Below are 130,958 nucleotides of genomic sequence, written 5' to 3'. Positions count from 1 at the left end.
ACATCACTCCACTACTGTGTTTAATTATATACATTATATACAGTTTTGCTTCATTAAGAATTATTACCAAGTTACAAAACGCCAGCCCATATAGAGGAATATCGGACTGGAATTCCACAGTTACATTTTACTCTGTAGCAACGCATCTAATGGACTTCCTTATTTGTCGCAAGACAAAGCCATTTATTGGTTGTTTTTGAACCATGGTCCGCCCACAAAATATAAAATTCCTTTAGTGATTGGACTATATGATTAACGATAATGGTAGGGGGCGATTTGATTGGTTGTTCTGAAATTAAGTCCTCCTTGTAAATACAACAATCTTTCTTTGCTCTCTCTCTCTGTGTGTGTGTGTGTGTGTGTGTGTGTGTGTGTGTGTTTGTGTGTGTGTGTGTGTGTGTGTGTGTGTGTGTGTGTGTGTGTGTGTGTGTGTGTGTCAGTCATGTATTGCCTGAAGCCGGTGCAAAGGTGTAGGCAGAGTGAAATTCTGAACCATGACTCCAAATTCACGGTGTAACAGCAAGCGCATAACAGACAACAGCAGTTAACAAAGACTGAAATTTGCCAGTTTGCTATGTAGCATTATTAATTCATCTCTGTTACTGTCCTTTCACACTACAGTTTAACCATAGTATTATTGCTTTTATAATGCATTGGTCCTTTGGCATAAAATATTAGAGAAATGCTAAATGTTAAATGTTAAGTTAAAAATATCCCAGAGTTTGGAGTTTTGAAATCCTTGATTCAAAATACAAAAACCTCACAAAAACAGCCGGAATCTAAAATTGTATTTGTGTGTCTGTGTGTGTGTGTTAATCCCATATCGTACTTTTGTAAGAAAGGTTTGTAAAAAAGGTTTGAAAGAAGCCAAATTATTCTTATTATTATTATGATTGTACTTTTATTTTAGAATTGAAATGCAACCGCAAGGGGACACAAGCCAGTGTCTTCTTGTGCCAGTCCCAAGTCTGGATAAATGAAGAGGGTTGTGTCAGGAAGGGTAAAAGACATGCCAAATTAAAAATGCGAATCATGACTTTCGCACCAAAAATTACCTCAATACCGGATCGGTCGGTATTGAGGTAACCGCCACTGGTGCTGTTGGCCTACAGGTTACCGGTGGAAATTGGGCTACTGTTGGTCAAAAACGAAGAAGGAGAGGAGGAAGGTGTGTTGGTAGGCAGAGAGAGAAGAGGAAAGCTAAGAATGTAGAACTGAGTAGGGTTCAAGTTGTTTTACTACAGGTCAGATAATAAGAGAAAAGGAGTAGAAATATCCTGAAAGAGGAGTTTGTGAGGAACGTTCTAGAGGTGAAATGAGTATCAGACAGGTTTATGAGTCTGAAGCTGGAAATTGAAGGCGTGATGTTTAGTGTTGTTAGTGGTTATGCCCCACAGGTAGGATGTCAGTTAGAAGAGAAGGAGAAATTCTGGAGTGAGTTAGATGAAGTGATGAAGAGCATCCCCAGAAGTGATGCAGGTAAGGTAGGGTATGATAGGGTGTCGAGAGAGGAGCTGTGGTATTGTATGAGGAAGTCTGGAGGGGGACAGACGTATGTTAGAGTGGTGAGGGACATGTATGAGAGCTGTAAGACCGTGGTGAGCTGTGCTGTAGGTGTGACAGAGGAGTTCAAGGTGGAGGTGGGTCTGCATCAAGGATCAGCTCTGAGCCCCTTCTTGTTTGCTCTGGTGATGGACAGGCTGACAGATGAGGTTAGACAGGAATCTCCGTGCATGATATTTGCACTGTAGATGACATTGGGATTTGTAGTGAGAGCAGGGAGCAGGTTAAGGAAAATCTAGAGCGCTGGAGATCTGCAGTGAGGTTACAGGGAGCAGAGGTGAAGAAGGTGCAGGCACTTAGCACTTAAGCACTTAGGGTCAATGATTCAGAGCAAAGTAGAGTGTGGAAAAGAGGCGAGTGAAAGCAGGTTGGAACAGGTGGAGAAAAGCAAGGGTGTGTTGTGTGATAAAAGAGTATCAGTGAGAATGAAAGGAAAGGTGTTCAAGACGGTGGTGAGACCAGCGATGTTGTTCGGCTTAGAGACAAGTGGCCATGAAGAAAAGACAGCGGGCGACTGTGGCGCAGGAGGTAGAGCAGTTGTCCACCAATCTCACAGTTATCAGTTCAATCCCCACCTCCTCCAGTCACATGTCAAAGTGTCCTTGAGCAAGACACTGAACCCCAACTTAGTTGCTCCCGGTGAGTGTTGGCCAGCTGCATAGCAGCTCCTCAATCGGTGTATGAGTGTGTGTGCGAATGGGTGAATAAGAAGCAGTTTAAAGTGCTTTGAGTGCCAATAGGTAGAAAAGCGCTATATAAGTGCAGACCATTTACCATTTACAGCAGGCAGAGCTGGAGGTAGCAGAGCTTAAGATGTTGAGGTTCTCTTTGGGAGTGACAAGGGTGGACAGGATCAGAAGTGAATCAGAGGGACAGCTCATGTTAGATGTTTTGGAGATAAAGTCAGAGACTGACTATCGTCAGCCAGATTGAGGTGGTTTGGACATGTTCAGAGGAGACACTGTGAATATATGGGTAGAAGGATAATAAGTTTGGAGCTGCCAAACAGGAGGTCAAGAGGAAGACCAAAGAACAGATTTATGGATGTAGTGAGAGAGGACATGAAGTTAGTTGGTGTGAGAGATGAGGATGCAGAGGACAGGGTTAGATGGAGGCACATGATTCGCTGTTGCGACCCCTGAAAGGAAAGAGCCAAAAGGAAAAGAAGAATTTTAGAATTGTATGTAGCATAGATGGATTAAGTTCGCTGCATAAATTGGTCATGAAATGTGATCTTCACCAAAGTCACTCAAAGTCACTGTCATGAAACACAATTTTTCTAAGCTGATAAGACACAGTCATGATCTTTCATGTCTTAATTGAACACATTCATTAACTGCACAAAGTGAGGGTGAAAAAAGTACTCTTTTAATAACTGGTAGAACCCCCTTTGACAGCAGTAACCTTAGGCAAGCATTTCCAATAGCTGTGGATTAGACCTCCAAAACATTCAGGAGGAATCTTGGACCATTCTTCCCCACAGAACTGCTTCAACTCAGCCATATTCTTAGGACATCTGGTGTGAATGTGTCTCTTGAGCTCATTCCACAATTGCATTCGGCACAATTGCTTTTCTTACTAGTTTTCATCATGTTAGAGTTAATGTCAGGGCAATAAACAATAATGTACAGCAGCAGCAAATGAGGCAATGACACTACTACAAAAGTGGAAGGCAGCAATTCACAAAAAGGGGCCTAGAAAAGATTTATTATCAAATAAATAAACAGGGTCAAAGCACCATATTGCTATTTTTCAACCCAGGGCAGTTGAAAAGCTAAGAAGACAATTGACCCTTGCTTTATACCCTTGGAGCACCATCTGCTGGCATCTGCTATAGACAGAGAGAGAATTAAAAATTTCAAAAGTGCACTGCTGCTAGAACAATTATATTTCATGTTAATGTCATATGATGTAAAGTACTTTTATACTGTGGTGGGACTGATCTAACAAGGATTGCTCTTCCTTGTGCACAACAGAGACAGAGAGAGATTGGAGGGGTGGTGCAGGGGGTGTACTGTTTTAGGTAGGCTTACCTTGGTAGAATAATAATGTATCCATAATGATGTATTAAAAAAAAATACTGCTATATCAACCATAAAGTGACTCAAGGAGAAAAAGGCAGATGTTTGCACATGGCCTAGTCATAACCCAAACATGAATCCTACTGAAAATCTGTGGACAGACCTGAAGACTGCAGCCGGCCAGCAGTCAGCATCCAGCATCCAGTCTGACTGAAGTGTAATGAAGAGCAAGCAAACATTGCTCAGTCTAGGTGTGCAGTGTTGGTAGAGAAGTATCCAAACAGACTCAATGCTTTAATTAAAGCAAAAGGTGGTTCCACGAAGTATTAACACAGAGGGTGAGTCTTTCCTTTGTTTTGTTTGTTTTTCTTTAATTGTCAGAGGTGTTGCTGTTTTTGCTTTCACTTGTATGTCACCTTAGTGACACTGTGACTAAAGTTTTAACCGTATTAATGTAGTGCTCCATGAAAAAGTATTGATGAGAATAATTTTCTGAAAAATTGGAGAAAAATGTGCCTTATGTACTGACTTCCTATGTGAAGAAAACACAAATATTTCAAATTTCAACTTTGTCACATTAACTGGATGTTTTCTAAATTTGCAGCATTTTTAAACAAAATTCCCTCTATTGATATCCTTCCATTACAACTTGACAGGGTAACACAAATAAGGAAATCAACCCTGGAAAGATGCTTTGATACAAAAAACAACTTTGAATTCAGAAGATGGGCACTAAATTTAACGGAGTGCTTATGTGTCATATCATTCTTTGTTGCACATTCTAATAAACTTTTTTTTATAGAATAAGTAAGTGCTCTCCAAAGCCCAACCAGCTTGTGTGTAGAGTTCAGTTCCAGTTTGTTTATACATTGGGTACAGAAAAGAGGCTTGAAAGGAGAACACAAAATACAATTTTATTGATTTACCCCAGCCTCTTTGGTAACTGAAAGCAAAGAGCAAGATGCGTTTAAAAGATCTCAGGGACAAAGTTGTCAAAAGGCATAAGTCAGAAGATGGGTACAAATGGATTTTAAAGGACTTGTTAATCCCTAGTAGCACAGTCTGTTATTAGGATATGGAATTTGTTTGGTACCACCAAGACTCTGTCTGGGTCAGGCTGTTCCTCCAAACTGGAGGATGGCAGAACAAAGAAGAAACTGTGAGACTGCCAATTGACAATTTGGCAAATTGTACTTCTTGGCAAAGAGTAGTCTTTGTGTACATGTGAGAAAAATCACAAGCGCTTCACAAGTCTGGCTTGTGAAAAAAAAAAAAAACATTCAAACAGCGCATTAAGTCTCATATCTATAAGATTCTGAGGCCTAATAGAAAAAGGTTCTACAGTCAGATAAACCCTATGGCCTTAATATCATATAGTACGACAATACAAGTCCAATGAACACTATACTTACAGTAAAATATGGAGGTGGCATCCTCCTGTTCTGGGGATGTTTCTCTTTAGCAGAGACGTGGACACTTTTCAGGATATAAAGGAAAACGGATGAGGCAAAGTACTGTAAAATTTCTTGAGCGAAACCTGATACTTTCTGCCAGCGAGCTGAAGATGGAAGAAAGTTCACCTTTTAACATGACAAAGACACAAAGCATACAGCTATATCAACCATACAGTGACTCAAAGAGAAAAATGCAGATGATTGCATATGGCATAGTCATAGCCCAAACATGAATCCTACTGAAAATCTGTGGACAGACCTGACCAGACCTGTGTTTTTATTTCAGGCTCCATCATACCTGGACAAAGGACAGTGGGACAAAAGAGACAGACTGAGAGAGAGAGATAGAGAGGAGAGCTACACATCCTGGATGCTCATGTGGTTGGAAACAGATGCTCAGAGAGATGCAGTGGTTTTCAGAAAAAGTACAATAACCTTTTCTTGTGAGCAGGACTACATGAATTATACTGTACAGATGGGCTTTGCTAATTAAGTTATATTGAGACTGAATTCACCACAGCAGCCAGGAGTTGGTAGCAGGTACAAACATTGCAAATAAAGCACTAATTGAAGGTTAGGATATATAAATTTCTTTTAAGTTTAGATTTAAAAAAGACTACCTCATGTCAGCAGGCAGGTTGTTCCAGAGGAAAGGGGCATGATAGGAAAAAGCCCTGAAGGCCAGCTGACTTCTTTTTAATTCTAGGGACAGATAGGAGCCCTATAGTTAAGAGCATGTGGTGAAGTATATGGTTTAAAGAAGCCTCAAGAAATTTATTAGGCAATCATTAGCAGGTTTTCTGCTGAAAAAAAAGCAATACCTGCAAGACAACCCATGCCTTAGTAAAGACTTCCCTTTGTGGTTGAATAGGAAAAGCTGCATGTGCTTCTTGTAGCTTTGGAAAAGAACCAATGCTTTGCAGCTTTATTAATTGATTTGTCTAAAGCCTGTGATACTGTGGATCATGCCCTGCCAATACAAAGGTTACAGGGTTTTCCAACCAAGTATTAGACTGGTTTGGTAATTGTCTGTGAAGTGGACTCAATTTGTTAAAGTCAATGGGCTTGGGTCAAAGCCCATGCCCATTGTTTTAGGCCCAAAACAAGATGATTAGGGTTAGGAAAACAATGTAGTGTGGGTTAAAACACAGACACAACAAAAATATTAAATATTAAACAGGAAACATAATGGTGTCTTCTATCTCAAAGTCTTTTACATCACCAAATGCAACTATTGCACCTGTCATATTCACGATGGCCACTATGTTCCCATATGGCACTTCTCATTTATAACAACTTTGCAAGTGGGCGACTGTAATAAGGAGTAACAAAAACCATTCAGTGGCATTAGAACACATGAATTGGCTCGCACAACCCACTTTTACTCTTTATACATATACCGCAATCAGGCATAAGATTATTATGACCAGTGCAATTCAATGACATCCAATACAGAGGCTCTGCCATGAACCATGTTTACAAGGTTATAATTATAAGAAGAGGTGGTTCTAATGTTTTGGACACTTCATTATTTTTGAATAGATTGGCCAAAACATTAGAACCTATCATGCACTCCAGTATGACTCCACTCCACATCTTGCAGATGTTATGTTGCAGATGTTGCAGATGTAAGCTGCCAGAAACTGTTTTAAGTTTAGATTCAAGTGAAGGCTAGAATTTAGATCTTATTGTAGCTGGAAGAAGCTTTACAAGGTTAGTAGATGTCTGACTGGATTCATGGGGGGAGGCTGAGGTTGCTGATGGATGGTTAGAGGCAGCAGAGACAGTGGTTGGAAGAGACTGTAGGTGCACAATGGAGGTAGTTTGAGTCCTGGCAGGTTATTCATGGGGTGGTCTTTAAGAGATTTGCTGCATTTGCTAATTTGAAGATAATCAGACTTTAATCACATACAAATTTGGACTTATTAAGATGTCTGTATTCTACTCTATTATTTCAAACTGTCTGGGATTTGTTTATTGTGCTTCTGCTGCTTTCTCTATACTTCTTAGCTCAGTTGTTTAGAGGCTAACTGGGGCTTTTTCACTTAATTTCCCTACAATATTTCCAGCAAAGTTTGTTATTCTCTACAATATCATTCCGTTTTTAATACTCAATTTTCCCTGACTGAATGGTCATTTTAAAAACTAAAATATTTCCCACTAAATTTTTTATAACTGTGAATGGAGTAGTTAAAGTTTGTTTTGAGGTAAACCTGAGTCAATTAATAATACTTGAGTATTTCAATGTTCTTCTTTTTATGCTTTAATCCACTGAAAACTGTAGTTACTTTGCAGATTCAGGTTAAAAATTATTATAGTTATAATTTTGATTCCTGAAGCTAAACTCGCAAATTCCTCAGCAGTTTATAATGTCATTCAAATAATCTTCCGTTTAAGTGTCTGTCCACTCTCTGAAATTCTGAAGCCAAGGGTGAACATGGGTGCAGTTTTTTAAATGTCATTATCTTGTTACAGTGAGTACAGTCAGTTTGGATTATTCAAATAGCGCAGCAGCCAACCATCACTGAGCCTATAGTCTACAGAAGCACCAGTAATTCAACTGAAGAAGATACTCCGGGTGAATTAGTGTGAAGTTAGATATTCAACAGACATTTTGTTCAAAGGAGCAGCGGATAATCTCGACCTCAACTGCTACGTGAGGCTCCTTTTTCCTGGCTTAAACAATCAGGAACAACTGTGCACGACTGTGTAGCAATGCACAGCTCAAACCACATAGTCAAGTTTGCTGATGACACGACCGTGGTGGGTCTAATCAGCAAGAACGACGAGTCAGCCTACAGAGAGGAGGTGCAACGATTAACAGCCTGGTGTGGACCAAACAACCTGTCTCTGAACGTTGACAAAACTAAAGAGATGGTTGTGGACTTCAGGAGAGCACAGGGTGACCATTCTCCATTGATCATCGATGGATCCTCAGTGGAGATAGTCAAGAGCACCAAATTCCTTGGTGTTCATCTGGCGGACAACCTCACCTGGTCAGTCAACACCAGCTCCATCACCAAGAAGGCCCAGCAGCATCTCTACTTCCTGAGAAGGCTGAGGAAAGCCCATCTCCCTCCCCCCATCCGGACCATGTTCTACAGAGGGACCATTGAGAGCATCCTGAGCAGCTGCATCACTGCCTGGTTTGGGAACTGCACCGTCGCGGATCGCAAGACCCTACAGAGGATAGTGAGGACAGCTGAGAAGATCATCGGAGTCTCTCTGCCCTCTATCATGCACATTTACACCACACGCTTCATCCGCAAAGCCAACAGCATTGTGGACGACCCCACACACCCATCACACACACTCTTCACACTCCTGCCATCAGGAAAGAGGTTCCGAAGCATTCGGGCCACCACATCCAGACTATGCAACAGTTTTTTCCCACAAGCCATCAGGCTCCTCAACACACAGAACTGAAATAGAACTTAAACACACTGCAAACCGAACTCAGCACATTCTCATCACTCACTACTCATCTCATTCCACCACCACTTATTTATTATTTATTTACTTTTATCATTCTACATTTACTGCACTACACTGTTTACCTGCTGTTTTTTTTTTTTTGCACATTCCAATGCAATTGCACTTTTTTTACATGCTGGACATTTAAATGCACTATACCGTTTACATGCTGCTCTTTTTTTTAACACCCCTAGCACACTTAACTGTACTGTACTGTAAAATAGTATACAGTAGGTTTACTGGTCGGCACTGTCTTGGGTCTTGTGTCTTGTGTCCTGTCCTGTGTTACTTGTGTTGTCTGTCTACACTGTCCGTCTGTACTGTTTTTTCGTCTGCACTGTTTGCACTTGGTTGCACTCGATGCACTTTATTATAGCTTGTGTTGTTTGTAGCACCTTGGTTCTTGGAGGAACGTTATCTCGTTTCTACTGTGTACTGTGTACCACTGTGTATAGTAGAAATGACAATAAAAGCCACTTGACTTGACTTGACAATCAGAATCTAAAAACAGTATCTTGATCTTTTGTAGAAGACCTGAATGTTCGTGTTCACTGCAAAAACAGAAAGGCATGTTTTGCTCGTTTCCAAAAAATCCGAAACTTAAAAAATGATTGGTGCAGGCGATTAGGTGAGACAAACAACACAGTTTTAAGGTGCAAAGAGGTAGCAAGTATCTTTGTAGTCAGCATTTCACTCTGGATCATGATATCAAAGCACGCAGGACTTGGCTCATAAACAGAGTTGTTAAACATCTTTGTCTAAGATGAAATCTGTGTACAGGATAAATATAACCACTAAAATTGGTGGTAGTCTTTACAGTGAGTCAAATTGGGCATAGTGACGTTTATCAAGACATGTTGAAATACAGCAACTTGGCTAAATGTACTGCTTTATGAATGTTTATGCTTATAACTATACAAATACAATAATTTTATTAGTTGACAAAGAAGCTGAAAACTGTAATCCATCATGACCACTGCTTTCCACAGCGTACAGCGGAAAGAGGGTTACCTGTTCGCTAAGTACTTCCGGTTTTTGTGAAAAAGTTCTATTGCGTTCCCCTTAGTCTCATGTTTGTTACTCTGAGGTGGTTGGTTTTAAGGTGAAGGTTGGATCCAGCTAAATGTTACATTAAATCTGCTTTTCCACCAGGAAACAGACTTGGACAAACCGACATCCCAAAAGAGAAGCGAGGCGGAAAGGAGAAACGACAACGGAACGACACGAAATATTGTGTTGTCGCGGGGGGGATTTAATAAATGTAACCCACAACATCCTGCTGTTTCCATGGGAGACCACCATGTCAGGACAGTCACTACGATAACTATTGTGGCATATATATTTATATCTAACAGTTCGCTGATGAAATTATAGCTACATATATCATACGTTCCTACGTTATCTGCTGAACGAAACCAATGAACCGGTTTAACTCCTCCGTTCCCGCTGACGAGTACCTCGGTAGGTTCAGTGCTAATGTGAACTAACGCTAACGTTAGCTGTACTGTTCAGTTGGCACGGTTTAGGTCTGTAGCTATTGTTAGCCGTTAACCAGTGTCGTTGTGTGTTTCATTCCTCTCTCAGCGGACAGCAACGTGCTGGTTTATCTGAGCGATGCAGTGACCCAGCTGCTGGAACATAAGGAGGAATACACCCAGTTTGGGGTGATCCGCTACTTTGCTGAGTAGTATGTCACACATTCAGTCAACTAATTACATGTTCAGTGAGGATTCATTTGTCTGCACAGCCGACCTGATGACTGGTAGAGGGTGTGTCAGTTACAAATACATCAAAGGATTAAGTAACTTTACAGAAAATAGTGAAAGTGTTAACTTACAATAATTGTCTGTGTATTTTCTATACTGCAACCCGAAATCAGCCATTACTGGGTTCATACTATATTTATTCACAGACCATTGTGGTGTTCGGTTTCATTTCCTGATCTATCCTAGTTAGGTCAGTGCTAGAATATATTGTGTACCTGACAATACACATCCGTGCATTAGAACACATTGCTGTGTATAATCTTTTTTCAAACAAAGAAATACATAAAAAGCTGTTAGATTGCCTTTGTAAACGTTAATACCGAAATCCACTGTTGGACGTTTTTACAGTGTAGTGGTATTGTAGTGTAAACTGTGAGGAGCCTCCAAAAAAATTTGGTCACATTACAATTCTGTTTCCAAAAAAGGTAATGATGTCATGTAAATTGTAAATACAAATAGAATGAAATGCTTTAAAACACCATATCACATTCGGTGATAGTACAGTCTGACAAGACATCAACTGTTGAAATTAATATATTGTGTGTATTATGTTTTGAGTTACATAATGTTATTCTGAATTTGGTACCAGCAACAAGTTACAGGAAGGTGAGGACAGGGCGAACAAAAGACTGGAAAAGTTGTGCAATACTAAAAAACAAGCAAAACATCTCACAACTGATGAAGTTAAGTGGGAACAGGTCAGTATCGGGATTAGCTATAAAAAGGGCATCTCAGGGAGGATAGGATGAGGTTTACTCTCCTGCATGGGCAAATAGTTAAGCGATTTAAGAATAACATTTTTATGCATACAATTGCAAATAATTGGGGGATTTGAATATATGCAGTACATTATATAATAAAAACATTTAGAGAATGTGAAAAATTTTACACAAGTGACAAGGCCAAAAAGCAGTTATGATGTGCTGTGACATTTGGGTCCTTTTGCATTAATTACAGACCTGATTCTGCAGTGGAAATTACTGCATGGGCTTAATAAACCCTGTGAAAACCACTGTCAGTAAACACAGTTGTTTTCTCAAATGTAAGTTAAATCCACCATGCAAAGAAACTGCTTAGTATTTTTACTTGAGTAGAAGATTTGATTTTTTTACGCCAATAATTTCGCTTTTATTTTAGTATAGAGTTTCTTACACATATACACACAGTGTATAATATTTTGCTGTGTATGGGGCTGTGTAGCTGCAGAGTGCTCTGAGTAGTGCTAACCCCATGTTGACCCTTGAACTCTATGACATTATTAAGACCACTGGTTTTAATGTTGAGGCTGATCAGTGTATTACAACAGCATGGCTCAATACTTAAAGAATCTAGCTGATCTGCAATCTAGATCTGCTAATCATTTAAATATTTGGGAAATTATGACCCAGAACTGTTGAACAGCTGTTACCAGCTGTCACCTGAACTGTTACCAGGCGAAATCATGTGACAAACTAAAGAGTCTGTCTCCTCAGTTCTCAAATACATAGTGTTGTTTAAAGAAGAGGTCATGCAAAAGAGTGGTAAACGTGCCCCTATACAAACATTTTTAAATCTTGTTTGCATCAAATTCAGAAAACAATTGAATTTCTGTGTTTTAACAGGTTTCATATGACTTCCAAATAGTTGCATTCTCTTCTTATTTACATTTTACAGAGGGTTTCATCTTTTTTGGTTACAGGTTTGTATGTTTCACAAACTAGAGTATTGTGTTAGCTGACATAGTTGGTGGAATTAAACACTATTTAGGGGAATTTTTGTGTTTATTTTTGTAAGTTTCAGCAGCGTGAAGAACAGTAATCATGTTCTCTTCAGAGAATATAACTACATCAGGGCCACTGCTCATAACAGAGCCTCCTTCATCAGAGTCTTTTGGAGGTGCTACAGACAGATTGGCAAGAGTGGAGGTGAGTGAGAGTCAGAAAGGTATTAATGTGTAAAACAATTCTGGTTTGATGTTTTTTATCGCCATTAAATTAAATACTAATTTTCTATACAATTATATGCAAAATTTGGAAACCGTTGGGTAAATTGCACATTTAATTGATTTGTGTAGTGAAAAGACCAACAGTAATTTGTCTGGACATAAAAGGAATATTATTAATGTAACTGGATTTTGTTGGCTGTGTTCAGTATGCACTACTGTTTTATTTTGCATAACTAAAATGAGTGTCGTGTCTTGTTGAATTCCAGACTTGCTGTCCATGCTGGAATACAGGTCTCTGCTGCAGTTATTATGTCCTGACTTTCCAGTAGAGATGGTGCAGAATGCAGCCAGGTTAATAAGCTGACACACTACTGACAACACACTCCACTCACATACATTTTATCACCTCACAAACTACTCTGATCTGGATTTCTTTTTCCTGTTAACATTGTCTTTTTACATTGCCTGTTGTTTCTGTTCTTGTTCTGTAGAATTGTTCTGATGGAGGATGCCATCGATTGTCTGATGTCTTTCTCTGACTTTCTTTATGCCTTCCAGCTGCAGTTCTATTATCAAGGTACATTTTATATGTTATGTACCTTGTGTATATGTAAGTGTACTCACAGGAAATAACATTACATTACAAAATTAATTTCTTCCATGTTTTGCAAATACTGACTTGTGTGTGAGGCTGTAGATACCTGTTTTATTTTTCTTTCAAAGAACTGAGTGACAAATGTGCACTGTATCAGAGGAAGACTTTTTATTTCCCCTAAATTGTCCCGGATATTATCAAATTATTGTTAGGAAAAAAAAAAAATTTAGCATAAAGTGGTTACACCACCTGATGACGCTGAATTTCAAGCATGACCAAAGTCTACTGACCAGTGTTTTAATGTGATTCCATTATCCAGAAGAAATATTTCACAATAAATTTCCAATTTTCAAAGTTTTGTTACATCAAAATAAACTCGTCCCTATTTTTTTCGAACAAAAAAAATAAACATGCTATCAGGTGGATCCTATGTTTTTCTAATAGGCATGTGAACTAGTGTTGTTACAAGAAGTGATACTGTAGTATCCATTACTTTGTTTTTCCGCATGTTGATTTGGCACGGTTTCTACATCAGATGCACACAGTAGCCAATACTAAAAGTCTAAAAATGACCATAATAGCTATCATAGGTGCTAGAGCATGAGATTTCTGTGGTTTAAAGATGAAGAAAAGTTATGCTATAACAACTATTGTTATAACGAGCTGGCCATGTCTGTAAAAATTATTTTTAAAGCATGGCATTCAACAGTCAAGATCCTTTAGGGGCCTCTGTGAGGCTCTGTTTACTGTCACATGGTCAAGTTGCATTAATTAAAAAAAAAGTCTTTACATTTTGGTTTCTTATAGTTAGACCATCCTGAGACTTTCTACACTGCAGTATTTTCCCAGATTATTTGTAACACTCAAAACAATGATTTTTTACTTTGATGTATTGTTAAATTAATCAAATGTAAGATTGCGCAAAATAATGGGATAGGGTGTTCTGTTAAGCATTTCAACGTTCATCTTTTGGCTTTATAATGTTAATATTTAATGACAATTGTAACTCTATAGACTATAACCTCAAACATTGAACATACCCAAGCAATTTGTATATTTATTTTAATTTCTGTCAGCACAATGGTGGAGTGGTTAGTGCTGCGACTTTACAGACAGAAGGTCCTCAACTGGTTGCGGCTTTTCTGTGTGGAGTTCACATGTTCCCCCCGTGCTTGCGTGTGTTTTCTCCGGCTACTCCGGTTTCCTCCCACAGTCCAAAGACATGCATGTAAGGTTAATTGGTGACACTAAATTGGCTGGGTGTGAATGTGAGTAAGAATGGTTGTCTGTCTGTGTATGTCTGTGTTCGTCCTGAAATAGGCTGGACACCTGTCAAGGGTGTGCCCTGCCTCTTGCCCTAAACAGGATAAGCGGTAAAGATATTAGATGGATGGATTTCAATTTTTTTAACATTTTTAAAATGAAATAAACTACATGGATACAAAAATAAAAGTCACATTATTGACCGCTTTATTAATATTGAAGTTTTAAACCAATGATAGAAACCTATGATCTAGAAGTTGTGAGCTAGTCAGCTATATCTTTTTAATAAAGATCAATGTTAGCTGTCTTATTTCATTTAAAAAGCTGACTAAAACAGAATTGAACCCTCTGACTTCCAAATGCCTGTTGTCCTCTGTCTGTAGAATTTTTAGACAGTGTGCTAGTGATCTACCAGGACCTGTTAGCAGGGAAGAGTCCTAACACTGTCATCGTCCCCACCTCCATTGAACAGCTCCCCTTTGCGGCTGCCGAAGACAACGAAAAGGAGGGGCAGCAGCAGGATGGGGTGGACTCGTCCACTCTGGCTGAGTGCATAGATGCCCTGTGTGACAGGTTCAAACACAGGTAAAACATACACTACGCACTGTGACTCGCTGGTGCAACCTGTCACAAATTTAGTAATATAGTGCATATAGCATTTACAGATCATGACGTCCAGAACATGGAAAGGCCACAAAGGTCAAACATGTTTTTTATACATTGATGGTGTGTTATCAACATGCATCTAAATACTGTTCAGTAATCATCACAGTTTGATGCAGGATCAAAGCTGAAACAATATGTTAGGAACAACTTGTCAAGCCATATCTGTTAAGTCCATGTTTTCAAACTATCCCTGTCCTACCTACTGCCGATTATCTGGATCAGGTATTTTCAGTCATATGTGAACATTTAGGTCTCTGTGTTATGTTTCAGTTAGTGGGAATGAAGGAACAAAAGAAGTGTTTGCAACAAATATACCTTAAACACATGTGCAAACTGCAGCCAGGAAGTAACAATATAACAACTATGTAAAAGTTTACAAAAATATACAGTGTATTATTTAAACATTGACTTGCATGGTAGTGTTTTTATCTAATAAAGGCTTAGACCTAAATAGAAGTTGCAGTTTCCTGAGACATTAACATACACTGTTGTGTACACACAATGGAAAGTAAAGATGTCTAAGCTAACTGACAACTCTGACTTGAACCACCACTGTGGCTCGAGAGGTTTAGCTGGCTTTGCACACAGGGTTTGATCCCCTCTTGTGCACATGTTCAGGAGCATGACTAGTGTTTTGGAAAACTACATTTACAGCAAAGTCATCTCAAGGCACTTTTTTATAATAAAGTCAAGACTATAAAGATATATAGAGAACCCACCAAATCCCCCCTGAGCAAGCCCTTGCCGAGTGTAGAGTTGTTGTCTAAAAGACTACAGGAGAAAGAGCTAATGTCATGCAGTGGTGATGTATAAATGTGGAGTGAGAGGAGAGGGGGATGAGAGGATCAAAGAAGCTCAGTACATCAGTGGGGTGGGTCGCCCAGCAGTCTAAGCTTAAAGCAGCATATGTATAACTAACTATAAGCTTTATTAAAGAGGAAGGTTTTAAGCATTGACTTAAAAGTAGATTAGGTGTCTGCCTCCCAAATCTGAACTGTGGGCTGGTTCCACAGGAGAGGAGCTTGATAGCCAAAGGCTCTACCTCCCATTCTACCTTTGGAAATTCTGGGAACCACAAGTAGGCCTGCATTCTGAGATCGAAGTGGTCTACTGGGATGATATGGTGCTATGAGATCTTCTATATATGATGAAGCCTGACCATTCAGAGCTTTATGTGTAAGAAGCAGGGTTTTAAATTCTATTCTAAATTTAATGGGAAGCCAATGGAGAGAAGCTAGTGAAGGTCAAATATGATCTCTCTTGCTAGTTCCAGTCAGCACTCTTGCTGCAGCATTTTGGATTAATTGCAGGCTCTTCAGGGAGTTACTGGGGCATCCTGAAAGTAGGGAATTACAGTAGTCCAACCTAGAGGTAACAAATGCGTGGATTAGTTTTTCAGCATCACTTTGAGACAGGATGCTCCTAGTTTTGGCAATGTTACTTAGGTGGAAGAAGGCTGTTCTAGAGATTTGGTTCCTTGCAGTAATAATCATTGTTGTACGTGTGTGTGTAGTCATCCTTCCAGGTCCTGTATGAAGGAAGTACTAGAACAAACTGAAAAAGTCTGTTACTACAGCTTCCTAATGAGCCTGGCTAAACAGGAGACCATCAACCAAGCTATTGGTATGTGTAATATTGTACATCATGCTTGGTTTTGTTCTATTTTGCATTATCATGCATTATACCATGAGCTTTATCATCTTTATTTGTATATTATTATTCATATATAGGAAGTAATCAAATGTTACAAGTTCTTTGTGTCATGGATCACATTGTTTATAAAAGCAACAAGCTGAAAACACAACTTCTAACACATTGTCCTCTGTTTGTTTCCACCTGATGAAAAGTTTAGTATTTCACCTAATGTAGCTCTGTTGGGCTGTATTCATTAACACAGCTTTAAAAACGTTACTTTTGTTCCTGTTCTTGCAGGAGCCTTACCCAGCAAGGCCGAGTTACTTATTGACCCGGAAATGGACCAGGAACTGGACAAAATGTAAGAACACACACAAAGTCATCTCTAAAATTCAGTGATTTTATGGGGGGGCCATTGTCTGTGAATGTTTCCATCGGGAAAGCGACTACACTAAGAAATAAGGGGTCACCCTGTAAAGTCCTCATTTCCCTTAACTGCTATGGTGCAAGAGTATTTGTTGTTTGTTCGATTGACTGGCTTCTTTCACAAGTTCTGAATAAAGTTAACTTTGAGGTGAATTTGTATGTTGCAAATTAAATAACTGGAGTATTTTTGCAGTTGGAGGTTTTGGGACATAAGTAATTTGATAAAAGCTGTTCCTAGAATCATATTTGTCCATGTGTCATTCACTCCATTGTTTGTTCGGTTTTCATCCAGACAACATGTATTTATCTATGTTGTTTTGAAAGAAACAAGCAAGGGGTGAAAGTGTTATACAGATTCCCTCTGAGATCCGGAAAGAAGCAGGTTGTGGCTAAAAATAATCACAATAGACATATATAAACTTTTACATGTATGTGGAGACAATTATTTGGAGGATGATGCTGTGAATAAAGTCAGAAAGCGGTATCATTACTGACATAACAACAACTGACCAGAGAGAAATATGTGGTGTCTGTTGTTTGTCCTTTAGCTTGTTCGTTCTGGATGCTGCACTACCACAATAATATTTTTCTGGGCAGCATGATGTTAGTGTATGTCAGCTGGGTGCATATAATGGTAACCAAGATAGTTTGGGATGCTGGTTATCCATTTGTGTTTTTATAAATTTACTTATTTGGCTGTGTGATAATGTGTTTATTCAAACAATTAAAATCCTCCTAAAATTCCAAGTCTTAGTTTTGTTTCTGTTTCACTCTGTAACAATAAGTAAAATGCGTCTTGTTCACATTCCTCTGAACAGGAAAAAATGTAAATTGTCTTAGTAACATTATAACTTGCTAACTGATAGATTCAGAATGAATTTAGCCCAGTGCGATGAGTGAAGTTTTATGAGTCTCAGGTGAACTTTAAAGTGCATTTTTAGATGAAATGACCACCGTAAACTGTGGCACTCATTTCTTAAAGTATAGTTGTGTTTTGAGTGGACACATTTGTGGACACTGTAGAAAGCGTTTTAACAAGGAAAATTTGTAAAGACCGTTAAAAAGCTAAAAATTAGTCAATTTCTATTTAGACCAGGTTTAAAGATCTAACAACATGAGTATGAGAGCAGCATGGTGTTATTTTCATTTATAATTTGCTGAAGGTTAACTCTGTAAACTGTTGTACGTTAAGTCACTGTATTTAAATTTTTCAAATTAGAGGCTGCAGCTGCAGATGTAGATCCTGTTCTCTACAGATGGACTGAAAGAGAAGAACAGTTGAATGAGAATTAGTCATAGTAGGCTTTGAATTTTATATCTCAACATCAACAGCTTTACAGGTTGAAGGGTTAAAATGTCTGTTTACATTTTGAATGAACCTCCCACTTGTTTGTGTCTCTCTTTCCACCTGTGCACTGTGCATAACAATACCAAACAAGGGAAATTTCAAGTTCTGGATGCTGCACTACCACAATAATATTTTTCTGGACACTTTGCTTCTTGTCGTGTCTTTGCTTTCTTTCCTTCCTGTCTATCTTCTGTTCTTCTCTTTACATGTCTTTTTTTGTTTCTTGCTCTCCAGAATCGCCCAGATCTCTGTGAGTCCTGGCAGCAATAGCAGTGGCAGTGCAGTGGGGGGGCTGAAGGAGGTGCAGAGGAAGGCCTCGCCAAGAAGAAACATCCATCACAGAAGAAAGGTGGAAAGCGATGGCTCCACGGAAGAGACCGACTCTTCTGAAAACTGACCTCCGACCCCCCTAAACCCACGGTTGCTGTAGGGTACACACAACAAGACTTCTTGCACTCGAGATTCACTATTGATGTTACATTGTTCTTTTCATGCTGCTTGCTATAGTCTGTACATGGTCATGTGACATACCTCACTGTATTTTGTGTTTTACTATAACCTCTCCAAGCAAAACACTTCAGCATTGTTTGGTAATGATATTATTTCTCTGGCTTGTAATAAGTACTCTTACCAAGCAAAACAGCAGCAATAACACTCAATTAACTCTCAAGTATTGTCCCTGAATGGGGGTACTGTAGGGCCATCAGTCATGTCTAAATTGGAATTATTGACTGCAAATATTTGTTTTTATCTTAAAAGCTGAACTCGATGTTAGAACACCAGCCTTATTAGCTTATCGTCACACTCTGCGTGTGTATACTCCTGCTGCTTCAAATCTTTCTTGTAAAAGGGAGATTGACAGCACTAAGCATTAACACTATCAGTGTTCTTGAACAAATTAAAATGTATTGTAATATGTCTAACAGTAATTGAAATGGTAGATAAATGTTCTGTGTTACTGAGATGTGTTGAGCACGTTGAACTGGAAAAATTACTTCAGTAGGAATTATTCCTCCTCTTCCTTCCTGTGCATAACCTAAAGCTCAAGCACGAATTGTTTACATTTTGTTTTGATTCATCAAGAAAAATTATTTGACGCCTTATATGTGAATGTGTTACTACATGTATGGAGATCCTCTCTCACTGTGATTAATAAAGAAAAGTTAAATCTCCTGACATTTCTGACTGAGACATCTCATGGGTGATTTCTCTGGTTCTTGAGTGACTCATGTTGTACCTGCAAAATGCTAGTGTAGTGGGATTTTTGAAACACAAGCTTTCTCCTACAGTGATGAAGCTCCTGCAAAAATTACACTGATCCACTGTCTTTTATCTGTAAAATCAGTGCAGTGTCATTTTTATCATTTTTATTTTGATCTATTTTTTATCGAATAGCCTGAACAAGAAAAAAAGTAATAGAGGATGCATCAAATAAATGATAAGGGACACACTGTAAACATTTAACTAGTTAGGCATACTTCAGCCTAGAGAGACCATTCAAACTTTAAGCAAGTCAAAAGACCTTCAGTTATTCGTCTTTCATTCAGCTTTTTAATATTTTTTTTAGTTTGCGGTAATTTTTGGTTAATTTTCAAGTTGTCCATTAGTGTGTATTGCAGAAAGTTGACACAGCTAGAGTGGGTGACATCACAAGCACTCAACTTCTCAGCTTCACCTTTTATCAACTTCTTCCTTTTTTTCTTTTCTTCAGTCAACTTTCATCTTTCCTCAACAAATTATACTATATATTAAAACATATGTGTATTTGTGTTCTTTCAGAAAATGTAACTCATAGTGACAGGGCTTAAGGTTCTTTCAGTATTTGGCCAGAAACAGAGAGAGTTCCATCTGAAATGCCCATTGTTGGTCTAGTAATTCTCCTCAAATCACAAACGGGTGCTGTTTTAAAATCGCCATGCCTTTATTTTATTGAGTATCTTCAAATGAAGTGTATTACTGTGTTCGGTGAAGCCCTCTGCCGCACACAGTTTTGAAATTTTGTTAATAGGACTAATCATTTTTCACAATTTGCACATTTTGGGAGGTAAAGTCTCTGCAGTTTATAACCTGTCTTCAGTAAATGTGTAATTGCCATGATAATGGGCACAACTGAATCAGGTCATGTGATCAGCCTCAGAACTGTGTCCACACTTTACCTGACAGATTTTCTCTCCCACATGACACACACACACACACACACACACACACACACACACACACATTTTTATCTTTTTGGAAATGCTTTTTCTAGTTTTTCTTTTCATGATAGCTTTTAACATCAACATACATTTATGTACTGTATAGTGAAAAAGGTCAAGAGCAATTGTACTAAATGTCTTCATTTAGAGTTTTTAGATATTTCCAGTTTTTGATTTTTCTGTATTTTCACTTTAGCATTTGCAGTGTTCAGCTTTCCTATATTTGAAAAATATTGAAGAAGAATGAAATCTGATGCAGTACAGTAAAAAATAATTTCTGTTTTTAGGTGAGATTTCTATTTTTATCTCTGAAGAAGGAATATAGCACAAATCCTATGCAACTGAGTGTCTGAAATTAGTCTAGTCTAGATGTTACACACAGTTGGATACAGAAAAGTCCTGCATACAGGCATGATGAAGAAAGCTTTTTAAGAATCTCTCTATTCTATTAAATGTTTTAACAGGCCCTCTCAAAAAAATACAGGTGCAGAGTGCAGCAGGGTTTGTTATCTGTAGTAAAATCAACATTGAATATTTTTTAGTGTGAAAACCTTTGACTTACAAGTTTGAGGGACAATTAGCTTTTCTTGAGTGTTTTTATTGTTTTGTTAGTGTCAAAGCATTATGCAAACAAAATGTGTAATTTTGTGCAGTGAGCTTCTGTTTCTGCCTGTGTTTTAACTATTTTAAAAATATGTGACTTCAGGGTAGACAGTGTCAGAGGAAGTGAGAAAAACTAATGTAAATGATGGATTTTAATGACAATGATGAAATGCAGAAGCCTAAACTTTTTCTCTTTGGCATATATCATTTTTTAACAACACCAAACTTTCCAATCACTGTATGGTTCATGAGATGCACCGCTGAGCTGTTTTACAGAAATGGTTGAACATTGTTAGATCAAAGACTTTGCTCCCTTTGGTTTATTAGTGACAGTCAAGATTAATCTTAGAGCAACTAATCAAATCAGGACAAATATACAAAAAAGTCTTTTAGGAATGTATAGAAATATATGTGACAGATTATATTTAACTATTTTGCATGGAAATTTCTGTAAAAGTTTTTAAAACATCAGGATGAGTAAGATCACCCCGTGTTGGTGAGAATATCTAGAGTTGGATTCACCAGTGGAAAATGTGTAGTATCAGATGTATTCTTCCAATGTAAGATATTCTGAAAAGCTTTGCCCACATCGGCATCTGGAAAGCTCCTGCAAAGAAAGCACCGAAATTTTATCTATGCCCTTAATAAAACGTATTAAACATTTATATTTTAAATCTTAGCCGAGACTGTGTTTTATACTAACCTAATATTGTTTGTCACTGTACACTTTGGAGTTTTGCATCTGAAAATGCCGAATTAATTAATTTTAAACAAATAAAAAAGTGTTTCTGAAAATGCTGTGACAGTAAGTCTGAAAGTAGCAAGCAGTCCTTCTAAAGAACATATATGTTTTCCGGGCACATTTGTAAACATGATTTATTGACAAGAATTACAACCATCACTATAACCACCAGTCTGTGCTTCTTGTCATCATTTTACAACATCAATATCATGCGGCATTACACCCAGACGTTTGGTTATACCGACAGCATACAATAATAACTCCTATACAAACATACATACAGTCCAGACCGTAAGTATTTGGACATTTACACATTTTTCATCTTCAGGCTCGCTCAGGATATTCAGTTAGAAATTTTAAAAAGGATTTTACAGTAAATCAAAGTGCCAAACAGCTCAAATTTGAGCAGGTTTACGTCAGTATTAAAACACCTTTGTGACAGTATGTTTTAAAAGGACTGTGTCTCCCATACTGTTTACCCTCCAGTGATATACAGCTACTCAAATTATAGTGAATGTGCTGATGTGTGTAACTGTCTAAATACTTAGCATTTGGACTGTACATATAGTATCTATACATGATATATCTCTATTGATGAGTTAAGTACAGTAGATTCCCATAGTGTTTGAATCACAGAAGTGGAATACATAGAAAGGACACTTTCCGGTGGATCACAACAACTTACTGTGGTGCACTTAAGGTGGCTGACATGGAAATGAAATGTGGTAGATATTGTATGAGAAAAAATAAACAAACAATTACATAATAACTTAAAAGACCATTCCAATAATGCATGGTAGTTTTTTTTAACAAACTTGAAACTTCTAGTTTGCATCATTTATATTTTGACAAAGTAAGATTTCTGTTGAATTTATTTTATCTATTTTCATACTTTCATGAAATTACTCGAAGGCAAATGCTGTTTGAAAAGCAAGAAATGGGAGGGAAAAATGGTGAATTCTTTGTAAAGGATTCAGGTCCTACTACTGTGTCCTCATTTCATCACATCACCCCCATCCTACAGCAACTCCACTGGCTCCCGGTTAAATACAGAATAGAATTCAAAATCCTCCTGTATATCTTCAAGGCCATCCACAACCTCTCCCTTTCATATCTTTCTGACGTCCTCCATATAGCCACATCCTCCCGCTCTGTTAGATCCTCCTCTTCCACCTAATGCTGCTCACCTTAGCGCCGTGGAACTCTAAACTCTGGAACTCACTTCTACTAGACATTAGAAACAAAGAATCTCTTGCTTTCTTCAAACTCAGACTGAAAACATCCCTGTTCAAGATTGGCTACTCACCATAATCTGCGTTTGCATTGTCCTGTCATTGTCTTCTGTTTTATTTGTTTGTTGATTGTACAATGAACAGAGACTGAACAGTGTCCTTGAGCATTTTCAAAGGTGCTGTTAAATAAAATGTATAATTACTATTGTTATTAATAATTTTATTAATTACTGAACAGGGTGCCTGGTGACTTAATAGGTAGACTACTGGGATGGCCCCGATCAGCCTCCAAGGGGCAACTTTGTCTCGGTCCCGAGCCGGATAAAACAGGAGATATGCAGCAAGATGGGCAAAACTCATGTCAAACCAATGTGCAGAACACGTTCTGCTGTGGTGACCCCTGAAGGGCCAAGCCTAAAGCTGCTGGTATTGTTAATTACTTAGCATTTTGCCCTGATATAGATATAATAGATATAATGGGACAAAATGACTAATAGAATTAATAGTGAATCTAATCCTAATAATAAACAAAAATATCACAAAAATTTTGAATCATCTCAGATGGATGTCTTCTCATTGTAAAGTGCAATAATTTAGTGTCGATCGGTCCCAAACACCACTGGATAGAAATTTTCATGGCAGCCATCTTAGATGCACCAAGTCATATCATCTGAACATCTATTTCGATTCTGTGACTAAAGGATATTTAAAGTCAACAGGTAAAACGGAGGACAACCATGATCACTAAACCAAAGAAAAAAGGCACTATTTTTTTGAACACAAAACATTTCAGGCTTCATTTCCATTGACTTTATCTGCTCAGACATGTATGCATTTTTGTTGCCTGGTCAGAAAGTTCAAATCCTAAACATTAAAGCAGCATTAATGTTTTTTTTTTTTTTGGTTTTTTTTGGACAATTGGGGGCAGCAAGACAAGCTGAATACATAACTGCCACATTATTAAAGTGGTCGTGGCTAACATGTTAATAAAGTTTCTATGTGTTTTGGAGTCGCTTTTTCTCATAGCCTTTTAGCTTAAAAGGCTCTTGCTACTAGAAACAAGAGCGATGACAATGTAGTTTGCACGTTGGCATCAAATTGATTAGTTAAAACTACATAGAGCTGAAGAAAGCTGCAGTACTGGTTAATAAGTTTATGTGGGTTGATCACTACAAGTTACTCTGTGCAACACTGCACAATTGTCCCATTGTTGTAAAAAAATGTTGATTGGTGCAGCTTAGATTAACTGAAGTAATCTTCCTAAAGCCACAAGTAAGACTTAACTGTCTGTAAAAGTAACTCCTTCAAAGCCAACTTCAGTAAGTTCTTTTACAGTAACCATTATTGAGACACATTAATTTGACCCCAATTTAGGCCTAGTTTGATCAGGCACTGCAAAGGAAGCATGAGCTGATAGTGACGTGGATTAAGACACAAACGCATGGTGATCAGACAAATCTGCTCTGTTGCACACACATACATAAATTGCACAGTGTAATCTGGGCCTTGGAATTACACAGAGTTGAAAAAAACTTTGTCACTGCTCAACCACTGAAACCCTGCATAACCACATTCGGAAGAAAAGAAACATCAAGCAGCAAAAAGAGAAAGTGGGCACCTTTTCTAAGTGGATTGTCAAGTCTTGGGCAGGTTTATGAGATCCATAATGATACACACTTTAGAAAATATCAGTATGTCATCATCTGTGCAGGGAAACAAACAGTTCCATTTCTCTAGTAGTGTATGTCAAAGCATTGCCTTTGAAACTGCAGTGGGGAAGTGGTAAAAAGAAGGAGAATTTAAAGTCAGAACATTTATCTTGTTTGCATGAACCTGCAGCTTTGCTTACATGAGTCTGTAGTTTTGAGTGAGGTATCAACTAAGATATCTCAAAAGCTAATTTGATTTCCATGAAATTTGTTCCAGACACAATGTATAATAACTTCAGTGGCTTTTCATCGAGTTCGGTTTATGGCTAAGCACCTTATAATGTTTCCATTTGCACTGCTTCACAGTTAAAGTAGCCTGAAAACAGTGTCACAGAGCTGCTACTATAACATTTATATTCAATAAAGGTCATTTATTACCAGTTGATTACTTATTTCAGCATTGGTTGCAAGTTCACAACTTCATAATAAAAGTTCTCTCATTAAATTAACTCCAACTTTCTGAAAGCTCTGCATGTACATTTCCATCCAATATCTCCACAGATAAGTCCTTTTAGATTTAAAATAAAATATATCACCATCTGATATTTGTGTTTGGATAGCTCTGCTGTATGTTACATTTATTCTCACTGTATGGGACATCTCATGTGACCCTATCCATCCGTAGAGGTATTTATATTGTGACATGACCAAAGGAAGGAAAAGCTTGCTATATCACGGGATGCAGCTAAGAAAAGAAAATCCACCACACAAGTATTCTGATGAGGATATATCAGTGGTCCAGTTTGTGGTGTAAGACCATGCTTACATGCACATAGTGAGTATTCGGTACAGAGTGTGGATGGCGGAGACTTGTTATTCAATAAAGATATCTTCAGTAGGACAGGAGTAGCCTATGTGCTCCTTATAATACTGCTTGAAGGCCCTCCTGTGGGACACCAGAGAAGAGAATCAGAAAAAGAACTGACAAAGCAGATATAAAGAGAACAGATGACAGAAACATACACATGTTTAGTCATATCAGTAGATAACAAACAGAATATGTAGCAAAATGTACAGTTTGATGTTAAATTGTCTGCTACCGCGATATACATTAACCCCATTAACAAAAAAACAAGTTGTTACCCGACAGACTCAGCCAAAGGATGCAATGTTGTATCTGATACCATCACATGACAGGCAAAGCGCTGCTGGTCAGGATGTTTGGTGATGAAAGCAAAATACCTGCATAGCAATAATCAGCATTACTGAAAGGTTTACTGAAGCTGTAGTGGACAAAGCTCACATCGTGTGGAGTACAATGTAATATAGTTTAATAAATGTTTCAGGCAAATATTAGAATTGATTGTATCTGTGGAGCAACTCACTTGCTGTGTTTTGGATGACAGCCACAGAATGAGATGTTCTTCAACTGGAAAAAATGGAAACACTGGTCCCCCTGATGGAGAAAGAGGTGACAAATGTTTGACTGATTCAAATTTGTAGTATGTGGATGCACTCACCACAGCTTGTTTGCCACTGTTAAGCACCGAACACCCACAGTCATCTGATCACAACGGGTCTTAATATTAAGCAAATTCAATCTCAGACAAACAGCAACATAACTTTTCTCGCTATTCAACAAAATAGAAAGAAAAAAACATGTGGGCAATACTAAGTAACCCATTTGATTCAGTAGCTTGTAAATCCATCTTTAGCAGCAAAAAGTTGAAGTAACTTTAGCAATCTCTCACGTTGTTGAGGAGGGATTTTAGCCCATTCTTCCAATTTTCGCCTATTCTTGGACATTCTCTTATGCACAGCTCTCTTAAGGTCCCACCACAGCATTTCAGTTGGGTTTGGAGTTTGACTAGTCCATTCCAACACCTTGATTTGAATTTTTCAGCCATTCTCATGTAGATTTACTGGTCTGCTTTGGATCATTGTTCTGTTCCATGACCCAATTTGGAACAAGCTTTAGCTGTCGGACAGATGTCCTCACATTTGCCTCTAGAATCCTCCGGTATAGAGAGAGATCATGGTCGATTCAACGACTGCTGTGTTTGGTGTCCCCAAACATGGTGCTGGACATTAAAGCCAAACAAGTTCACTTTGGTGTTCAAATGCAGTTTTGTGAACCTCAGTTGTGCTTTCATGTTTTTTTTAGACAGAAGAGACTTTCAAACAAACTGTACTTGTTAAGTCTTCTTCTAATTGTGCTGTAATGGACTTTAACTTTTCGCACGCTCGTGCGTTAGCACACACCTCAATACCCCAGACCGGAAAACTGCTAAAACTTCTGCTTTTATAGACGTCTGCAGACCGGCTGATGGTCCGTTATTTAAGGGCTTGAATCTTACGGAAGCAGTAATTGGTTACTTAGTAGGTCCCACATATTTTTTTGATTGTTTGGCTTTTTTTTTTTTTTTGTTAAATAAATAATGGCACTGTGAAAAAAAGTTACGTGTTGTAAGACCAAACGTTCTAAGACCTGCTATGATAAGATGATTTTATTATGTTTTACACAACAAAAAAAAAATGAGGGGGGTACTAACTTTTGAAGATGTAACTACACCAAAGTCTGTTGTTTCTAACACCATAGTTGCCTGCTGCAGATTTTTGTATTAGTTCGATTTAAAAAAGGTGTGACACTCAAAGAAAGAGAGCAGGTCGGCATTAGAGATTGGCTGAGACATTAGTGCACGTACCCTGTGAGCAGACTGACACTGGTCCTGCACACTGATCTTCACACCCTTCACACTGACCTCCAGCACACACACTGAAGGAGGCTGACCTGCACTCCGCCTGTTACACACTACCTGTTAACACAAAGAATGAGTCAACAAACACACCAGGAGCTGGTGATGAGATTTCTGTCAGGTTATGTAGTTTTAGCTCAAGCTTCATGAAAGAACTGCGTTATAAGTGGTGATATAGACCACCTCCTTTAATACGTGACATTGCTGCCCTTATCAATCCGTTAAAACAACAGTTTTGTACCTTTTTGTGTCTTTATGTTAATGTTCCTCACTGTGATGGAGACATCATGCATGATTGGCCATAAATGCAAGATTATGGCCAATATGAAAAGTCAATATTTCAACATAACAGACAATAATACACAAAAGTTCAATTTGTTTAAGCCTGACAACACCTGTTATTACACAGACTGTAACAAACAAGACAGTGATTTAATATTTGAACCATTTACTTCAGGACACGTAATGCACCAGCATCAACAACATGAGCAGTTGTTTTCCATTGACTCTGTATTTTTAATTAAGATGTTAATAACTGATAATCTGAGCACAGTCCCAGCTCAATAGAATAATTAATGTGCACAACCATCTATTATTGACAGCCATCTTTCTGGACATATACTGTATAAAATCACCGGATCATGAATGGGATAATCAGGTCTTTTTAAGGGTTCACAAACTTTCAAGTACATTACATTGTAACATTACAACATTGTATGTTCAGATTTAGCAGAAACAAAGGACCTTTAGTTTGTTGGAATTGTGTTTATGTTGACCTGATGAATGTAGCCTGATGTCAGTTCACTCTCCCATTAGTTTTTTTTTTTTTATTTTCCAACCAAAGAGAAACAGATTTCTAATTGCTGTGCTTCGTTTCCCTGTTGTGAACCAATAAAGTCAGCTGCTATTTGGTACTTAACAGTGATACTTTTGGATTTTTGCCTGAAAACAAAGGACTGCTATTTCTACAAGTAAAGTCAGTTAAAGGAGGAAAGCAGCCAAACAGCCAAACTGTTTCAGTGCAATACAACCAAAACAATCACCAACAATCACCAAAGTGACTAAGAATGGTTTTAAAGTTGCAGTTTTAGGCGCCATATTAATATTATACTTATGTCATTCTTTATTGAAGTTTGATTTAAGAGATTAAGAAAAAAATATTCAGAATTTGCTATTGTTAGAGCTTACTTTGTTGCTATGTCATTTGATAACCGCCAGTTGACGGTTGTTTTTATTAACCACAAAACCACTGGTCACTATGGTGATAATTATTTGATGGTTCATATAGAGCTATGCTGGACAGTCAAAAACATCTTTCGGCTTGTCCCTTCATTGGTCGCCACAGTTTTTACACACATTTTTATCCAGGCGTGGGACCAGCGCCAAGGTGGCCTGTGATGGCTGGGCAGGGCCACGCCTGATAGAGTGGGATTTGATCCCGGGGGCTTCTGTATCCCATCTCTATCTATTGAGACACCAGGCCCACAGTATTGTGCTGTATAGGGTCTCATATTTATTTACCTTCTGCATTGCAGCACACAGCACGTCATTGCCTTTGTGAATGGGGACCTGAACCGAACCCAAGAATCGCACTAGGAACTGGTCAATCCAACCACCTTTCTGGACTGTAAAAAAAAAAAAAGGACAAAACATCACTTAAACAACACTTAAATTGTGCATGTGGTTGAAAACGATGATACTGTTAGCAAAATTCGACGTGTATTTGTAGTGTACCTTGGTTTATATCTTTGGCCACCTTAACAGCATAGAAGGCAGGGAAAATGCCAGTAGTCCCAGTCCTCATGTTGTAACCCTGACACCACAGGTCCTCAGACTGGTTCAGTATTAACACTGGGTCATCCGTCTCTAGATAAAGCTCATCAGCATGACGAGGGACAAACCTAGAATCGGGCATACAAGAAGACAGATTTCAGTCCAATGTGTTGATGTGCACATGTTATAGTTAGTTTGTGTTTGTTCATATGTGCTAACCTGTAGGCAGCTCTGTGGCTCTGTTGTCTCTCCACTCCATCCAGAACACAGGAGAACACGCCAAATGACCCAGCACCTGAATGATACAGCATAGATTTTACACTAACATTCAGGGCCTTAGAGTTTGTACTTTGTATTACAATTATGCTTTTATGAGAAGAAACTAAATCAACTGATCTAATTCATGTACTGAGAACTTGAATGTAATAATTAATACATAATAATATTCAAAATAAATAATCTTTAGACCTTAAAAAAGTGGTTTAGGAAAATTACATACATTGCATCTAGAAAAGTCTTCCCCCTAAAAACAATCAATGTAGATTTCAAGATACTATTAGAAAAAAGATAAAACCAACTATATTCTGACTGTTAAAGGACGAGTGAATTAAGAACATATGATAAATGGTTATTAAACAGTTTGTGCAAGCCTCACTTTCCTGAAAATTTCATGTGCACTTAACACTTTTCTCAAGATTTTAAGGACATTTTTAATGGAGTAGAGGTACATGCATGTAATAAACAATGTCACCAGTGACGCATCAACATAATTCACAGTCTAAACACATTCACTAGAAATATTTGATTCACCAGGGGTAAAAGTGTCAGAACAGTCAGAATGTAATGTAATACAATTAAAATTACAATAAAATGCAGAAACACATGTAAAATCAGATGTATACTCTGATTTTTTTAACCCTAGTGCGTGCTGGGATGGTTTACTCCTACTTCATTTCCCTTCAATTACATATTAAAGACACAACCAATCAAAAAATTTGGCAAGATAAATACTAGATATTCATATTTCAAACAATTCACCAAATTAGCCCAATTAGAATTAACAGTATTATTGTAGCCTGATATCAGCATGTTACTCTGATGTATTTGAACCATCATTGAAGAACAGTCAGCAGTATGAGAAAAAACAAAACAGGACCATTCTACAGTAGTATCCATAAGAATTTGGACAGTGATCACATTTACAGTAGATCGTTTCTATCACTTATAAATAGAAGTGAACCAGTTTCAGTGGGCATGTAGCAGTCACACATGCCTGCAGCATGGTCTTCCTCAGCCTAATGAGGACGTGTTCACGACTTTTCTGTCTTCATGCTACAGCTAACATTGATAGATTTCAAATGCACACTTGAAATATACCATAGATCTTTTATTCTAGTTAACCTGTAAATGAACTGAAAGAGTAACACCGTCATTATCCATTTACTTTTGAGTGCTTAAAGGCTGCATATGTATAAAAATGACAGTAATTCTTACATAGTTCATTAGGTTTTGTTGATAGAACCCTCAAAATTGGCAGGCTACACTTAAACCACATCTTGATTGATTCTTTTCAAATATATTGTGGCGGCATTTTTTATACATTTTTGGCACCTAACTGCTTCTGCATTCTTTCAGCTAGAAACACCATTCAAACTTCAAAACTTTCAGCTTATAAAGGACATTATTGCCTGTATACAGATTTTTAAATATCATTTATACTTTTTTCAGCAATCTTCTCTCATTTAAATAAAAATTTGAATCTTTCAGCTTTAACTAATGGGGCATACTTCAGCCTAGAAAAACCATTCACATTTCAGCAAATCACAAGATTTTCAGCTATCATCCTCGTATTCTGCTTCCTAATATCTTTTACAGTTTTAGAATAATCACAGTTTTAGTTTTATGCAGTTTTTGAATTTGTATTATTATTTTCAAATTATTTTATATTGTGGAATGTTGGCGCAGCAGGAGTGTATGACAACATGCACTCTCAGCTTCAACTTTTATCAACTTTTTAAGTCTGAAAGCCAGCAGGTTCAAAGCTACCAGTCCTATGGTAACAAACACAGTGATTAGCCTCAGAGCTGCATCCAAACACTTTACCTGACAGATTTTCTCCCACATGATAGACATTGGATGCACACACACACACACACACACACACAGGACACACAGTTTCAAAATAAATGTCTGTTTGATACTTTTTTCAAGTTCAGCTTTTTTTCTGCTTTGCTTGGAAAATCCTTCCAGCACTGATGTATTCACAGTGCATTTTCTTTTTCTAGTAATTTGTATTGTTATGTATTAATGTATTCTAATATTGTAGGGGAGTATACAAACCAGTGGCACTGTAATGGCTGCTGTTGTTGGCAAATAGATTGAGGAATTTCCTGCTTCTTGGAGCCCCGGCCCTTCCTCCATTAGACTCCTCTTCCTCCGAAGTTGTGGTTGATGTCACCTTGGTATGCTTGTAGATTCTCGCTACTACTTCACTCCTCCTCTTTACCTCCTCCTCCCGTCTCCTCTTCATATCCTCTTCCCTCCACTTTTTCATCTCCTCCTCCTTTCTTCTTTTTTCCTCTTCTTTTCTCCTCTCTTGGAGTAGTAAACAAGGAACACTTAAACTGATATTACCAAGAAAAGAAAAACATCAAATGCAAAGCTCGGTGCTTAAACATTATGTGTCGAGTGGTGTTCTACAAGGCTTAGTTCTTGGTCGTCTACAGTTTTCTCTTTAAATTTTCATTTAAGTTAGGATCATTTACACGTAAGTCTTTTGAACATTTGAAATACTTTCCTTTTTACTCTGATCTACTTTCAATGAACGTACCAGTTGTCAGTTGTGCAGCCCTTTTTGATTGAACTTTGTTATGCGCAAATGTTAGTACATGACATGTACTTTAGTGGGAAGTAGAGGTTAGTTTTCTATACTCTGCTCACAAAAAGTTAGGGATATTCAACTTTCGGGTACAATTTATGGAAAATGGAAAATGGTCAAGCTACAGTCATATTATATCAGTGTCTCAATAACTTGCCAATTGTTACTTATCATCCTGGTCTCATGATGTTAAAATGTGAACAGGATGATGGGAGAACTGTTTAAATTCAATTTGTCACTGAACTAGAAAATTTAGTGGTCGGTTCATGGATCAGACATAATCCAATCACCCTGTTAGAGAACAACATGTTGTGCAATTTTGTTATGTTATGCAGTACTGAGACACTGAACAGCTGGACATGTGCATTCAAAAATTTGGAGATCAAATTAAGTTCACCTGTAAAGTTTTAAGTGCATTTTAGTTGCATTGTAATATTTCACCCGAAAGTTAAAAGTCCAACTTTTTGTGAGTAGTGTATTTAGTTTTTCTATGTAAAGATACTCAGAGAAAAAATAATCATTTCAAAATTTTTGTATCTGAAATAGCACATCCAGTCCCAGATGTACAAACATTTTTTTCCAGCAATGGAAAATGTGCTGGTGGTTCCTTAATATTTACTGCAAATTTTTAATTCTTCTTTGTTATAATCAAATTTGATTGGTTACATTTTTATCATTTGTATGACATGAGATAAGCCACTGTACTAAAATGTGAGTCATCCACTGCGAAACTAGCGGAGATAGTGTTTACTGTGATTGTGATTCTATGGGAACAAAGGCTATATTTTACATGCATGTACACTAAGGCCTTGCAAGGGTTCATGCTATTGTTGCTGTGAACCAGTCTATCACATTCATTACTGATACATTCCCTGGTGTTCTTGCACCTTTGAGTACATTATAGGAACTAAACCAGGTGAACCAGGTGATGAATCTTTAGCATTACCTTGCTTTCTTGCTTGCTCTCTCCTCTTCCTCTCCTCCTCATACTCTGGGTCTTCCTCCTCATTGGCTGACTGATAAACTGTTTCCTCATCACTGTCATCATTGTGCTCATTGTATCCGTGCAAGCAGTCCTTAAGGCTCACCAGCTCCAACTCAGCGTGTTCATCGACCACCAAAGTGTATTTCACAGAATCATAATTTAACCCTGCTGTAGTTTCACTCTTTGGAAGAGTCCGAGCAGCCACACTATCTCCCTGAGTGACAGAGTTAGTGGTATCCGCCTCTGTGTTACTGCCACTTTTGCCTCCCCCTGTGTCTGCCTCTGACTTGGTACAGTCCATCTCTGTTTTTTCATGACCTGCAAGGCAGTGGGTTGGACCATTCTGAACGTTTATACAGGGAGTAGGCTCTCCCTCTCCCTCCTCTTCACTGATGTCAGGGTTGGTTCGATGAGATAGAGAGGGATGCAGTGGTCCTGGTGGAGGCCCCTCTGTGTCTGAGCTGAGAGACATTCTGTTTGAACCCCCCTCGCTGCTGGACCGGGAGAGAACAGGGGGGTTGTCCTGAGTCCTGTCATGGTTTTGACCTAAGAACATAATATATATGTATATATATATGTATATATATACATATATATGTATATATATATATATATATATATATATATATATATATATATATATATATATATATATATATATATATATATATACAGACAGACAGAGAGAGAGACCAATAAGAACCAAATTCCAGCAAACATCTGAGACGCTACATGGTCCTTTAATGTTCAGCACTACGCAGTCGGAATTTCAAGGTTTCAATGTCCCTTAAGATTTATGCACCAGATAATTTAAAAGCAATTGAGCATCATTTAATTTCAGTTATTGCTACAACCCTTACAGCAAAAAGTAAAATAGCAAAAACAGTAAAACAATTTTTAAATTAGCATTAATATTTAATGGACAATTACCCCAATTACCTAGTTCAAATGTTATATCATCAGAAATTAGAATTTAATTTTAATGAATTTATCAAGGCAGATGCAAACTTTTGCAATGTTTTACTTATTTTTGTAATTATTTTACCACAACCTCTCTTAAATAATTCAGTACTGTTTTACTGCATTTCAATAAAAGAGGATACAAACTCTTCTACCCAACTGTACTCTCACAAGTACGAGTGCAGCTACGGGTGCATAAGGGCAACAGTCAGTAGTGGTTAAAATCAGCAGCTGTTTTTGTCTCAGAAGAAGTCTCTATGGAAACTTTTGTCCTTAATACTGGATTATTATTTTTTAGTTACAAAAATATTTGGCCATATTTTTCACCTTTAAATGTTTGTCAAACAATCCTTAAATAGAATAAGTCATAGTTTTCACTATGCTACTACTATGGTACTATTTTTACTTTAAGTATATTTTAGAGCACAGTATATGTGTTTTCATATTTGTTTCTTACAACAAAAACACTTTTCTTGTTATGGCATGAGTCACATACTTATCTTATAACAACATGCCAACATGCAATTGTAATTTCAGAGGAAAGAACGAACAATTTGGTTGTAATTACAGGGCGAATGAAGACAGTAATTAACTGGTTCACTTCATTTAGTTCATTCTAATGAACTGATGGTCTTAGTGATCCTTTTTTTTTCTGTGTACACTTCAACAGTTTATAGTGTGTACAACTACAATTACTTTGTGTACATGCATCACTATTAGATTTTACTAGTCAATTACTTATTCTGTAGTAAAAATACAAATCCAAATACAAATGATGAGACATAGGGACTATTGAGATTAAATGGCTCAATCTTTTCGTTTCTTGCAGTTTTTATTTTACTGAAAGGGATTTATGATGTAGGTGGGTTTATACCTTTGTCTTGGGTCTTGTCCGGGTTTTTTGGTGCTACAGGCGTGCGGGGAACCACCATGGCCGTCAGATAAACTTCCTGGTTAGACAGCAAGTTAGGTTGTTTGAATCGCCCCCCTCCGTGACCCCCTTTAGCACCAACTTTTCCTTTTCTGTCAGCTCCCCGGCTTTTCAGTCCATTCACTTCTCTTGGCCTCTGAAGTCCATCCCTCTCTTTCTCCTTCAACCTGAAGTCCTCACACAGTCTCCCTCCTCGTTTATCTTCCTTCCCTGCTGTCACTCCATTTTTAGCTCTGATGTCTCCCAAGCTCCTTTCTCTCATTGCTGTAGCTCCTCTTCCAGCTCCTCGTCCTCCTCCTGCTCCTCCTCCGGCCTTCCGGTGACTTCTAGGTGTGCTAGAGGACTGTGGGTGTGTGGTCCCGGACACCTGTCTTTCCTGCAGTCGAGCTCGTGGATCTGCAGTGGTGGCAGCACCCTGAGTGTTGGCTCTGCTTTTGGCTCCATTAGCTGTAGGTGGTTTTGGGGCAGGGCGACGTGTGTTGTGTTGGACTTTGCCCTCTGCTTTTTGTTGGACATCCGGGGGTGTTAGATCCCCTTAAACACACACAAGCAAACAAAAGTATCAGGGTTAGTATTAGGCAACCAGAAGTCTGCAGTGGGATTACCACAGGGGCCTACAGTAAGCAGTTTATGGTGGATAAAATTACTCTAACAGTGGTAAAATCCACTTCGGGTTAATTTCATATATTTGAGGAATGTGTACTGTATGCTTCATGCACAGAGAGCATTTTATCATAGTGAAATAATCAGAAATAACAATAAATTAGCTGCAGCAACAAACATGGAAGTGGGTTTTGATTAGAAAATGCAAATGTTTTGCTAATAAATCCAGAGTCAGATTAAACCAGCAATTCTAATTGGGACAGAACCATCTGATCACAGTGTTACATCAGGAAAGACTGAGTTTCTTTCCACAAAATCTCTGACCGTTCTTAGCTATTATTATTAGCAAGTTTCAGCAGCATTTTGCTTTACAGGTTGGTATTAGCAGTGTAATGTTGGTCTAATGGCTTGGAAATAAACTAACGTACAGATAAAATCTTGTTAATAACAAGGTGAATGGGGCAATTGGGGCTCATCAGGTAGACGAGTCCTCCACCTATGCCAAGATTATTGGCTCAGTTCCTGGCTCCTCCTGTCACATGTCAAAGTGTTCTTGATGAAGGTCAGCATGGAGAAACTTAATTTCTATAAAAAAATTTCGCTGTTGCAACTGCTTTCATTCTTTGTGGACATCCATGATATAAGTCTCCTGTTACATCCCAAAGGTGAACTACTGGACTAAGATCGGGTGACTGTGGAGGCCATTTGAGCACAATTAACGACAGCAGTTTGAGATGATTGTAGCTTTTCACACATTGTCCTGCTGGAAAGAGCTATCATAAAATGGGTTCGCTGTGGCCATAAACGGCAATACTCAGGTAGACTGTGGAATTTAAATAATGCTCAGTTGGTACTGAGGGGGCCATCAGCATCATCACCACCTGCCTGTTGATATATGGCAAGATGGACTTGTATGTTCAGAGAGGCTCTTCTGCATACCTTGATTGTAACGAGTGGTTATTTAAGTTAATTGCTTTTCTATAAGCTTGAACCAGTCTGGCCATTCTGATCTGACCTCTGGCATAAACAAGGCATTTCACCCACAGAGCCACTGTTCACTGATGTTTTTTGTCTTTATGAAACCGTTCCTTGCACGCCCTGGAGGTGGCGGCCTAAAGGCATAAGGCTGGGATGGAAAAGTCAAATCCCAGGACATGCACTGGGCGTGTCAAGCTACCTGGGTGCCACCTGTGGCTACTTCACTTTAATTAATTTCTGATAAAGAAACATTTTAATTTGCTGAATGCGCATTAAATACTTTCTATTATGTATTATATTAACAAATATTTGTTTTACTGTTTTTACCAATTAAAAAAATGGGGATGCAGACTTTTGCACCCAGCTGTACATGAATGCTTGTTCAGACTCCTTAATCAGTTCATCCATGAGTCAAAGCGGATGTTGATGCGAGATGTAATGAAATTCCCTCCAGGTGTTCCAGAGAAATCCCATCAATGTAAGTGGGACAAATGAGAGGTCAAAGGGACATTGATTTTTGACCTTTCACCAAACTCTCAGGGCATTACTGAGAGGTGACAACAAGAATGGGAGAGACATCTAAACCAAATAACATTGCAAGGCAAGTTAAGAAGCAACATTAGTTCTCAAAAACTCAATCTGATACATCTGGAGCTGAGAGAGCTGAGAAGGTGAGAGAACAAATAATACAAACACATCAGCCCACTGAAACAGCAAAAAAATACAACAAGAGGCAGATGGATAGAACAGCTGTACAACATGTTCACCAGCATCATAAACTGTGGAGGGATCTAACCTGTGATGTGTGGGGAGGAAGAGCGGGAGTCCTTCCAGCTGTCCTTCTTGCCTAAAGAGTTGTTGTTGATGGAGTCCTGGACAGAGTTTATAGGACAGAGTGGCAGTGTAAGTGTACAAACCAACATCAGTGGGTTATCTCTCTCTGTCTCTCTCTCTCTGACACACCCACACACACACACACACACACACACACACAGGAGACCTTTTTTAATATAAAACAGCCTGAGACTGCAATGAACAGCGAATGCAGTCTTGTCGTCTTACCGTGTACTATAGCTCTGAGGATTAAAGACAGCAAAGCTGAGACACACAGAGGGGCAGGAATCTGCAGTTCACATATTCTCATCTAAGACGCACTCAGTTTTTAAACACACAGGCTCCACCAGAAGACCATGGTAGAGTTGAATCTGAAACAAATCTTTTAAGAACTTGAAATACCGAATTTTGAAATGTGTCTTGTGTGCGTGTGTGTTTGTGTGTATGAGAGGGATAATTCATGTATGCGTCTTCACATACCTGACCTTTCCAGTGACAAACACTGGGCCAGAAACCTCATGTTTTTAGTTGGTAATTTTAGTGAAATGTCTTTCTCTGTCTGATGACCAGAAGTCACACCAAATAAAACACTTGGTTCACCAATGTACAATGTACCATGGAAACACAGGAACTTCCCCTGGTGATGCTGTGCAGGGAACTATATATTTAATCAGAAATAGGCAAAATAAAAGGTTTTTCTGTTTGGAATCATTTTTGTTAAATAAATAATAGCACAGTGAAAAAACTTGCATGTTGTTATAATTAAATGATTTTTTTTTCAAAGGTTTTTACACACAAAAAGAAAAGATCAACATCTTCTGGCTTGTCCCTTTAGGGGCATTAGTTTTACGCCCTTCCTGCCGCAAACCTTCCATTTTTTATCCAGGGTCGGGACTGGCACCAGGGTGGCCCTCGGTGGCTGGGTGGGGCCACACCTGATGGGGTGAGATTCAAACCCACAGCCTTCTGCCTCCAAACCCAGTGCTCTGCCACCAGGCCCCCGTTTTACACACAAAAAGAGAAAGAAAAAAAACAGAATTAAGAGAGGGCGTACTAACTTTTGCAAATTACTGTAAGCCTATCATGTAGAGTAGGTGGAACTGAAACAATAAGACAACATCTCCAAACGTAACCTATAGACATTTGCTGATGCAGTGCAAAGAACACAACTCTGTCTTCACAGGGGGGCAGTATGGCTTGTTAAAAAGGGATAAAAAAAGCTATGATCTCCTGGATGAGAGATGCATGTGTATGAAACACAAACAAGCTAATTCATACTCAGGATGTAAACTCTGCACCACGACATCATGTCTGGTATGGCAGGTAAAACGATCCAGTCACAACAGAGTGTGTGAATTACACAGAGCTACAGATTCTGAAGAAAAGCTAAGACTGGGACCAGGACTGATAAGCTGATATAGACATCAAAGTCAGTTTTTGCAGTCTCTCCTGTGTGTGGACACAAGGGAATTAGCTTCAGGACCACGTGTCTTTTGGGAGACTTTGAAGAACGAGGGTTTACATTTAGTTCTGGGCCATAATTCTGCACGTTAAAAATGTCCCTCATCTGGGGACTGTACAATTTCTGAGGTCCACTCTCATTGCTGAATATTTCATTCATTTTATTGAATATCTTCATATAAAAATGTGACCTTGTTTTTTGAAGCCTCCAGACGCTCGACTCTTGACATTTGTTGGACATGACCTATGGTTTTTGTGTTCGTGCCCATTTTGTGAGGCAGGGTTTTTTCCTTTAAACTCCTCTTCTGCCTGTCTGACACAGACACTCACTGCTACACTGTTTCAGTTGCTCGTTTCCTTTCTGTCTTCTTACTAACACACACAGTGTTTCTGTTACTGAGAATCTGCTCAACTGTTCAGTGGAAAACACATCAAATTCTCTATATTATTTTGAAACAAATCTACACCATCTCCTCTATCCTCTGTGTCCCTTTCCTCCATCCGTCTCTCTATCCATCAGTTCTATCATCCAGCCATTTTATAAAATGCCACCTCACAGTGTAACTTTCCTTTTCTCTTCCAGGCTTTTCTCTTCATTGCATCCTTTATGGCCCGGTTCTTTTTGTCCTTCTCTATTCTCTTGCCTCCTGGCCTCCATACTACTTTTCTTTCTTTCAGATTGATGCAGCAGTGCTACTGATGCTTTAGCCACAATTCATTTCTAGTGTAAAGTAAACTCATTGTGAACACAAGGAAGGCGAAGAAACGTAACAAAATCAACCCTTGGAAGAGAACCAATACAGACAAGAGAGCTACAGACTAGAAATGTAACAGAAGAAACATATTAGAAAAAGGGACTTTAACAACGGCAGAGCTGGTGAACTAAAAGGCACACATACAATAACTAGGGGAGTAAAGTGAATCATCACTAAATGACCCAGAGAAGAAAACACATACACACACATACTGACACAAGAAGGACCCAAGAGCAGAGAAGCTGAATAATCATAACACGAACACCAGTAGATAAAATGGGTAATTAATGTGAACTGGATCTAGCAAAACAAGATGACCTAAGTAAGAAAACACATAAACCCAAGAACTAGAGAATAGAATAGAAATCTGGAATTAAACCAAATAGAATGCCAACACTAACCACTAACAAAATCCAAGGTTGAGACAAAATGGGAAAACAGAGAAACTCAAATACATACATACATTATCGAAGTGTGTGTGTACAGCAGCGGAAGATTTATTTATGTATTTCTGTTTGTTCTTTCGGCTTAACCCGGGAGTCCAGGGTTAACACAGGGGATCATTTTGTCCGACGCAATCCTCCACAACTTCTACTGGGTTTTGGACTGGAACTGCGTGGCTGGGGATGGGGATGAGCTGTTAGGGGTTCAGTGTCTTGAACCCCCGGTGTCTTACCCTACCATCTTAACAGTGTAAGTGGGCAGAGGCCAAAAGGTGAAGGTGAGCGGAGTCTGCTGTCAGGTCCATGACACTTCCAGCCACTTTGTAAAATGTAATCTTCAAACCCTTATAACCTTACTCCACTTTGACCACCTAGAGCAAAATTTCAACTGCAAACAGTTCTTTCAGTAATGCTTTTCAAGTCTTAGGCTCCAATTTCAACTGTAACAATTCACCTTTTAGTTTGTTTTAACAATGACTGGAACATCATCTCAGTGCAGGAATTCTTAACAGCTAACAGTTTGATGACAAATCCAAGCTATTCGCTTCCTTGCACACATAAATCTGACACTTGCCCTGACTAGATGCTTTCCATTAAAAATGAATCTACTGACTTTGGCAGAGACATAACAGCTCAATGTGGCTGCCTTGGATGCTGAATCAGCTTCCTCCCCCCTTTGCTCTGTTAACAGTGGTAAACAGTATGGAGGCAGCCGTCCACCCTGAGGTTACAGAGGGCTGCTTCCCTTATTATTAGATTGCTTGTTTTCACTGTGCATGGATCTCTATAAATATGTCAACAAGAACCTTATCAAACTGTACAAGTAAAGTGTGTCACATTCTCTTTTTCATTCTGTCCATATTTGCTTAGTGAGTTTCTACAGCAAAGTAAAGTCAGTGCACACTGTTCTCTCAGATTTCAAATCTCAGATTTCAACACCCGAATGCACCATTACTCAAATAGGTCTGAATATACACAGTTATATATGCATGAGACAATCAAAGCAGGATGTCCTCCAAATGTTCATCAATCAGCAACTTCACAGGAAATCACTGTCCAGGAAAACATAAGGAGGAAATCTTTAATAAAAAATATTGCAACTTTGGAACGTTTGGCTTGATTTGTATAACTCTAACAACCAGAACAAAGATTCGGGACTTGGTCCTTTATCACTTGCACTTAATCTCCATTAGGAAAGAATCATATAATGGACAGTATGAACTAGACGAATGGTTACAACAAGAAAGAGAAGGAAAACCTTCTACATTGTCAAGATGATTTTTACTGTGGACAGACCTCTTGCCTTGATAGATAAAACATGTAGGGGTGTGCTTTCCTAGTACCAATATGGCAATCACATTTATAAATCGCCGCAATGAACAACAACAGCCAAAGTCATCTAGAAGTTTACACCCATGATGCTTCAGTTTTTTTCAATTGTTAACACGCATTAAAACTGGAGTCACATTTTCAAATGTACGATGGCCCTGAGAGCTCAAAGCACTGCGATCTGAGAAAACACAAGTAAATAAAAAAATACAACTGTCATAGCAATGTTTCCAGTAGTTTCAATACAAGTGGCTGTTGTTGGATGTTTTTAATGTTTTGTTAAAGCATTTTGCATTTTGGCCTGTGTGTTCACTGGTTAGAAAATGTGACCTCAGAGTGGAAAGAAGTGCCTATAAGCAAATGAAAAAAGTGTAATAATCCTTCCAAACTGCAGTTTCAGCTGCTGTGTTTGCTCTTATAACCATCATTAGTGAAAGGCGACAACTTCTGAGTGAATTAGCTTTTTGTTTTAACTACATTTTTACAAGTCAACGACTATATCCAAAAAGACAGAAAGAAAGATATTGAAGTAAATAGCGGTATTTCTAATTCATTCTTGGCTAATGTACAGTCAATAAAGTGAAAATGTGTTTTTGTTATTTTGTAATAAAATACTGATGTATGAAAAGTCATGCACTGTGTGTTTTCTGACCCATTCACCAGCTCAACCATCTCCGGACAAACTAAGGCTTCGAAGCTCTGAATAATACATGACAGTCTATGGTTTTCTACATCTGCTAGATGAGGTGATCATACCTATGGATGCCAAGTGCACATGTTTAATGATGTTTTAACCTACTTTATCATTTGGCCACAAAGAGGTGTATGAAGCCATGCTGTCATAAATCTGAAGGGCTCCATAATAAGCAACCGTTTTTCCATAACCTGTCATCATATAGATGAGAAGGAGAGCACATCCAGTAATGTCATAGAAACCATTACAGTACATGAAGTGATTAAAATGGACTAAAAAAGGACTCAGTCAAAACTTTATTTACTGAATTCTCATTTGCTTGGACACACAAAATAAATCTATTAGTATCCCAATATGACATCGTGATTTTACTAGAGAGCACAAACCCTGCTGTGCTCTGACCCTGCACTTTTTCAAACAGCCTGTTGAAATACTGTGAAAAATAGATATTTCTAAGAATTTGTTTTTGATTCATTCCAGTAAGAAGGTCTTTCTGCATCCAACATCTTTGACATGCAGGACCTACAATGAGCAACTATACTGGATCATTTCAGTATGGCACAGGATCTGTACTATATTCATTCTTCAGAGGAAAAAAAATTACATTTTACCTAAATCAGATTTTCCTTTTTAACTTACTGCATCAGTTTTAAAGGTTTTTCCAAACTGTTTAAACACAGAAAAGCCAAGCACTGTAAATATTATGAAGATACAGAAAAACAAAAGTAAACCAAATGAAACCGAGTGGAAATATATAATACCAAAGAAAATAAGGAAAAATAGAAAACAGGAAATACATTTAGTCCATTTGCTAGTATCCATTAGGCCTCAGGTTCAACATCACACTGATTGTTTTCAGTCAACTTTGATACATACGTACAAATAGCAAAACCGAGGAGCATCTTTTATAGATGGATAAAGACTGATCACTGATAGAAGTTTGTCCACATATATACATTAGAGAGCCATAATTTAAATAATAATCAAGTGGGAACATCTATGTGCCTTTAGTTTGTAGTTAGTTTTGTGTGTTTAGCTTGTCCCCATTTTACCCAGCTTTATTTCCTGCCCTTGACTTTTATTTTGTTGTCCCTCCTGTGCCACTTCCTGTTCATAGTCTGGTTTGTTTACCTACCTGACTGATTAGTTTCACCTGCTCCCCTGTTCTTTCAAACCCAGATTTCCCCTCAGTCCTGTGCCAGTTCGTCTTTGTTCTTGCTTCCCTGTTGCTTTGTCACATGTCTTTTATTTTGATCCTCCTCTCGCTGTCTCCTTACTCGAAATCAATTTACACCATCCGTGACGGATGCAGAAGATGGGCTTAGATGGAGGCACATGATTTGCTGTTCTGACCACTGAAGGAACAGCCGAAAGGAAAAGGACAAATTTAAATGGATTTTTATCCACAGCTGATTATTATTGTCTTGACAGTGTGTCCTTTCTCAGACAGCAAGCCACATGTGCCAGAGTCAAGTGTGATTACATGCAACCATTCACTTCTGTTTCTCTCACACACGCACACACACACACGAATCCTGATAGGATAATGTGTGTTGCATGCTTAGCCATACCTTTTCATCCCAATAACATGTCTTATTGGATTTTCTAAAACATTACCTTCTTTTTAGGCTTAAATATATCCCTGTAAATTTCAATAGGCTAATATGGGCAAAGGTGTTAAAACAATTCATATAAATAATGGACATCAAACATGAAGGACAATTACTGAAACTGCTTGTGTCCTCATCCTATTGGATGTATGGCTAATCCAGCAATTGTGCACATTATCACACCAGCACTGATAAAACACACTTTATTAAAAATTTGAAGTTCGGTTACATTGATTATAGGATGTATAGGCCCTCGCTATGCGAAAACTATTTCAAATCTAGCCAATGTAACACACATGACAAAGTAAGAAACTATTAGAAGCAGCGTAACAGTGAACACATACTCCACTGAGACCAGGTCCTAGTTCTTTACTGTGCTGCTACAGTAGTCAGCAGGAATTTCCCACACATCTTATAAAGAACTAAAGTGAGGACACAGTAACCTATGTTTGGCTGACATCATCTCCTTGTAACCTGTGAGGAACATCTGAGCAGATTTTCTCCTCTCCTAAACCTGATGACATTTCCCATCTGGACTGTGACAAACACAGTTTGGCTGGATTATATATCCACCTGGCAACACAGTGTATGACACAGGAACAATGACACATCATGTTTTCTTATCATATTAGGCTCCTGTAACTAAAAGGCTAAAGTGCTTTTCCACAGGTTGTAGCGTCTTGTTACTGGTGACTCTAAATTGTCCATAGGTGTGAATGTGAGTGTGAACAGTTGTCTGTCTGTTTATCTCTCTCTGTGAGTGGCCCTCAGATAGACTTGACACCACCACTTTTACAATAACAACGGGGATAGGCTCCAGGTCCCCATGACCCTGAACAAGATAAATGGTTACAGATAATGGATGGATATTCTAGCCTTACAAAACAGCCTCAACTGTGCATTTGACTCAACACAACCTCTCATAAGGCATGGCTGTGTGAATTAGCAGGACAGGGTGGGCTGAACAAAGCAGATTATTGCTTGCTAAAAGAAGGTACTGTAGGATGAGTGAGTGAAATGATGTTAACATGATGTATTATGAACTGCTATCTGAACTGCAGATTTCTGAATGCTATTAAAATGTCATGTAAATGTATCAAATTCAACTCAGGAGTAACGTGGCCTCCATCCCTCCTGAACGCCAAATTTAAAAAGCTGACAGATGTGACAGATGCATCCCTGTGGAACAATGAGCCCTGGTATTATTGAAGCACAACCAGTGTTTTTAGTACATACATATATTATGTACAGACTCGTGAGTTTGAAGTTGGTCAAAAACTCTATCAGAAATCTTATGGTGGCTTCCAAGTCCATTTTTTCAAACACTGGAAAGTTGCAAAATTTGTGACAGTAAAACAGGGAGAGATGAGCTACATGCACAAATTGAAAAGAATGAAAAAGCATTTTTACCTTGTAGGGTTTAGTTCCAATAACCAGTTTTAAGTTGAGGTTCAGCTATGAAGTTGCTGCCTTTTTAGCTAACAATTTTCACAATTTCACTCTTTTTTTAAAAAGGAAAATAACAGTTTTAAAGTAGATTGCATTCAAACCCTTATGAACACTGTTTGACCAGATGTACTCATTCATTGTAGTATTATTTTGGCTATAGCTGTGTTAAAGGATTTAGATGTTGAAGGTAAACTTGTTAAACATGTTTACAGTTTTTCCACTTGTGTTTGCTTCCTAAAGCTCTAAAAGTGGAAGTGATGTGTGAACCAGTGTTCACAGTTCTTGATTTATGTACAGTATATTGAAAGCTAATATGAACCTTCTGCAGTCCTAGTTTTATATCTTCCAAGACATTTTTAGTATAAAACCTCCCTTTGTGAAATGGCTCAGCTGTGATCTGTACTGACACAGTAAACAGTATCCAATTTATTTCAAGGGGTCCACCAGGATTCTCCCTCCCAGACAACACTTCCTGAGGAGCCAGGGTTACGTTATTATTATTTATACTTGTTTATATATATATATATATATATATATATATATATATACATATATATATATATATATATATATATATATCTTTACTCACTGATATGCACTTCTTACTATTTTCGATCAAGTTGCAGTTAATTGCAGTCAAGTACAACAGCAACAAATTAGCCAATGACGCACTACACCGGTGGGAGGCAGGAATTTACAATAAGGTGCTTAATCTGCGGGGAAAAATAGATAATAGTATTGTGATGTAGTCTAGTATTGTTACAATAGTAATGCAGGTTACACATTTGGGGGGGCTGACCAAAGTGGAAAGTCATGTGTAACAAATGTGTGTGATATAACCATTACTTAATCTTTTTAAGGCAACTACTGTACTTTGCGTGGTTTTAATAAGTAAATCAGATTGTTGGTAAAGTAACTACAACTCACACATTCAAAGTTGTAGGAAATGTCACATTAGTTAGTCCAACTTAAATAAATGTGTTGTTTGAAAGACAGTACATTCAACTTGACATGATTTTGTTGGTGGAAAAAACAATTCGGAGTACTCCATGCTGAGTTACAAGTACACCTAAAGTAATTTTTAAAGTACTGAACACTGTTATTTAAGTTAATTATTAAACATTTGTAGGTAGAAATACAATTCCTATTCCATTCTCTTCTATTATTCAAGAATGTATTCAGTGAAATAGTAAAACAGCTCAGAGGCTCTTGTTTTAACAGAACAATTGGGGTCAATCTTCTTAGCAGCTGGGTGTCCTTGAGCAAGTCAACCCCCAGCTGCCTGGCTCCCATGGGTCAGCTGGGAAAACATCAAGTCAGCAGCATAATATAGATTGAATTATGAACACTGATACCCTAAATATAGGCATGTCCCATGACTGTCACAAATACACAGAACAGAAACCTTTCTGTACTCCAACACGACAGCTGAACCATTTCCAGAACTGACAATACACACACACACACCTAAAAGAATACACAAACACAGATACACGACTAGCCAATGCTGTCTCATTATAAAGACAGGATCCTCCCAGGCAACACAAACACACACACGCGCACACACACACACACACACACACACACAGTAACCCATTTATTCAGCTCGATGGCAGTGCTGCCACATTCTTAACACAGAATGATAAAACACACGCTCGTACACACTGTGACCCATTTCCTCTGCATTGTAAAAGCAGGGGATCCTCCCAGATGCCCTACCTGGGTGCCGGCTTGTGGCAGCTGTGGAAACAGAGCCAGGGTGGTTGGTCTCTTTGGTCGATATTTGTCCATGACAGCACAGGTTGATCCCCCTTTGACAGTTGACACCTTCCTCCCTCCCTCCTCCTCTTCCTCTTCCTCTTTTTCTCCCCTTTTATTAAGCCAGAGTAGGCGCTCCTCAGCTTGGACAAGGCCTCCCCCACCCTCCTCTACCTCCCCTTCTTCCTCCTCAGTCTCCTCAGCATCACACAGCTCCAAGCTTGGCCTTTGGACACTCCCCTTCCACTCCCTCCTTGTACTCTCATTGGTTGGCCACAGTGTAGCATCATCATCATCACCATCATCATTTTCCTGGCAGGAGCAGAGTGGAACAGAAAGGAGAGGTAGAGAGACAGATTGAGGGAGGAAGAGAGAGAGAGAGAGAGAGAAGGGAGGTGGGCAGTGTTGAATAGTGACGGGAATAACAAGGACTGACTGAGAGATGAAGGCAGGGAGGAGACAGAGAGGGATGCAGAGTGGGAGAGAGAGGGGGAAGGAGGAAGTCAGGGCCAACCAATCAGAGCAAGGAATGACATCAGCTCATCTGCTTGTGGTGTTTTCTGGGGGATAACGCTAATAAACACTGAGTGATCCTCTTCTGTGTGTGCTTGTGTAGCTCAGTGAAAAACCTCTACGGTCAACTGTGATCGAATGGCGAGACAAATATGATCGCATCTCACACAGTAAAGCAGTCCTTTAGCGATTTAACCGATTTAAATAAATCATTTAATCAGCCAACCAAGCTGTTTTTGAGCAATGACTCTTTCTGTTAAAAAGCCAGCAAACACATCAGACTACCGGCTGATGATTAATCAACAGTGTGGTCTGATGTACAAAGCAGCTCTTCAGCCTGTTCTGTTTGAACTGAGGGACTCTGACACATCTCTTAGAGGACAATTACTGATTTTAGACATGTGAGGAGTCAGAAGATACACTGTTTGCAGGTCTTAGCATGCTGAGCAAGCGTGTTTGTAAGCTGCTCGAAATACATTTCTAAGGTGTTGAATCTATCGTTGTATCTCGGAGCACTGTAGTATCAGGCTGTAACATAACAAAATTAAAAAATCTGTATTCAGAAATCCCTCGTTATTTTCACTTGCTGAAGGTGCCATAGGTTTTCATTAAAGAATGGCTACATCATAGCTTGTTACACTTGTAATATTTGGGGAAAACACTGTATTATATGAAGTTATGTTAACATGTTATGAGGTAACTGATTATGTATTAAGCAGGATTCACACCATGAATCACAAAGCTTTTAACTATTTTAATGAAAATACATTTTTTTTGGTTATACAATACCAAATATATGTCCATGTAGGCCACAGACAGATAATAGGGCTATTGCTGCTGTTATAAGAATGTGATCTGGGCTTGTGTTGTATTCAGTGTCTCAGTGAATGTGGATTTGTCCATTTACATACCTTCAGGAATTCAAACATCATGGCCAATAAAAGTATGTTAGTTGACCCATCCAACCAACACTGAAGTTTCACAAAGTCACACTGCTTATTGCTTACTTCTTCTGAAGGATTATGGATTACTTTTTACGCACTTAGTATCACCAGTATCTGGAAGCTCCAGCTACTGGTGAATCAGTAATCTGGCCAAAATCTACATCTTCAAGGTAAAATAGCACGCTATTCAACTCAACAAAGTCCCTGCATCCAGTCTACTGGTCGCAAAAAAAAAAAAGCGCAATTTTATTATAAGAACTTCTTTTAGATGATTTCAGTCATCTGAGATTTAATTTGACCTTTTTGGCTCTCTGTCATACTTATTGGACTGGTGAAGAACCTATTGTTGTATGGACAGTCTCAGCCATTGAAGCTAATAACTCAGAGTCATAGGTGTCTTAGTGGCCCCCTTACTACTCGACTTCTTGTACTGTCAGTCAGTTTTGGGGGATGGTCTGAACTAAGCAGATTTATGCATGTGCTATGTTCCTTCCATCTTAATGATGGATTAACTGTACTGTAAGACAAATATTTAGTAAGCAGGAAATGTTCTTGAATCATCCTCAGACTTCTGCTTTCAATAACCTTTTACACAGTTGCTTGGACTATTATTTTGTCCTCACGGTCTAGTTCTTGGCCCAAATTCCTCATTCCTAACTGGACCCTTTACAGTAGATACAGGTGTATTTATTCGACAATCTTATAAACACATTCATTATACTCAGTACATTGTACCCTACTTAATGTGTACCTTCTATGGCAGGGTATTAAACATTCATCATTTTGTGGCACTTACTAAACTGTTAGTATAAAATACAGTATTTTGAAAAATGCCTTATCATTCTATTCCAAAGTTCAATATCTTAGCAGGACCCTAAAGTGCAAGTGTTTCACATATGCAACTGAAAATAAGAGCATGGACAAGTAACTTTTGAGGCATGGAGGTGCAACTCAGATTAGGAATGGTAAATACTTCTAAATATTTTAGCAGCATTTAAAGCATTGAGTAATTCAAAGCTGAAAATGTAGTTTTAATGTTGATGATGGAGTCTTCATGTCAGTGTGGCTGAAGGTGAAGCGGAGCTCCACACATACCAGATGCTGCATATTGAGAGAGTGGTGGTGCAGTGGTGAGCTGCAAGAGGAGAGATGGACCCTCCTCTTCCAGTAAGTAGTTGAGCATATTGTGATTTTCTTTTTGACAAAATAGATGGTACTAAAATTCATAAGGTATCAATATATTAAAAAAACAATGCCCAGACCAACTGACTTATAAAACCAGTTAGATGCACAATAACTTACAGTAGGTGACTTACTTTAAAGGGGGTCAATTTTGGCAAAAGTCTAAATAAACTGAGCATGATTTATGGTGGTAAAAAAGGGTGTTAGCTTCCAAGAAGTGATTACCTATTTGGAGACACTATAGGACTGCTATCAAGAAATAATCTATAGAAATTTTATGACTTACTGCTACAGAGAGAGAGATGAGCTACAAGCACAAATGGAAAAGAATGAAAAAAAAACCATTTTCACCTTGTAGGGTTTAGTTGCAATAACCAGTTTTAAGTTGAGGTTCAGTTGTGAACATCAGTTAAGTTGCTGCCTTTTTTAGCCAACACTGATTTCATTGACAGTAACCTTCACCGTCAATGAAAGTTACTTAATTGACAGTAAATTCTCGTCTTTGATCGTTTCAAAGTTTCACGTGATAGTGTGCCCTGCTAGCACAAACAAGCCATTTAAACAAACACTGGACTCTTAAAAATGATAAGGGACAGACCTCACTACTGTGACACTAATTCTGTTAACTAAATGAAAGGTTAAAGGTATAGTCCACAATTCTACTTGATTAGAATTTGTCAAATCCAGCAACCTTCCCTCATGTTCCTCTGACTGTCCATCCAGAGCTTGTGACCAGAAAACCCTATGAGGTTGTACACATTGCTGACTTTGTAAAATGGGAAAAATAATGTGGATCTGGCCATGTCATTACAGCTTATAGGTACCAAGCATACTCTTGCTCATTCACAGTAGAGGGATTTTTCCCCAAATGTAGTCCGTGGCTTTCCAACCTCCGAAAACCTACAAAGGTTTCAACACACACATTTGACTGGAAGTGAGGTGGAAATGCCCCATGACTTCTCAGTAGGTAAGGAACAGGTACTTTTTTTTTTTTTTTTTACTATGTACATTAAGCTATTATAACTCGTTAGTATGCAAATGCATGCTTTTTGTAATTTTAGCTACAGAAGCTGGAAATGTGTGAGAGAAGTCTGGATTCTGGAGCTGCTTTGCCTGATTAGCTCTGATTAACTTTACTTACTTACTTTTCCTTACTTTGTACTGTGTGCTACATAGGGGCTTTCTACTTGGCCTGGACTGTACCAAGTACCGCGTTTGACACAGGGAGGGGAAAATATGGGGAACATGTTTCTTTAGAGGTTATAGGTTATTAAACTTTATTTGGTTCATTATTTTTTTTTTTGCTTTTGCATATTTAAGTAATGGGATAATGTTACTAAACTGTCTAAAATTTGTTTATAATTTGTCTAGTTAGTTTTCTACCCCTCGTGTGTCATATTGGTTTGGCCAGCCAGTATACAGTATATGTTGCCCCTTGTGTGTCACTCAGGTTAGGTCAGTTTTGCTTCTGTTGTGTTTAGAACTTGTGTTGTAGTTTAGCTATCTTTCGCTGACCTCTTTTAGGGCCCTCATTTTCATAGTAAATTTAAATTTCTTTGTATATGTTACATTTGGGTAAATAAAACCCATTTTCTCTTGCGACTTTATTCCCGTATCCTGTGTCTACCTGACGGGCCTTGACAGTCAATAAGGCCAAAACCAGACAGTTTATTGTTTTACATATTTTATATAGAAACTGATAAATACACGGGGAGAACCACACCAGGTTTTCCTTTACATTAATTTCATACAAGCAGCATTTCCTATTTCCAGAGGAAAATATGGCAAATGCAAAACCTTGAATCCTGAAGACAAATATCCTCTGTGGCACGTCTACTGTACAATTGCTAAAAAGGTAATGTTCCCCAACATTATGTAATCTGATCACCACTGGCAGCAAATACATCAGATATTTTTAAAAAAACATGAACATTGGGCCTGTACATATTAACATGTAGCACTTCAATCGTGTTTTCTAGTGTTTTTTTTTAGTTTATTATGGTACAGTCTGGACCCCATCCTTCACATCATTATTTATCAGGATCTTGTGAACAAAAATACAATTTCCCTGGGGCCAGAAGAGGATCAAGAAGAGTGTTCTCCTTCTTGGTTCCCACATCTGAACAAAAATGAGTGATATGACATTTTACTTTGGCAGGAAACTTTCGGGCTCCTGCACCTTGTGTCTGAGGGCATTTGTAGAAAGTCTGGACAAGCAGAAATGTACTACTGCTAACTGCCATTCCACGTTGGCTAAGTTCAATGTGGATAATGTGTGTAAGATGTGCAGCATGTGATGTGGCTCTATATTAGCTGTGTGTATATGTGTGTCACAGAAAGAAATGTACAGGAGAAGATTATTTAGAACTCATGTTAAATACCTGTTAGGATTACGGCCTCAGTTACAGTCGCTTTGTAATGAGTGGGCTAACTTTAAAGAGGGTATTTGAATGATTGTATAGACAATAATTCCATTTTTTAATGACTGAAAAAATGTTAGTAAAATGCTGTTGTTGTAGCGCATTTGCCTGTGTTGTATGCATGCTAATACATAAATTGATGTTGTCGGCAGAGACACAACATTGTATATGTCCAGTTGTCCAGGATGGATGTTTGAAGCTTGTTCTCTTAACTCCTCCTGAATGAGATACCAGAGCAGAAAAAAACGGATTTAGCTACACAGGGCCATAACTAGTAATCCTGTAAGTGAATCACAGAGAGAGAGCGAGAGTGAGAAACATTCAGTGGTGAAAGAAGTAGTTGGATTATTTACTAAAATAGAGGTAGAAATAAAAGAGTTCAGAAATACTCAAAATGACAAATAAAATTCAGCTATTATAATTGTTACCTAATTACAAAAGTATTAGCTCTACAAAAATATTACTATTATTAGTGGGTACTAATATTAAAAGGGGCTAGTTTTGAGTCAATTAATACATTTTTACATTACAATTAGTAATGCATTTATTATTTCATCACTTTAATGTTGCAGATGGTAATAATGGAGCAGATTTTAATAACCTAATACATGTTTTGATGAGCATACCTATTTATACTCAGAATGACTATGGACTGCTACAATATGTAGTGTGTGGATTTCACACACAATTAAGTCTTATGATTATGCCATATTTACTGTAGTTTTCATAATAGTTTTTTATCATAATATTATAATAGTGGAGTAGAAATGTAACATTTCCCTCTAAAATTTACTGAAGTTGAACTTTGAAGCAGCAGGAAAGGAAATAGTCATGTAGAAAAACTATACTCAAAATTATAATCAAGTACAGTACTTGTACTGTAATGGTATTGATATTTCCACCAGTTGCAATGCAATATTACCTAGAAATGCAATAAGCACTCAGGTTTTAAATAGAGCCAAAACTAGCTAGAAGCTTAATAAACATTAAACTGTTTATTTAATCATAAACCACCCTCGATAGACACAGGACCAATTATATTATTAGATATGTCCAAACACCAAGGCAGTACTATATATAACAATTATAACTATATCTACATACATTATTCTGTATATTATACCTTGTTTCACTGATATCCTGTTGTTTCTCCACAAGTGTCCTCTTCCATTCTCTCATCCTGCTCAGGTTCCTCTTCCATTCTCTCCTCTCCTCCTACTTCTTCCCTCTCCTCCTCATTCATCTTCCCTCCTGTCTCCTTAGTTGATGGAGTGCCACACTGTCGTCCACACTGCTTCTGGCTGCGCCGTACCTTGCGGGCAAGGACTTTCCTCCTCTGACCCAGGCAAGAGGTCTGAGTTGGGGTCATAGCTAGACTGGGGAATGGGAACAAGGTGGAACAGGAAGGAGAAGGGGAGGAGGGTTTGGATGTGGAAAGTGGGCTCTGGGCTAGAGTTGAACCTACGGAAGGAGGAGCACCTGTGGGTGGGAAATGGATGGCAGAAGTAGACGTTATGGCTGTTGAGGGCTGTATGTGTGAGCTTGAGGACGTGTATAGCGTCTGAGGTGCATGACTATTTGTTGAATCCTCCAGGTCAGGACATGGGGCAGAAGAGGAGGATGGAAAAGCTGTGGATGAATCAGGAGCTATGGAGAAGCCAGCTGCCTCACTGTCACCAGGAAATCTGTGAGGAGAGTCTGGGAAACAGGAAAATAACAAGTACAAACTACTTTAATGACTCTAATATTTTACAGCTTGATTATTGATGGGACAAATTAAATCTCCTGTTTTTCCTCATACCTGGGCCACTACTTGTTTGAGAGTCATCTGTCATTGGTGGCTCTGCCTCCTCCTGGATTGTTGGTACTGTCGCTAGAAGACCTGACAAAAAAAAGAGTTTGATTAATTTGGTATTATGGTATGTCCATGTCCATACAACCTAGGTCAAAAGTCCCAACTCCTGTACTGATAAACAGACTTCCATCAGGAAGCTGAATACTACCCATTGGGCAGCCCAACCGATTCAAATATAAATAATAAATAATACAAGAACATTCGCAACTAAACGTAGAAAAGTACGTAAAGTAGAGTGTTCACTAAAAGATGTAAAATTAGGGACGAAATCTAGAAAAAATGTCTTAGAAAACACCTGATCCTCTGAAGAATCTGTGATATAGACGCTATTTTGAAAGCATAGCTTTGCAAACTACTAGTTACTCCCCAATGATAGAAGTTGAACTGCAGCAAATCAAGCTAGAGATAAATCTAGTTTTGTTACCTAAAATAAAGTTAAAAAGTAAAGTTTTAAAAAGTACTTCAAAGCTACTTTTAAAAAAGCGCTTAAATTAACAAACAACAAAAACAACAAAATTATATTGAAAAAGGCCCGTTGCAACAAAAATTGTCACTTCGTTCAAAGTAATGTCTGCTATGGTTTCTTATTTTCTTCATTCAGACAACTCCCTTCTCTGATTAGAGGTTAATAAATACCATTGATCAATATTTATAAGTAATTGACACTTATATTCATCTCAGTTTTATAAATCTTGATTTAAAATGTTTTAAGCTTAAATAAAATATATTTCACAGGTGAGCTGAGATGCAAATCTGTCCTAATCAAAACTATTACTACTTATATCCAAATGCAAACAAGTATGTAGTATCGCTATCACAAAACTGCTTCAAAATATAATTAAACCACTAATTTAGTCATTTAGTTCATTACCAGCAAACATTATACACCAAGAAAAAGAATTAGCCAGATTCTGTTCTTTAAAAGAAGATAACACAAGACAATTAGCGTGAATATAAAGATACTAATTAGCCATACTGATCCCATCATCTAGTCTAGACAGAAAAACCAAACCTCTACACAAGAGGTTTGGTTCCTGAGACACAAGAGGGAGCCAAAAGCCATTTGTATGAAGCTCTTACTCCAATGACCAGATCAAGATCCAAATACTTTGTTCCATTAATTCATCGTGATCAGTTTCACATGAATGAACGTTGTGGCGATTATTCAATTAAGAACCGATAAAAACAGGCTTCTCTAGAAAATGTTATTGTCTGGATGGTGCAGAATGGCAAGATCTATATGCAGAGTACCTCAAGTCTGCAGCCAGGGTGGTCACAAAAGCCTGTACATTGTGACAGTCATAGTAACAAATTGTTACAGCAAAACCAGCAAGCATGAACCACCTGCAGTGGATGCATGCTGACATTGTCAGAGTTCAGTCTTATTAGTTGACTCACTGAGTCCTCTGTAATGGGAGAGCTGCTGGTATACTTGTTTCATCCTCTCGATATTGAGTCTGCTGCTCTCTGCGTGGTTGACCATAGGTTTGGGGTAATCCACTCCCACCACACAGTTGGCTGCTTTCTGGACAGACTCCGGGGCGTTCCACGGCTCGTAGATGTACCGATTTGGGTAGTCCTTCAAGATGGGGATGTAACGCCTGGAGGAAATGTAAAAGATAAATTGAACTTCAAACATTTGAACTTAAATACAAATCACTGCAGAGATTTAAGCATACATCACTTTACACCTAATCAAAAAGCTTAAACACAGAGAAAAGATCCCTGAGCTAGCTGAATATGAAGGGGCAACTCTATAAAGTTCACCTGATGTAGTCTCCTGATGGGTCAGTTCTCCTTCCAAAACCAACAGGGCAATAGCAGTGGAAGAACTGCTGGAAGAAGGCACTACAGGACAGCCACATCCAGCTGCCAGCATTCACACTCCAGTCTGCATCAAGCAGCAGCTCCTCAAACACCTGCAGGAACACACACACACACACAATGTATGCTATCAAATTGTCATACAGTGAGCTAGTGAGGAAGAAAACTAGGTTTCCCATGTTCTTCACCGTTTAGAAACTAGGTTTTGAGTCAGTCTGTCTTACTTTCATGCCACTCTCCCAACTGATCCAGAGGTCCCCTCTAGTAAGAAAACAGGCCACAGCATGTCGGGCCAGGTGGTGAATCCAGCCCTCCTGTCTTAGCTGGGTCATGATGGCGTCAATCCAAGGAAAACCAGTACGACCCTCAGCCCACTTGGCCAGTGCCTCTGGGTTCTGATCCCACGGGATCTGGAGACAGAAATATGAGCCTAAGTAAATTAAGTGAATTTATTTTTATCTTAGTACAACTGTTGCTTGGTACAGTATACTGGATATAATTTAGTTGTCAAACACAGGTGGGGACTCGAGTCACATAAATTGCACTCAAGTTGTCTGTCTGTATGAGTCTCTCTGTGTTGGCCCTGAGATAGACTGAAGACCAATGCAGGGTGTAACCCTGCCTCTTGACAGGTGGGATAGACTCCACCCCCCACAGATAATGGATGGATATTGTGATTTTTATGTCTTAGGTTTCTTTTCTAGGGATTTTATTTTCTTTGGAAGCTACCAAATATGTGGCTCACATCTGTAAAATTTAATTTTAACAACTGACTCTTGGACACAGTATACTGTATAGTAGCACCCAAAAGCTAGTGATGACCACTTAAGGACACCTCCTCCCTCTTGAGTCTGAACCTCCTCTTTTGGAAGAAGTGCTGCAAATCCCACCTGCACACAGATGGGGTTTCCCTCCATGCGGTCAAAGTTTGGGTTGTTTGTGGCAGCTGTGTAGAAGAACTCCCTCCATAGCAACTGGCCAAAGAGAGACAAAGGAGGACTGCAACGCTTACGGAGCTGATGGAGAGGTACAAGAGTAAGGAAAACACTGTGTTTACAAATGTCATGGTTGAAGAGGAAAAATAATAATTTATAATTTCCAGAGGCCTAAATTGATGCCTCTGAGGTGACGTGATCGACATCTACTGTACCTTCATGTAGAGCTCTCTGAGGTTGTAGTACAAAACTCTACAGGACAAACAGCCGAAACGCAGGTAGGGGCTAAGTCCAGTAGGGCTGGCATACAAAGAGCAGGTGTTGACCCGAGAATGCTCAAAGTTCGCTACCCATACCTATACAGGAAAAGAAAGGACATTCAAGTGATCATCATTGACATTATGTGAATTTATAATTGTCTCACTCACAGTCAGATAATGAATTTATTTAAGGTATAATACATGACCTTAAAGTTTCAAATTATTTAATTTACTGTATTAGGAAAAGTTTGGCTTTTAAGTCCCTGTATAGCAAGTACAAGAAAACTCCTTGTTTCCTGATCTGTTGATGTGGTCTTTTCAGTCATTGTTATTAATGCAACTTAACATTCCTTGCACAGATTTTTCATGTTAAAAGTCTTCCGTTGGGTTAAAATGAGACCACCCTTCCTAAAAGCTTTGAATGTGAAAGGAAGTATTGGCTTTGACTCACAGGAGCTTGTGATTAGGAAAAAAAATAAGAAAAAGAAACATATGTCTACAATATGCCTAAGCTTTCAGTAAGTTAAGGACAAATTGCCATGTAAATTATCCTGTGATAACTATTGAATTACTATATTCACTTCTTGGGAACAGGTTAGTCCACGTCATCAAGGTTTTTGTACAATCCTTTATTAGCAACTGGCTTTTGTACTCTTGTCATTATTTAAGTACTGTTTTTTGTTTAAGGACTCATCATGATTTATAATATCCCTAAATGGCCGGAAAAAATAAAAAGTCTATAAAAAAGGCCATAGCTATCATGTTGAGTAGTCTTGTGATAGGTTGCTACGATAAATTAAAAAATGAAAACAAACCAAACCAGGTAAGGGGCTTTAGCCTCAGCTTCTGGTTTACCTTTTTGTCGAGGTGTTTGTTTAGTCTGTCCAATGCCTCAGATTCTCCTCCCCGCCACACAGTAGAAGGTAAGCCTTCTGTCCTGAAACCTGGACATATAGTCACACAAAGACAGTGTCAAAAACAAAGCAGATGTTTGGTGCTTAAACCTATTTACCTGTAATAAAAACAATCACATATACCGAGTTCTTCCAGTGAAGGTATACTATATAGCTGGTCGTGGTTATCAGCTATTTTAGTGAGACACTTGTCCATCTGCTGCTGAGTGACAGGAAGCAGAGGTCTTCTGGGTAACTCCAGCCTACTCACAATGGTTTGAAACCGCTTAAAGGTCAGAGGAGGACTGTTGTTGTTCATCTCTATTATCCTGTGACCAACAAAGAAAAGAAGAGCAAGACACAATTATAATTCTATAATAAATATAATTATAGTTGTGAAATGTTTAAATAGACATTTTACTAAATACATGAAAATTTGTTTTTAGCAGCTTTAGGCCCATATATAAAATGGCACCTTGACTCTAAAATGCTCATTACACCATGTGAAGGATGGATTAAATAAAACGGTAATACACGGTATATTAAATTCTTAAAACCAGCAACAGACAAATGATGATGGAAGTGCTTAGTGGACTTGTGATAATAAGATAATTCTGGCAGTTTGTACAAAGGGTAGTACTATAGAAGAAAGATCTGCAAAATGAAAACATTCATCCTCATGGCAACATAAAGTTAGGATTAGAGTTTTTCCAAAATGTGTTTCTTTAATAAGAATTACATTTACATGTGTGCTATGGTATGACATTGCCATGGTATGCATGGTTACAATTTCAGTAATATCACGGTTTCATGGAGTGGTGTATTACATTATCATCATCATCATCATCCTCATCGTTATTGCCATTGTAATTGTAAGTCCTACTCAAAAATGTGAGCCCTTTAACAAATTAAAAGACTGCATACACCAGTTGAGGTTGGTAGGTTGGTATTAGCTCAGACCGGAGCTCAGACAGAACTCAAAATAAAAAACACGTCAGAGAAGCTAGGAGAATGCATGTATAGAAACATCTGAAGACTAGCTGCAACCTAAAGTACAGTTCACATTCAAAGATCATTTCCATCAATTGTCCTAGACTTCTATTCTTTGACGGTCTAAAAGGAGCACACACCTGATCACTGTTTTTTTTTTGGATGGCCTGAATGCCTTGCACAGAGCCATTTTCGGGTAATTTAAGGACGACCTACGATTTTAGTGTCTGGATGCACCCAACTGAAAAGGCAAAGCATACCTACAGCTTCTGATTGACAGATGCAGATGTGTGGTTAGCTTAATGTAAAACCTGTGCATGAAGTTAAAAGAGAAAAAGAGAAAAAGAAAAAAAGGGAAAAAAGAAGGTACGAAATGCCCACCAGCCAGAGTTTAACATACAGAGAACTGTTTCATCAGCTGTTTGATTGGCTTGCCGAATAACATCTATCAACCACAGGTTAGCAAAAACGATCAATGTTATGTCAAAAGATGGCGCAAGATGTAAGCATCTTCCTGTTGTTATCTATTATATGTTGTGGTTTATTGAGGATTTTCTGCAATGACCAAAGTGTTTCAACTGTACTCATGTCACACTAATACTGTTGCAGGCATGTGAAGTAAAGCATACGATTTTTGAATATGCAGGTGTTTCTAAATGATTCAATTTGAACAAGAATTGAATCTGTGCATGTAGACTACAAACCTATCCAGGTTGTAGAGGGTGTGTGAATTTCTGACGATGGTCTCCACTCCAAACTCTTGGGCCATCTTGATGATGGCTCCATCCCTTTCCTTCCCATAAGGCTCCGGGTCATACTCAAATGTTAACCTGGTTACTTTCCACTCCTGCAACAAGGCAGAAAACAACAATAAAGACAAAACTGACCAACAAGATCACTGTGCAGCAGGCCTGAAACAATACTGATCATGTTACCATGATTTCTGTAGTCCAGTTCATTAAGATGCTCTTTTGTACAATGCAACCAAACCATGTCACACTTCGTAAAACACGTTTACTCAAGCTGCAGTTATTAGTACACAAAGGATGGAGCATATTCTTTAGGGCAGAGGCCACCAACTGGTGACTGTTTCGTGTCCAGAAACAAAGAGGAGTCTATCCGTAGAGCAAAGTGTTTCAGTTTCAAAACAAATAAAAAATAATAAATAAATAAAATGTAAAAAATTTTTTAATTACAATAAAATAAATAATCATAGCCTTTTAAGCAGAGATGTGATAGTCTTTCCATCACTGCTTCTTATCGAATCACTCAAGAGAGCAGGAGAGCACACAATGGAACAGATAAGCAAAGACAAACTAGTAATGGTAGAATTAAACTTACACCCAAAGATACAGGAACAAGGAGCAGTAACTGCATAGGTTCCGACTGAGGTAAGGGCAAACTTATCTACAGGATAATGGACTTCACTTTCCTCAGAATCTATACCCTAGCTACCTGACATTAACCATAACTATTAACACGGTGAGTGAAAAAAAGAACAGGTGGCTTGTTCAAAATTGAGAAAAGTTGATGAAACACAAGGGAACACTTAACTGTATTTGCTGTATTTCAAACACAACAAGGCCAGTAAATCGACAGCATTAAAATACACTGTTACTTGATGTTACACTGTTATTTCTATTATAATTATCCAAGAACAGTGTCTTTACATAGACCTTCTATAATATACATGCCTACTGCCTCATAGTGGACTTTTGTGAGATAGCAACATTATTTATCCAGGCTTCTTATTTTTACCTTCAAACGTGTTAAAAGCTAAAAAAAAAAAAAAAAGTCCTATCATAATCTGTAATCAGTCTGTGGCACTTCTGAACTGCAAACAAACTGGTCCAGATTCTGCACGGAAAAAGGCCATGTCCTTCTCTCGCAAGTTGTCTTGGTTGTTTGGTCTGCATCTTTTGACTTTTGTTTCTCAGTGTTTTATTTCACTCCACTCTGTAGCATCTTTAAGTTTCTGATATGATGTGCTAACTATCTGGTTGAAATTAAAACCTGAAGACTCTTGGACTTCCATAGTGTGACGGGAAAACAGCAGTGCGTTATGTAATGGCTGTTGTATAGGCATGGTGAGCATCTGATTGACTCCTTCTTGCCTGGAACGTAATCCCTACAAGGAATCTACTTAAAAATGTCTACAGCTGCTCTGATATGGTTCACTGCAGGGTGATTATGCAAACTATGCAGCCTGTAAAGGACGTACTGTATAGACTCAGTGCTGCTGGCTGTGTGTTGGTGCAGTAAAATGTTAATTTCCAGTGGCTTTTAGATTATTGCAGAAACTAAGCTGTTTGAGAAAGAGAAGTTTATGATACCTAGGAGTACATGTCTTGTTCAGAAAGATAATCTTTACTTTTAACACCATTTTAATGATTTTTGAAGCTATAATACAATCACCAGAAGTAAAAATATACTCTTAAGCTATAAAAGAACTACCACTAACCAGTCACATTATTTCAAGGTCTCACCACTAAACTTCCGATTAGTAATTTGGCTAATAAACTAACTTATTCTAGAAAATACTTTTTTCTTACACTAAGCCGATATAGCAAAAGACCATGTGTTTTAAACTTAACAAAGCTGAGTAGACGTGTTTCAATTTCAACATGATGTTCACGTTTTTGATTATCTCTGTAGTTCACTTAGCCACTTGTTAGCAAGTGTCTTTAAGATACATGAACGGTCAACACGGAACCTGGAAGTATTTTGTAGGTAAATTTGTGTCTTGCAATAAAATAAAACATTTTTGAAATCAGAACTTTAAAGAAATAAAAAAAAGTATTTGCACCAAAATTCAGTTTAGAGATCAAACATCACAATTTTGGTTGCAAGTCAAAAACTTTTGCAGATCAAAATCTTTTGCAGATCAAAATCTTTCAAGTCTAAGTGGAAAAAGTTAAATTAAGTTTTGCAAATGCAAAACTTATGCAATTACAACAAGCTTTGCAGATCAAAGTTGTTTTTGTTTGCATGTCAAAAACTTTACAAGTCAAAATCTGGTGTAACAGTAAATTTCCATTGCTCACTTAACCAGTGGCCGCAGGTCTCTGACCTCAGAGCCCAGTTTAATTAGTTCATGTTCATGAGTACCAGACCAGACCGACATAAATTTTAGTACAGAAGGACAGAAAGGATGGCTGATGAAAGTTACAGGTGAGTGAAGAAATCCCTCATTGGGTGTATTAGCTACAGACTTAGGTAGTTTTTGTGTTTACTACCATGCTAGGCTGTCAGTCAGTAGTTGTATCCCACAGCTCAGAGCTGCAAATGTTAGCAGCTAGCAGTTAGCAACAACACCTCAGTAGAGAGAGCTTGAGCCTCACCTACAACACCAGACAGTAACATTAAATCTAATGGTAGTATTATTAATGGCATTTGATAAAGGTGATGGTGGCTTATAAGAAAATGTTAGAGTAAACCAATACAGACCTAATGCCAGAGGACAAAAAAACTTGGAAGGTAATTTGACTTGGATTAATTAAACATGTAAATAGCTTTATCCCCTAGAAAATAATTAAACATCTGTGTTTTAAGTGACTGCCTCTTACATTTTAAGGCATGACTTCCTGGACTTATTAACAAGACAGAGTGGTAGTGACCACATCAGAATCTGAAACCACCTGTAATAAATACCTAGCTAATGATTGTTGCTCCTGCAGGGAAGCAGTGGGAAGGTGTGCCAGAAAGAGAAAATCCAACAGAAAGTGGTGGCTGTAACAAAGCCATGTGCAAGAATTAAACTTATTCTAGATCCGAAAATTCTGAACATGATGTACATTCTGAAATGTACATCATAACAAATAGAAACTGTCATGACTGGCTCATGCAACAACAAACAACAAATTTACATTTAAAGCAAATATCTGAAATGATGGTCCACCCACTTAATACCTGTAAGTAGAACCAACAACAACAACAAAAGAAAAAAAAACACATCCCCTACAAAGCCAGGGACTGTCACAATGTCACAACTTTAAAATGCAGTACACGCACAGTTTCCTTTGCAGGTACTGCATTTTAAAGTTGTTGCTTCATGTTTAATGCTACATGTTTAGATCATTAATCACTCCTCTCCTCCTTCACATTGCTAGAGAGCAAATTAACAAAACAGATCTTATTTTTAGGTTTTTGGTAAAGAAAATCTGTAGGAACGTCCAAGCCCGGTAGAAATTGGGGAGGGGAGCTTTGTATTCCACTGAAAAGAAAAAGTTAATAGTTATCTAACCACTTCACAATTGAGTTTGATGTGTGTAAAACTGAATAAAAATACTCACACCACTTCCCAATGATTTACTTACCAGCCTGTCTTGTTAATCTTTTTTAATTATTTTCTAAGGTATGAGGATGTCTCTACACTTAAATAAGCCAAGTGTTATGGATGATGCCTGAGTGTAACCTGAGTAGGTTCGTGAATAACTGTATGATAATGTTACACACGATGATTATTAAGGGTAATAGTATTTAGTAAATACCTTAGAGGTTACTTGGGGGTACAGCATATTGTTAATTTTCTATGATTATTGTTAGATTAAGCATAAACTGTTGCCTACAGTCAGAATTACATCCAAAATATTGGCATCAAGTCTGTACCAGTTTACCCTAACATTTTCCTATAAGCCACCATCACCCTTATCCAATGCCAAACATTAGTACTACCCTTGGATTTAAGGTTATTGTATGGTGTGGTATCTGAGGCTCTACCTCTCTTCAATGAGGTGTTGTTGCTAACAGATAACTGTTAACCTTTGCAGCAGTGAGCTGTGGGATGCAAATACTGACTGAAAGCTTAGCATAGTACTAAAGGGAAAAAATGCCTGTAACTGTAACTAATATACGCAATGAGGTATTTCTTCACTCAACTGTAACTTATTATTTGTGAAGCTTCCTGTAAATAGTAGAGTTTGTGTTGGTCTGGTCTGGCACCCATGAACTTGAATGAACTAGGCTTTAAGGTCAGAGACCTGTAGCAACACTGATTAGCTAGTCAAGTACCCAAAGAGATGTACATTACAACCGATTTGCAAATGTTTGTGACATGCAAACAAAAACCTCTGACCTGCAAAGGTTTTATTCTCGCAACCCTAAAAAGCAAAAGATTTTAATCTTCAAACATTTACAAATTGTAACCACAAACAAGATTTTAGATTCTAAAACTTTTAAGTTACAAAAAATATTATTTTTTGGATTGCAAATTACAAAGTTTTGCAAGTTCTTCTCTCAATGGTTTATTGGACGGCATAATAAAGACACTACTTTATCTTAACATAAGTGCAAAAAAATGTTAACTTATTTATGGGTTTTAAGGCTTATTCCTATGTGACGCTACGCAGTCATTTATTGTAGCTATTAGCAATGAGCCAACTAGCTCACTACAGTGATGAGGAAGCACTATATAAATGCAGACCATTTACCATCATACTGTCCACACTGGTGAATAAAGCTAAAATGATCACTTTTGTGTACATTTATGATTGCTTATTTACTCCTATTAGCGTTTTGCTCGCACGGCTTTCAACCTTATCAACTTGCATTGTACTTTCCCTGAGCTCTATAAAACTGAGTCTGCTTTCTATTGTGTGTGTGTGTGTGTATTTTTCAGATCTGCTAACATTGCTGGTCTCTTCAAGTATTAGTATACTACCAATGCAGAACCAAAATAATGTTTCATATTTGGTGGATTTTCAATTTGAAATGATTGATCTATCACTCCTAGAGTTTTTGTGGTAAACAATGACAATTAAAATAAAAACAGGGCAGTTTGCAGGTAGCAAAATTAGTCATAGATGAAACTAAAATGGTTGTAATCTGGAGCCCTGAATGTCCATAATTCCGCTGGTGCCTGTGTGGATGCACAAGTGACTGTCTTAATTCATGCTGCTGTACATGTAATAGCAACACAGACGTTAAAGGAATTTAGTTTTTGGAATGAGGAAACATTTCACACTGGAGCAGGTGTGTGGCTGAGGTGTTTTTTTATTGTTTTAGGACAACAAAAGATGTTGACAGCAAATAAACTAATCCAGGTTGCAGACCGACAGAAACTAAAAGAGCTGAGGCAAATTATTGTTAGCTGGTATGTAGTACCTGTAAGGGGATTGCCAAAAATATGACTAATTTAGAAAATGACAGATATCCTTTAGACAACTTAACCCATAAGCTACCTTATTCAATCCAGGGTTTAGCTACAAGAACCAGACAGTATTTATTTAGTGAATACAGTCATCCACACACTGTACCATGTGGATGTTTTGGCGAGCCCTGTGCAATTTTCAAATTTTAGATGGAACAAAAAGAAGACCAGTACTGGGCAGGAATACAGACCTTAAAAAGCCTTGGAAAAACATCAGTAGGCTGCCCTCTGACCACAAACAGTCTGGAGTTGAGCTTCTTCAGACTGCTGTCCAGGTCCTCCAGAGCCTCCAAGAGAAACCTGCACAGAAAACAGAAACAGCACAAAATCTGCATGACATCATGGTGTACCACTGCGAAGATGCTCAATTATGAAAGTATTTGTTACTTACAGCCATTAAGCTGTTACTGCTTTACAAAAAAACAAAAAAGCAGCACGAAAAAGTGTTATGTTTGCAATTTTATATACACTAAAAAACTGCAACAGTGACAAAATGTTTTCCACAGGGGAATGGTGATGGAGAAAGTGAGTTTGTGGAGGAATGATGATGTTAGTAATGAGGTCAACCCTGAGGTACAGCAATAGTACTGACGTGCTATGTGAATCATTCCAGCTCCAACAAGTACTCATAAAATCTTTCAGGAGGAACCAGAAAAATAGTCTGCAAACTATAAATCCTACCAACAGCGTTATCACATACAGTAGGATTCAATTCAATTCAACTTTATTTATATAGCACCAATTCACAACAAAGTCATCTCAAGGCACTTTACTTTCAAGGTTTTCTGGTTCCTTAGATAGATATAGCTGGGTATCATCAGCATAGCAATGGGAATTTATGGAATGTTTTCTAATAATGTTGCCTAAAGGAGACATATATAAAGTAAAAAGTATTGGTCCTAACACAGAGTCTTGTGGATTTAAACCAACCTAGTGCAGTTCCTTTAATCCCAATTTCATGTTCATGTCTCTGTAATAAAATGTTGTGATCAATGGTATTGAATGCAGCACTAACATCTAACAGAACAAGTATAGAGACTAGCCGAGTATCTGAGGCCATGAGAAGATCGTTAGTGACTTTTGCCATCACTGTTTCTGTACTATGATGAACTCTAAATCCTGACTGAACGTCTTCATACAAATTATCCATGTAAAGGTGGTCACATAATTGTTTGGCAACTACTTTTTCAAGGATTTTAGATATAAAGGGAAGATTAGATTTTGATCTGTAATTGGCTAAATTAGTTGTTTAATTACAGCTACTTTATAGGCCTGTGGTACTTAGCCTGTTTCTAAAGATAGATTGATTAGTCAGCCTGGCTGCAGTGCTGAACAGAAACATTTCTTTAAATTTATTCACAGCATTTTCAGATAAGCATCTGCTATAGTGGAATTTTTTCCTAACTACTTTATAATCCGTTATTGTAAATTCAAATGTTATTAGAAAATGGTCAGACAGAAGAGAGTTGTGAGGCAATATTGTGAAATTATTCACTTCAATTCCATACGTAAGGACAAGGTCTAAGGTTTGACTAAAACAGTGAGTGGGTTTATTTACATTTTGGGAAAAACCAATTGAATCTAATAATGAATTAAACGCAGTGCTCAGGCAGTTACTGTCAGCATCTACATGAATGTTAAAGTCACCCACTATAATGACTTTATCTGTACTAGGCACTAAATCAGATAGAAAATCAGAAAATTCAATCAAAAACTCTGAATGAGGGACTGGAGGACGGTACACGATAACAAATAATAGTGTTTTTTGAGTTTTCCAGTTTGGGTGTGAAAGGCTAAGAGTAAGGCTCTCAAATGAGTTATAGCTATGTTTAGGTCTAGGGTTTATTGATAAGCTAGAGTGGAAGATTGCTGCTACTCCTCCACCTCGGCCTGTGCTTCTAGGAACAGGATAATTAATATGACTTGGGGGGATTGACTCATTTAGACTGACATAATTTTCCTGCTGCAACCAAGTTTCAGTGAGACAAAATAAATCGATTTTAGAATATAGAGATCTGATATTTAATAATCCAAATTTAATAGTTTGGGGGTTTTGTTCTGTAAGAGTCGTCCTCTTAACTTTTATTAGGTTATTATGATTAACTCCTCTTGTGGTCAATTTTGGTTTATGTAATGGATGAATGCAATGGATCCAAAACTATATGACCCCAATGAATAGTGTTACACTTCATGAAAACCTGAGAACAAAGAAAAACTTCAGACATACAACTTTTGACATGTAAAATGAAGAAGACATGTTTCTAGGGGAGGATTCAATTAAATTAAGTTTGTGGCATTTACCGTGTTTGTACAAAAGCTCAGATTTCCTGGAGTTTTATCGAGGAGATCTGAGCTTAGATCTCAGTTTATGAGAAACTGAGAAGCTTTTTTAATTTGGGAAATTCCTTGTTGTAAAAAAAAAAGTAAAAACTTTATGGTACAGTTTATATTATAGTATGCTGCCTTAAAATTCAGGATAAGAATATAAGGAACATAAATAATTCTTTGCAAATTTTAATTAAAATAACAGGTTTTTCAAGTGCAAAAAATGCCCAAAAATGTTTCTATAAAGCTATTTTCATTAATTATTAATCATCAATATTTTCAGTCAACAATTAATACATGGAAATGTGTTTTTAAAAATAATAATATTGCCCATATTAACTGTGTATGGGTTGGGACCGCCTGCAATGCCTTCACATACACATCTTGAAAGCCTGTTTCATCATATTAGAAGTATTGCTGTTAGGACAAGACATACATGTTGCACTGTGCTTGCACTCACTTGTCATTTTATCCACTACTTTCATGGGTTAAATTTTTTCTGAATGCATGCACATGTAGCCACACAACAGAGCCTTATATCAAAATTAATAAACATAAATGTTGGACACCAAGATAACCATGTAACTTCGATCCTAAATCACAGAGGCCAGTAAGTAAGACACCTATGACTCCTCTGATCAAATAAAATACAAGTTAAGATGGAAAAACATATATAGACAACGACTGCTGCCTGAGTTTAGAGCTGGGCGATATGGTCAAGAAATTCAATTTCAGTTTTTTCAGAAAAACTCTTTTTTTAAGAGTTCTAGATGATCCAAGAACTTAATAAATTCTTTGTTACATTAATCAAGATAACATGAATTAAAACAGATTTATTAAAACTATATGCTGTTCCCATAGGGACATATATTGTATTTTGACAAATAAAAATAATCACTAACAAACCTCCTTTCATACATTATACATTTTTAGATTAAGACCAAAGGCAGCTGTGCAACAATGACAAAAATGCAAGGCTTACCAATAGTAACTGCATTTTGGGGTCTTCCAACTCACTGAAAAACAAGTGATCTACCCCCTATAATGTCATGGCACTCATCAACAGAGCACCGTTCCACAGTAATGGTTGCTAAAATGCTACAGTTTCAATGGATCAACAGCCTATCTTCTTTTAATGTTAAGCCCTGAGACAAAGACAAGTGGGATCTTTGACATTATCATATCGCTGAGCAAATAGGACCTTGTTGTTATGTTAACCTGCTGCAGCTGTTATTACTTCACATTACTGTTGTTATCAAGCACACATATGGATACAATAGTCTGGGCCACCTACAACTGCCCATTTGCAGTAAATGGAAAGCCAGCTGTGCTGCTCAGAACAACCTGCTGTGCACTACAGATGCGACTAGATTCCAGCTATGTGACAGAGGATAGTCTTGAGTGAGACCTATCCACACAGACTCGTTTCTGGAACAGCTGCCAAAGGTGCATCTAGTAAATATTTGAAGGGAGTGAATACATATAATCAAGTCTATTCTAATTTATATTTTTATGACTTTGTAGAGATATGTTTCCATTTTAACAAGGAAGGTTCTTTTTGTCAAATAGTCCAAATTACATAGGCCATACATAGACTTCCAAAGGGAGAGACTACTTTTTACAGGCAAACTATGCATGAGGTTTAACAAATGTTGAATGTGTTTCACACCAACCATCATTTTTTGTGGTCAAGTAAAATGCAATGATCATTCTCACCCTTTGGCAGCACTTTAAATAGATAAAGTCACATTTTTGCAGAAGAAAGCGTTAATTATTTGTGAAAACCTTCAATAACAAATATTTAGCCATTGTTTTGTTTTGTTTTTTTACTAGTACAGTTTAGGGCTATTATCAGTCATTTGACTTCAGCAAAACTGACCACAGTGTCGCTTTACTTAAAGGAAGTAAATGTAAACATAACACTAAATATTCTTGATGATTTTCAAGGCACATACTGATCCTTCCAGTAACGTTAACTATATTATTCAAAATGACTCTTAATTAAAATGTCGTTATTAGCCAGATATGTGTGTTATAACAGTGACATCTTTTCAGTTTCTTGCACCAAACTGCAATGGGATTAGGTGGTCGAAAGTTAACATAGTGGACTTGTTATTTCTCTAAGTTATTTAGACTGTAACCATTGCTTACAAGTTTCTATGTATGCCGAGCAAATCAGTGGACAATATTGAATCCATTAAGATGTGGTGTTCTTCTATGTGGGGATAGTTAGCACACACAAGAGGACAATTGTGAATGGTTTGTTTCTTCTATGGCTCTTAGAATGTCATTCTCTCCATTTTAAGCTAACGTTAGCTTACTGACGTGGAGTGGAGGCCCAAGCCCTCACTCCAAGCGCTGCACATTTAAAAGGAAATAAATGACAAAATGGTGATCTGATAAATTATGTTCACTTAAAGTGAACATATAGTTATTCAGCGCTTAAGTAAAGTTTAACGTGTCACAGATAAAGTTAGCTAACAAACCTCCAGCGGTTGATTCCCACATTAGCGGCGCCAGCAAACCACGGGTCCAGGATATAAACACAACGCACAGTGTCCGCTCCACTGAGGGCCTCCTGCAACGCCGGATTATCGTGCAAACGCAGACCTTTGCGAAACCAGTGCACTGAATTCACCGCCATGATTACTTCTTAATCCATAATTAGATAGAAATCGAAGAGAGAATGGTTGAAACGAACCCAAACACTGCGTTAATTAAAATACTCAATGTCGGAGACTCTCAACAAACTTTCCTTGCTGTCAAAACGAACCAATACAGTGGGGGCGTGGTTTTCTGTTAGGATCTCTGTGTGGGTTCGCTGATTGGGCAGATGCTACAACGTAAACAAGACTCACAAAACGGGTGAGCTATGATTGGCTGACTGGCAAGCTGTGGCGAGAAGCTGGGTCACGTTTCACTTCCACAACGACTGTCGATCCGCATCTGATCCAAAATAGAACTAACTTCGTGCAGCATCAAGCTTACAAATACAAATAATGATGGGAGAATTGAGGCTTTCTGAAGCTTTGAAAGAGTTAAAGCAATTGATTCAGACAATGGTTCAGTGTTTTTAAACGTTTGAATTGCCACTTTGGCGACACCTGCTGGAGAAATATGTGCAGATCTTATTGAAAGATGGTAAAAGATTTGGAGAACATACTGTTTTATGAAGAATTGCTCCATTGGATTTTTATTTATGTATGTATGCATGTGTGTGTGTGTCCTTTCGGCTTATACCGTGAATCCAGGGTCGCCAGAGCAGATCATTGTCCGCATGTTGATTTGGCACAGTTTTTACGCCGGATGCCCTTCCTGCCACAACCCTCCCTGATTTCTACCGGGCTTGGACCGGCACTGCACAGGTGGGGATGGGAATGGGCTGTTAGGAAATATGGGGTGCCAAGTGTCTGTGTGACATAAGTGGGAAAGAGTGTTATCATTCTTTCAGTGTTTTTTAAGAATTGCAGTTTGTAAATAAATTTAATGTAACAAATAAATCCTGTATACATTATTTCTATTTGATTACATGTCACCGTTATTCATATGAACGTGCTATACTTTGATTTGGGAATGAACTAAACATTTTAGTGGGGACAAAATATATAAAGTAGCCTTACATTGTGGAATGAGAGCGCTTCTGTGACTGGGGATATATAGATAGATGAGGGAAAACAATTGTTCAGGAGTGTTTACTGAGAAAAACAACTTGTTCAAGTGTTTTGGAATTTAATCGGTTTCTTCTTTTGCTTAAGCATTGATGATGTGTTCTTTCGGAAAGACATATGCTGATTGCAAATGACGCATTTTACTAAGTTGGGTTGCACCAAATCAAAGTGCTCCCACACTAGTGACCTCGTTCCCTTTCGTGCTCCTTCTATTTTTCAAATGCATCTCTCCAAATATCCTTCTCTTTCTTTCTGACTAAATCTCTTTCTAATACACCCACAAAATCCGGGCATTTTGAGGCGTTTTTTTTTTTAGTGTCAGTTAGTGAGGCCACTTCATATCTGGTAAGATAAAGACAACCATTATCACTGATTGGGGATCAGCCTGAACTTATTTGAATATTAACTTAGTGCAAATTTCAACTCACTCAAATGACTCAGCATCAGTTAAGTTCCGTGAAAGATTTATCTTGGGGTTGCCACCTAGCGGTGAGCCGTTCCATTTTATAACGTTTCATGAAATGATTACGAGACAACCACGTGCCATGGTCACATTGACCCAGGCTTTAATGCAGTGTTTCCAAGCGGAAGTGACTTTAATGTTTTGAAGCGCTCGACGCGCCTTTTCGCCCATTACTACTCACAAACTAATCCTACTTCTTCAGCCCTTTAATATTACTGCTTTGTTTTTTGCAAAACCTTTAATATTGAACATGCCTCACGTTTCCTATGAGATAGTCCAGTCATGTATGAGTACAGCTTATAGGGGCAGAAATTTAAAAGAAAAGTGGAAATTTTCTAAATATTTCCAAATTAAATCCTTTCAACTTCTGTGACATACCAGCAACATCGATAATTATTAAATTGTGTGGACACTAGCCCTGTTTTATATTATCCTATCTTAAACGTATTCACAATATCATATAAAACATAAAATAATAATTCATCTTCATATAATTCAGACATCATCAGGTGACTGATCATCTGTGTCTTAAAATCTTTATACATCACAGACCATCTCTATCAGCCATTATTAATATAAGCCTTTCACTTACTTTTGTTCGGATCACATTTCCTTATAAAATAATTATTTTTTACTATTTTTTCTAACTTATGCATTTTTGTTTAACACACTTTAGCTCAAGATTTAAAATTCAAACAACTTTATTTATGCCAGAAGGAAATAAATAAATAAAAGGGCCACACCCAGAAAAGAACGCCACCAACACAAAGGTAAAAAGAAAAAACAAAGAAACTGCTACATCATCTGTAAAATGAAAGAATATCTAAGTTAAACTATGGTGCATAGTGTATAAATGAGCAGCAATGAGAGGATGACATGAAAAAATGATAATGGTCAAAAGCTGGATGTGAGGATGAAACAACAGTTGACAGTCATGGTAAAGTTTTAGTTTCAGGTACAGTTCCAAACAGAAGAATGAAGAGTTGTATGGTTAATAGGCCACAGGGAGAGAGAATTTCCTCTGGCACTCTATGAGGCACTACAGTGATCCGTTTCTTGTTGAACGTACTTTTCTGAACAGCCAGCACACTCTGCAGTGGGTGGGAGGGATTGTCTAGGGTTGTGAGGAGTTTAGACAGCAAATTCCTCTCAGCCACAAAATGTGGAGGGTCCAGCTCAATGCCCAGAACAGAGCCAGCTGTTCCGATTAATTTGTCCAGTCTGTTATTGTCAGCCAAGCAGACCAGAGCATAGAAGATAACACTAACCAATGCAGACTCATAAAACACCTGCAGCATGGTGCTAGTCCACCACACGTTTTTGTTTTGTTGATGTCGAGCTCCTGATGATTAAGAACACACCAGTCCACACGACCACTAGTCGTACTCCATGATGTCTCCACCTAGAATACATCCTACAGTAGAGTGATCATGAATTTATTGAACATGTAAAGGTGGCATGACTGAGGTATACAGAATGAAGAGGGATGGAGACAGAACTCTCCTTTGTGGAGCACCCTTGCTGGAAACCAGAGGGTGAGGGGACAGGCCAGTGAGAAATTTTCATACGTGATTTTAACACAATACTTTAAGTAAACCAGTAAAGTTTAAGTTATATCTGTACCTTTCTCTCAAGTGAGGCAGTACTTAGTTTCAACACTGTAAGGGGCATAATGGAAATGAGTTAAAAATAAATAAAAGAAACACATTAGGATTAGAAGCATCACATTTTTTCCTAACTAAGATGCCCCCCCTCCACCAGTTGGCCCCCACTGATAATGCCTATGACAAAGAAGCTTATCCCAGCTATCATGGGGAAAAAGACAGAGTACACCATGGATAGGTCTCCAGTCTATCTCAGGGCCAACACAGAAAGACATACACAGACAGACAACCATTCACATTAACATTCACCCTCATATTTACATCTATGGGTAATTTAGAATCACCAATTAACCTAACATGCCTGTGTTTGGACTGTTCAAGGAAACCATATTACATTAAACCATATTTACATTATTTTACATTTTATTCAATTTACATATTATTCAATTTACAATCTAAATTTAACAATGAATCAACATTGGCCATCTCATTCACATACATTTCTGCTACCTTAGCAACACAAAGGCAAAGCATAGACAAATTACAGTGCTTTATATAGACAAAGAAATGCAACATTAAAAGCAATAGGAACAAAATATAAATGAATAAGACAATTGATCAAGTTGTTAGATCTTGAAGGTGTGAAGTTTAGGCAAGCACAACATCTGAGACACAGGAAATACCAGAGCTCCCAGTGTGCATTGGGCCTATGGCATTCCTACAACAAGCTGAATCCATTCACAAATTCAACATGTAATTGTTGAAATGTCAAGTATGTTGTGGACAACTTTATTCTCCAAATAGCATTTCAACTGCAATGCAAGTTTATTCTCCAACCTTTGAGTCATTTTTCACACAATTTTGACTTTATTCTCACAATGCATCTGAAACATTCTTGGTTTTGTGTTTTTGTTTTTGTTTTATGTTTTTTGTTTTTGTCCTTTCAGCTTATCCTGTGACTTCAGGGTCACAACAGCGGATTATTGTCCGCATGTTGATTTGGCAGAGTTTTTATGCCGGATGCCCTTTCTGACGCAACCCTACCCAATTCCTTCCGGGCTTGGACCAGCACTGCACAACTTGGGAGGGGAATGTGCTGTTGAGGGTTCAGTGTCTTGCCCAGAGACACTTCGACATATAGCCGGGATTGGGGATTGAACGACAACTGCCTTTACCAACTGAGGTACAGCCACAACATCATAGTAGCAGAGTTATTCAAATATTCTATGTAGTGCTGCCTATATAGCATATATGTAGTACTGATCATATTCATATTCATTTTTACATATGCACACCACAATTATTTGTTTTGTTGACTTTCGTTTGAATTTCCAACAGTTATAAATGCATCTTCAGCCAATGCCATCATCAACCCGATGCGTGATGACGTTCAATTCCTGCGCCATTGTTCCATGTTTTGGTTGTACTCAGTGGCTTTATCGCTACAGACAAAAATGTGGATAGGGTTGACTGTTAGCGAGTTGGTTTTGTGACAGAGAGATGACTTCAGCTATTCTTTCAGCAATAAGTATTCTCACCAAACCTCTTTTCCGTAAGTGAATAGTGACAGAGATTAACGAAGTTCACTTGTACAGACGGTAACAGGTAATGCTAAAGTTAGATTAGATGATTAAGGTCTAACGTTAGCATGGTATAGATTGTCGTGGGAAACTTTACGTTTTAGCCGCTATAACATAACCTTTTAGATTAAAGAAATCTTTACTGATACAACTAATTACTATATTATGTAATGTGGTTTGAAAGTCATAGAGCGTGAATGCAGTAAATTCTAAATGCTATTTTAGGTAAGGCTTGGTGAAGTGACATACAGTTCTATGTCCATGGTTCATAATGGTGTGACGTAATAGCCGGATATCCTTATTAGTTTGTGTAATTTGACGTGAGAAATATTTAAAAAATGTTTTTAATTTTTAAAATGTTTAAAACAAATTTTAAAAATTACTGCCGTGTTGCAAGTAACAGAAGTAAATGCTAGCTGTTTCTAGTTAGCCACAAGATAAGTTTAACTAAAAAAGACATCATTGGCAGATTCGTGAACATTTGTCAATGTGTGTCCCAGAGACATGCATGTTCTTTATTAACTGCTGTGCCTGCATTTATTAGGGAATAGCTCCATTGGTCTGTTTTTTTGATTATGCTTGATAAGTTGGGCCACAACATGATTTTGTGTATTGTATTGTGCAGAGGAGTGTGTGCACGATGCTCAGTCTTCACACCAAGAAGCTCTACTGGCAGCACTGCGGGCTAACAGAGCACTTCTCCTCCAGCAGCTTCAAACTGAGAACAGCTTTGAGGAGGTGAAGAGGCTGAGGGAGGATGTGATAGTGGAGACAACGTGGTTCTGCTACGATACAGAGGATGCTACGTGGGGCTTTGTGCAGGAGTGTCTGCTACTGCTTCTCACCTTAGCACGGCACCTTTCTAGTGAACTACAGAATTTCAAGCTGGCCCTCTGTTCCTCTACACCTAAACAATGCACCCCTGAGATGGCTCCACCTTTATCTCCTGATGTTCTGAGTGTCACCCAACAGAAGACGCTTGGAGCAGTTCTTCAGTTTGTGGTTTCTCTAGGGCTCTGCCCCTACCTTGCCCCCGGAGTGGGTGTGCCCCTGGGATGCAGGTCAGTGTTTGGAGCCATGGTAGAAAAACTTGTCCATGGTGGTGTGGTGCCAGCAGCGCGATGCCGCCTTCTTATTACCACAAATGTCCTGCTACAGTTGGGGGAACTGTCATCTCTCGCCACTTTGGTGTTTACGCGACACCTGGGGGATGTAATGGCAGCACTCTGCCAGCTTGGCTATCAGCCACTCCGGGCAGAGAGAGTTCCTAATGAGGAGGAGAAGGTAAACCATCTGGATAGGCATTTGCTTTTCTTTTTAAGTTATCATCTTAAGAGTGAAGCATCTAGTCAACAAAGACAAATGGCAATTTATGTTAATTTAGTTTTCTTGCAAACTTTCTAGATGCACAACCTTAGTGCTGAAGAACGTCAAACATGCAGAGAATCCCTCAGAAGCCTTCTTGGGAAAGTCTACCAGCCAATTGTTATCAAGGAGCTGCTGATCCTTCAAGGTGGACCTAAACAGGTGTGCATTTGCATGTTTGGTGGGGAATCGTTTTCTAAGAATTTTGACTTTCTCTGAATTTTCTACATTTAACTTCAGAACAAACAATAACTGTTATATCATAGAGTTTTGGTGACTTATGCCGCTGGAAACAGTGTTACTCATTAGAGCAGTGAGACTGAACTCAACCTAATGAGCTGAAAGACATTAAAGAACTCTACAGACATTGCTGGTTTGTCACTGAGAGCCACCTTCAGATTGCACAGACATTTTCCCATTGTTAATCTAAACGTATTGCAACATAAAACAAATAAAATCATATTTGAAAGTGCAATGAAAATAAAAAAGAATAATTCCAAAACCAAAGTCACCATAATTAATGTGGGAAGGGGATAAACATTATTAAGAAATTAGAGTAAAGAGTATTCAAGCTACAGTAGGTGATGTTCCTGGAAACATAACTGAATAAAGACCCTGAGGCAGTGACGGTTGGAGACAGGTTTCCTGCTTTCCTTCAGACTAACTGAAAAGTGCCAAATCTTTTCCTACGTCTGCTTCCTGCATGATACTCATTGTGTGTATCTATCCCAGCTGTCATAGGATGACGGGCAGGATCCACCCTGGACAGGTCATCAGTCTATCTCAGGGCCAACCCAGAGAGATACGAACAGACAATCATTCACATTCACCCGTACAAGCAATTTAGAGTCACCATTTAACCTAACATGCATGTGTTTGCTAGGGATGCCAATCTCCAACGTTCTTGTTGTGAGGCACCAGCGCTAACCACTCCACAACCTTGCTGCCCTCTAGTGTTTTTTGTATAACAAAAAAGATTCACATTTAATATTTTCTATTCAGCTTGCCGAAATTTGCTCACAGGTCTGTGGGATCATGTTTTACATGTACTGTTCTTCCCTCCAGTCTGGCGCAGTGAGATGCTCCAGTGGTTCCAGCAGCAGAGCCGCTCTAGGTTCAGCTCCAGCTTGGCTGAGGCGTCTGTGTGGTCAGCTGCTGTCTGAGCGCTTGATGCAGCCTAATGGTGTCCAAGCTGTAGTCAGAGCCATCCTGGAGGGGGGAACTGGTGAGTTTTTGGGTAGGGGGAAGCTACAGAAAGGAAAATCACAGCACAGAAGTTTATTTTCTTCTGTCTCCTCAAATCACCATGCTCCATACTGTGTTTTTTTAGTATCCTGTCTTTTATCTTTTTAAATGTTTTTAATAAAAAAGACAGATTTTTCTTGTTTTATCAAACTCTAACTCTGTCTCTGTTCTGTAGGAGGTGAGTCCGACTGGAGAAAGTGTGATAGTGTGGCTAGAATTTTGGCGGCCTGTCCTCAACAGTCTGTCTCAGCAGATAGCTACTATAGTCAAGTCTGTCCTCAGGTTAGCTCAGCATACACACACATCACATGCATGTAAAAAGGTAGCATCTTAGTCTTAATCATAATCACAGTAACCTGTAGACTCTTGATGAGTAAGTTAGATAAAAATGAATCTGAAATGTATTTTTTTTTGTATTCTAGATCCTTGACCTCCTGCGACTCAAGGACAAGCTGACAGCCCAACAGCTTCAGCGTGTCTCCACCCGAGCAGCACTCTCCATGGTGCAGGAGAGGCCTAGCTTTGCCCAGCAGTACCTGCTCACTCCTCTGCTTGCACCTCTCCATAGCTGCACCACTGCTTCCAGTCAGTAACACAGCCCACATACTCATGTGTTAGATGTTACGTTCATATCAAAGTTAGTGTTTGTAAAAACCAAAATTGTCTCAGAGATTATAGTTTATTACATCTTTCGTGTACTTTAATATACAATGGACAATGCTCCTACATTGCTATGAAACCACATCCTATTAAGAGCGGATGTGTGAAAAGTCAGATCCCTGGAGGGCTGAACACTGTGGTGGATGTGTCTGTGATTTTCAGGAGAGGGTGACCCCAACGCTGCTGTGGAGGAGTGGGAGCTGACCCGATGTGTGGAGGATGTGTACAAGGTGAGGACATGACAAGACATTCACTTAGCATTGAATAAAAAGACTCATAGTAATCAAGTGATCATAGCTTATACACTTGGTAAGGTATTAAGAGTATTTGGTGTTGTCAAAGAAAGCATATAAAAGAGAATGGTTGTATGGTTGGAGTGTGATATCAATTATCAGACCCTAAAGACATTAGACATGTAGTGGTATTTGTTAAAATATGCAAACCTTTGCTCTTTTTGTTAGCATAAAGAATAAAGTAAATAATAAATAACTAATAAACAAATGATATATGTTGCTACTTTTGCAGAAAAATATCACTAAGTGCTGTACACTAATTAATCAAGCATTAGTCTTAAACACATAGTAGTAGGCCACATTTTGAAAAATCACAGTAATTGAGAAGTAAATGGTCACATCTGGCCAGCCTAGTCATCAACTTCTGTTTTTTTAAGAATTCAAAAGCATGTATTTAGAGCTGACTGATAAGTCTTAAGTTTATTGATACCAGAAACATTGTTCATCTTGGAAATACAATTATATATCATTAGCAATGCTTTAAAAATTCACATCTTGATCGCGTCTTATTTAACTAATTAGAAAATAGCAGAGAACCAAACAGAGAGCCTTGGTATACCCCAATTTAGTCGAGGTACACAGTCTAAAGTCTGAGTGCTGAATTTGAAGTTTGTAGATAAGACTATTATCAAAGCAATTTATCATCATTCTAAACCTCTATCTTCGGCAAAATGTAGAAGATGTGTAGATTCTGTGTTGGGGAAATGTTTTAACATTTAATGACACAGCTTATCAAAAGACACAGTTTAGACAAAAGTACAAAGTTTTTGTTTAGAATAGTTTTGACAGATCTTGATCTTTTAATAATTATTATCTTCTGTTACCTAGATGTTTGCCTTTAAGCATAAATCTTTCAACATTGCAATTTTTCATTCTAGAACTACAAAACCCCAACTGTCAGAAACACTAGAACACATCTGTACTTGGGTAATGTGTACTTTGTGTCTCTGAATGTCATAAAAGATGAGTTTTGTTAGGAGCATTGCTCCTCCTAACTTCAAGTAATTTGGCTTCATAAGTAATGTTTCTTACACAGTTCCTAGGACTGATTCTGCTCTTCTACATAATAATGGTTTTATTGTTACAAGTGTTAGTGCTTGTTAGGTTTAGTTTATTATATGAGGAAATGCTTCTGATCCCTACTTACACTTTAACATTCTCTAACTCCTGTCAAACCTCCTCACTCCTGTGTTTTTTGTTTCTGTCAGATCTGGGTGGTTGGAAACAGTCCATCAGGTCCTTTACTCAAAGCTCTAGAAGAAGTTTTTCCTGTTATCTTCACACTCTTTTGTTTCACTAAGCATAATGTCTCCAACCTACGGTACGTTTTTCTCTCTGTTTTTAGTTGGGAAAAATCACTGGAACGGCTTTACTTCAATGTATAACGCATTTTATAAGAAATGTTTAAACTCATTCATTGTTAACTGGTTATTTTTTCTTTATTGTACACATAATTTTGCTAACTTCAAGATTTCTTTTTTTGCCATTTTTGCATAAAAAGAAAGTCCAGGCATGTAGGAATTCTTGTGCAGGGCTCTCTTGGAGTCAAGTAGAAAGTTAAAAGCCAGAGAAATAACCTAGCTTACGAATGAAATTAGCTAAAAACAAAGTAATTAATAAAATGGTGAATACAATAATGTGCATTTCCAAATATTGCACATAATGGTATTCTACATGTGTTTTACATAGTGAGGTCAAATCAAATCAAAATACCCACACAGTCTAAGACATTTCTGGTTTTGTTTTGATTCTAAGAATTTATATACAGAAGTCACCGTCATCATTTAATCAGTCTCTGCATGTCAGAGAGATTTGTAAATGCAAAATCCTGTTAAAATAAAGAAATAAGAAACCAAACATAATTGTCACTATAAATTGTTAATTATCTTACAGGTTTGAAGGAATGTATACTTACAGCTGAAATTTAACATATAGGTTGGACAGTGAAAATTAGCTGTTTAAATTGTGTTCCACAGCGCCCCCTGCCAGGAGATTTTGCTGTGGTACCTGAGCCACACTGAGAAATCTGCAGCCCTGTCAACACTGAGGCAGCTTTTAGGTCTGCAGGAACAGAGGAATGGGATAGCAGCAGGTTTCCACTTCACACCAGGGAGTAATGGAGGAGCCAGGTTCAGCTCTAGAGAGAGCAGCAGGTGACTGATTAAGAACAGACATATTATTACTAGTAATACGAAAAAATTAAAAATTATTAATTCTCTTTATTGTGTTGTTAATTTAAATTTATAATTTAAAAATCATTTACATAAATAAATGTTGAGAGCTGAAGGAAGAATGAATGCAGCCAAATACAGAGGAGTCGGTCCTGGTATGAATAAATCCTGTGGCCATGGCAGTTCATCATTTAGTATTACCATGAGCTGAAAAAACAGCCAAGATGACACTGGAGTGGCTTCAGGATACAGAACATGTCCTTCAGTTGTCAAGCCTAAGTTCAGACTTAACCCCACAGAACAGACCTTTACAGACACTTCTTATTCAGTCTGATGAAACTTGAGAAGATTTGTCAAGAAGAATGAGATACGCTTCCCAATACCAGGTGTAAGAAGCTTGTGGAAAATTCTGAGCTGCAATTACTGCTTAAAGAGTCCCTACATAGTACTGAATTAAGATTCTGAATACTTAGTTAATGAAAGATTTCAGTCCTTGGTTATTTAAACACATTTTTAAGAATATTCACTTAGCACAGTAATGTGTACAAAAAGTGAAAGCGGTCTGAATCTTTTCTGAAGCCACTAAATTATGTTAACAAACTCAACAAAATAATGACAAATCCTGTAGATTAGGACAGTTCCTTTAACATGTCTTGGGCCACTCAGCAGGGCCATCATTACAGATTCATTCCTTTTGTCAGTGATGTTATTTCTTAAACCTAGTGACGAGGATGATTCTCTGTATGAGAAACTGTCTGAAGAGCAGTGGGCACTGGAGTGTCTGATGCAGCTACTAGCTGAACTTAAAGACTCTGACCTACCTGGAGACTTTTTTTTGGACCTGCTGCAGGTAACACATACACACAAATGCACACACACCTTCAAAACTTTACTCCAATGAAGTGAAACACTTTTTTAGTTTAGTGCTTTGACTGTGGCAGATGACACTTAACTACTGTCATTTTGAGCTGTACAATGTTTGTGATGATTGTTCTGTCCACCTCATGATTGTTGTTGCTCCTATTGCAGGAGCTGACTAGCTGGACAGCCACTGCAGATAAAGAGAAGCAAGATGAACAGGATTTGGACGTGTCAGCCATGACACTCCTGGAGGTGGAGCAGCAGCTGCTGGGTCGAGCTGAGAGACAAGGCAAAAGACTAGCTTTGCTCCAGGTGCTGGCTGTGATGGTTGAGTCCCTGCAGCATACGGTGCTGCTGAGAAAAGTTACGCAGGTGAGGACAGAAATATGTACCACACAGATTAAACAAGGGGCCGAATTCCAAAAGTCAGGGTCTTTAGCTGTTATTATGCATAACTGAAGCAGATACAGTTACTGTGCACTTAAAGACTATACAGACGATTTTGAATGTGATTTGGTCATGACTCATAACTCGGCAGACCTAATGGTTCCTGATTTGTGCCAGTTTGGCTCAGTCTTAAAACCAGTCTCTAATAGTTGTTTTTCACAAAAAAAAAATTTAAACAGGTTTAGAATTTAGAAAAAGATCGGTATTTTATAGTGGCTAAGTAAATGTACTTGCAAATGTCAGATACTGTTTGTACAGTGTGTAATGTGACATCAGAATACATCACATATAGAGTTTAAATACAAAACATTTTCATTTCACACAGAATCCTACCTTTTTTAGAAACAGCTTTTAGCTTACAAATAAAAGTTAATTTTATTCTGAATGAGATACTAATGTGGTGCAGCTGTGCTTGGTGATCAGCTGTTTTGGTGGATTTTCACTGGCATTTTCGATTAACATTTACAGATCTCTCAGATTTTGTCAATGAGGACTCATTCATGAATCTGTTCTGCTGACAATAACCCTAACAGGTGGCAAAAAACCTAACAATATAGAAAGACAAGCAAGGATGTGCCTTATTTGTTTATAGCTGCACATTGTACAATCCTTGCCCTCTGTGTCCTATATTAATTGTGTGTGTGTGTGTGTTTGTCTCTGTGGGTGGGTGGGTGTGTGTGAGACATTTAAATTGATAAATGTTTCAGTGAAATAACAGTGTTTTGGACCCCTGAAGGCCTGTAGTCATTCCCTCTGGTATTGCATTTCTCCTTCTCCAGCATATTTTAACATCAGTCTGTTTTCCTGTGGGAGTTTGTCTAATAGAAACAGGCCACAATGAGTCATGATGACTACATAAAAATAGCCTATTTACCTCATCTCTGGCTGGGTGGATGTAGAGAAGGCGGGGTTGGGGTGTGTTAGGTGGTACAGTTAATGTTGGCTGGCTAGTGCTTTAGGCCCAACAAACATTCCCTTACTATGATAACTGACTTCATTGGATAAGGTCTTATTTTTAGATGTCTTTTATTTGAATGTCTTTATAAGGACTGAATGTTTTCATACAGACTAGGTCCAACTTGAGTTTTATTTTTTATACTTAACATATTTGTATAATGAATAAAATTGTATGAATTGTGTTGATGATCTGTCCTCTCTCCAGGTCGTCGATTTCATTGTGTCCCTGATTCAGAGGGCATGCATAGGTCTGGATCAGGCCACTGGCCCAAGTCTTGAAAACCCCATCGAGACTCAGACGTTAAGTATGGGGATGGGCCTGGTTGCCACTTTGCTGTCGGGACCTAAGGTACTTACGCCTGAAGTCTACACATCAGCTTTTTTAACCGCTTGCCCAATAGGCCAAATTACTTGTCCAAAATAGAAAATGTAGAGTAATTTAGAAAAATTAAGTAATTATCAGGTATGTGGATAGTTATTTTATTTTATTAACATACAAAACTTGTGATTACAAGGTAATACTATATTATCTCTACTTTTCTAAATTATTATTTCAAAATAAATGTTAAAAAAGGGGCAACTTTTGGTCAGCTGATGGTACTGTCAGGGTCAAAAGTATTATTACTTATTATACTTATTATTTAAGTTTTATTCCTGTGACTATGGAATTCAATTATGTATTTGTAATTTTGGTAATTGAAAAGGCAGAAATACTACAACTTTATAGTGAAGTATATTTTACAAACTAATTGATCCAAATACTGAGGTCCTGAATTAAAATTATGCTTTAAAGCCTAAAACATTGTTATGACATTAATGAGAGAAATGGCACCAGACATCAGTAAAAAGCAGACAGAAACAGTAAGTAGCACCTGTCTTTTGGATGGTTATTCATAGTAAAACAATTCACAATAAAGTTGCAAGATTTTCAGACATCTGGGCAAAATTCAATATCCCAGATATAATGGATGTTGTTTGAACTTTTTGAGTTTAAAGTTTTGGTGGAGTTGACACAGATCACATTTTGGAGAACTGCTCAAATTGAGGCAAAATTGCTGTTGTCTGTTTCAGTTGACTATTTAGTTTATTGGTAATATTTAAAATCAATGTAGTAGACTTTGTTTCAATAATGCTCGTGAAAAGTAGTTTGACCGGGTCATCAGGCGAGCACCCTTTTATTAACTGGTGTTTTATTGAGTTGGGACCACAACTCTACAGTGTATTCCAGCATCTCAGAATCCCCATAGTTCTTCTGCTAGCACAATAGATATCTTTCTAAACTTAAAATGTAATTAACTTAAAATATAAGTCCACCCAAATGGGCTACTACAGACTACAGGTATACCTCACTACAGTAAGATTAGGACCTTAAAGAATAGAATTTGGTTGTTATGGAAATTCATTGTTTTGTCCATAGTCACATAATAGTCACATAAAAGACCCAACATTGAATCTTCTCTACCCACCGTTGTTAGTAATCATTAGGTTACAGTCTGCTTTTTCAGGAAAGCTGATTTCTTAAGTGCCATGTAAACTGAAAAGCTGGTTTCTGATTCAGGGTTGGTGACCTGATTTTTCCAGATTTCTTAGCCATGTATATGCACAACCAGTTTTCTAATTGGCTTCTCCAACTGCGCATGTGCAGAACAAAAGGCTGCAGATGGCAGCACGCAGCTGAGTGAAAGAATGAATAAAAGTAGAGATCGTTAATGGGGTGACGCTGTTGCTCATTCAAATCCTATTACACAGGCGTCAGTTGCAGTAGCAACTACTGGTTGACTGAAATCAGCTAAAGTGTAAAACATACTGTAAGGTTGTATGCACACTCTGCTTTTGTTCAGCTGCTCTCCTCCTTTATGTTATAGCTCAGTGTAGAAGACTACTCTTCTATGTCAAGGCTGCTTCAACCACTGGAATCACTATCTCAGAAGCACTCTGATGTGGTCATGCAGGAGCTGGCATCCAATCTCAGAACTGTCATTGCCACCCACGGGGCCTACAGGCCCGAAAACCTCAGTGCTGCCTCTCAACCTTCCAGAAGTCCTGAAACCCCAAAGAACAGCGATGTGCTTTCTAAAAAAAAGCAAAAACCGCTAACTAACACTAATGACTCACCGACTAGTCTTAATTTTTCTACTCGGGACAACACCCACATAAACAGAGAGGGACAACCAGAGCCGTCTCAAAGTGCCATGATAGGAAGAAGTCAACAAGATAGAGGGAGGGCGTCTGCCCTTAGTGACCATTCTACACCTACCAAACCCTTTTCTGAGTGGCTGCTAGAGGCATGTGATCCTGATGTTCCAACCAGAGCGTTCGCCCTGAGAGTCCTAACTCAGATGGTGAAAAATGGAAACCCAGAAGCTGTTCAGGACCAGGAGAAAGTGTTCTTGGTTGGTTGCTGTTTTACATAGTTAAATGTTTTTCTTTTTTATATATATATATATATATATATATATATATATATATATATATATATATATATATATATATATATATATACACACACACACACACACACACACACACACACACACACACACACACACACACACCAGGCCATTATGACCACCAGTGCAATTTAATCCAATACAATACCTCTACCTTATAAATCTTTTCATCATCTGGGCATTTTTACAATTTAAGTAGTTTAATGGCATACAAATTAAAGCTATTTACAACAACTTAAGGTTTTCTGCTAACACAAAAATGAATCAAAGCCAGATTTGACGTGGAAACCTTCCGGTTACAAGTTGTCTGATGTACCTTCTGAACCACATCTACTCTTAAAAATATCTTTCAATAAAAAGGAATACAATGTAAACAATGCAAATGTTTTCAATGTAAAATCAGCAGTTGCAACTCAGTGTCAACTGTTACATGCTTATTGGCTTGGTGATGCTGGAGAGATTTACTCCTTAGGTATTGAAATTTGGTGGTAAATGACATTTTCAATAATCAGTAGTATTGACACATTGAATTTTGGTATCCAGCTAGTTTTCTGCTTATGAGTAAACCCTTAGTACTACGGTTCTTCTAAAAAAAAAAAAAAGCATTTAACCCCTTGGACATTTTCACCTTTTGTTGAATTTAATCAGGGTTTTAAAATGTACAAAAACTGACTTTTGTGTCAAAGTTAAAACAATTCTTCACATAATAATAATCAAAATAAATGTAATTAATTAAAATGCAAAAATAAATGATTGCATAGGTATTCCCCTAAAGTAACTCACTTAAATTATCAATGGTTATAGCTAGTCTATTTTTAAACTCAAACAGTTGAATGGAAATCACTTAAGTATAGTGAATGTGTTTCAAGGACCGTACTATAAATGCACTTGTACCTAGAAGGTCCACTTACTGGTGAATCAGTATCCTGGTCAGAAACTACACCGTGAAAATAACTGAACACTTTAAGCAATTCTGTAAAAAGATTATTGAAAAGCAGAAGGTAGGGGATAGAAACAAGATGATTTCCTAGTCGCTGAAGATCTCTAGAAATCCACTAATCTTTAAGCTCTGCATAGTTAGCAGTTACTTGAGGAGCTGGGTCAAGATGATTCTACCCTTGCTACTTATTTAGGTGGCTGTTGCATGTTGCCTTAACCACCAACAAGATACTGTGCTATTGTTGCATCCACAGTATCAGGAAATTGTCTCTTGGGACATTGTGAGCGAACGTATAATAAATCAGTTGAACCTGAGGGAATAATTGTGTGCTCTAGGGGCTTGTTAAGGTAGAATGGTAAAGAAAGGATGACACCTCATTTAGTATTCTCTGTAATCAGAGGCCTCAAAGGCTCCCAACTGTGTGCACTTCAGATAACCTTCAACCCCCTGCTGTTACAGCAGAAAAGCCCTATTGATTTTTTTTTTTTTCTTCATGGTTAGGTAGATTTCTCCAATATCGCACAGGCAACCTTTCATATGTTTTATCTCCCCATCTCCCTCTGTACCTGACCTCAAACCCCTGTTTTTGCCTTCCCCCCATTTTCCCCTTTACCCACTCAAACCAGTACTTTCAATGGTCTCTTATAGTATCTAGGGGTTCTATTTGGATTATTCACTTTGATATTTGATATGTAGTCAGACAGTGCTGTGCTAGTTTTGATCCTCGTGGGTTTGGTTTGGGAAGATTCATGTTAGTGGTGTTTTGATGGTTATTATGCTCATGATGTGTCCTCTTCAGATCTTCTTAGAAAGCCTGGAGCACGAAGACCCATTCATCTACCTGTCAGCTATTCAAGGTAATGATATGGTTGTGTGTGGCTAAATGTGATGCTAAGATTGTTTTTATTTATTTGATTATCAGTCTACAGAAGTAGTCTGTTTAATCGAACACTTTTTACCTGTGAGGCTGAAACAGCTGTCAAATGTACTAAGTAAATCCGGTTTTTAGGTTTGGCTGTTTTGGCTGATTTCTATCCTGAGAGGATTCTGACGAGGCTCCTAAAAGACTTCCAATCTGGTCCCTCTCACCCTACATCTAACAAGGAGCACTCTCTAGAAACACGTCTCAAAGTGGGAGAGGTCTTGATGAGGGCGAGCAGGGCTATGGGTGAGTTTACTTTCATGTTTGTGAGAGCAGACTTATGTGGACAATAATGTGACTTGATACTCATTTCCTCACTGAAATCACAAAATCATTGCATTGTGTGATGAGAACATCATTTTCAACTTTAAATTAATTCACACAAGAGCATACAGAACAGTAGGCTCCATTGTATTACTTACAGGGAAACACGTGTATCTGCTTTGTCTTTCAGAGTGGAACTTTATATATAGATAGATATAGAGATAATGGATCTCTCTCTCTCTCTCTCTCTCTATCTATCTATATCTATATCTATCTATATCTATCTATCTATCTATCTATCTATATATCTATATCTATCTATCTATCTATATCTATATATCTATATATCTATATATCTATATATATATATATATATAGAAAGAGAGAGAGAGAGAGAGAGAGATATTTTTATAGAGAGAGAGGGAGAGATAGTAGAATTAGAATTAGAATTATATCCTTGCAGAGAGATTAAAACTTTAATTTGCATTCAGAGACCCTCTGTGTTTTTCTGGAACACTTCTGAGTGGCTTAGATTGACCTTTTTGTATTTTTTTTCAATTGTTAATAAGAGGGTTTTCTTAATCAGCTCTCATGGTTAAGTAAATATTCAGTGTTTTCTCCACTTTGGTTTGTTTGTAGTTACTGACTTTCTGCACACACAATGAACTGGGCAGAAATAATCTTCCAAAGACAGAGTTTATTTACATATACAGAAGTGTGACCTGACTAAATCTGTGTGTGTTTTTTCAACAGATTCTTTCTGTCTGTGTGTGCGCACATTGTAATGTGTGTGGTTGTAATGCAGGCTGATATCCTTGCTATGTCAAACATAGTGTGACACTTCTTTCATTAGATCTGTTACAGCTGTGACAGTCTATTGAGACATGGAAATGAAGGGAGAAATTTGTGTTTGTGTGTCTTGAGTGCCTGGTTCTGTGTGTGACTTGTGGGTTTGAATGTTGCCTTTCTGAAGAAAAGTCTGGCACTCTAAAAGGGTAATCTAGGACAAGCTAAACAGATCAGGGTGCTGTGTGTTTCTGGATCAGACGAGTAGAACCAGCTGTAATGTATGCACACACGTTCACACACAGATCAAGCAGCTTACTAGGAGGGGATTGTCTCCCTTCCATGGAGGCTTCTGACTGTCCTCACTGCTGCTTGTCAGTGGTTGGTTCTGTTCTTTGTATGTCTGCCTATACAACAGTCTCACAACTTGTTAAACTGAGTATGTCTTCACTGTAAACAAAAATATTAGTATTGCTTCAAGATGTGGAGTATTTATAGCTAGATGCTAACATTTAGCCACAGTCATCCACAATCCATCCAGTAGTTGTCAAAACATAACAAAATCAAGCCTCTCAACCTGTGCTGAGGAAAAGTTAGGGTGTTGAGGGGTCAGTAGGGTTCACCCTACAGGGGCCAGGATGGCAACTTTTTTCTACAGTGAATATTTTTTGAGGAAACGCTGGACCAAAAAGGTGAAACAATCATAAGACAGACATTACAATCCCCAGAATTGGTTGCATGGCTAAAAAGGTATTTGATCACCTGCTGGATCTAAACTGTAACAAGTAAGATCTGAAGTTATTCTCTAGCTTGACTAAATTTCGAAAATAATTCTATACAAGACACTGTCCTTAATGGTTATTATTATTAATTGTTTCTAGTTAGATTTACATATTTGCGGTGGTGACAACACAAGTAAAATAATGAGTATTTGAAATCCAATATTTCAGTCTCAGCTGCATATCTCACTATTGGCAGCACTATAAGCAGTACGCTGGCTGGAAGTACAGTGCATTCACAAAGTATTCAGACCCCCTTTCCTTTTTTTACATTTTGTTATGTTGCAGCCTGATACAACAATCATTTGATATTTTTTTTCTCATTAACCCACACTCAGTATCCCATAATGACAAGGTGAACACAAAATTAAAAAAATGTCTGTATATTTATTAAAAAGACTAAACTAAAATGTCACATTGGCCTAAATATTCAGTCCCTTTACTGAGTACTGTGATACTGTAATAATATAAAAGTCACATTTCACATTTTGTGTAGGTTAAATTATGTACAGATTCAAGGAGAGAACCTCCTTTTAAAACTAGATTTGTGACTATTTACTTAATCAACATTTGATTTCATATATATATTGAGAAATTTACTCTTTGTAGCAACAAAAAAACAAATTGTCATCCTTTTAAAATAATAGGCTAAGTCATATTTTAAAGTTTTTCAAAAGAGTAGAAAAAACTGAAGTAAATATTGAGTAAAAGCCGACTTAAAGTGACAAAATATCACTTTTGTCAAAAAATTACTTGAGCCATTATTTTAAGAAGGTGACGAAATGTTGGAGGCTATACATAACCAGTGAATCAAATTTTTTTTAAAGGATAAAAGATTAATTGTTACCTATTTTCCCATTTGTGCTGTAAATTTTAACCTTCAAAGTTTTTTTTTCTTTAGTAAGAAATATGGACATATGATTTAAATTATGTATTTAAATATGTACCGCTTCTGGATTTGCCTGTATTCCAAACACCCTTTCTAACATCACTGCAGTGTTAAGGACTTATTGCAAAACTAATGAAAGGAATCACATTGGCTAGGAATAACGTCAATATGGTGCAATAGAAGCAATAAAAATATGTAATAGTCAAAGTTAGTCTATTAAAATTTAGGGTTGGTTAATTATTTCACAATATGAACTCATGCATTGAGTAGTGCAAAGGATTGCATTCCACCCTAAAAGTTGCCAGTAGCTCCCAGTAGCCTCTAAGCAGCTGTAGCTAAGTTGCTAGCCAATGTATAACTAGTTCAAAAACAAAATAAATGTTCAAGGTTACATTTTCACAGACGAGCAAAGCCACTGTGACATGTCCCCAGAATGAAAGTTTGATGCTTTTGCAGAGCCCTATTTTCAATATAAGAGATTGAAGTGGAAAGCTGTCAGCAACTTTATTTAACTTCATAGATAATTAAGTCCACTGTACATTGTACTGCATTGTAGATCTGCAACCTGAGAACAAAATTGTCAGCCTAATTTTCCTTCCCTCCTCTTCTACTCTAGGGGAACTGGTGCCCCACCTTGGCCGCCCTCTAATAGGTATCTTCCTGCAAGGAACCAGGGATCCGGACCAAAGCGTTCGGACCAGCAGTCTATCTAACCTGGGGGAACTTTGTCAGAAAATGGACTACGCCTTAGGACCACTGGCTCAAGAGGTGAGAAGGATCACACTGAAATGAAACCTCTGATTCTCTTGAAGGAAGTGGGTCTTTGCAGCAGTACACAGTAAAATTTAAACATTAAAATAAGCATTGTGGCTATAGAAAATACATGTCTGTCAGAGTTGTACACCAGAACACCTCAAATATAGTCAATATATATGTCAGTTACTGCTATTCTCTCTAAGACAGAAACAGTTTGCAGTTTTTGACTTTTTTTGAAAAATGGTTATGGTGGAACTGTTACAATGCAATTATTCTAAAGAAATAAAGGCCTACTTTACCACCAGCCCATATGTTATTGTCTCAGATTAGACAGGACACCTCATCAATGATTAGTATGATTGTGATTTAATAGGAAAAATTACGGAGAGGTAGAGAATATTGCATTGCTTTTATGAGTTTTACTATAAAAGATCTGTGCAGACTTTAAACAGTGGAAAACCTGTCTCCACCAAATATTCAACTTCTAGTTGACTTTCATGTCTGTCCTGACTTGAGCTCAATGATAAACTGATTAGAACATAAGTGGACATTGTTATCAAATCTTGAGAACTTCACTTAAGGTGAACAGGAGACAGAGTGGAAAAAAGACAACTACTGGAGATAGAGGAAACAAAGTTAATGTCATGCAGTGATGACCTATATATATACTTTATATAGATATAAAGTTGGCTCAGATATTTTAGTGATTGTTGTAATACTCTTATATTCTGCTGACAAACAGAGCAGCCGTATTGGATTTTGATGTCTGTTTGCTCAGGTTCCAACTTTGGAGATCTATCTTTAGGGGGTGTTGCAGTTGAAATATGTAACTGGAAACTATGAAGTTCTGATTTCCAAGTACAAATGGAATACAAGAAAGGTGTCCTGTATCATCATTAGCTAGTGCACAAGCGCAAGCAATAGGCTTCACCATAAACCAATGAGCAAATTTTGTGCACAGGCAGTGCTCATAGGAGTAGTGTCACATTTATTTATTTTAGACTGATTTTAAAGTTATATATATATATATATATATATATGCGTGTGTGTGTTTGTGTGTATTTTAAAAAAAATAAATGATTTTTTTTTTTCTCTCAATGCACAGCACTGAGAGTGACTTACTGCCTGCTGCCTGTAGTTATGGCTGTACTCCAGTTTGATTCTCATTGATCTGAGCTGAGCGCTCTGCAAATACATGCACAAATTCACTTTGATGAGGGTCTGAGTTAACAGGAACTCAGCCCACATTTGCACAGAGGCAGTGCATTCCAGGCTGCTGCAGTGGTCAAAAACTACAAAATTAGACACTGCTGTATGGGTGTGTAGGTTTGAGCTTGTGTCCACACATGCTCACTGTAACCTGCTGCTGGCATGAATAAGCAGCTCTGTCAACTGGACAAACAGTGATGCTTATTCATTAACATGCCCACTTTTCAACCTGACTGTGTGTGGTTGTGTCTGTGTGTGTACAAAGTAAAGAGATGGTGGCCATGTATTTGTTTAGTGAGAACATCAATTGATCCAGATTAGTTCTAGTAATGTCCTCAGTACCTTGTCGGCCTACGGCTGATTCTGACTAACAACCATATCACAATCTTTAGCTGTGATGTATTTCTTAACTAGATATTATTTCTAAGTGTATCCTAACTTTTCCTAACCATGTCCTTATGTTTATACCCCTGTAAATTGTGTGTGGGTGTGGGTGTGGGTGTGTGTAGCTGAGTTCCTGTCTGACTGCGGTGATAAAGACAGAAAAGGAGGCAGAGGTGAGGAGAGCTGCTGTCCACGTTATCGCCTTGCTGCTTCGCGGCCTCAGTGAGAAAACCACCCAGGTACACAAACAGCACTATCAACTGAGTGGGCATGATACCCATACACTTTTTTGTGCCATGCATTATACAATTCAAATTCCAAAAAAGTTGGGAGGATGTGTAAAAGTTATGATTTTAAAAAATAATTTGCAAACCTCATCAACCCATATTTTATTCCCAATAGAACATAAACAACATATCAGATGTTGAAACTGATACACTGATGCCATTTCATGGAAAATATTAGCTTATTTAGAATTTGATGACCGCAACACATCTCAAACAAATTGGAAAAGGTGACATTTACTATCGTGCTGCATCCCCTCTTCTTTTAACAACTGGATTTAAACCTCTGGGTAGTGAGGAGACCAGTTCCTGGAGTTTTAGGAGAGAAATGTTGTCCCATTCTTGTCTGACGCAGGATTCTAGCTGCTCAACAGTCCCGGGCCTTTGTTGCCGGAGTTTTCGTTTTATGATGCACCAAATATTTTCTATTGGTGAAAGTTCTGGACTACAGGCAGACCAGTTTAGCACCAAGACTCTTCTCCTGCAAAGCCATGCTGTTGTGACTGGTGCAGTATGTGGTTCAGGATTGTCTTGCAAGGCCTTCCTTGAAAGAGACATTGTCTGGACGGGAGAATATTTTGCTCTAAAACCTTTGTGTACTTTTTCAGTATTGATCTTGCCTTTCCAGATGTGTGATGTTTTCTTTGCATGATACAGCTTTAACTTACATTTGTGGATTGCACAGCGAACTGTGTTCAAAGGCAGTGATTTCTGGAAGTGTTCCTGAGCCCATGCAGTGATGCAAAGTAAAGAAAATGCAGTACAGCCTGAGGGCCCAAAGATCACGTGCCTCAAGACCTTTGGTCTTGTCGCTTGCACGCAGAGATTCCTCCTGATTCTCTAAATCTTTTAATGATATTATATACTAGCAGTCCAACTAGCAATTGCTTTTCTTGCTTTTTCTTGCCCCTCTTCCAACTTTTTTGAGATGTGTGGCTGGCATCAAATTTATCAATCTTATCACACATATCAATCTTACTCACTATGGTAGAAGAAGGTCTCCTTTAACAGTGGGAATGGCTCAAAACAGTAGAAAATAATTTAGGGGAGCTTCCTGGCATATACTGCAATATTTTTGAGAAAGAAGGACTCAGTTTTGTTCTGCTTGTAGTAAAATAATAAGGTTTGGAGTTTTTGGGCAGCCCGAGACTATATAGACATAACTGGTCCTGTAATCTAGTCCCGGTTTTTACCTTTGTTCAATATATTAGGTCAGCTTCTCGCTAAGCACAGGAAGGAGCATTACTTGAAACATCATGATTTCAAACTGAGGAACTTAAGGCAGTGAGGAGGAGAGAAAAGTCTCCAGTTACTGTTGATGTGTCTGCTGTATTGTTGTTCTTAAGTAGTCTGGCCCAGGGTCCAGGCAAATCACATCAATGTTCTTCAGCTTCCTAAAATGGAAGCAGTGATGGAATTGTAACTGTGTGAGCCAAATAAAACAGAATCATTAAAAACGTTCGTTTCTTACTTGCTGCTTGTGGAATAGCTGTCACTTCAACAGAAACAGGCCACAGCCAGCAGGTCTTACCATAGGATTAGAGCCATTTCAGATGCAGAAAACCACAGAAAGTTGTTTACATAAGCTAATGAATAACATCTCTCATATTTAGACTTGATCATATATAAAAGCTGCCAGTAGCTTTGAAAACGGTAAATAAATTCATCCTGTCGTAACCAGGTGGAAACACACCTACATGTGAGCTGCTGGCTCAAGTGTGATGAAGCTCTTGATCAAGTGCAGCGACTGCAGTCCTTCACAGCTGCTGGTACCTGGCCAGGTCCTGTCATTACTGGAACAGCTGGAGAAGGCAGCACCAGCTGTGCTGTGGTAATGATACACAGAGTAACGTGAGAACAGATGAGTGTGACAGATCCCTGCAAACCGGAGCTCATAGTTGAGGCCAAAGTGCAGAAGAGCAGGCCAGGTGTAGTGAATGGTGGAGGACGTGCTTGGGTAGCTGAGTACCAAATAGAGACAGAAGAACACTGAGCCTTCAGTATGCACTGCAGTTTTGGAAACTGACCCTCAAAGCTTAAAGTAGAATTTTCCGGTTGTGTATACATGCATCCCAGCCTGCACACTATCCTGAAGTCTTTCAGCAACGTAACTGCTGTCTCTGTTCTATGACCTCTCCAGGTTCTCAGTGATGTTCTTTTGGATCTGTACCGGGCTTTAAAGTGGGTGGTTCGCTCAGACCCTGATGAAGTTGCAGTACTGCATGCCCAGCTGGCTCTAGAGGAACTAGGTGACGTAATGAAGAGCTTCATCTTTCCTGAGCAGAAGCTGGAGAAGAAGATTGTTGTCCTCCCATAGAACTTACGCTTGAACTTACAGAGACTTTGATTTTTTTTTATGCCCTCTGCTTCTATGCAGTGTTAGCCGTGTCTCCATGAGATGGTCATTTTGTAATGAGAACACTTTAGAACTACAGACCATCAATCACCACGCCGCTGGGCTTAAGTGCTGCATGGAGTGAACATACTTAAAGGAAATGTGACTCTTCACTGTTGTGTTCTACTGTATGACCAACTGTCCACTTCTAAAATAAAGTGTTAATCACATATTTTCCTTTTTTATTACAGGATACACAGAATATGTAATCTGTATTCTATACTGTTTTTAAATTCCCTGCTACTACAGTGCCTATAAAAAGTATTCGCAGCCCTTAGAGGCTTTCACCTTTTTTTAAAAAAAAAAAACATTTAACCATGGTCAATTTTATTTGGCTTTTTTGACAAACAATTACAAAAATACTTTTTAATGTCAAAGTGGAAAGTGGTGAAACCCTCCAATAACATACTTTCATAGGCACTGTATCTTACCCAGGTTGCATTGCCTAAACCAAATGGATTGTTAGTGATTAAATATCAGACAAAATCTTTGCATGCAAGAAAACAAGAGTTTCAACAAGTTTATCTGGTTTAATGGTATTTTTATATCTTTAAAAACATGGTGATCACCGGCAGATGAAATGATTTTATCCTTCATAGCCGTACTTTTATGTAAACATGACCACATGTGTTCCAGCACAGTTTAATCATAGTCAGGCTCAAAGTTGACTGGGAGTAATGGGACATTCCTCCCTTTGTTTCATCTACAGAGGGGTGTATGAAGCATGACCTTCCCAGTCTCTATGTGGACATACAGCAGGCAAACACTAGGAGCTTTAGGCGTGTTTGCAAACCATGGCTATTTTCTCCAACATGAAGTCAAGGCATCACCGTGGAAACGCACTCTCATCTCTGTGGAAAATTCAGACCTTTTCACACCAGCATTTAAGCATTTAAATCCCAACTTTTCAACAGTAACAATGAGGAAAGTTTAGAATCTTCACTAAACACTGAAGGGGTTTTCTCCAACTCCTCACTGCCAAACCATTCAGATCTGTACGGATTTTAAGCCTTAGTTTAGCTCATTGGTTTGGTTCAGTTTCTCTACTATTATTGTTCTCTTTTACAGCAGAAAAGGGTATTGCACCCTTTTTAATGAAGCCAATACATTGAACACTACCAGTTCAGCTCACTTGGGAAGCACAGTGCAGATGTGATAAAATTACTTTCAGGAAAGACCGCCAGAAGGAGGCTGTAAATGAGAGCCCTGTTAAAATCCCAGGAGACACTGGGTGAAGGCCTTAGCAAAGCATTTCTGCCTTTGAGCAATTCAGATTTACATTACCTGCAGTCACACTCATCAAAGTCAAGGTCAGGGCTGTGTCTCTGGGAAATGCAAAGGTTTGTTTGAATAGGATGTAACATTAATTAGGAGCAAAAGGTTTAAAACTTGCCAAGTAAAATGCTAATGCTAAAGTAGATTAATGCAGTCAGCATTTTGACTGAGGTCAACCCTACTGTTCTAACATATAAACATTGCCAAGTGCACCTTAGAAAAGCATCTCAGATCAAACATAGGATAAAATATGTTACTATCTAATGTCAGCTATAGACTTCCTAAAAAATATGCCCATTATTAACATTCTCAGCATCCTCTTTGTCTCTAAATAGAAATTATAATATATATATAGTGCAAACTTCAGTTTCAACAGTTGGTTCAACTGGCCAGAATTATAAATCCAAGGTTTTTTGTGCAAAATAGGGCTGTACCAAGTTCAATATCAGGCTCTTAGCCAGGAATTCCTTTTCAGGCTGTGCATGAGTAAACATACAGTGTTGTTCAGACATGCTTAGAACAGTGCATTTCCTACCTAATTGTGGGGTCAGGTGTGTCAGGTGCAGTGTCATGTTTAGCAAACAACAGTATAAAGAAAACAGAAGGAATCAGGATATTACACTCTAATGACAGTATACATAAAGCACTACATTCATGAAACAAACATGAAAAAAAAAAAGATCTTAGAACATGAATATGAACAACCAGGGGATAATTTGTAAGAGAACTATTCCAACACTGAATGAAAGAAATGGTGAAAATTTCCCAACAGGTTAACCAGTCAGCCTGCTTGACAATGGAGGAATGTGCTTTATATTCTCTGTGAGCCTGTGTGACCTGCAGTAGAGCTACAACCCTGTGTTAACTGTTAAATAGTGTTTTGGGAAGTTGTGTTCAGTTGCCTTTAATATAGTCGTATACAGTCAGATTCACCATCTGAGAGAAAGAGGGAGAAAGTGCTGGGACAATATTCTTCATTACAGAAAAATAATACCTCACAGCCAGTGACAGTCAGGGAGCATAAGATGAGAACCAAGAGAGAGCGTGTAAATGCATAGAGTTGTTGGTTGGTTGCCCAATTTTAATTTTAAGTACGAAGCATTCTATTTCCTGACTTAAATTAAATGTGTTTGAGTGGTTCTGGCAGCCTTGCATTGATTCTTAGAGGCATACTGCTATTTGTCTTCGGCTGCCAGCCTAGCCGTGGTCATGGAACCTGCAGTCAGCAGCTCAGTTCCAAGCAGCCAAGAGCAGGGAGGGAGGGTAGATAAACAAGCCCATAAAGGATGCTTTGAGTCAGGCAGAGAGGTAGAGGAAAGAGAGGGCTCCAGTTAAACAGTCCCTGGGCTTGACTGAAACTGCTGGCTGCATTGCAGAAAGAGAGAGAGAGGGAACAAGCTGGGGTGTCCAGGGATGGGAGGGGGGTTAAAGGAGACAGAGAGAGGAGCTGTAGAGGAGAAGCTCAGCAGTGTTGGTCTGCCAGCCTACCAGGTGGGAAATGTGACAGAGGAGGAGAGAGACAAAGCAGGATTTAAGCTCTGCAGCAAACAGCCAATACAGAAAGGAGCTGATACTGCAGCACAGAACTGAGAAAAGAAGAGGTTGCAAAACTGCAGGGGTAAAGAAGAAAGCACACTTGAAAGTGAGAGCAAGATAAAGCTCACTGTGGCCCTGAATCTCTTCCTTCAAGATTTTGGTCCTAGATTCATGCAAAAGCTGGGATGGAGAATGCCAGAGGTAGAGACCAGACTAACTGCTGTCCTCAACCTGCAATCTTCAGATGTAAGGCTGCACCAGCATCGGCTGCAGGCTGAGCACCTCTGATCCCAGTTGGGGGGGCTTCATGCCCTGGGACAGACCTGGTAGACAGAAGGAGGAGGTGTTGGTGGTGGAGGGAGGAGCAGGCAGTGGGAAGGCAGATCCACAGAAGTGGTGGAGAGTAGGGGGTGGGTGTTTTTTTGGATGTGGAATCTCCTGAATTAAGTGAGCAAGCTGGAATAAAGATGTAGTGTGAGCTGGTGAAGGGAGGGAGACGGAACAAGGAGTGTGCTGTGCTGAGGAGAGGAGAGGAGAGGGCTGGACGTCCTGGCTCGACGGACGGACCAGGCAGACGGAGATCTGGGGGGAGTCCAGAGGGGGAGAAGAAGAAAGAGGGTCCATTGGGTCAGAAAGGTAAGAGTTCTGCTAATATGTTGCACAAAGAGACTATGTCCTTGTGATGTGAGAAACATAAGAGACATGCTTCAGTTACTGGTCCTTACTTCTAAGAAGCATTAATTTTTCATTCAAACCTGGGTTTAGGATTAGGCTCTGATAGAATGAAAGGATAAGAATTAAAATGTCACTAATGCCTTAGGTTTGGAAGGCAGAAATAAAGGCTGAGGAAAAAAGACTGAATAAAAGTCAGAACAAATGTGTTCAAGAGGGACAAAAAATTAATGGAAAGTCTTGGAAAAACTGTAAAAAGCTACCTTAAGGCTTAGAACATCCAGGACAAAGAGTTGAGTGTGTTTCAGGCTTGTGTGGTAAATGTGTTTGCAATGTGAGGAAGAGAAAATATTTTTTCTGTCTGACACTGTGAGTTTGTGTGTCTGTGTCTGTGTGTGAGTGAGCAAGTAAGTCAAATAGTCTCTTTAATGGAACTAAAGAAAGTCTAGAACTGCCGCTCAATTCTTCATTAAATGATGGGGGAAGTTGTAAAATGATTAAAAGCAAAAAGCAGGTCTGTTCCTATGTGCAGTATGCACTGCACATCACCACTGTGATTGTGTGTGTTTGTGGAGCCATCCGCCACATGTGGTGCCTTTCTGCTCTGCGGAGACAGACAGTAACCGTTAGGAAACAGTTGACAAGAACCAACTGTTTGAACATTTTTGGCATCTTCAAAGAAAACGCTGGCCTGTTTGATTTTCCATGCCATCACTGCCATGCTGGACCTGCGTGGTCTGGTGAGCCTTTTTACTGAATCTGTTGGTATTTGACAGCCTTCTTGGGAACAGTGAGACCTCAGGGAAAGTAGGTATCCAATCCACAACACATTCGGAACCTGGGGAACAGGTGGAAAAGTGATACGTTCAACTGATGAGCGTCATAAAAAAACAAATAAAGGAAATGAAAGGGGCACTTTGCCCTAAATTTCTTTATACTGTACAATTTCATAGAGATTTGTTGACGATGATGGTGGTGATTCTTCCCAAAAAAATCATATTTTGTGGAATTTATATTTTGTGACTTTGGATTAGAACCTTTAGTATAAGTAAATCCTCTGGCCCTAACCAATTTTAACAAAATATGCTTGGATGCAGGATGCATAAACTGTAATTACACAGTGGGCATGTTCCCCTGATTTCTCTCAGGATGGGAAGTTCAGCAAAGGATAATGTTTTATTAATATCGTGTAAGTCCTTTAAGTGTAGGGAATCAGACAAAAAATCATTCTGTAAGATAACGAACTAATAAAAAAGTGGATAATAAAAATTTGCAGTGACATATTTTAAGGTAAAGCAATAATATTTGATGACCCATAAGCTATTGTTAGCATTCAGCCACTTCTTCACTAACAATGCTTTTGTCTACATATGACTTTTTTCAATTTTGTATTGCTGTAGCCTGATATTACAGTTGTTCAAATTCTTTTTTTCCTCTGATTAATTTACTCTCAGTACCCCATAATGACAAAGTGAAAACTGAATTTTAGAAATGTTTTACAAATGTGTGGTGAATGTGTTTGCTCAGTCATGTTGAATGGGGGCCGCTGATGGACAGCCATTTTCATGTCTCTCCAGAGATGTTCAATAGGGTTCAAGGTCTCTGTTTGGGCCACTCTACTGTAGGACATTCACAGATTGTCCCTTAGTCACACCTGTGGTGTCTTGGCTGTGTGCTTAGGATTGTTGTCACGTTGGAAGGGGAACCTTCAGCCCAGTCGAAGGTCATGAGCACTGTGGAACAGGTTTTTGATGAGGATATCGCTGTACTTTACTCCATGGGCTTTACACATGGGCTTTCATGTGTTTGGACTGAGGAGAGGCTTTCGTCTAGCCACTGTGCCCTAAAGCCCAGATCGATGGAGGGCTGAAGTGATGGCTGTCCTTCTGGAACTTTGTATCATCTCCACACTGGATCTCTGGAGCTCAGCCAGAGTGACTATCAGGTTCTTGGTCACGTCTCTTGAGCCTTGTTCATATTATTACTCTGGATATTGACAGGACTGGCGTTATAGACATGTAACACACAGTGGGTGAATGCTTGACTAAGAACCTTCCTCACGTGTGAAAACCTGCTCGATTTCCGTGTGCAATCAGCGTGCACAGGAGGCAGAACGTGAAGCAAAACTTAAGCTGTGGGAAACAGTGTTTTGTTTACAGCACATCAGAGCTGTGCATCTAATAAAAAAGGCTCTATCATTCGACTACAAAGGCAGTTGAGTGATAGAAACATCATCAACACACCCACTCACTCTCTCAGAGCAGAATTCTAGTGCATGTCTTAAAGGGGCTTTATCAAGGCTCTTCTACCCCCGATTGTTCAGTTTGGCAGGGTAATCAGCTTTTGGAAAAGTCCTGTGTGTGCTGAACTTCTTCCATTTGAGATTATGCTAATTTTTTTAAGCCTTCGCCAGATTTTTGTCTGGCACTTGTCAGCTGTGAGCCCTTCTAAAGATAGGTGTGTGTCTTTCTAAATCATTTCCAAACAATTTAACACAGGTGGAATCCAGTCAAGGTGTAGGGACATCTCAGCAAAAATCAAAGCAAATGGGATACACCAGAGCCAAGTTTTAATCGTTGTTGCATGGGTCTGAATATTTACGTAATTATATTTCAGTATTTTCTTTATAATACATTTAGAGACATTTCTAAAATTCTCTTTTCACTTTGTCATTATGGGGTACTGAGTGTAGATTAACGAGAAAAAATACTGTATAATTTAACCAACTGTAGTATCAGGCTGTAGCAGTTGTCCACAGACCACAGGGTCAGTGGTTCGATCGCCGGTCCTGGCTATATGTCGAAGTGTCTCTGGGCAAGACGCTGAACCCCTAACAGCCCATTCCCCTCCCCAGCTGTGCAGTGCCAGTTCCAAGCCCAGTAGAAATTGGGGAGGGTTGCGTCAGGAAGGGCATCCGGCGTAAAAACTGTGCCAAATCAACCCTGAAGTCACGGGATAAGCCGAAAGAACAAAAAAAAAAATCAGGCTGCCACATAGCAAAATTGAAAAAAGGTGAAGGGGGTCTGAAAACTTTGTGAATGCACAGTTTTTTAACTTGATTGCTGTATCCTTGTGTCTGGGCCTTCTTTTGGAATGTGTTGGTTCACTCTCAGTCTTCAACTAGACAACATTATCTATGTCAATATTTGACCTTAAATATTGTTAATGAGAAAGTAGTAAAATGGCCATTAGTAAGTAATTTCTTCAGATCCCCATCTTAAATTAAAAAAGACCAACAAAAGCTTTTAACTATTCCCTGCATTTCCTATCCTTTATGTGACGTGTGCCAACACAACACCAACACTATAGCATACACAAAAACATTGATCTGGTGATGATTCAACCTTCGGATAATCGTTGCTCTGTTCCCTGCATCGCATTTTTTAAAATCAAGATTCAAAGAAATTTACTGACACCATAGGAAAATTGTGTTGCCATGTTACAGCTGCTTTCTGCAAAAAAAGAAGAAAAAAAGAAGAAGCATCTCAACCAAACTGCATAAACAAATACAAACAACTGAAATAAAACAAAACCGAGGATAAGGTAAACAATAATAATTTACCGTAAAAAATAATAAGTAAATAATAGATGTCCATTTAGACCTGTCAGTTCCTCTCCCTCTACAGAAGGGGGATGAGTTGAACAGTTTAATGGCCACTGGGAGATGAATCTCCTCCGGCCTTCTGCAGAGCACTTGACTGTGATCATTGTCTGGCTGAAGGTGCTCCTCTGTGCAGTAAGCACAAAGTGAAGTCTGTTGGAGGGATTGAGAAAGGACTATCCAGGATTGGTACACCAAAAGAAGGAGAGCAACTGTAACCGGTTTTGGCTGCCTGTACATAAATGCTTTGGCTTGAAATGATCAGGCAGAAACCTAGTCGCAAGATGCCCTTTTGTAATTTGCAACTGTGGTGCAGGAAGGTAGAGCGGTCATCTACCAATCTCGCAGTTGTAGGTTCTCTCCCCAGCTCCTCTGGTCACATGTTGAAGTGTCTTTGTTTGAGCAAGCTCTAACAGTGGAAAGCAAAAATTCCCTTAAACAGAAGAAACCTCTAATAAACCCAGGTGGGCGGCCATCTGCCTTAGGGAAAGAAAAGAGCAATAAGAAGCAACAACAAAGCAGGTTAATAGGGCCAATTGCTGCACAGGGGAAACACACAGCTCCAAGGCCTGGGATACCTTTAGAAATGTACAGAGAGGGGGAGACCAAGAGGGAGTAAGACAACTACAGGAGAAGAAGAAAGTTAATGTTATGCAGTGGTGACATATAAATGCTTGGGGAAAGACGAGGAGAGAGGTGAGGGGAGGAGCTCATTGCATCGTTTTATAGATTTAAGTGCATAGGAAGGTGCGTAAGAGTTCTGTTTTTAGCAGTTTTTGAATATTTGGAGTGAGTTTGCTGAGCATGCAGAGTTTGGTAGCTCGTTTCACCATCGTGGGATCATTGTGCTGAACAGTTTTGTGTCTTCTGTGCAGTGCTGCGACCACCAGACGTCAGTCGTCAGAGCCAACAGACTTTCTCTGAATTCCAGTGCATGTCTGAAAGGGGCTATAGTCTTTAGCAGCAGCTGGATCACAGTGACTGAGCCAGCTCTAGCTATGAACTTCCTATCAAATAGGAAAGATCTAAAAGTGAAGGGTGTCCCCTCAAATCAGAATTGGGAGCCAGTTCCACAGAAGAGGAGTTTAATAGCTAAACTTTCTACCTGCCATTCTTCTTTTGGAAATTCTTGGAACCATAAGTAGCTCTGTACTTTGATCAGAGTGCTCTGTTCAGATGATATGATACTATTAGGTCTTTCAAATACGATTGAGCTTGACCATTAAGGCTTTTTATATAAGGAATAGGGTTTTAAATTCTAGTATACATTTTATAGGAAGCCAATGGAGAGAAGCTTATGATTATGCTTATGAAGCTTTTGAATAATTGTAGCCTTTTGGGGAGATACTGGGACATCCCAATAGTAGGGAACTACAGTAGTCCAATCTAGAAGTAACTAATGCATTGACTAGTTTTTCAGCATAACTTTGACACAAGATGTGATATGGGAAGTGAGATGGATCGTCTGCTAGGCTAGATCATCTATGCTATTCAGTGCTTGTGTGGTCAGCAAGGAAGAACCAAACAAGAGACACAGGAGTTACCCAAAGGGACATTTTCTAAGCCAGCCTGTGTAGCTGCATGAGCAACTGCCTTGGAAGTTAATTTTAGATATTATAGTGTATTTGTCTGTGTTACCAAGATATGACATCTTTGGAGAAAGTGCAGAAAATGCTTCAGTGCCAACAACACTGCCATGTGAACTGTAGCCAAGCTCAGGGACCAAATGCCAGTCACTACTCTGCCATGATAGTTGTTCACCAGCTGGACGAGGATGCACCATAGATAACAATGCCCCCAGCTAATCTTGTTCCAAACAACGGACGCAAGACCTGCCGGGTCTATCCATGGGAGGAGAGCCAAGATGTAACCGGGTGTTCACATACTGAATACAGAATGGATACAAAGACGTGCCAATGAAAATCTGGCACATGTACCAGCCACAGAGTGAGATGGATTCAACAAACGTCCAGCTACAAGAAGGTACAGCTACAAGAGAAAATTGAGTACGGCTCAAAATTCTGCAAAAACGAGTAATTAGTTGGAGTAAACCCCTCATGAGCCATCTAGCTCTGAAGTGCTCTGATTCTTTATTGGCCATTCTAACTAGCACATTGCTGAATGTCGGTGGTATCAGTGATGACCAATCCAAACAATGGCTGCGTCTACTTGGACTTAAGTAATCAGGTTACAGTTTTCGGGAAACCTGATTTCTTAAGTGGATTTCTGTTGGAGAACACAGATTTCTTTGCCATGTATTAGAATAATCAGGTTTCTAATTGGCTTTCGGCAACTTTGCATTTGCATAACAAAATGATGCAGACAGGCACACGCAGAAAAAAATTAATGAGTAGAAATCATAAACGGGGAGATGTAAATGCAGTCGAAGTCCTTATCTCATTATTTTATTTATCATCATTATTTACAAATAGCAGAACACACAGGACATCATTTTTTAAAAGGGGAGCAGGGGTGTGACAGGGTCTGCGGTTCAGTTGGTAGAATGTCAGTGGTTTGATTCCCAGCTTCTCCTGGCCACATGATAAAGCATTCCTGGACAAGACACTGAAGCCCTGAGTATTAGGACCTTAAATGTAGCAGCTGTCCCCATCAATTTCCCCATGATCAAAAAAGTAATTTAATTAGATTCACCTGTAACTTCAATGTAATGTTTTTAAGTTGAAACTTTCTGCTAATTCTGCTAATTCTATTTATTATTGAGGTCATAGTACAATTTAGGAGGTGGTTCTAATGTATTGGCCACCCTATTTTTAAATTTAAAACTTCCTCCTAATATATACCTATTTTTCTGACAGTTTCAATTTAACCTGAACCTCCAGTCTATTCAGTCTGATGGCCTAGATGCTGGGGATTCAATAGCAACACTGCAACCCTGGGATGTCTCTTATCTATATTGTACAGGCGATCTTACTTGTATCCGGTGGGCCAACAACTATCCACTCCGGAGATCTTTTTATGACGAACACTGAACATTCATTGAATTCCTAATTTCTCAACTGAGCCGATAACAGAGTAATTCTACAATACATGTTTAGTAATTTCAAAAACCCGTTCACAAATCAATTCCACCGTACAAGGTAAGAAACTTTGTGCCTCCACAGCTACACACTTCTACCTTGTTGCACTCATCACTACCTTGTAGTCCATTCTTTCTGTCAGCTCTAGTAGCTAATAACTTAATTCTCTAATAGCTGTAGCTTGTTTCTCCGACAACTGGTTAATCAGACTTTACAGGCAGTTGAGTGATGTCATTAATTACATCATCAGTACACTTATACATACGCGTCTTAATCTAATTAACCTTACAATACACAATATTAACAACAGAGGAAACCCTGGTTGGCTCATACACATATTTTCCCCTTTTAACATTCATCTTTACCTATTGTGACTTGTTGGAAAAATGGTATTATACACATTCTGAATCACTTGGAAAATGATGGTGGTTCTGGACAAGCTTTCCCAAGCCTGTGAACATGGATTCTATTCCCGATCTGGACTTAAACAATTTGCACTCAGGCTAAGAAACTTTGCCCAGCATCACTACAAAATTGCTGCAAATGTGGGGGAAATTCAAAGCCACATGTTGAAGGACTCACAGGTTGGGGCTACAAGGTGACGCCATTCAAGAGGAACCGAATGCATATTGACAATTTTAGCATTTTTTTTGTGCTGACAAAGGTAACTACTATTTGTTAAATAATCACAATTTGGATTATGTGTCATTTCATAGGGTGGGTTTCTGGGGATTTCTGTTTGTGTAGAAAATTGGTCCCTTTTGGTGTTACTGGTGTTACCCCCATTGTAACACAGAAAAACAATAATTAAATCTTTAATTGTGATCATTTGTATTTAGTCAGTAAAACATCAGATGGTCTTGGTGCTGCAGTCAGAATGGTCTTGCAGATGTAACTGTAACTTGTAATTAATTGCATGTACCCCCTCCCTAGTTCTCTGACAAATCCCACTTCACAACCTGCCAACAACCCCTTCTGGTGTCTGTGACCCTCTAATCAAACAGTCACTGTCCACTTATTTTTCTGTGGCCCTGGGCCATACAGGCCACACTGCCTCAGCCTGTTCTGTTAATCCACCACAGATCACATATTGATTGAGCAGCAGCGCCCCTTGCTACCCCTCAATTTTTGATGATTGCACTGAACCTCTTGAACCTTTAAGATTCTGTTTCTTTGTGTTGGATTTGTGACTCTCTTTTGAGAGTCTTATCCAGAAGGAGACTGAATGGAACTATTGAATAGGATTGATTACAATACCATTACTAGAGAATAATCAGGGAAGTTCTGGTTTTGTGGTTACGCTTACCTAAAGAACCTGATATAACATATGACACATGACAACAATGTTTCAGAAATAATGTTTTGTGTTTGTTACAAAAAAATGTTCTTAAAAAATCTCCCTTTTTGTCAGGGCCTGAGTATTGCAGACAGTTTCTACTGGACCTTATCTGTCTTATAGAGTGTAGGTCTGAGGAGTTGTGATTGAGTGCCAGGTTGTAAATGTGTACATGCACTAAGTAGGGCAGATACTAAATCTGTCTGTGCCTGTGTGTCCCACAGAGATTCATGTAATCATATAAATATGTCTCTTCTGAGAGGGCTCACCCAGGTGGGGGCAGGAGGTAATTTAATGAATGAAAGGAAAGAATTGTTCCTCCGTCCCGACTGGTCCTGAACACTGGCCAAACCCCAGCTGGCCTTTAATTAGAGCTATTAACTCAAAGAAAGAGAAGAAGGAAGCTCCAGAGGGGCTGCTGGGAGTAGATGGAGGGAAACTGAAGAGGAGAGCAAATAATCACATGTGTTCAACTGTCACTAAAAGTGACTGAATGTTAAATCTGAGGAGTTTGACAAGTTATTATTCCGTATATTATGTACTATTTTGTTCATAGTAGACAGAGGAAGACTTTATGCAAGCAGCATATAGTAGTGGTTGTACTTGTGGTGTTCCAGTGACATGATCTTTTAAAAAGCAGTAGTAACATAAGGACAGGTATAAAATAATACAAATATTATTATTAGTGAACCTACTACTTATAATAGGAGCAAGTAGTTACAGCTGTAAACTCACTGGGTGGTGTGTATTCTGTTTTGCTTTTGAAATGATCTGGTGTACCTGCCAGGTGTAACAAAGACCAATAACTTTTTTTTTTTTAAACAAAACAAGTCTTTTTTTAAAAAAAAAAAAAAAAAACAGGAAATGGCGCTTGGGTCAACCAGTGTGGAATTCATTGAGGAGTTCTCTCAGTCATAAGCTTTAGTAAAACGCCATTGGTCATTGGTCTCTGTTACACCTGACAGGTACACCAGATCAGTGTTATTACTGCTCCTTGTGCCGAAAAACATTGCTCAAGTTCCTCAAGTGTGTAAGCATACAGTCTCCTGCAAAATTATTGGCCACTTCCTTCGTGTTGGTCAATGCAGGGTTTTGCATTTGAAGTCGGTCTATTCGTTGTTAAAAAGGATAAATCAATACAACAACAAGGGAGCGGTCTATTGGAGAAAAGCAAATAATTTTGAATCGGAAAACAGAGGAAAAGTCAATTAGAGGCATTGTACAAACAATGGACATAGTTAAAAATGTATTGAAAAAGAAAGAAACCACTGTTGTACTGAGTAACATACACAGAACAGGTTGTTTTAGCTAAGTTGAAGAGATTGAAGGTTTAATTTAATTTCATTTACTTTATAAACTATCTATTCCAACACATTTGCTCAAGTACAATTTGGGTCATCTGACACAAAAAGGACTATGTTCTATATTGTTTATTATATTGACATAAATAAAAACCAGGACTCTAAGGTTTTATCTAACAATTATCTTTCGCTCTTAAACACAAATGTCTTCAGTGTACAGCAAAAAACAAATGAATCCGTCTTGCTGTTCCAATACTTACATTCTCATTTCTCCCCTGCTTTATTCCTCCTCTACCTCCAGATGCCCTCTCGCTGCAGGAATACCCTGAACATAGTGGTGACCACCCTTTTTGCTGCAGTGGTCCTCTTCACCATCCTGCTGGCCTATGTCACAGGTTAACTATTTCAATTGTACAGACATCAACCAACATGTACATAAAAATCAAGTCATGCTTTGTTACTCTACTGTTTGTTGCTCTTCTTTTTTAAAAGGATATCAATTCATCCACACTGAGCAGCACCACCTCTCCTTTGGCCTCTATGGTGCCTTCCTCTCCCTCCACCTGTTCCTCCAGAGCCTTTTTGCCTTCCTGGAGCATCGACGCATGAGGAACCCCGCCCGGCCTCAGCACCTCCGTCGCACTGTGGCTCTCTGCATCGCCGCCTACCAGGAGGACCCAGACTACCTGAGGAAGTGCCTCCGGAGCATCCGGCGAATCTCCTTCCCTGGCCTGAAGGTGGTGCTGGTGGTGGATGGGAACCGGCCTGAGGACCGCTACATGATGGACATTTTCCAGGAGGTGATGGGTGGAGCTGACCAGGCTGGCAGCATGGTGTGGAAGGGAAACTACCACAGCGATGGGAGTGGTCAGGGAGGCGTGGGGGGTGGAGAGAGGAGCACAGTCCACAAGGAGGAAGCAGCAAGAGTGGCTCGGCTGGTCAGAGGATGCCGCTATTCCTGTATCATGCAGGAGTGGGGAGGAAAAAGAGAAGTGATGTATACTGCCTTTAAAGCACTGGGGGACAGCGTGGATTACGTACAGGTAAGGGACACAGACACAGAAGAAAAGAAGCACGTACGCAGACTGGCCACTTCAGTAGGTGCACCTGTACAGTCTGATGTAATCCTGCTCAGCAACTCTGCCATGAATTCTACTTTTAAAAGGTTATAATTTCTCAGTTTTTAAGTTGAAACTGTCAGAAAGGTCATAATTCTACTCTCTGTTTATTATTGAGGACATAGTGGGTGGTTACTGCTTTAATGGTTCTTCTCTGATTCTGTGCATGTCTTATCGTGTCTGTGTTCGCATGTCCAGATGTCCACATTCCCCTAAATGAAATCGAATTAGGATATGAAACGGAACACTGTGTATTTTCAAATAAAACTGAAATACCAGTAGCATTGAATTGGATTAGATACATGCTTACAGTGAACTAAAAGAAACTTGGCAAATGTGACTAAGCTGAATATCTCACCTAAAGCCACTGGGCCCACAAAGGTCAGGAAGTCAATTAAAGATCAACTCATGGATCATTCATAACAAAGTTGACATATTTGCTTTCTCAACCAACTGACCTGAGCTGGACAACTAAGTCACTCCAGTTGTTGCATGTACTTTGTTCCTTGCTGTCCCATTACAAACAACCAGCTGGGATCTCAGTCAGCAGCCCCTTATTTCGCTCACAGACTTAAGGATTAACACTACTCAGCAACAACACCTGCAGCCCTGGTTTGACCAATAGCTGTATAATTTTGAGCACAGATGGATGTGGTGTTTGTTGTGTTTTTTTCAGGTGTGTGACTCAGACACTGTTCTAGACCCAGCATGCACTTTAGAAATGCTGAAGATCCTCGAGGAAGATCCAATGGTGGGTGGAGTTGGTGGAGATGTACAGGTAAAAAGCAGGTGTATTGAAAGTCAATTTAAGTCTTTGGCCACTAAGGAAAGTGACTGAGAGCTCAGGAAAACATTTTTGACATTTTCTGACTTATTTCTCTGCACCTTCTTACCTTCCAGATCCTCAACAAGTATGACTCGTGGATCTCCTTCCTGAGCAGTGTGAGGTACTGGATGGCCTTTAACATTGAGCGGGCTTGTCAGTCCTACTTTGGATGTGTCCAGTGTATCAGTGGCCCCTTGGGGATGTACAGGAATTCCTTGCTCCAGCGCTTCCTGGAGCCCTGGTACCACCAGACGTTTCTAGGCTCCAAGTGCAGCTTCGGTGACGACCGGCACCTCACCAACCGGGTGCTGAGCTTTGGTTACAAGACAAAATTCACAGCGCGATCACAGTGCCAGACTGAGACACCAACCCAGTATCTGCGTTGGCTCAACCAGCAGACTCGGTGGAGCAAGTCCTACTTCCGCGAGTGGCTCTACAATGCCCTCTGGTTCCACAAGCACAGCCTTTGGATGACCTATGAGTCCGTGGTCACCGGCTTCTTTCCATTCTTCTTGGTTGCCACAGTCATCCATCTCTTCTACCGTGGAAGGCTTTGGAACATCCTGCTCTTCTTACTGACTGTACAGCTTGTTGGGATGGTGAAGGCCACCTATGCCTGTTTCTTGCGTGGCAGCCTGGTAATGATCTTCATGTCACTCTACTCTCTGCTCTACATGTCCAGCTTGCTTCCTGCCAAAATATTTGCCTTGCTCACCATCAACAAGGCGGGATGGGGCACGTCAGGCCGCAGGAAGATTGTAGTCAACTTCATTGGCGCTGTTCCTGTCACAGTGTGGGCAGTGGTGCTGCTTGGAGGTGTGGCATATACAATCTACTGTGAAACACAGGAGCCATTTAGTGAGACAGAAAAAGCCTTGCTGATAGCGGGGACGATACTTTATGCCTGTTACTGGCTCATTTTGCTGGTGCTCTACCTGGCAATAGTAGCTAAAAGGTGTAACAAGAGGGAAGAGCAGTATCAACTGCCATATGTGGAGGCCTAAACCTGATGCCAGAGAGACTAGTAGGACTTTTGCACAGTGTTTCACTGCTGTATGATTCTAGCAGGGGTCTGTTGACCCTGTGTGCTGCTAGAGTGATGAGCTGTGAACCGGGAACACACTCACATCTTCATCACTGGTGCTATAAAAGTGGTGAGCAACAGGAATACAATCCAGTTGGGAGAGACTCAAAGATGAGTGGATCCAAACAGCTCTCCCATTTCTATCATGTTCAGTGGTGCTCCACATTGAAAACCAAACCAAAAGGAATAGATCCAGGTTAAGCAGTGTTCGGACACTTGTAATATTGACATGCTCAGAAGAACATTATGTAGTGTGAAGATGCAGTTTAGTTGTAAAACTGTGACAAGAGGGGGGAGTACGGTGCTTTTGAGTACAGAGCAAGAAAAGGGGAAAAAATAAGAGTAAGTGGCTAAAATGTCCTCGTGAGTTTTTAATGTTCTTCATTTTAATAAAGATAAGACGGGATAAAATGTAATAGAACTGGAGTTCTCTTGGCAATGTAGCTCTCTCAGATTATCTAAGACATATCTAGTTCACATAAGAAGAGGGAACCTCAGACAGATTTAGTCATTGTATCTGAGTATATCTCAGGTGACAAATCTAGTGATGATTTAATATCCTACAGTTTAGTGGAAGGCCTGACCCGGCAAATTTGCTCCAGGCATAAAAAATGGAGGCAAAGTTTGTTGATAAGAGTACAGAAAAGTAAAAGACTTTCTTGGTGACTTCTTGGTGAGTTATGACACACACATACACACACACCCCCTTATTAAAACTGTGAATAAGAATCAACAGCAGAATAAACAGTCTAGCAAAGTTAACATCAGCATTTAGTTTGTGTTTTGTCGACACACATTTGTAGGTTAGCAGTTTACACAGAGATCTACCAAGAATATGAAGCAATACCTTAAACAATTCTCTAGGTGTCAATCGTTGACAAAATTCACTGCCCATTGCCACACAGGGATGATTACAGAGACCTTTAACTCTTTGAACATACACCCATTAGCCACAGCATTAATACCACCTGGTGGTTTTACTACCAAATACGTCATCTTTATAAAAAATAAAATAAACTAATAAATACTGATATAGCATTATAGGTTAACCACCTGTCAGCGCATAAAGTCGTTAAAATCCGCTCTAACTTTACTAAAAGTGACCTTTGACCCTTAGTTCTTATTAATTGCTGTACATGTTTTGCCATAATTACCATAATAAGTGTTGTTTGAAATACATGGTTTACTTAGTGGAGTACTTTTACTTTTGTACTTCAAGGAAAGTGTAGATATCTGCTTAGTATTTTTACTTTAACGTAAAGGAGCTTTAAAGTGGTACTTGTAGTGAATAATCTTTTTAAACCAATGCTTGCATTTGAGTATTAAATGTGTGTACTTCTACTGCACCACCTATGCACACTGCCCTTGTCCTTCACAACATTATTAGGACCACCAGGGGGAATGTTGTGGCTGATTGGTGTAGATATGGGCATAAAGTGCCTATAAACCTATAAAAAAGTATTCATCCCCTTGGAAGTTTTCAACTTTTATTTTTTTTCTAACATTGAATCATTGTTGGTTTAATTTGGCTTTTTGGACAAAACTAAATAACAAAACATAAAGTTAATTATATGCCGATAACCTGAGTGCAGTGAATGTTTTTATACTACTATTCTTTACCCAAATTCAATACATAATTTTTTCTCACAAAGAAAATGATGATGATTTTTCCAACATTAAAAAACAAATAAAAGAAAACCCTTCAACGAGGGTGAGTACTTTTTATAGGTGTTGTATGTTTAGTAAAAATTCCAACCTATCCTTTAAAAGTGCTCATTTAAAGACAGCACCTGAAAGTTGACCATATTTTAAGAAATGTAGAGAACATTAGAAGTCCTCTTGTCCCACAACTTGCAGCTGGACGTAATGGTAATGCAGTTGCCAGAGCAACGGCTGAGACAGCTTATGTGGTTATTCTGTAGCAGCTCGGAGACCAATTTCAACATTTCTAAACATGTGACATGCAGTTGTATTTTTGGTGCTGAAAGCAGAGTCAAACGAGTAACTTACTGTTTGTGGTCCAATTCTCATTTTCCATTCACCAGTGGGTCGTGGTTTCATTCAGTGATTCTCTTTTTTTAAATGATCACTTTTATGTATTGTAATGGTGCCAAATGCTATTTCTGCTTCAGTGGATTTACGACTTGACACTATTCTTTTAACTTTAGACATTTGTGTCTTTTTACACTAAATGTAAACATATTCATCGATTCACTCCATCAAGTAAAGACTGAAGACCAAAGAGATTTCTTCAAAGTGAGACCTTTGCTTTCTCTGTTTTTCATGTCTTTTCAAATTTCAAATTTCATTTGATTTCAGATCAGGCAGATTTATTCCTAAAAACTTTCTCCTTATGGCAGGTGCGAACGCCATAAGCATTATGTGTGTCTACAATGACACACTCAAATCGTTACACAATGAAATGTGGACATTTTGTCTTTGTACTAAGCTATGTTCATGTGGTTTTACTATGAGTATGAAGTAAACTTAAAAGATCAAAGATGATGCATACTTTACATGTGCATTAAAGCCAAACTGTTTATAGACTGTGCCAGCCTTTCTGATGGTCAAGTGGCGATGCAAGTTGTTTAGCTGATCAACTGCTGTTTCCATTTCTGGGCATCACAGGATACTGGAATTTTCCAAAGTCATTAAGAAGACTTCCTGTTTTGGACACAATCCTCCTATTCAGATCAAATATAGAGAATGGCCTCCATGATTTCCGCCACTGCAATGACATTTTCTCCGGGCTGTTTGTCACCATTCTGATTAAAATACTGTCTGTACTGTGTTTTTACCTAAAACCGACAAATACATTTTTAAGATTAAACTGGTCTAGAACAATGTCAATGTTTTACAATTAAATGCTGAAAACATTTAACCACAATACTGGAAATCAACAGGTATTTAAATGTGGCAGCAGCTGCTTAGATTTAATGAAGTAACTTGGCTTTTGATCAAACGTATTAGTGCAATCAGAGAGATGGGAATTATACATCGCTCGCATTACACTTTGGACATTGCAATATTATGGTATGTAAAATAACTACTAGGTCACTAGACATGTTAGTTAATCTAAGCTTCAATCCTAACTTAAGGCTAAGTCTGTGCTCTGCTGTTGTCAACAGGTTTTCGTGAATTCTACGCCCCAGGGCCTCCCAGGAACATGATCCAGCGCTGAGAATAACAATTTAACTTATTGTGATGCCATGTTTACTACTATCACAGTGCTACTTAATCAGTAATTTTCTGCTGGAAACTTGAGGCAAATCTATATAACAGGTGACCAATGGCAGCAGGTAAATTTACTGGAACCAACATCGATCTAATCCACCAGTCATTTGAATGTAAGGATAGATCTCATGGAGATCTGAAAATGTTAAAAGGGTCAAGGACACTAACTTGCAAATATTTCAAATTTTGAAATATTATGCATTATTTTACTTTATTCGCTGCATTTCATTCTAAATCAGTACAGAGAATGTGAAGCTGTTTTGCGGATAAGGTTAAGTGAGAAATGTCAGTCACTGGTTAGATAACTGAGCTTTGACTAGTAGCATTGTTTTAGAAATATTTTTAAAAACATATCACCAACATGCTTGTGTGTATGTGGGAGGCAACCAAATGCTAATAAATGGGGTCAGAAGTTTTACTGCAGCAGAATGAATATGTCCTTTCAGACACTGTGCGCTAACAGGATGTCTTTTTACTGCTGGGTTACACCTCAACATGGGAATTGCCTCCACTAAACAAAAACATGCATTTATACATAATGTATACATTGCATTCATAAAGTATTAACTTTTTCTATATTTTGTTATGCAACAGCTTAATTCCAAAATGGATTCAATTCATTTATTTTTCTCAAAATTCTAGAAACAGTAGCCTATAATGACTACATGATAGAAATTTGTTTGAAATTTTTTCAAACGTATTAACAATAAACAACAACAAAAATCACGGGTACATAAGTATTCACAGACTTTGCCTAATACTTTGTTGAAGCACCTTTAGCACTAATTACAGTCTCAAGTCTTTTTTGAGCACACCTATTTTTGGGCATTTCCTCCCATTCTCTTTGCAGTGCATTTCAAGTTCCATCAGGTTGGATGGGGTGCTTCAGTGCACAGCCATTTTCAGACCTCTATACAAGTCTGTGTTCTGGCTATGCCACTCAAGGCCATTTACAGAGTTGTCCCGTACTGACACCTTTGGCTGTGTGCTTAGGGTAGTTGTTATCTTTCAGTTGAAAACTGAACCGTCTCCCCAGTCTGAGGTCCAGAGTTCTCTGGAACAAGTTTTGATCAAGGATGTCTCCGTACATTGCTGCATTCATCTTTCCTTTGATCCTGACTAGTCTCCCAGTTCCTGCCACTGAAAAACATCCCCATAGCATGATGCTGCCACCACCATGCTGTACTGGTATTGGCCAGGTGGTGAGTGTTGCCTCGTTTCTTCCAGACATGACACTTGGCATTCAGGCCGAGATGGCGGGCTGTCATGTGCCTTTTACTTCTGTCTGGACACTCTACCATACAGGCCTGATTGGTGGAGTGCTGAAGAGATGATTGTTCTTCTGGAAGGTTCTCTCTCCACAGAGAAACCCTGGAGCTCTTTCAGAGTGACCACAGGGTTCTTGGTCACCTCTATGACTACAAGACCCTTTTGTCCCAAGCGGTCAGTTTGGCCAGCAGGAATGATAGAGGCCACTGTGCTTATTGGGACCTTCAATGCTGCAGAAATTTTTCTGTACTCTCCCATATCTGTGCCATGATACGATCCTGTCTCTGAGGTCTAAAGACAATTCCTTGGTATGTTAACTATGGGACCTTATATAGACAGGTGTATGCGTTTCCAAATCATGTCCAATCAACTGAATTTCCCACAGGTGGACTCCAATCAAGTTGTAGAAGCATCTCAAGGATGATCAGTGGAAACAGGACACACCAATTTTGAGTGTCATGGCAAAGTCTGTGAATTCTTATGCACTGTGATTTTTTAATTCATTTTCAAAGATTTCAAACAAGCTTCTTTCACAATATCCAATTTCTGTATGTTAAATATTAATCATCAGTCAGATCTCTTAGATGTTCATATTAGCTATACACTATTCTTAATGTGATTCACACGTGCTGCTCTTAGCTCAGCTTTGTCAAAGAATACCACAGTACCTTAACCTGTAGTTATCCAGGTTATTGAACATATTCAGGATGGGACTGCACTGATATTAACATAGGACTAGACTGGAGCAAAACATAACAATTATTCTAACAAACCTATCTTTACATATTTAAGTTAATGCAAACCAAGGGTTGTAAACACATTCAGAGAAAAGAAAACTAATACCTTAATTCCCATTACAATACAAGGTGTATTTTGCCATCTCTAGTATAGAGCTACTATCCATCTATTGTTTAGTTGGTATAGTTTTGGACAGAGTTGCATAGTGTATAAAATCAACTTAGGAAATACAGTCTAAACATTAGAAACGCATCCTTAATAGTCACGTTAACAGCTTGAAGAGCACAAACCCAAAGACATCAATCTAAACAGGGTATGGAGGCAAAGGAGTAAGTACTCAGTCCATCCAGGATTTGACAGTTTAAACTGAGATGTACACCTCTATCAGTTTGTGATATATACAGTAACATTACCACTAGCTGCTTTTGTGCATTATTGTTTTCCATGGTCTATATAAGTAGATGTTCTAAATGTCTCCTGCGTATTAATAGGTCTTTATGACCTCCATGAATTATATACCCTAGCAATCATTTATTTATCCCCTTCTTGTCATAAGTAGACCCTTCATTTGCCTTTGTAAAGGTTTTACTAAGTAAGGCCAGGTAGCATTAGCAACCTCTGATGCACTGTACATGAGGTGTTCAGGGACAGTACAGAATGTTAGTCAAATTTGTAGAAAAGGTGGGAATCTGCAGTAATCGTTACAATCATAGAATTTCTCATTCCTGGAGGGACTAAACAGTCCTCTACAAGTGATATGCACCAACAAAACAGATGTGTCCCTCTACAACAAAAGGATTCCAAAAAAGCTTAAAATGATCCAGTATTTGATTCAGAATGTGATTCAGACAGTGTGAAAAACCCCAAAAACAGCATTTAGATTATTTCTGATAATGTCAGTAGAACATTCAGTCATTGTGAGAGGGCTCCTTTACGTTCATCACACAGATCCTCTGACCCAGGTCATGCTACACCTTCTTGGGTACATTAGTGATGATGGGTTTGGGGCGAGTCTTAAAGATCAGCTTCCTTTTGATGAGGGCAGTCACAGAGTAAGAGGTGGAGCTGGACCCTTGCTGGTCAGTTTCCATGGATACCGGTGTGACATCATCACTGCTGTCATTATCAAGGCTGCTGAGAGTGTCCTGTGAATGGTTGGTATGCTTTGTAAGGACAGCGAAGGGTTTCTCCAGTTTGACCTGCTTCCCATATAGAATATGATGTCCTACAATCAGCACAGGCACCCCCTGGTGGAGAGAGGAAAAAGAACAGCTACGTAAACTAGCACTGAGGCACAAACCTGCTGAACAAGTGCAGAGATACTCATACTGCAGCATGTGTTGAAGGTTTCATCTGTGGAATTGTCCATCATTGTGACGTTTTATAATAAACAGTTAAAAACCTAAAGGATATGAAGTTAAATTATCAGATAAGAAATAAAAATGCAGTACATTCTCACAATAGAGAAGTTGTCTTTCAACAAAACACAAAAAGGTACCACTGACAACAGTGAAGCTATTCTTATCATCTGCACATGAAATGCATGGATTCAGAGACAGATACATGACCTGTACTCTATGAAGGCAGGACAGTGAGTAGAATTTGGCACTGAAATTTAAATTTGAAAAAATAAATACTGGTACTGAAAAGGTTCTTCTGAAAATAAATAAAATAAATAAATGTAACCCATTTGCTTATGTTTTGACCACTGTCAGTCAAATTATTATCTAATATTATCTCTTTGTCTATTATTATATTGTCAACCTACATGTTCAACTGGTGTAAAATTAGTAAATTTAAGCTACAGTGCACAACTTAAACTAGTCCTACTGTTAGACCTCTCTGCTTTGTCTAATCCTCCCCTCCCTTGTTCTGATACAGCTTTTCTTTGCTTGTTACATACTCATTCAAGTAATTGTAGTTATCAAATTACAATAATTAAGAATGTTATTAAATGTACTAAATCAAGCAGAAATCATTGCTCTTCATCAAGATGTTGCAATTAAGACCCTAAATCCCTAAACCCCTAAAATGGGGGTCGTTAGGTGTGGCTGGGTGAATGTTTGAAGTGATCTTAATCTTCCTGGGGATGGATGAAAGCGCAACATGAAAAATGGGAGACAGGATGTGCCTGATGCCTCCTCCTCTGTTGAGAGATGCTTTCTCCATGTGAGCATAGATGGCTTCACATACTCCTTTTCCCATAGCATCTTTCTTCTCGGTCCAAAATGTGTACAATGTCATCCTCAAACGAGTCCTTCAAGTGTAGGTACACTGCTGATGTTCTCCTGATGTCCTGAGGTGTTGCTTATCCTGTGCTGGCACATCCTCTTGTGTAGAGGCTGTTTGGTTTCTCTAATTTACAGTTCTGAAAACTCGTCACTACACTGGACTGCATACACTACACTGCATACACTACATTGCTCTTCCTTTGTTTCTGTGACTTCCTTTCTTTCAGGTGGACCACTCTTTGTCTCAGTGAGTTGGTGGGTACCAAGTGAAATGTGATGTTTTCTTAAGGTCCTTTTGAGATTCTGACACTCCAGCCCTGTAAGGAATCGCCAGGTTTTTCCTGAGAGCCTCTGCTCTGCCCGTCGTGCTTCTGTTGGATCTGAATGCCATCTTGTTTAAGGCACAGTTAGGAAAACTGCAGTCCTTGAGAGCTGTCCTCAGTTGTCTATTCTCCTTTTTGGTGGAGTAAAGACAGGGTGTTGTACTCTTCTAGTCTTTTCCTAACGAATGTCTTCTCATGGATAAAGGCGGTAGTAGCTCATTCCAACAGTTTTAAATAGTCTATAAAGTCTTTTCTTGAAGTTGCTGGTGGGATCTCTTTTCAGCTTCTCATATGTGTAATGGTCCTCTGAGACTGTGTTGACTTTACTGTGGTAATCCTCAGGGCTCAGGACAACTGTGCCTCTTCCTTTTTCAGCAGGCAGAATGGGGATGTTTTCATCCCTGCTGAGGGCTGTCGGGGCCATTAGTTCCTGGGTGGTCAGGTTGGGTGGTGGGGGTTGAGCATTGTTTAATGCTGCAGAGACTTTCAGCAAGAATTGTTCGGCCTCTCCAACTGGCAGATTGTTGTTCCAGATGGCAGGATGTATTGCTTTAATAAAATCTATAACTGGAACCCGTTTGGGTGTAATTGTAAAGTTTAGTCCTCCAGCCAAGACCTTCCTCTCTCGCTTGGTGAATTCCCTGTTTGAGAGGTTCTTTACCGACTTGTCCATTGTGTTTCCTGTTGTTGCTCTATCACCCTTTTTACTACTGGTGCCCTCCTCCCCTGTCTGTTTGCAGGAGATAAAAATGTCTAACTTTACTTTTCTCTCTTTCCCTTTGGTGTTAGGCCTGTTGTGCATTATGGAGAAATAATGTGACTCTGCCCAAAACTAGGTAGGTTGGTAGATAGTTTCTGGTAAAGGTTGTCCAATTTCTATTTTAAAGTTTCAATGGTGAACTATCTTATCCTTTAACTGAGCAGCTGAAGAAGCTGCTTGGATAAGTAGCGATATGTTTCTGAATAAGAAGAAGCAAGTCCAGCTGCCATGATTCATCCTTTGAATAACCAAACCTGGATGACTGAGAATCTTCACCAACATTAGAACCACCTGTTCTCTTTATGCGCTCCAGTACGACTCCACTTACCACTTCGACCTCAATAATAAACAGAGAGTATCTGAGACCTTTCTGACAGTTTCGACTTTAAAACTGAGAAATTATAACATTGTAACAGTAGAATTAATGGCAGAGCTGCTATATTGGACTTCATTATAAACACAGCTCACTTAGAGTTTACAGGTGTACCTAATAAAGTGGCCAGTGAGTGTATGTCTCTCTAAAGCCTCACAACTCTGTTTACTTTTCAGTCTTCTGTTTACCTCTTTAGTATAGAGCAGATCTCCCATTACATTTCCTGCCAGACCAGAGTTGTGTCTGGACACCGTCTCACCCTGCAGCTCCACCAGGAGCCACTCTGGAGGACTGCTGCCATCCACACTGCCTCTGCAGGAGACACACCCACCCACAAGCAAAAGGAGTTTTTCATTTTCAATACACTGTTTTAATATTTTAAAAATATGTTGCCACAATACATTATATAGTATTATGTATTGTTGGGAAAACATTTGTATTATCAAAATAAATTTACATTGACCTTTACAACATCTAGAACATTTACATATGCACAATGGCAGTCTTCCTATCTACAAGTAACATTTTAAATATCCATAGCGTCATTCAAGATGAGCTGCGCTTGCTTGGATAGCAGACAGAAGCAGGGAGCTGCAGCAGCAGGAGGACGTGACATACAAGTGCAGCCAAGATGGACGGTTTTTCACCTTTACATAAATAGTAAAGCGTTCATCTGTACACGCAGTCACAAATACTGCCATTCCATGGGCACCCGACCACATTAAATAAAAATGTCACTGGATAATTATTAAAGATTATAGACTCCTATAGAATCCTTATACCTTATGTGTTCATTTTTCTATCAGACAGAAACACTCAAAATGCTACATGAGTGATCTGTGTTCATGATTTAAACACTATATGACTCAATTTTAACATGAAATTGATTCAAATTTTTATATTATGTAGAAATGTAAACTGTGATGCTGCTATATACAAGCCATTTTACTGATTTTATATGAAACTATACTAAATCAAAGTACACATTTTCATTCTTGATCTGTGAGATATTTGGGGCTAAAACATCTGTCCAGATGTTACTTTTAAAATCTTCACATCCCACTTACTATCCAACTATTGAAACATTCTGTGTCATTTACTATTAAAGGATGCCTTCACTGATTTTGAACTGAACTCTTGATCTAGTTTGGGTAGTCCATGTAAATAAATGCCATTAAACATGACTTTGACATCTCTATATTAAAATATGAGGAACTAAGTCATAGAAAAGAAGTTGAAAATTGGTAAAGTTGCCCTTTAAAAACTTAATTTATCAATGTCTATTTTGTAAAGCTATTGAACCACACCATTAGCAGTACAGTACAACAAAATATGTATTCTAATAGAATATAAATATTTTGTATTAAACATAGACAACGTGTGTATAAAACAACGTGCTGTTGATTCATCACCTGAACCATTCGGCTGTAGCTCAGGTGCGATTTGAGCCCCCAGATCGAGCCCAGAATCTACAATAAGGATTATGACTAAAAACATAGACATTGATAGACTAAATAAATACATTGTAGCGTTTGACAAATTGTGTCGCAGTGATGGAATCTGTATTACTTAGCGTTAAGTTATGTTAATAACTGTAATGGCAATTCCTGTTTGCTAATGAGAGTCTGGGAACGCAACTAATGTACGTCCTCACAATAATGTTTGTGGACCATTCTTACCTTATGACTATTTGAACCATTATTTCGCTGTATAACAATAATAAATAAAAAAATTCGGATACGTTTTCACGCCATTTACATTAAACCAGTCCGAAAACAACAGCGTTCAGTTTGCCTCAGTCAATTACCGTTCCCGCCAACGGCGCGTTCCAAAACAACAATGACGTATTTCCCCTTCCTCTCGCCTGTTCAGTACCGGTTCAAAGGTCGTCAACGTGACCGCTGATGTTTTCCAGCGTGTACAGCGAGGTGTGTAGTAAATATTAAAAAACGTTTCTAGCCGAACAAAAAGCAGTGGGTAGATAAGATTCTTTAGTGATTATTAATATTGCTAATCAATAGTTTAACACAAACTTTGTACTGAGTTAGATTAAGGAATCAGATTGTGGTTTTGCTAACCGGCAGCATGTTTACAGGTTGTTTGTGTTTTCCTTAACAGTAAAAATGGGTGAGTTCGTGGTTCACCGTGTCCGCTTCTTCGACTACATGCCCAGTGCCATCAGGGCCATGGCGTTCAACAACCGATCTGAACGGCTGGCTCTGGCTCGGGCTGATGGAGCCGTGGAGGTCTTCAACTTCGCTGACAACTATTTCCAAGAAAAGGTATCCTTCCCCCATGGTCCGCTCAGAACTGGCATTGTGAAGTCTTGTGAAGCGAGGCGTTGATTATGGAAGTTCCATCTGCTTTCAGTTTATTGTTACACTTTAAAAGCACTAATGTCACGTTCACGTACCCAAACTCTAAATGGCTCAATTAGTCAGTAGAGTTTAGTCACCCTTTTTCATTACATTGCCTTCCTACAACAGTCGGGTTTGTGGCTGCTGAAGCTGCACAGCGATAACCAGAGTCATTTTAATTTTGATTCACAGGTGATCCCAGGACAGGACAACAGGACTATTGAAGCTTTGTGTTGGGTGGGTCAGCGTCTGTTCAGTGCTAGTTTGAATGGCGAGATCACCGAGTATGACCTAGAGAACCTAAGGCCCAGGTACAGCATGGTGGCCTATGGTGGACCAATCTGGACTATCAGTAGCAACAACCAAGGAACACTGCTAGCGGTCAGTCAAGATATTGTGGCTGTAATGTTTAGTCTGTAGGCCATTCTTAAATTCTTTCACAAAGACTGATGTGTGGACTTGATGATCATCATCCAGATCTTTAATTTTTAAAAATTGAATAAGTGTTTTTTTTTTCTTTGTCAGGTTGGTTGTGAGGATGGGATGGTGAAGATGTTTGAGGTACTGGAGGAGAGGATTCAGTTTCAAAGAAACCTAGACAGGCAGAAAAGTAAGAAAACAAGCTGATGCAGTGGAATGTCTGCTTACATGTCATTACAGTTACTTACTCCACTATGTACACGTCATATTTGATTACATTTGTGTGTCCTACAATAGCCTTATTATTTAACCTCCTTGATATGACTCTGAAAATTAGACTATAATCATATGACAAATGGGCAAACAAGAAGATTTGGAAAATATTTTTGCTATAGTAAAAATTTATAGAAGCCCAGACAGAGTATAGAAAAGCATAACTGGTGTTGTGAAATTTTGTGTAAAATAATTTTAGTTAAATATTTTGTTTCATGACTGAATTTCTTCTGATCATTTAGGTCGCATTATATCACTGTCCTGGCATCCCTCTGGTACACTGATAGCTGCTGGCATGATGGACATGATCAGAATCTTTGATGCTGAGACAGGTAAGCAGAAGTGGTTTGCACAGCTCAGGTAAAATGTTCACTTGGAACATCAGAAGATGAGATGAGTGTCAGTTAACTGTAAAATTCAGTGCCAACCAAAGTTATCCCACAATGTGACCTCTCAGTTTCTGTTTGGTTTTTGCTGTCTCTAGGCCAAGCCACACACAGGCTGCTGGTGGAGAGGGGGGTCGGAGCATCCAAGAGCAAAGAGGTAGTGGTGTGGAGTGTTGCATTCCTGTCTGACCGTACCATCATTAGTGGTGATTCTGCAGGAAAGGTCCAGGTATGGGACGGATTGACAGGAACTCTGGTCAGAACTCATCTGGTTACCAAGTGGGACGTTCTGGCGCTCTCTGTTACACAGGTAAATGTGCAGCCAACAATAATTTGCACAACTTCTAACCAGTTATAGTTGCATAACCCCACAGAACCTTGCAAATCTTTAACAGGATGAGAGTAGTCTGGCAGTAGGGACATCAGAGGGTACAGTCATCCAATTTCAGTTCCTCTCCTCCACTGTGGACCAGCGAGATAAGGAGTGGGTCAGAACTAGGACGTTTAAAAACCACTCCCATGATGTGAGGGCGCTTGCCCACATCGAGACTGCAGTAATTTCTGGAGGTCAGTGTTGCATTTGCTGTTGGACACAAGATGTCACCCTTGTTTATGTGGGTGTGTTAAGATGTCAAGGTTTTTCTCTTCACATCAGGTTGTAGCTATGTTTTGTTTTTTGTTTTTTTTTTGATGTTAAGACAAACAGTAACATTTTCTGCAAAATCACATTCTTATTTATTAATTTCACTGTGATCACTGTATGGTTTCAGCAAAGAAGTTGAAGCTGGCTTAGTGCAGTCAGGCTGCCATAATCCAACAACACACTTGCTAATCAGAAACACACAATAGCTCATTCAAACTTTTAACCATTCAAACCGTTAATGTTGGCTTGGCTTGATGTTGATCAGGTTGTAATGTTTGTAATCCCATCAGGAATGGACACTCAATTAGTAGTCCGCCCCCTGCTGGACAAAGTGGAGAAGAACACCCAGGAGTCAGCACTGCGCAAAATGGCATTCCCACATGTAAGATAATAATAATAATAATAATAATAATAATAATAATAATAATATCAAAACCTGTGACCACCTTTCACTAGTCATTAAAGTTTGGAAGGAATTTTTAGAAAATGTTTGTTGTATTCTCTGCATATTGACCAATAGGCCAATCAGTGCATTGCTATTTTGAATGACAAATTGGAATTGTTTGAAGAGAGCACCTTTAGGAAGATCATGACTGTTCCCATGGCAGCATGCTTTACCTGTGTCTGTCCTCCATGTAGAGAAGCCTGGTGTGTTGTGCAAAGAAAGTAGGACTGCTGCTGTTTCAGTTCCCTGAACATTTAGAGCTGTGGAGGCTGGGGGAGAGTGACGGACATGGTGAGGAACACACACACGCACATATCCTTAGATATATGGTATAATTAGACATGTCCTGAGGTCCTGGGGCTTATCTGAGAATATTTTATAATGTTTCACTCTCTGCCGTTGCTGCTGCTGTTCACATGAGGGGCTCTACTTCTCTCCAATACTGTAGAGGGCGAGCTATACACACACAGAGAGCACAGCGATGGTTTTGTTTCCTTGAATAAACCTGGAGCATATGAAGTTGTACAGTGCGTTGAATGAACTAAAAATTAAAACTAACTTTATGTAACAGTTGAGCCTTATTACGAATGTATATGAAAACTTGTTTTTATTAATGGCAAGCTGTGTGGTAGATTTAAGAATCAGATTCTGTATCAGCAGATGCTAATTATTAAAGGGTTCAATTTTGGCCTAAAATATAAAAGTGATCAAAAGTAATATAATGTAGGAATTGATGAGGTCCCTTCTGCTGTGTTTTTAACAGGAAAGCCTGGTGACAGTCTAGCTGTGAAGAGTAAGCCAGAGAAATTGATCCAGCTAAAGAGGAAGGTGTGTATTTTTTCATCATGTCCTTTGGGCCACCTCTCTTAAGACTACATCATCCATCACACTGTGTTGACAGCAGGGCCTCCTACATGGCGGCATGTTGAATGCTTTTTTGTTTTTTTGCGTGCAACAGATTGCAGTTTGTTTTGACAGTGTGGAATATGTCTGATGTCAAGTTATTGATGCATCAACAACCTGTTCCAGTCCACACGTCATAATTGCCCGTGACTGCCTGTTAGCACCGTTCCACTGTCCGATGTCTGCCTGACACATGTTAACAAAGGACAATGTGCAGTTTTGGAAAACTGTTTGGGGAGCCCTGTCCTAAAGCATTCTTCTCTCAGATTATTTTTGCACAGATGAGCAGTTTGAAACTGGGCAAACATTTTCTGAACAGTTTTTTGAGTTGGTGCGAAGTCGCCAAGATGAGCTTAGTTTTGTGAAAATGTAAAAGAAAAACTAGAGTTTAAATAAGGTTCTTTCTATCAGTGTTCAGCAAACATTACCCCAAATTAATACTTATATTGCAGTTTGGCTGCAGGAGGGCAACAGCTTCCCAACATATTTGTCATAATGTCAAATTTGTATAACTGGTCAGTTGTGATTTCATATTGTTCTACTGGCTGCAGACAGAAAAAAACAGTTATTACAATTTTACCATTTTACCTTTTTTTTTCCCTTGCACAAAGTACATTCTGACAGAATTTTGATTTACTTTAACTATACCAGTTTCTTTTCTGTTTTACAATAGTCATGTTACAGACAAAAATAAATCTGCTTTCTTACTCTATCTTCAGTTTTATCTTCATTTTAAACTTTTATTGAATATTAACACATTATTTCCAGACCTGCAGTTCTCTGAGAGCTTTTTGTCATGTCATTGTTTCCCACAGAATTTGATTACTCTTTGAGGGAGTGGGATGGGGGGTTGTCTGTACAAGACACTGACATCGGTATTTGTATTTAATTATTATTTTTTTATTAATTTTTTTTTATTAATTAGTATTTAATCTGGGCTAATAAATATTAGTGCTTAAGATGCTTAAATAACCATACTGTACTGTAAGCCTTTCTATAAAGTTGAAAAGTAAACGTTCATTCGTTGGTAATATTTTATTAGTAGTATTTATTAATAGTATTTACACTTTGCCAGCCTATTGAATTTGGGGCATCTTATTTTACAACAGGTACTTGATTTATTATGGACACGATATTTCTTATATTGACAGAACATTTTAAGAGATTGTGAAACTTCTGGAAGAGCAGCTGTTGCTGTGATTATAGGAGAAGTCTCAGTTTAGAGAGTTTTTGAGTCTATATATACAATAGAGAGCACACACATAAACAGGATGTTTGATTTGTAATGTCATCATGAAATAATGTTACCAACAGCTGATCTAAACTGCTTTTTGACATTTTAAACAGCAAAGAAGTGGCTTACGGGCCCAATAGTTAAAAGGGGAAATAATCATAGTTAATTGACTGCAGATGGTGTTTTTGCCTTAGGAAATAAAAACAGTGGCCATAAATATACTTGGGCAAGTCACGCAAGTGTACTCTATGTGAAGGAAACACTGGCTCTGACACTACTTCACTTCTTTTTCTTTTTAGCTGTTTTGTGTCCATTTATTGAGTCACAGATTTAGGAGACCACTGAAACAAAAAGGTTGAATGTGTTTTAATATTGTGCAGGGAGAGGATCATATTTGCTGCAGTGCTTTGTCTCCATGTGGTGGCTGGATGGCGTACTCGACTGTCTCCAGTATCCGTCTCTACAGGTTACAGTACGACAATAATAACGTCAGCATCATCAAGGTGGGCTCCTGTGCATGTGATATCTCTTTCCAGAAAGACAGTGAAATCGTTAAACCTGGTGTGTGAGCTAAATGTCAAATTAAGCTGTGTATGTGGATAATGAGTTTCCTCATCCTGCCTTCAGGTGTCCAAACTACCCAAAGTCCTCTCCTCAGCCCATCAGCTCTGCTTCTCCCCAGACTCCTCAAAACTCTTTGCATCCTCCAGTCAGTCTTCAGTCATTGTTGTTGCCCTCAACCGTTCTGAGTGCAAATATCTTTATACCTTCAGACCCAAGTCAGGTAAGTCCAGGATCCTCACCATGCAGTGTTTTTATAGTCTGAAACTGAGAATAGTACATTGATGGATGGGGGTTCAGTTATATTTAGTTGACTGTGAAGCTGTGTATTGAATCCAAGTCCTTTCCCAGAGGGCATTCATGGTAAAGTTATGAACCATGATGTTTGACTAAGAATTATGAATTATTTCTGTCTTTAATAATATTATTACTGGTTTGCATTTAATGGTGTCTTTTATGGTATATAATTACTGAAACAGCAGGAAGGGAACACACAGTTTCTATTAACATATAAGTGGTAGAAATACGGGACATAAACATCAGTTGGAAATAAAGTTTTATTCCTAGACTCAAACAAGGCTGGTGAAAGCTACTGCTACATGTGAACCATGTGTTTGACACCTCCTGGTCAGCTCGCTGTCAATGGCTGTTACTGGTTTCTGCTCATTGTGATGACACTGTCCCTTTTACCGTGACATGTAGGTTCCAGACAGCCAGTCCACCTGCTGTCTGCCAGTGAGGATGGAAAATGGCTCGCTACTGCAAACACAGGCTGTGAGATTTACGTGTACAACCTTGAAAAGCTAAAAGTGATTTGGAACTCTCATTTTCTCCTATTCAATATTTTCTTGATGGGTTATATTTGAAATTTATAATCGTAAACTCCTAATGTGTCTGTATGTTTACAGCTGCATTGTAAAGTTCCAGTCTACAGCTCGTGTCCCACTGCTTTAGCCATTCACCCTGTGAGCAGCAACCTCATCATGGTTCACGCTGACCAGCAGGTAAACACACTCTGCCCTTCACAATAAAAATACAACATAAACTTTGTGAAACTTTGCATGTCAAAATAAAAGCACAATATAAAGTTTCATAAAAGTAATACCAAGGAGTGGTCCATTTACCAACTGTGTGTGTGTGTGTGTGTGTGTGTGTGTGTGTTTGTGTTTGTGTGTGTAGATCTTTGAATACTCTCTGGTGCAGAAGGAATACACAGAGTGGAGCCGGAAGCTGCAGAAACATGGCCTGCACTCTCTGTGGCTGGAGAGGGACACGCCCATCGTGCACATCAACTTCAATCCCAGAAACCCAGCTCACATCATTCTGCATGACACATTCATGTTCTGCATCATAGACCAGAGTCTGGTATGTGGATTGATACACAACTTCTAAACTTAGTAATCACATTGTAACTTTATAAGTGGTGTGTTTGTGTGTGTGTGTGTATGGGGTTCGTGGTTTTTTTATTTTATTTTTTTTATGTAACACTAGTAGCTTTCTTTGTTTCCACATGCAGCCTCTGCCTGAAGCAAAGAGCCTGCTCTACAATCAGATGACATTGAGGAGTGTTCCTGAGTCAGAAAGGCTGAGACACAGCCACGCCTTTAAAATCTGCAAGAATTTCCAGGTACAGTTATTTCATGCTCAGTGGAGCTTTAGTTTAACCGCTGAAAAATATACAATAGCTAAACATGTGTTTGGTAAAGTTACACTTTAATAAAGTTATCAGGAAGATCAGACCCGGAGGGATCATGTACACGGTACCATTAGGGACGTAGTTATTATATTCAGTTTTCCCATTAATCTTACTGACACATTTTGATCCACAGCACCTTATGTGTGTAAGTTTAATGGAGGACCATTCTTTGGTTGTCGTGGAGCGTCCTCTGCAGGACATCATGTCTCAGCTGCCAGCACCTGTCCGACAGAAGAAGTTTGCAACCTAAGTGAGGTGAAACAAAGCAGCTTTTCTGAAGGCTGATGGCCTTGATGTTGATATCTGAGAAAAGGAACTTTCACAATCGAAAATATACTGTTCATGTATCATCAGTTTGTAAAAACAAATGTTTTGATAAAGTAATAAATAAACGATTTACTGTCTTTTTTTGTTGTACTGAAAGTGTTTTTAATTTGTTAAAATTTTACCTATTATGTTTTCTGCTCTGAGACAAGATAGATATAGTTTTAATTTAGTGTTTGCTCCTGTTGCTTTTAGGTTAATTTAGTCTGAAGATCTTTGTAGCAAAAAGAAAGAAGTCCATGTAAAGAACTGAAGCCACAAAACCAAAACAAGGACTAACAAACATGGAGTATCTGCGGTGTTTAGTTAAAGCTAATTTACTAACCTGCAGATTATAAAATATGAGTTTTGTATTAAATGTAACATTCCGGAATGTAGCCTTCAGGCTTTTCAGGCTACTGAAAAGGTAATTCTTTTTCCCGTTACAGCTGCAAAACTTTCCCATAAATGCTCTTTAGCAACATAAATCAATTAATAAATGTAGTCATGCTCTAATTTTAGATACATTTAAGATGAGCACAATCTTTATTTCTGAAAAATGTGACTTAGATTTTTGCTTGCCTTGGATAAAAGCGTCTGCCAAATGACTAAATGTAAATGTAAATTGAGAAGAGTGGTGGCTAGCAGTGCTTTCATGGAGTCAGCAGATGGTGGTGTTTTAGATTGAACTTCACTAAATGTGATGTTAACAACATTGACGTCAATCAGAATAAGTAATCTGGCTTAAAAAAAAATGTATTTTGTTGTATTCAAGTTGTATTTTTATTTTTTTTTTTAAACCAAGATGTCTTGAGTTTCCCAAAATTCTCCAGTGACTTTTGACCAACTTCCTAACAGAACTGGTTTTGAATAAAGTAACTATGCAAAATAAGAAGGATGTGAAAAACCTACAGAACTAAAAAGTCCATTACAAGGAAGGAACTCGAGCTGCTTTTACTCATTATGTGGTCAGAAGTTGGAAAGTACACCTATTCTCTTTATATGAGATAATGTGTTTTCTTCATAGGCCCTGACAAATAATTTAAATCTAACAAAGTCAGCTAAACATGAGTTTTTAACATTTGACATTTAACACCTCTTTGCAGTCTGCCAGGCTTATTGTTCGTGAGCGTGAAGTGGATGTTATCATGTTTTATTTAAAGAGAGTATTCTAATTTATTTAGAGTACTATAAAACAGAAACCAGGTGCTTGTATAAAGATTCACTCCAATTAAAAAAAACTCACCTAAATGATCACTTTAGCCGATTAGTTTCCAGAATTACACAAAGGGTTAGATGAAGGTCTCCTTAGTGCAGTTAATGTGTTTAAAGGATTCTAGTATAAATACACCAGTATGTGAAAGGTCTAGTTTTAGATGATTCAGTATCCAGGCCAAAAACTATAGCACAAAGATAAAAGAACACAGTGAGACAATTGTTGAAAAGCAGAAGTCAGGGAATGATTTCCTAGTCACCAGATAGCTCTTGGAGTACACTTACATTGTTGTTGTTAGAGTTTTATTGTTGCTTCCAGTTGTTCTTCTTTTCTCTCTCTCCACCTTTAACTCATCCCAATGTGTTGAGGCATAAGCTGCCCACTGAGCCTCACTGAATGAACCAAAACAAAGCTTTTATGACCATCAGACTAGATGATTTGATGGTTTAGTGGAAATTAACATTGCACATCCTCACAAACACACTATCCCCACTGTGAAGCATGGTGGCGGCCGCTTCATCTGTGGGGATGCGTCTGTGCAGTATGACCTGGAAGACTTGTAAAAGTAGAAGGGAAAATGAATGCAGCAAAACAGAGAGAAGATCTGATAAGGATTGAAAGAGAAATGTGAATTGAGGAAAGATTTGGTTTTGAGCAGGACAATGAGCCCAAGCATACAGTCAGTGTTGTCTTTAACCATTTACAACTATGTAAATGGTTAAAGACAACAAAGATAATGTTGTGCAGTGGCCGAGTTGGAGTCCAGACCTCAGTCTCACTCTATAGGGCTCTTAAATCACAATACATAATACAGTTTTATCAGTTCACACTGAAAATTCATCTTGCGTCTCATTAACACATTCAATATTATATAACATCAGCATATTGTCTGGACTCGGATTTCACCTAGTGGCACACTCATAAATTTACAGACTAAAGAACGGAATTCTTCAGCCTTATGTGAGCGTTATCCAGAGATATCAGATGGACTGTATCAGCACAGTTATGATGCTGGGCACCTACTACCTAAAACGTGTGAGAGCTCTTTTTTCTGGATATGTCCTCTGCAAGGTTTCCCTCCTGCCTCCTCCTACTTCAGTTACTGTTCAATCCAAATATCATTTAGTAGTAAAACTCATTGAACTGTCACTGCTTCCCATTGTTTGGTCCTGGTTTTAAACCATTATTTTGTTTTTTATTATTGTCTGAAGATTATTGGGCTCATTGAGCTCTTCCAGATTTCTAAGTGCTCAGGGCCTTTTTTCAGTGGCTTCTCTGGAAGATCCTCCAGTCTTCATCACCAATAATGACAATTCTATCTGCACTAGCCACTGTAAAGGTAAAAAAAATCTACACATTTTGCAGAGCTTTAAACTGTCTTAACTAGGC

The 130,958-nt window shown here is 38.6% G+C and overlaps 7 protein-coding genes across 12 annotated transcripts; 4 read left to right on the top strand and 3 right to left on the bottom strand.

Annotated features, from left to right (window-relative positions):
• Positions 1-9,639: 9,639 nt before the first annotated feature.
• cstpp1 (centriolar satellite-associated tubulin polyglutamylase complex regulator 1) lies at positions 9,640-19,313 on the top strand. 4 transcript variants are annotated; one of them, XM_067502347.1, is made up of 9 exons: positions 9,640-9,973; positions 10,097-10,199; positions 12,058-12,182; positions 12,469-12,553; positions 12,694-12,779; positions 14,444-14,645; positions 16,240-16,349; positions 16,659-16,722; positions 18,370-19,313. In XM_067502347.1, exons 1-9 carry the CDS (start codon positions 9,931-9,933, stop codon positions 18,530-18,532), a joined length of 981 nt encoding a protein of 326 aa, XP_067358448.1. In that variant the 5' UTR covers positions 9,640-9,930; the 3' UTR covers positions 18,533-19,313. The 4 variants fall into 4 exon arrangements, with proteins under 4 accessions (XP_067358448.1, XP_067358449.1, XP_067358447.1 ...); XM_067502346.1 differs by having other exon boundaries at positions 9,646-9,973; positions 12,052-12,182; XM_067502348.1 differs by lacking the exon at positions 18,370-19,313 and having other exon boundaries at positions 9,643-9,973; positions 12,052-12,182; positions 16,659-16,726.
• A 2,481-nt stretch (positions 19,314-21,794) lies between these two features.
• Positions 21,795-46,943, bottom strand: LOC137126019 (C-Jun-amino-terminal kinase-interacting protein 1-like). 3 transcript variants are annotated; one of them, XM_067502398.1, is made up of 12 exons: positions 46,718-46,942; positions 37,220-37,295; positions 34,786-35,376; positions 32,913-33,497; positions 31,429-31,683; positions 29,308-29,383; positions 29,050-29,216; positions 28,837-28,940; positions 27,265-27,375; positions 25,945-26,015; positions 25,703-25,801; positions 21,795-25,505 (listed from the first exon to the last, which is right to left on the bottom strand). In XM_067502398.1, exons 1-12 carry the CDS (start codon positions 46,787-46,789, stop codon positions 25,433-25,435), a joined length of 2,280 nt encoding a protein of 759 aa, XP_067358499.1. In that variant the 5' UTR covers positions 46,790-46,942; the 3' UTR covers positions 21,795-25,432. The 3 variants fall into 3 exon arrangements, with proteins under 3 accessions (XP_067358499.1, XP_067358501.1, XP_067358502.1); XM_067502400.1 differs by lacking the exon at positions 27,265-27,375 and having other exon boundaries at positions 46,718-46,943; XM_067502401.1 differs by lacking the exon at positions 31,429-31,683 and having other exon boundaries at positions 46,718-46,943.
• A 4,127-nt stretch (positions 46,944-51,070) lies between these two features.
• On the bottom strand, positions 51,071-69,834 carry cry2 (cryptochrome circadian regulator 2). Its single transcript, XM_067502249.1, has 13 exons — positions 69,532-69,834; positions 64,912-65,020; positions 59,277-59,419; positions 57,727-57,911; positions 57,545-57,633; positions 56,645-56,785; positions 56,385-56,510; positions 55,719-55,904; positions 55,438-55,589; positions 55,069-55,271; positions 53,617-53,697; positions 52,939-53,513; positions 51,071-52,033 (listed from the first exon to the last, which is right to left on the bottom strand). The coding sequence occupies exons 1-12, from the start codon at positions 69,687-69,689 to the stop codon at positions 52,945-52,947; spliced, it is 2,142 nt and encodes a 713-aa protein (XP_067358350.1). The 5' UTR covers positions 69,690-69,834; the 3' UTR covers positions 51,071-52,033; positions 52,939-52,944.
• Positions 69,835-74,173: 4,339 nt separating this feature from the next.
• On the top strand, positions 74,174-94,805 carry tango6 (transport and golgi organization 6 homolog (Drosophila)). Its single transcript, XM_067502264.1, has 18 exons — positions 74,174-74,332; positions 74,986-75,644; positions 75,765-75,887; positions 76,791-76,950; positions 77,146-77,252; positions 77,393-77,555; positions 77,793-77,860; positions 79,132-79,244; positions 79,900-80,076; positions 80,818-80,944; positions 81,124-81,327; positions 82,565-82,708; positions 84,225-84,752; positions 86,549-86,606; positions 86,759-86,917; positions 90,006-90,157; positions 91,864-91,977; positions 94,163-94,805. The coding sequence occupies exons 1-18, from the start codon at positions 74,281-74,283 to the stop codon at positions 94,337-94,339; spliced, it is 3,285 nt and encodes a 1,094-aa protein (XP_067358365.1). The 5' UTR covers positions 74,174-74,280; the 3' UTR covers positions 94,340-94,805.
• A 1,676-nt stretch (positions 94,806-96,481) lies between these two features.
• On the top strand, positions 96,482-112,466 carry has3 (hyaluronan synthase 3). Its single transcript, XM_067502097.1, has 5 exons — positions 96,482-97,864; positions 107,478-107,571; positions 107,669-108,219; positions 108,971-109,072; positions 109,195-112,466. Exons 2-5 carry the CDS (start codon positions 107,478-107,480, stop codon positions 110,122-110,124), a joined length of 1,677 nt encoding a protein of 558 aa, XP_067358198.1. The 5' UTR covers positions 96,482-97,864; the 3' UTR covers positions 110,125-112,466.
• Positions 112,467-113,579: 1,113 nt separating this feature from the next.
• Positions 113,580-120,981, bottom strand: chtf8 (CTF8, chromosome transmission fidelity factor 8 homolog (S. cerevisiae)). The gene is made up of 3 exons (XM_067502098.1): positions 120,812-120,981; positions 119,321-119,444; positions 113,580-116,692 (listed from the first exon to the last, which is right to left on the bottom strand). The coding sequence occupies exons 1-3, from the start codon at positions 120,829-120,831 to the stop codon at positions 116,414-116,416; spliced, it is 423 nt and encodes a 140-aa protein (XP_067358199.1). The 5' UTR covers positions 120,832-120,981; the 3' UTR covers positions 113,580-116,413.
• Positions 120,982-120,989: 8 nt separating this feature from the next.
• utp4 (UTP4 small subunit processome component) lies at positions 120,990-128,454 on the top strand. Its single transcript, XM_067502096.1, has 17 exons — positions 120,990-121,060; positions 121,251-121,414; positions 121,682-121,870; positions 122,015-122,099; positions 122,425-122,514; positions 122,667-122,878; positions 122,964-123,135; positions 123,502-123,593; positions 123,851-123,947; positions 124,420-124,484; positions 126,174-126,296; positions 126,421-126,577; positions 127,057-127,163; positions 127,263-127,358; positions 127,534-127,719; positions 127,871-127,981; positions 128,184-128,454. The coding sequence occupies exons 2-17, from the start codon at positions 121,256-121,258 to the stop codon at positions 128,298-128,300; spliced, it is 2,058 nt and encodes a 685-aa protein (XP_067358197.1). The 5' UTR covers positions 120,990-121,060; positions 121,251-121,255; the 3' UTR covers positions 128,301-128,454.
• Positions 128,455-130,958: the final 2,504 nt, after the last annotated feature.

This window comes from Channa argus, chromosome 4, assembly GCF_033026475.1.
Source record: "Channa argus isolate prfri chromosome 4, Channa argus male v1.0, whole genome shotgun sequence".
Taxonomy (NCBI): domain Eukaryota; kingdom Metazoa; phylum Chordata; class Actinopteri; order Anabantiformes; family Channidae; genus Channa; species Channa argus.
This window is presented reverse-complemented; position numbering and strand designations above follow the sequence as displayed.

Bases quoted from the DNA above. Each gene is read 5' to 3' on its own strand.
- LOC137126019 (XM_067502398.1), bottom strand. From the start codon at position 46,789: ATGGACAAATATCGACCAAAGAGACCAACCACCCTGGCTCTGTTTCCA. The intron at 29,384-31,428 runs GTTTGTATACTC...TGTATCATTCAG, and splicing joins CAGCCATTACAGTGCCACTG to GTGCTGGGTCATTTGGCGTG. The intron at 27,376-28,836 runs GTAAATAAATAT...TTGTGTTAACAG, and splicing joins TGTGTGCTGCAATGCAGAAG to GTAGTGTGTAACAGGCGGAG.
- utp4 (XM_067502096.1), top strand. From the start codon at position 121,256: ATGGGTGAGTTCGTGGTTCACCGTGTCCGCTTCTTCGACTACATGCCC. The intron at 123,136-123,501 runs GTCAGTGTTGCA...TAATCCCATCAG, and splicing joins GACTGCAGTAATTTCTGGAG to GAATGGACACTCAATTAGTA. The intron at 123,948-124,419 runs GTGAGGAACACA...TGTTTTTAACAG, and splicing joins GGGGGAGAGTGACGGACATG to GAAAGCCTGGTGACAGTCTA.
- cstpp1 (XM_067502346.1), top strand. From the start codon at position 9,931: ATGAACCGGTTTAACTCCTCCGTTCCCGCTGACGAGTACCTCG. The intron at 16,350-16,658 runs GTATGTGTAATA...CTGTTCTTGCAG, and splicing joins GACCATCAACCAAGCTATTG to GAGCCTTACCCAGCAAGGCC. The intron at 16,723-18,369 runs GTAAGAACACAC...CTTGCTCTCCAG, and splicing joins GACCAGGAACTGGACAAAAT to AATCGCCCAGATCTCTGTGA.
- cry2 (XM_067502249.1), bottom strand. From the start codon at position 69,689: ATGGCGGTGAATTCAGTGCACTGGTTTCGCAAAGGTCTGCGTTTGCAC. The intron at 57,634-57,726 runs GTATATGTGATT...CTATATGTCCAG, and splicing joins ACCTTCACTGGAAGAACTCG to GTTTCAGGACAGAAGGCTTA. The intron at 55,590-55,718 runs GTAAGACAGACT...GTGTTCCTGCAG, and splicing joins GTTGGGAGAGTGGCATGAAA to GTGTTTGAGGAGCTGCTGCT.
- has3 (XM_067502097.1), top strand. From the start codon at position 107,478: ATGCCCTCTCGCTGCAGGAATACCCTGAACATAGTGGTGACCACCCTT. The intron at 107,572-107,668 runs GTTAACTATTTC...CTTTTTTAAAAG, and splicing joins CCTGCTGGCCTATGTCACAG to GATATCAATTCATCCACACT. The intron at 108,220-108,970 runs GTAAGGGACACA...TGTTTTTTTCAG, and splicing joins ACAGCGTGGATTACGTACAG to GTGTGTGACTCAGACACTGT.
- tango6 (XM_067502264.1), top strand. From the start codon at position 74,281: ATGACTTCAGCTATTCTTTCAGCAATAAGTATTCTCACCAAACCTCTT. The intron at 74,333-74,985 runs GTAAGTGAATAG...TGTATTGTGCAG, and splicing joins TCTCACCAAACCTCTTTTCC to AGGAGTGTGTGCACGATGCT. The intron at 75,888-76,790 runs GTGTGCATTTGC...TCTTCCCTCCAG, and splicing joins TTCAAGGTGGACCTAAACAG to TCTGGCGCAGTGAGATGCTC.
- chtf8 (XM_067502098.1), bottom strand. From the start codon at position 120,831: ATGGTTCAAATAGTCATAAG. The intron at 119,445-120,811 runs GTAAGAATGGTC...TGTCTCCTGCAG, and splicing joins ATGGTTCAAATAGTCATAAG to AGGCAGTGTGGATGGCAGCA. The intron at 116,693-119,320 runs GTAAACAGAAGA...TCTCTCCACCAG, and splicing joins ATCTGCTCTATACTAAAGAG to GGGGTGCCTGTGCTGATTGT.